This window comes from Crassostrea angulata, chromosome 4 (genome assembly GCF_025612915.1).
Source record: "Crassostrea angulata isolate pt1a10 chromosome 4, ASM2561291v2, whole genome shotgun sequence".
NCBI classification, from domain to species: domain Eukaryota; kingdom Metazoa; phylum Mollusca; class Bivalvia; order Ostreida; family Ostreidae; genus Magallana; species Magallana angulata.
The window spans coordinates 47,894,064-48,013,424 of record NC_069114.1 but is presented as its reverse complement, the minus strand read 5'-3'; the positions used below and the strand labels follow the sequence as shown (position 1 = coordinate 48,013,424).

The 119,361-nt window shown below is 34.9% G+C and overlaps 6 protein-coding genes across 11 annotated transcripts in view; 2 read left to right on the top strand and 4 right to left on the bottom strand.

The window, feature by feature from the left end:
• Positions 1–22,120: 22,120 nt before the first annotated feature.
• LOC128181183 (uncharacterized) lies at positions 22,121–45,428 on the bottom strand. Of its 2 annotated transcripts, XM_052849487.1 has the most exons (24): positions 45,267–45,428; positions 41,287–41,579; positions 36,026–36,244; positions 35,597–35,818; positions 35,196–35,396; positions 34,593–34,814; positions 34,052–34,471; positions 33,737–33,967; positions 33,423–33,641; positions 32,116–33,084; positions 31,433–31,645; positions 30,931–31,161; positions 30,346–30,570; positions 29,866–30,096; positions 29,368–29,580; positions 28,282–28,521; positions 27,979–28,191; positions 25,914–26,141; positions 25,591–25,803; positions 24,982–25,494; positions 24,573–24,779; positions 24,152–24,379; positions 23,207–23,431; positions 22,121–23,055 (listed from the first exon to the last, which is right to left on the bottom strand). In XM_052849487.1, exons 1-24 carry the CDS (start codon positions 45,272–45,274, stop codon positions 22,823–22,825), a joined length of 6,417 nt encoding a protein of 2,138 aa, XP_052705447.1. In that variant the 5' UTR covers positions 45,275–45,428; the 3' UTR covers positions 22,121–22,822. The 2 variants fall into 2 exon arrangements, with proteins under 2 accessions (XP_052705447.1, XP_052705448.1); XM_052849488.1 differs by lacking the exon at positions 32,116–33,084 and having other exon boundaries at positions 45,267–45,425.
• A 10,847-nt stretch (positions 45,429–56,275) lies between these two features.
• Positions 56,276–70,108, bottom strand: LOC128181927 (exosome component 10-like). Its single transcript, XM_052850507.1, has 22 exons — positions 69,965–70,108; positions 69,542–69,678; positions 68,930–69,053; positions 68,314–68,424; positions 67,913–68,066; positions 65,900–65,951; positions 64,965–65,040; positions 64,428–64,538; positions 64,068–64,211; positions 63,528–63,718; positions 63,061–63,217; positions 62,559–62,707; positions 61,198–61,360; positions 60,965–61,091; positions 60,724–60,827; positions 60,167–60,244; positions 60,007–60,045; positions 59,821–59,893; positions 59,433–59,497; positions 58,542–58,716; positions 57,995–58,068; positions 56,276–56,627 (listed from the first exon to the last, which is right to left on the bottom strand). The coding sequence occupies exons 1-22, from the start codon at positions 70,034–70,036 to the stop codon at positions 56,526–56,528; spliced, it is 2,478 nt and encodes an 825-aa protein (XP_052706467.1). The 5' UTR covers positions 70,037–70,108; the 3' UTR covers positions 56,276–56,525.
• A 3,459-nt stretch (positions 70,109–73,567) lies between these two features.
• On the top strand, positions 73,568–76,012 carry LOC128180056 (uncharacterized). The gene is made up of 3 exons (XM_052847860.1): positions 73,568–74,699; positions 75,125–75,288; positions 75,454–76,012. Exons 1-3 carry the CDS (start codon positions 74,317–74,319, stop codon positions 75,894–75,896), a joined length of 990 nt encoding a protein of 329 aa, XP_052703820.1. The 5' UTR covers positions 73,568–74,316; the 3' UTR covers positions 75,897–76,012.
• Positions 76,013–76,159: 147 nt separating this feature from the next.
• LOC128180057 (ciliary-associated calcium-binding coiled-coil protein 1-like) lies at positions 76,160–85,819 on the bottom strand. 5 transcript variants are annotated; one of them, XM_052847863.1, is made up of 12 exons: positions 85,451–85,819; positions 85,197–85,337; positions 84,497–84,550; positions 83,943–83,972; positions 82,703–82,806; positions 81,825–81,994; positions 81,444–81,591; positions 80,750–80,822; positions 80,435–80,554; positions 79,865–79,909; positions 79,260–79,388; positions 76,160–76,377 (listed from the first exon to the last, which is right to left on the bottom strand). In XM_052847863.1, the coding sequence occupies exons 2-12, from the start codon at positions 85,209–85,211 to the stop codon at positions 76,291–76,293; spliced, it is 975 nt and encodes a 324-aa protein (XP_052703823.1). In that variant the 5' UTR covers positions 85,212–85,337; positions 85,451–85,819; the 3' UTR covers positions 76,160–76,290. The 5 variants fall into 5 exon arrangements, with proteins under 5 accessions (XP_052703823.1, XP_052703822.1, XP_052703825.1 ...); XM_052847862.1 differs by having other exon boundaries at positions 85,197–85,819; XM_052847865.1 differs by lacking the exon at positions 84,497–84,550 and having other exon boundaries at positions 85,197–85,810.
• A 2,620-nt stretch (positions 85,820–88,439) lies between these two features.
• On the bottom strand, positions 88,440–95,484 carry LOC128180055 (5-hydroxytryptamine receptor 4-like). Its single transcript, XM_052847859.1, has 2 exons — positions 95,035–95,484; positions 88,440–90,822 (listed from the first exon to the last, which is right to left on the bottom strand). Exon 2 carries the CDS (start codon positions 90,306–90,308, stop codon positions 89,160–89,162), a length of 1,149 nt encoding a protein of 382 aa, XP_052703819.1. The 5' UTR covers positions 90,309–90,822; positions 95,035–95,484; the 3' UTR covers positions 88,440–89,159.
• A 20,313-nt stretch (positions 95,485–115,797) lies between these two features.
• The window catches only part of LOC128181024 (mitotic checkpoint serine/threonine-protein kinase BUB1-like), a 17,816-nt gene continuing 14,252 nt past the window's right edge, over positions 115,798–119,361 (top strand). The window contains exons 1-5 of the mRNA XM_052849273.1: positions 115,798–115,976; positions 117,559–117,618; positions 118,112–118,256; positions 118,535–118,731; positions 118,969–119,123. Coding sequence (XP_052705233.1) covers positions 115,843–115,976; positions 117,559–117,618; positions 118,112–118,256; positions 118,535–118,731; positions 118,969–119,123 — 691 coding nt within the window. The 5' untranslated portion in view covers positions 115,798–115,842. The remainder of the gene's footprint in view (positions 115,977–117,558; positions 117,619–118,111; positions 118,257–118,534; positions 118,732–118,968; positions 119,124–119,361) is intronic.

Sequence of the window (119,361 nt, the reverse complement as noted above, 5' to 3'; positions counted from 1 at the left end):
ATGATAAGAGTAACGTTTATAGTGATCTACGTCTATTTATAGATTTAAATAAGGTTGTCATTGCATAGTTAATAAAATAGTGCAAGGCGCAATATTAATGCATGCGCAAATAAGTTAAATTTGCCGGATGCCTCATATGGACACAACCGTGATTGGCCGAAGCCGATCAAAAAAAAAAAAACCGAAGTTTATTATGTATATCAAACAATATGTGATCATGTAGAATATCAGTGCAAGATACTTATCTTTTTGTTGATACATGCAAGTTCAATGTAATTCCGTTATTTGAGAAATGCGTTTAAGTATAGACACCTATAGTTTTTTCATCATTCCATGGGAAAGTATATTGTTTGGCCAGCTCATTTTTTTTCAATGTCACTGTATTAAATTTACAGCAAAACTTATTCCTTATATGTTTACTTCAGTTGGCTGAATATTAAACGTTTGGAAAGGGAAAATAATGGATAGGGAACCCTCATCAAATCTAAGGAGACGGTCCTTTCTTGAAAAATTAAAATTCGCCTAATGTCCACATGCGACTAGCCATCGCTCGCTGAGCTGTTGAAAAATCATCAAATTTACTGCCAAGATAGGGGTGGGGGGGGGGGGGGTGGGGGGGTTAATAAAGTTTTGCGAGGTGAAGTCAGGTATATAACAATTTTAAATGCTCCAAATATTAAAACTAAGTCATGGGTTTAAACAAGGTTGCTTCATAAATTATCGGTTTATTCCCCGCACGGCTTCTCGCCAAAACAAACACCTAATTATTTTATGCAATTATGGGGTCCTCATAAGGGGCACAGGTAGACTTTACCTGTGCTCGTCTTCATTCCAATAATCAGTGAAAATATTGTTAATTCATTAGAAATTAATGTATTGGTATATTCCTCTAAATTTATTTAAAAGCTTTGATTAAAAGCACTTTTACAAAATTTCGGATTTTATTCATTTTTAAAGAAATGAAATATCTCTAGAATGCCTCCGGTTTCTCCAAATATGGTATCATAACCATTTCAAAATGTAATCAAACATTACATTTTCCAAAATTTAGATTTAAATATCAAGAATTTGTTTCTTTTTCATTATAATTTTTATAAAGAAATTACGTATGGGAAAAGAGATATGTAAATTACAACATCATAATGGATCTAGCACCAAAAAGACTCTCTGGAATCATTTAACTAGATCTTGACCTTAAAACCGTCCGGAATGGTCAAGAAATACCCAACTCTGATGAAGTGTTGTGTTTTGTTGGTAAATAAAAATGTTTTGAGAAAAATGATCTGTAACAGTTACTTTTGAAGGATAACATTGTAACGTACTTTGACATATCTATATATAAAAAATATTAACCAGTTCATTATTTCCTTTAAAAAATCTTCACCAACAGCTCTAACATTATAATTGTCCTGAAATGCCCAAAATAGCCCCAGATTAAATAGTTTTGAATTTAATATTACCATATAATAGAAGGACGCATGCGTGAGTTGAGGAATGTTGACACGAAATTTTTTACAGGTGAGATTAGTAGTGAAATATTTGGATTATATCGCAATTTAAGGAGTTCATATTAAGACTAAGTAGTGATTAGATGAGACCCGCGCCCGTCCGAAGAGATTCTGGAGGTTCCAGTAAAAGGTAGCCAAAGAAACAACGAAAACGAAAGGCAGAATCAAACGTAAGCAGTGACGTGTAACACACAAAAGTAAGTGTCATGAGTAGATCACAGGACAATATTTACAATGCAAACAATGATAAAGACACACGGAAAGACCTTGTCCCGATATTTTCCACTCCATTAAACAATCAAGAGTGCACTCCAAACACTCCCAACAATACATACCAAGCATATCAAATACCGCACGTGCAACAGGTGCCCGTGATGAATTACACAGTCTTTCATCTATAGGCCCAGTGCCCCCTGTGCATGTACAACAATATCAGGGTAGTATGCAACCGATTAACTACGATAGCAAAATTGACAACCTGGCTAAAACTCTGGATAAAGTTTTTCAAAAATTAAACAAACTCGACCAAATTGAATCCAGAATCAGCAATTTTGAAACCTCAATTAAATCTGTAACAGCAGAGGTGCATGACCTAAAAGCAAAAATGGCTGAAATCGAAAAAAACGTTGTATTTACAAGTGAAAAATTTGATGAGAGAAAAAAAAAAATCAAAAGAACTAGTTACAGAAATGAAGAAATCAAAAAAGATAAATGAAAATCTAGAGAAAGAAAATAAAGAAATTAAAGAGCAATTGACAAGCATTACAAACAATCTCAAAACCCTCAAAGATCAACACCTAGATTTGCAATCAAGATCAATGAGAGACAATTTAATATTCACGGGGATAGACGAACAAAGGGAGGAGAGTGCAGATATGTGCGAGCAAATGCTAAACAAATTCATTGAAGAAAAACTGGGGATCACGGATGAAATTTCTTTTCATAGAGTCCACCGCATGGGACGAAAACAAACAAATAAAAACCGTCCAATCGTAGCAAAATTTGTAAACTTTAAGGACCGTGAAAAAGTTCATATTAAGACTAAAAATTTCTATAACAGCGTTACGGGATCAAAGTGATCGGAAATACAGTGTTTTTGAGCAGTAAAGAAATCAACGATCAACGCAAACTGCTGTATCCACACTATAAGGACTTAATGTCTGTGGACTAAATCGACGTTTAAATCATCCGAAATTTTCTGATTTCGTATCGTGTTATGACATTTTGTGTTTTACAGAAACAAAAACAGACAATACAACACCGGTAAAGCATACTGAGTTTTTATTTGATGCTAAAAATAGACATGACTATTCTTACAGACGCTCTGGAGGTATTTTTGTCGGCTACAAAAGATCTTTAAAAGATTATGTTTCTGTTGTTCACACTGATAGTAAACATGTACACTAGCTAAAGCTAGAGTCTGTTTTGGTAAATTCTGTTGAAGATTTGATTTTAGGAATTGTTTACATAAATCCATAGAATTCTGTATATAGCTCAAGCGAAGCATTTAATGAAATTGAACTAGAATTTTTGAACTTAAAGAGTAGATTTAGTCATATTTGTTTAATTGGTGATTTTAACTGAAGAACTGCTGATAAAGATGATTTTATTGAATTAGATAATATCTCAAACCACGAGTATGATTTAGATGATCCTGATCTAGATTGTTTATCCAATATTTTTGAATTACATAATATGGGAGTTCAAAAACCAGGTAATGATAATCTCCCAGAAAATTATAGACCAATTACCCTTCTTAGTTGCATGGGTATATTATTTACATCTATATTGTCCAAACGATTAAACACATATGCCGATCAACAAAATATTTTGAATGAGAATCAAGGTGGTTTCAGATCAAATTATTCTACTATAGATTGAATTATCTTTGATGTTAAAAAAGAAAATGTATTGTGCTTTTATAGATTTTAAAGCTGCTTTTGACAATGTATGGAGAGTAGGACTATGGCAGAAGCTTATACAAAATGGTATTACTGGAAAATGCATTGATGCAATAGTTAAGAGGTATTCTGAATGTAAGTCGAGAATTGCTGTAAATAATTTTTCTGAATATTTTCCATGCAGAATAGGAGTGCGTCAAGGGGAAAATTTATCACCATTTTTGTTTGCTTTATTTCTTAATGATGTAGAATCTTTTTTGATAACAACTAACAATATTGGTGTTTCTACAATATCATATAAAATTGAATAAGAGCTTGGGATATTGTTAAGATTGTTGATTATTTTGTATGCTGATGATACAGTTTTACTCTCAGAAACACCTTAAGATCTTCAAAACCAACTTAATAGTTTCCTACTATATTGTCAAAAATGGAAACTTGAAGTTAATATTGAAAAAACAAAAATAGTTATTTTTACAAAGGGACGGATGAAAAATTATGTTTTTATTACAATGGTGAAAAAGTTGAGATTGTAAAAAACTTTAAATATCTTGGAGTTATATTTTCATCATCATGATCCTTTATTCAGACAAAAAATATTCAACTGAAAGAGCTACTAAAGCTATGTATGGGATCTTTAAAAAAGGTAATCAACTGCATCTTTCTTTAGATGATCAGTTGCATTTGTTTGATAAGATCGTAGTTCCTATACTGTTATATGGCTGTGAGGTATGGGGATATAGTAATGTTGATATAATAGAAAGAATACAGGTTAAATTTTGTAAACTACTTTTTCATCTTTAGTCTTCTACTCCAAATTACATGATATCTGGAGAATTAGGGAGAGTACCATTAATTGTACATATTAAGACAAGAATTATTGCATATTGGTTAAGAATTATTCATGGAAAACAGTCAAAATATTGTTACATAATGTATAGTTTACTTTATGCTAAATATGTGAACGGTAAGGAATCGAAATGGCTAAAAAAAACTTGAAATCAATTTTAGATGATAGTGGGTATAGTAATATTTGGATGAATAACCAAGTAGTTAATCATGACTGGCTAAACAAAAGCTTAACACAAAAGCTAACAGATCAGTTTCAACAAAACTGGGAATCAATCTGCAATAATTCTTCAAAAGGTGTTACTAATTTACTAATTTGTTTACTAATTTAGACTTAAGATGCCAACCGTATGTTAATTGTAATTTAAGTAATTATATGAAACAAGTATTAGCTGGATTTCGAACTTCAAACCATAAATTACCTACTGAAACTGGTAGATGGAATGACATAGAAAGAAGTAACAGGTTATGTTATTTATGTAACAGAGACATTGGAGATGAATTTCACTTTATTTTGTGTTGCACTGTGTTGAAAAACGAAAGAGAAAAGTATATACCAAAATTTTATCGTTTTAGACCAAATATTGTTAAATTTAACGAGCTTTTTTCCTCAAGCAATGTGAGCTCATTAAGCAAGCTATGTAAATTTATAAGTATTGTTAACGAGAAGGCTAAACCTCCTGGTTATTAATCTACATAAAAAAATTGTACTTCAATACTTCATATATATTTTGTAGAGAACCATTATAATTGTTTATTTTTTTTTTTCTACTCACGCATAAAGTATATATTGTGTATATGTTTGTACTATATTCTCTATGTTGTAAATTACAACCAAAGAGATCAAATACACTGTTCAACTGTTCAACAATAAAACTAGACTTTGACCCGTGCATGCACAGGTTGACATTGCATACTAAACACTGTGCCACATAATTATGCCAGTGCCAAGGCGGCATTTTTGCACCCGTCTAAGCTGCTTATATCGAAAAATTCAAATATGCCACATGATAGATCATTGCTCAAAGAGTTTACAACCACCTTTGTTATCAGCGTAACTCACCTGTCAGGTGAGATATTTACCTTTCAAAAATAAATTCCTCAAGGAAAATAATTTTTCCCATAGGAAAACAATATTCCTACAGGAAATTTAAAATTTCCTATCGGAATACAAGAACTTCCTACAGGAATTTCAATTCCGGCAGAATTTGATAAAATCCGGTAGGAGCCGATAGGAGATGTTAGTTTCCTATAGGAAAACTGCCTGTCTGAATAAAATTCCAACAGGAAATACCATTCAACTACAGGAAAAATGATTCCTCTAGGATTTTTAGAAAATCCTTAGGATTGTCAATATTTCCTGTAGGAAAATAATTTCTCCTATGGGAATTATCATTTACCTGTGGTATAGTAATTTTTAAAGGTATATATCTCACCTGTCAAGTGAAACACACTGAATACAAACGTGGTTATATACTTTCTAGACAATGGTCTATCATATTGTTTGTATGGATTTTTCCGAAACTGCCTCTTAAGCGGGTGCAAAAATGTCATCTTGGCACTGGCATAATTATCCGGCACAGTGTAACTAGTATTATATCGGCATTACGAAATAGATACATACACCGTATTGTTGGCATTTACATAACCAAGCTTTAAGTCTACAATAATGCTATTAATTTCACTACACTCTGCTTAGTTAGAATAATCTAACTGTGTCTCGGGACAGGCCATCGCCACAATTAAAAGGCCTCCCATATACCCGTAATGTAGCAAAAAATTTCAGAATCGCTCCGAAACGATTTTGGGGAAAATTGATGAAGCTGCATTGAAAATAACAGTTAAATATTCATAACAAACCATTTTGAGGCTGTAAATATCTTTCGTCTAAAAATTTAATTCACATTAATGAAGAATTCAACACTTTTTCACCCCCGTTTTTTACTCGCTTCGAATTTACACACCATGTTGATATTCGAAACTCTCGGGATTTTTCATATTAAATGCACTGAATTAGAGATATCTCCCGTATTTCCTTTGATGAACAGAATATACAACAGATTTTCAATGAAAATTTACATGTATTTGTGATATCGTTTCTGAATTTATCCATGTAAATGTAATATTGTGGAAACATAAAATAAAGAGCCTCCTGTGATTTAGCATGAATGTAATGCGCATGCACAAGATTGTAAAATCCAAAAATTCCAAATGATTTCCGGATTTTTAAAAGGAATTTTCGTTGATTATTAATAAGCGAATTTGATTGAGAAAAAAGAAAAACAAAATGGGTAATCTTTAAGTACCAATGATGTTTAAAATATTTAAATCAAAAGACAGTACTATTCCGATTTCTCAGTATTAAAGCCCAAAAATTCGAGTCTATTATTTTAATATAGTAGTAGATACCCAGAATGATGCATATATAAACAAAAAAGCATGAATAGATCTTGTATATAAATGTTTAACAAAATCTTTTAAAGGAAAAATATTTCTGTTTTTAACATTCTTAATACTTAAAACAAGAAGACAATGCATTTGTTATTTCTATTCTTATTTTCTTATCATCACAAAAAAAATATCAAATAATTTCATTATGAAAAAGTCACTAATGGTTTAAAAGATTTTAATTTTTTTCTCTTAAGTTTATCATTTTATTTTCATATAATATATATCTATTCTTTTTTCATATAAAGATACTCCTATACTGTCCAGCAGGCATGGTCACGAAACTTTCCTAAGTTAGGACCTAAGTGTGTTCCTAATATATGACTTAGGAAAAAGGTTAGGAACATCCTAGGATCAACTTTTTCAACTGATTCACATTTATTCGTACAGATCGAATTTGAGAGACTTTTGTAGGGATTAATCATTCAACATTTTGCCAGAGAAAATTGTACGTGTCGGTTGTTAACACAATAGGCCTTAAACCAGTAATTTTAATGTAGTCATTTTTTTAAAAAAATTTACATTTTCCTAAATATATATCAGTGCCGAAAAACAATTTAATTTAAAAAAAAATCCAAATGGCTACTATTTTTTTTTTTAAATATTTATCGGGACAGAATTGGAATTATTTAAACAACACGTGTGCATTCTTTGAGTGTAGATTAACATTTGATAATCTTGTCATTCAAGCACACGTAAAGCATAAACACGCGCTTTTCATAGAATTTAACGTTACATGTAGAAACACACACATACAAAAACAACAATTAATTTTCCTTTAATCCACAATATATAGAATACATGAATATGTTTAAAGATAAGAAATAAGTTGTAATATATTTCGAAAATACATAAATACAGTTTATTAAACATTAAAAATTTTCTAAAGATTACTTTTTCGGAATGAAGTAATAGAAATTAAGAATGATCACGCAAGACTTATTTAACCGTTGTAAATTTACTTTTTAGCTAAGGACATTTGAATAATTTTCTAGAATAATCAAAACAATGAATGTAACTCACTAAGTGTAAAATGAAGATATTAAAAATAAGTGAATTATTTTCATTCGCCAAACAAGTTCAAGTTCAAGTTCATTTATTTCACTCATGACATATAATGTTACATGAGGTGCAGAAGAATTATATACAAAAGTATAAGAAAAGCAGGATTTACAAATAGAAACAGAATAAAGTAAACAATGAATTTGTTATAGTTGTTACGTAGGATGACCGACCAAATCAAATATTTTTCTAATTTCAGTACACATTTTCATAAGTATTACATAATTTGAAGATGACATAAGTGTTCTAAATTTTAAGATGTTTGGGTTTTTAAGATAATAATTACTAAACAATTTTTTTCTTACATGTGACAGTGCACTACATTCTAAAACGGCAATTGGGCCCCAAATATTAATTCTAAATTTTGAATTGCGAACTGCGTTCTAGATAGAACGCAGTTCAATATTCAATTGCATATAAGTCCTATTCTTAAAAACTAGAGATAGCTGCATCACCATATGTTCACAGTGGTAGTGAAAGTGGTAGTGAAATACCACTAGTAGATGCCCCTGAAAATTTCGGGCCCCAAATATGAATTCTAAAATTTGAATTGCGAACTGCGTTCTAGATAGAACGCAGTTCACTATTCAATTGCATATAAGGCAATCGGGCCCCAAATATGAATTCTAAATTTTGAATTGCGAACTGCGTTCTAGATAGAACGCAATTCACTATTCAATTGCAAACTGCGTTCTAAAAACGGGCCCCAAATGGGGGGCAATCGGTTTTTAGAACGCAGTTCGCAGTTCGCAATTGAATAGTGAACTGCGTTCTATCTAGAACGCAGTTTGCAATTCAAAATTTAGAATTCATATTTGGGTAGTTTTTAAGAATCGGGCTTATATGCAATCGAATTAATAGTGAACTGCAAAGTTGTGTCAAAGAACAAAGAAAATAAATTACAGGTGAATTATAGTCTGTTCAATTATTGACCATAAGTAAATGTTTAGTTAAATAAAAAAATAACAGGCAATTTATTTTAAGATTATGTTTAAAATAAAAAACAATAATTAAATATATGTAATACAAGTAAATATTCAGAATTAAAAAGGGTTTGTTCTATGATTGATCGTAGCTTAATTTTATTTTATGTAAAATTACTTAATATTTTTTCTTTTGAGGAGAAAGAAAAGAGACATAGTTGCATTAAAGTTTAGTTCAAATACAATCATAGTCAACAACAAACTCTGTTTAGTAGTTATAGCTGTTTTTGAATATCCTTTACATGTACATAAATATTTTAGCATGTTAGTTTAGTGCAAATATCCTTGGGTGGATTGAAGCTCATCTTACCGATTGACAATTAGCAAAGAGTGAATTTCGAAGGTTTTTCATCTATTTATGAAACTATACATGCTGGGAAAATTGTTATTTGATTAGAAAATCTTAAATGTTTCTGTATTTCAAAGTCTCTTTATACCATTGTAAAGTGGTTTTGAGATTGAAAATGAATCTGGGATACCACAAGGGTCAGTATCAGTACTTGTTCCTTTATTGCTTTTGATATATATTAATGATACTGCTGATAGCATATAAAATAACATTAGATTATTTGCTGATGATACAATACCGGTACCCCTGTTTTCTATTGTTGATAATGAAATTATTACCCCTTCTATGTCCCTTATTGAGGATCTTGAAAAAATTAAAATTATATGGTCCAAATTTTTGGCTGTTGATCAAATGTTCATGTACATTTAGGAGTATATTTTCAGGTTGATGGAACTTGGTCTAATCATATACTATAGTAACAAATAAACAAGAAAAGACATGTAAGAGGCTGAATATACTTAGATTACTGAAACTTGTCATAGATTGAAATTCCTTTATAAAAATCTATTTTGCTTATATGCTTCAAAAAGGTACATGTATGATGGACTGGGCTGGGAACCTAAAAAATCTTAGAAGAACACAACATAAACTACATTTAATGTTCATGTATAAGATAGTTAATGGTATAGCATTTAATGAAATTTAATTAGTTTGATTGAAGTTTCATATGATCTAATTAAGCCATCAATTTCTGCGGTGTGTTGTTTATTTAAGCAATTGTTTGCCAGGCCTAATAAATTGATTTTATTGGGGGGTTTTTTCTTAAATTTTATTTTATATATATTCAATTTATAAATAATAAACCTTTCAATAATTGATAGAACTTAAATCTAAATTTTTAAAACACTGTTCATACATATTGTCAAGAATATATACATGTAACTATTATATATATCACAGGTGTTTTATATACAGTTAGTTCACACCTAAAACAGACTATACCCAGTGCTCACTCAGGTGTGAAAATTATAATTTTATCTAAGTGGAAATAAGAACTTCAGAATTTTAGCTATGTGGGAATAAACCAGGCCGATACCCTTATAAAGGTTATATGATACGTCTATAAGTAGATAGTTTGAGGGTAAGGTACTATCTCATAAGCTTGGATTGTGGGTAATACCCTGCCTATTTATAAAAACAAAGTAAATGATAATCTCCCAGAAAATTATAGACCAATTACCCTTCTTAGTTGCATGGGTAAATTATTTACATCTATATTGTCCAAACGATTAAACACACATGCCGATCAACAAAATATTTTGAATGAGAATCAAGGTGGTTTCAGATCAAATTATTCTACTATAGATAATATATTTACTTTACATTCTTTGATTGAATTATCTTTGATGTTAAAAAAGAAAATGTATTGTGCATTTATAGATTTTAAAGCTGCTTTTGACAATGCATGGAGAGTAGGGATATGGCAGAATCTTATACAAAATGGTATGACTGGAAAATGCTTTGATGTAATAGTTAAGATGTATTCTGAATGTAAGTCGAGAATTGCTGTAAATAATAATTTTTCTGAATATTTTCCATGCAGAATAGGAGTGCGTCAAGGGGAAAATTTATCACCATTTTTGTTTGCTTTATTTCTTAATGAAAAAACAAAAATAGTTATTTTTACAAAGGGACGGATGAAAAATAATGTTTTTTATTACAATGATGAAGAAGTTGTTATATTTTCATCATCAGGTTCCTTTATTCAGAAAAAAAAAATATGCAACTGAAAGAGCTACTAAAGCTATGTATGGGATTTTAAAAAAGGTAATCAACTTCATCTTTCTTTAGATTATCAGTTGCATTTGTTTGATAAGATCGTAGTTCCTATACTGTTATATGGCTGTGAGGTATGGGGATATAGTAATGTTGATATAATAGAAAGAATACATGTTAAATTTTGTAAACTACTTTTTCATCTTAAGTCTTCTACTCCAAATTACATGATATATGGAGAATTATGGAGAGTACCATAAATTTTACATATTAAGACAAGAATTATTGCATATTGGTTAACAATTATTCATGGAAAACAGTCAAAATATTGTTACATAATGTATAGTTTACTTTATGCTAAATATGTGAATGGTAAGGAATCGAAATGGCTAAAAAACTTTAAATCAATTTTAGATGACATTGGGTATAGTAATATTTGTACTTTAATACTTCATATACATGTATATTACTTTAGATGACAAGGGACGTCAGTCAATGCTCCAAGAGGACCTTAGGAAACTTGCGCACTGGGAGACCCTGTAGGGTATGGAATTCAACCCAAGTAAGTGCCAGGTTATCCATGTAACAACATCCAGAAACCCCATCTGTACCAAATATATACTACACGGACATCAGCTCGGTATCTGGGTATTGATATATCGGATGACCTAAATTGGAGTACGCGCATTAGCCGGGTTACAAATAAAGCCAACAGCACCCTTGGCTTTTTAAGTAGAAATATTCCAACCAAGAACCAACAGCTTCGGTCAGCGGCATACAAGGCTATGGTACGCCCACAGCTTGAGTATGCTGCCAGCGTTTGGGACCCTCACTTGGCTACACATACTAACCAAATTGAGGCAGTACAGCGCAGAGCAGCGAAGTGGGTGATGTCTGACTATAGCAGGACATCCAGTAAACAAGTATTCTACATGCCCTAGGTTGGAGAAGCCTACAGTTAAGGAGGGCTGATGCCAGACTTGTACTTATGTACAAGATTATTCATGGCTTGGTAGCCATTCCCTCAGTTCAACTCGCCCCCACTGGTAGGAGTACTCGCTCAACTCACTCCTTTACTTTTCGGCAGATTCAAACCACAAAGAATGTTTACAAATATTCTTTTTTCCCTCTTACCATAGTACAACAGAACACACTGCCGGGCAGTGTTGTCTCACTTCCAGATGTTGATCATTTCAAACTGGAAGTGGGCAAATTGAACCACCTCAGGGCTTAATTACCCAGTTAACACAACAACGTTTTCACAACTTTTAAACGTTGTAGAAAGGTTTCCAAATCATTTTTAAAAACGTTATTACACGTGAATCTGTGTGGGTTTTTTTTTACGTTATTATAACAATTTCTAAAAACATTTCTAAAAAATGTTTACAAAACGTTTGAAAGAAACATATTCTAAACATTGTTTGTTATCATTTAGGGAACGTTTTTTAAATCATTTTCATTTCCTTATGAAACTTTCTTTTTACTTTTAAAACCTAAGGTTTTTAATACAATAGTTTTAAATGTTAAAGACATGAGCCTTAAACATGTTCATACACAACAAAACAACATCATTTAAAATATTCCATCTGTATTATCACAGAACTATACTTCACAAAATGAACGAAATAAATCCACAGTATAATCCTTTGTCATTAAATATCAAGAATTCACATCATCCCAAAGGTCATAATTTCACAATTGTTTGAACAGTTTTGACACATTTTGATTCTTATAGTTGCAACAGATGTGTTTTACTGAATGTCTTAGCCCTGAAACAAAAAAACAAAACAGAAATAAAATATCTGGTCAGTGGAATTGAATCATTGAAATTGTTTCTCCTGTGATGCATTTAACAAGTTCAATCAACAATTGCATGTAGTTTATATAAATAAATTTCAAATACATTTATGCTTGATACTCCATGAAAGTCAAATCTTCGGCTGACATCAACACAAAGAAACAAAACTTCTCACTCTGGAATGGTACACTGTAGTCAAGCTCTGGGAGCAACCCTCTGGTAAATGGTAAAATTTAATAACTGTATTTAAAAGTTGAAAACAACATGGTATTGAAGTTACCATAAATGAGTTGCATATTGCTAGCACATGATGTACACATGTATTGCCAATTAAATAACACCAGCAGTGATATGATATGGCTTAGCGCAAAGCAGTTAAATGTACATGTGCACACTGCCCAAGTTATTATTCTGCATTGAAAGATAAAAAAAGTCACCCATTCTAAATCCTTGCTCTTTGTAAAATGGCGTGGGTTTTTTAAAAAATTCTGACCAACTTAGATAACAAATAGCGCGGAAACTGTATATCTGGGATCTGGGATAACTTTTATATTGTTCGTAGCATGCATAACTGAGGTATGCCAATCTTTAGCATTTAAAAGAGAAAAACAATTCGATTATTTAGATGTTTTAAAACGTTCTGCAAACATTGCCGGTGAATGTTTTTATTATACTGTTTTATAACATTTTCATTCTGTATGATAAGCTGTTTCTGACAATAAAGAAATATACATTTGAAATACCAATACAATAAAAGCAATTTTGGTCAGGCATTTCTAATTGACAGTGGTATAAAAATCATAAATAAAACATTTTTATAACATATTTTAGAAATGTTTTTATGCTAAATAACCATAACATTTTTATAATGTTTTTACAACGTTGTCAAAACTAAACGGACATGTTTTTAAAATGTTGTATTGATAATGTTTTCTTATAGCATCCTTACAACAAAAATAAAATGTTTTTAAAACGTTCTAAAAATGTTTTTATAAAAACATTCTTGGAAATCAACCTTACAGCCAGAATAAAATGTTATGAAAACGTTTTGTGCTACCTGGGTATGCAAAAGTGCTTTTATGTCTTTTAATTGTAAATACTATTTTTCTTCTCTTTTATCTTCACTAAAATGTAATAATATTAATATACCCTTTTCACTCTGTTGAAATCTTTTTATACTTCACTTCTCTTTATCTTTTAACAAGCAGCGCACCCTATTCAGAGTACTCAGAATTTAGGGCGAGTGGTATCGAGAGATAGATAGATAGATACTAAGGTAAACAATGGTTGACACAGTTAGTGTTTATCGTTTCATTCGGTTTTGGACGTAGAAATACACGATTCTGTAACCCGAGTCGACCTACGATCAGCCAGTGACCTTGCACATCAGAACATTTAGCCAACACGAATACTTTTTAGGCTTCATTGAATACTGTGGCGTGTTACAGAAGTCAGATATTTTTCACCCGAATGTAATGACAGTGTAATATTTCAGTACAAAGAGATTTTAAGATTAAATTTTGCTACGGGTCTATGAACAGACTTGAATTTCACCATGAACAGACGACTCCGTAGCGAAATGACCATTCATCACGAAAAAAGATTAAAAAACAGATAGAGAATTTGACCCAAATACGATAGATTAAACTTCACCATGAATCTCTGAACCTTGGAACAGAAATTAAAATTTATCACAAAGATTACCACATTCATAAAGGATTTGACTCAAATACAGTCTTGATAAGAGGGCCTTGCCTTCAAATTACGATTTGCAGTTAATGGTATTACAAAACATTTCCTTTTCTGATTAAATAAAAATTAAACAATGTTAATAATACTTTAAGAATATCTTAAGAAAAAAATACATTGTTGATAATATCTCTTCTGTTGGAAGATGTGTTGACCCACACTCAGGCTTCTCCTTCTATCTGAAGGAAATGTTGCTTTGCACTTGGTCTGTCCCTACACTGAATCACTCAGTCCTTGCTCTGATGAATAAGAAAAATACATGGACAAATACATGGACACATGTATATCAAGATTTGTCAAAATCAGTTAGAATTAATAAATATTTTCATTCTAAGCCTCAATTAGCAAAAATGAAAGCCCCAATTAGCAAAAATGAAGTCTGGTTTAAGAAAACATGTGTATAGTGAATTAAGTTATTATTACAAATTCGTTATACGGATATAACGAATTACGGATGTAACGAAGTAAATTCATTGGTCCCTAGAACTTCGCTATAATTTGACGCTTAGAATAAATAAAAACATTATTTTGATATCTTTAAAAATCGGATTGTAAATTGAAGAATTCATGCAAAAATAAATTCATTCAAGCTATTTTGTTAATCGGTGGTGCAAACTTTTTTAACTGCAAAAAATTTCGTTATAAAAGTGTTAAATTTCGTAAATATTCACCTCTACGGGACTCAAAATCAGTTCGCTATATCCGTAAATTCGTTATATCCGAATTCGATATAAACGAAAATTTTACAAAGATTTCCAACGAATTTTACCGGGGACTCAAAAAAACTTCGCTTTATCCGAAAATTCGCTTTATTCGTGTTCGTACTAAACGAGTTTTACTGTATTATGAATTCGTTACACGGATATAACGAATTACGGATGTAACGAAGTAGATCCATTGATCCCTATATAGGACTTCGCTATAATAATTGAGTTTTACATGTACTTGAATATTTCCTTTCAAACCCTATTCTTTCATTGTTGCCCTGGGCCTTATACCCAAGCAAATTAAAATATGAAATGTGAATAGGTAATTAACTAAAAGAACTCTTTGATGCCTAAACAAGACAAGATGTATCATGTCCTTTAGTGGCCAGCATTGCTAGAGCCTCATCCAATGAAGCGTTACAGTACATAACAGCTAAATCACGGGTCTATAAAAAAGATTAACACTTGATTGCTGTGGATAATGGATAAGTTAAAAGTTGGGAATTACACCAAGCCAATTGGGGGCATACTGATCATTAGCAGTAATAATTGTCAAAGTTGTTAAAAACATAGCCTAACCGGTCAACAATGACCAGCATGTCTGTTACATGTTGTGACGTGTTCTACATTCACCATATCAGAGAATGAAACACCTGGCTTTGACTTAAAAGGCTTCCTTTTAGGTTGCGGGGAAGTCAGTGGGACGGTAATTCTCGATTCAATGCTCGAGACCACCGCCTCGGACAAACGACGAAGCTGTTCATTGCTGAAGCCGAGCGCCGGGACAGGGGCATCTGTTGGTGCTGACGCCTGCTTTTGCTTGGAATTGGGTACATCAACACGTGCTACATTTAAGCCCCCCCAACCCCCCCCCCCCCCCCCCCAAAAAAAAAAACAAAAAAAAACATTTTTCATGTGTATGACTACTCTTACTGTAAATACTAGAAGTATTTTAGAGAAAGAATGCGGTGTGCAAAGATTGATTTTACGTGGTGAATGTTTATTTTACTCTTTATTTTAAATTTAAAAAAAAAACATTTCATGTTATGGCTCTTAATTTAATCAACCCCCACCCAACATACGAATCTAAAGCTTATGCATGCATTTAAATACACCTCTAATGCACTGTCCTACTTATATTCCCATAGTCTTAATGTGTTCTATAAAAATGTTTACATTCTTCATATATTAATGAACAGTAAGATCTTTTGTAAGATTTGCACAATTCTTTGAAACAGTAAATTAAGGATTCGCTCCATTTATTAAAATCGATGTGAAACGGAATCTCAGGGCTTGATGGTTATTAAGTACAAATTGCTTCCGGTGTAACGACGAAAAGTGACCCCGTAGAATATTGACCCCGTAGTCAAATTTCTGCGGAAAAAACTGACCCAGAGTCAATATTCTAACACGACAAGTAAGGTCCTTTTTCTACATTAGAAAACCATTCCAGACCTGTAGATCTACGAACCTCCACACGTTGAAAACTGACCACATGGAATTTTGACCTCGCTCATAACTACATAGAAATTTAAGAAATTATAGGCGATACACGTAGTATTCACGTTTTGCGAGGGGCGGGGGAGGAGGCAACAAAAGCAAATGCAAGATTAGGCAGAACTCGGAATGGAATACAGAAAATGTTATGTAATGTTATTTACTTGATAGATGTGTTAAACAGGGTAAAAAGGATATAAACTTTATGTAATTTTTAATAGTGTTAAAACTGATATCCATATTCAAGTTTATTTATTAAGAAAATCTATGATTTTCTCAAAATTAATAATTACAGGCTTTGTCCATTAGTCTCAGTTTATCAAACTAAACAACATATCCAGCTCTCTATTCGGATAAGAAAGGAGACTTTGTAGGACATCTAGAGCGTTAGTGATCCAATAAAATTCTGTTTTCGATTAAATGATCCTTCAAATAATGAGACGAAAAGGTTACACTAGCAAAACATGTTGCAGCAAAACCTCGTAACTGTTGTTCGTCGTTCACGTTTTTTATATCAATATTATTAATGCTATTCATAATTTTAAAATAGTATGGATCACTAAAAATTCAATGTGGATGAGAGTACATAATGTTTGATTTTTTTAAAACTAAGTTTAATTCCCAAGCAAGTCTTTAAGTCATGAAAAACACAACCAAACGCTTCAACCAACTGTCATGCACTAATATTTTTAACAATATTATAATTACAAAAGGAAAATAATTAAAAAGTTATTTCAATAGATTATTTAATCACAATCTGGTTTTCCGTTCCGCGTTTTAGCAGCACCCTTATATGGTTTTTAATCAAGCATTGTATTTGTTTTAAATATACATGTATTCTTCTTAAGCCTGTTGCAATAAGAAAACATTTGTTTTTAGAAAGATCCAAATGGGATGATGCATGCAATGGCGGATCTAATGAGTGGGTAAATTCAAACTGGTTCAATTCATCGACCCCCCTTTAAGCAAACATAATTATATATCGGACCCCCCGCCCGATGGTATAGATGCGCCTATTTCAGACCCATGGTGAATGATAAATCTCTCATGGCGATAGAGACCGGGATGAAAAATTTTCTCTTCCCCTGTAAATTAACTGGTATCAGTTTATGTGCGAGTTCTTTTTATTTAATCAGGTTGATATCATTCCTTTTAAGGTATGGTTTGACAATGTAAAAATACGTCATATTATCAACCATTCTCCCCTTCCTTTTAAAACATATCTAGATTTGCGCCTATTTTAATCATCCGTTATAAAAATTAAGTTGTTTTCTAAGGTACGTCTTTTTTCTGTTGCCAAGATGTAAGGCTAGTGGAACAACTTATTTTCAGTGTAATTTAATTTACGAAATCTACCTATATCTTTTCTTTTTTAATTTTGAAAAATTAGACAGAGATAAAGACTATTGGTGGATAACAGGTGATCACAAAAGCTTACGCAAGCTGATTATTCAAACAAGCTGATACGAAAGAAAATTATATTTCCTATTTTTAAACTGCTTTGATGTTCGGAAAATGACAGTTCCCTATATATTCCTATAGTAAATGTACCTCTATTTTGAGATAGTCCCTAAAAAGAACCAGACGGTCGATTTTCATGAACCTTCGCAAATAAACCAGAGTTGGTTTAAATTACATATGGTTAAAAAATAAAGAGTTATGCTATTGTAGTTTTTCCGCAAAAAAACCCAAATCGGCCTCCTTAAGATTTTTTTTCTTGACGTACAAAGCATGTTAACTCAAATCATTTAAAAAAAAAACTCGTTACCTGATTTACCGTTATTAAGATAAAAAACAGTTCTCTCTTTCTTTCTCTCTCTCTTTCTCTCTCTCTCTCTCTCTCTCTCTCTCTCTCTCTCTCTCTCTCTCATGCTTTTAATGTCGGCAAAGCATCAGAAAGCGACCAAATATTTTAAGCGGCTATAAACAAAAAATAAGTCTGTCTAGTAGAAGTTAAAAAGTTCAACAGTTGCTGCCGTCAATTTTGCAACAAGCATAATTGCGTGGACCCTGAGGTCCACGCAGAGAATATATAAGCGAGGTTAAACCGGATGCAATGGGGAAAATTCAGCCTGCGCATGAGCTAGCTTGGTTCCTGTGCGTAATGGGTAGCTCAGGGAACCAGGCTAACACGTTTATCTGAATCGGGATCGGAATTCCGTGCCATATGCACATATAAGTTCAAAGGCGCTGTAATTGTAAAGTTGTCGGTAAACAGTACAGAAACAAAGTATTCCTTTTAAAGAAATGATTGGCATGTGATATGAACTACCAGTATTATGAAATAAGTTAATGTTATCCCGAAACTACAACATGCATCAAATAGCATAATTTGCAATGTTTTGTTGTTTTCCGAATACACATGTACCTTAACGTAGTCGAGGCTAGAGAACTTCCCGATTAATTTTTTTAAGCATTTAATTATGTCACTATAAAAGTTTGAATCTCAAGAAAAATGCATTAAAAATATGAAATTTTTAATTTACACAAAGCTGTCACTGCATAGTTAACAAAGTAGTGCGAATCGTAATGTGTGCGCAAATAGTAGAATTCACCGAATGCCTGATACTTTACATGCAAACTTCATTCATAGATAGATCAAAATTATTTTAGAAGTATGAATCCTTTAAATTCTGAGATCAAAAGTCAGGGCTATACATACATGTATACGTAATACAATGTTAAAAGCAGAGGGCTAGAGTCGGTGGAATCTCTGATAATCTACAGGCTTTCACGTTTTCGTTGGAAACACATGCAAATGGTCCACGTATTGTAGTCCTTTTTTTAAGGACAGCAACTTGTATATTCAATCCCCGTTTCTTCATCGTGCAGCAAAGTAGTTCATGGAAATTCATGCGCATTGTATGTGTCCAAAATGCATAGTAATGTTTTAAAAACACGTTATTGATAAGAAAACTAAAAAAGAGAGACAATTCATTTGAAATTTAAAAAAAGAAACAAAATGCCAACACTTTTGACAAAACGTGGATCTTTGGGTAACTATTTGGTATAGCGGAGGCTTTACCTTGACGCTGTTTGGTTTTTTGTTTATTTGTGCTATTTATAGTAACATTGGCGATTGGCCTGCCTATAGCCAGGACTCTGCTTTCAGCAGAGCCCGGCTAAAAATATAACATCAAAGAATGAGTGAATTCATGTAAAAAAAAAACATCTACATGCCATTTTTTCATCAATGGTGTAACATTGATTATAAGTGGTGTAACAGTGTGTCTATCTTCAGATTATGAAAGAATGAGGCACGAAAACTTTTAATTAAGATCAAATTTATCATGTTTTAAATGCAATCAAAAATAGAAATTAGTTTATTTTACAAAATTTAACACGCTTATCTCTTATTTATTATCGCTAGGTCAGTGGTGTAACTTTTATGTCAGTGGTAAAACATAATAATCAATGGTGTAACATGTACATTTTTCTCCAAATAAAATTAACTGCAATAATACATGTATATTTGAAAACACCAGTGCATTTATAGTAACGTCTTTTTATATGTTCCATTAAAAGAAAAATCCAGTTGTGTTCTTTTTAATGCTCAAATTAAAAATTTGTTAAGTAACATCAAGACTTTGTCTCAAATGTTATGTTGGTCACTATGTAAATGTGTCAAATATTTTCTGTTATCTAATTCTGATAACTTTAAATGAAGTTTGTTGATATAAACTTTATGTCCATCATTTTAAAAGAATTATTTTATTTTATTTAAGAATTTTTTCCTATATTATATGCCTGTTACACCACTGACAAAATTTTCACAGTTCATTCAATTTTAGTCTAATTATCAACCAAATGGTAGATTCCAATGTTTGCAAATTTTTAGATGTTATACTTTCATTGTTTGTTAAATGTGTTTTTGCAATCAAAGTAATTTTTTCAGCAATAATTTTCTCATGTTTAACATTTTTCAAAAGTCTGTATTTTGTGATAATGACCCACATAATGAATTTACCGAAAATAGGTCTGCTACCCTCCTTCCCGGACAAACAGAGAGATATCCCTAAGAAAACTAATCTAAATAATACCTGTCAGTGAGATTATAAAAAGGTGATATAAATTTCTCTATAATATTTTATTTCCTAAATGATAAAATCTGTAATATTGATATTCGTATAGATGTACAAGGAACCTAATTTAAACATGAATTTATATTTGTTCCCGACTGTACTAGCTTTAAAGTGCGGGATTATCAGAAATTAAAAATCAAATTTTCTGTCAAGTACCAGTCTGACGTGAAGTGAATTAGTAGTGGCTGGCTTTAATCAGACTGGTCAAATACCATAATTTGACAAACTAACATTATCAATATTGAATTGTCATTAGATATAGGCCTACTTACCTTGTTTTATAAGTAAAAAAAAAAGAAACCCCGCAGATTTTTCAGCTTACCATTTACCACCATATTGAAAATTAAAGTTTAATTTCCCAAAACAAGCCCTGCTCAGAGTGTAGACAGTGTACACCTACATGTAGTGTACACTTTTGCCCTTGGTTATATATACAATAGTGTACACCGGTTGTAAGGTGTACAATAAGGTAAGGTGTTAAATAGTACGAACAATTTAGATATTTTTTGCAATCGTATGTATTCATACGCCAGAGTTCAATAAAGTCTCGTTCAATCATCGGCTGTCTCCGCAAATCTCCGACAAGCAGAGAGTCATTCTATATTAAGAGGTCGCGTCATCAAGCTATCACGTGACCTGGTGAACACTCTTGTCTGTTGGAGATTGACGGAGACAGCCGAGCATCTGGTTGAACGAGACTAGAGTTCATTATTGCTTCAGCCTTGAATCAATACAATTTGTTGAATATTTCGATTACTTATACATAGTTTGATGGAATCAATTCTATCTTTAATCATTACACTACACGATTCATACGGGGTTTTTCTCAAAATTTTTGTCGGAAAAGTCCGAGAATTCATATTATAAAAATGTGCGTAATTCAAAGACAGATTATCAACTACTTGCCAAGCAAAGTAACATATCGTTGATTTTGAAATGAATAATAATCGATAAAATCAACTCCCGTCAGTACTTCAGTACTTTGATTATAGATTAAAACGACAAAGACTTCATATGTCATACATGAGCATGGTTTGAATAATACCCCTCTGAAAAAAAGTGGGTTAAAAGACCCGGATCAAAATATTGGATAAAGAAAACGCCATTGGTTCACATGAAATAGGAGATAACAGAATTCTTGAAGAGAAACCAAAAACGGATATACTTGCATACTATAATATAGCTAAAATGTAAGAAGGGAAAAAATGCACCGTCATTGATGGGGGTGTGTACAGCGACGAAAAATTGGGCGCAGTTAAATTTTTTCTTTAAATAAATTAATTCTTTTCCTGGTACATATATAGACGTCCGACATTGTAGTGTGGTAGGGTGACTTACCCACTCCTAGACCTATTTTGGTTATTTCAAACAAAAACCGTAGGTTGACGCTTCCAAAAAGGGTGCTTAGCGATGTCATGATACAGTCTCCATGTCTCAACGATATCAAGTGTTCAATAAATTTAAAAGAAACGAGTTTTTATTCTTTTTATTAGATACCATAATTTAACAGGATGGTCAATAAATACAGATGACAGGTAGATGAGTGAGCAATAAAGCTGGATATAGACCGTCAATGAGAATACAGAGGAGATTATTTCTTAGATTATTTTTCCAAAAGCATTTGCATTTTGTAAGTGATTTCTGATGGTCAAAGCGTGCGCGTTTTGATTTTTATTTCTTAAATGAGTAGGCTCGCAGTAATTGTCTCGACAAAGGACATAATACTTATGCTCTCATTGGAAAATCCTTATTAAAAAAAATTATGAGAATATGACATCTCTGGACATATTATAAACAAAGTTTCCAGTCTAGAGGTAGTTAAGAGTTCTCTCCCATTAAAGGAACGAGTTTATCGTGTATTGAATATACAAATAAATGAAAAATCTGGAACATATCATTACGTGTTTAATTCCGCAAGAGTGCACACGAACTGAGCATTACAAACCAATTGCCAACGTCTCCGAGTACATTCGCAGAGTTCATAAATAAAATTTAGATATTCTTTCTCGTTCCATCCAATTCGTGGTTTGTAGATATCGAATCTGCGCAGATTCAGCGATATAAACAATGTAACGGACCTTCATCTCACAATGAATAGAAGTCAGACACATACTCTAACAAAGTATTTACAAATGTTCATATTCTCTCCCAGTCTTAAAACAGTCAGACAAGACTACGCGATCGCGGGTTTAGGATCACTCACGCATGCGCGCTCACTATGACTGTAAACTCCTTGATTGCAAGATACGATTGCTACTGTCCTTTGACGATAGCAGACGATGTAATATCCGGTGTTTTCCTTGGCGGGGAATACATTACTTCCGTCCGGTTTTCCAATGCATGATGGGAATTTGCTTTCACAAGGCTCACAGTTTGTTCCAAAACACTGATTTTCTACGTACTCGCCTAAAACAGAAATTAAACAAATACATAAATCGTTTGATTCACTTAGTTATATAGGTAAAATTTAGCAGATACATTCATTTACTTATTTGATTCACTTTGTAAAATGAGATTTTTTTTTTACAATGGTTATGAATTCTGCGAGCCTACTCACATGGAGACATGGGTATCTTCTTCCGCTTGGCGCAGTCTACCATCATGAACAGTTGGCAGCCGACAGCGGGGGAGGCGAACAGCTTGGGGTAGGTGCATTCTCTGAGGTAGGGCTTGTTCAGACCCTGGACGGTGGAGGGGTCGCTGCAGTTATAGTACCTTCCACAGTTCTCAGGATCAGGAATGATGGACGTCGGGTTGTCTCGGCAAAATTTCCCCAAAACCACTGAAAAATAAGAACAAACATTTTAAGGCATTTAATATTTAAACTTCATGATGTAAAAAAATCATACTGAAGCAGCTGAATAAGGGTCTTAAACCGTATCTCCAAGAGGAGTTTATGTTAGCCATCTTTTACACATACCTTTTGTGTAGAGATAACTCAGGTATAAAAAAAAATGACTACTCAAGTAACCATTCGCAGCTTCTCGGGTCTTTCCAGCAGAGTTTGGAAAAACACATCGGATGTATTTTAATATTAATATTACCGGATGTTAGATTTTTTATACAAAATTGAGTCCCTTCCCATCAAAGTATTAGCTAGACAGCCCTGTGTGTCTCTGTACACTGAATTGAACTTTATTTATTTTACAACGATTGATATGCAAGTTCTACAACTTATATTAATATCTCTCGTTGGCACGGATGTTAGCGCGAGGGGGTCATTGGTGTGGGAAGAAGCCAGAGTACCCGGAGAGAACCCACGTGTCCAAGCGGGCGACCGCCATACTCTATCACATACAGCCACTGTCGATCACGAGGATCAAACTCGGGTCGCAGCGGTGATAAGCGAGTGCATTGTCCACTACGCTACTTGTGTCTCTGTAGTGGTATATATCAATTTTCATATTGATATTATTTTTATAAAAGGTGGTGTCAAGGATTTAATACATACGATGTGTTTTTCCGAGCTCTTCCGGTTCTTGCGATTTCTCATTTAACCTACCTGGTGACACGTTCTCCGAGCACTGGCGCGTGGCCGGGTTGTACTTGGACACCTGACAGGCCTCCACGGACACGGTTCGGTTGCGGTAACACTTGATGTAGTACTCCGAGTCCAGTTTCCCGGGGTACGGGTTGTTGTTGTCCGGAAGGTTGATACAGCTTGGCAGACGGTCCTCACACGGTACACAGTTGGCAGAGTTTTGCTCGCAGTGGTTCTGTAGGTAGTCGCCTGGTAAAACAAGACAAAAACTTAAACTAGGCGATAAAGAAATGGCCAAAGATCGAATATAAAGCTTAAAAATCGTGTGACTGGATGGAACCATTCACCATCCAAACTTCCTTCTGTTGCATGTATGTTAATACTTTTTAAAGATTTCAACTATCACTACATGATATCATGAATTCGTGGATTATATACTCACAAGGCGCTTGGGGTTCTAGACGATCCCCGCATGTGACGTCACTAAAGTTTTTACACGTCATGGTGGTTATGTCAAACAGTTGTGGATATCTACACTCCCTAAGATGGCTATCGCCGATAGCTTGCCTGCAGTCGTAGTACTGTGCGCACTGGAGGGGGTGGGGCAGAATGTCTTTGGGCTTTTCAGTGCAGTGCTTTTTAACCATGTCTGTTGTTAAAAAAATACATGAACATATTTCTGTTGTCTGTGTAACACAAAACCAAAAGGATTTCACTTTTAAAAAGATAATGTTGAGATTGTGCTTCCAATTATGGTTCATCTGACAAACTGAACAAAGAATCCATGAAGAATTTGGACGACATTAACAAATTTAAGTATAACTCTTCAAACTTTTGCCTTGCATAGTTACCTTCTGTAAGTTGTGTTGCCTCTCTGACGCGTCCTAGCATTCCTTGAGTTCCTTCTCTTGAGCGTGTCTGTGTAGTATCTGTGACGCGTCCTAGCATCCCTTGCGAACCCTCTCTTGGGCGTGTCTCTGTATTATCTGTGACGCGTCCTAGCATCCCTTGTGAACCCTCTCTTGGGCGTGTCTGTGTATTATCTGTGACGCGTCCTAGCATCCCTTGTGAGCCGGTATCTGTGACGCGTCCTAGCATCCCTTGTGAGCCGGTATCTGTGACGCGTCCTAGTGCACCACCTGACCTTAATCGCGTACAGCGCCTCTCCACAGGGTCAAACACACCTTCCCGACATTTCTCTGTGGCGATGGTTCTGCCCCGGAAACATATGACGTAACTATCGCGGGTTGCATCACTGTTGGTAGGATGAAGCCCGTCCACTAATTTGGAGCAATCAAAATGGCGTTCACTGCACGGTTTACACGTGGGATTTGATGGCGGACAACGGTTTTGCAAATAGTCACCTGTGATGGAATATTTAGATCAAAAATTTTTTAAAAAGTTCAAGTTTCAAAGATATTCAGTTCAAACTAGTCCAAATTCATCAACTTTATACTTACAAGGTGAAGTATACTCTCTCCTCTTCCCACAATCAACAAGGGTAAAGTTCACACAGGTTGAGGATTGGTCATCAAATACGTGGGGGTACGGACATTCTCGGAGGAACGTGCGTGCTTTGATACTCTCCTCTCCGCAGTCAAAGTACTGGGCACAGTTCACGGGATTGGCTTTTATTTCGCCGGGATGAGCCTCGCAGTAAGCCCGTATAGCAACTATAGAAAATAAGATATAGATAATAAAATAAATTCAGAGTAAATTCTGAACGGAATATCTGTAAACCTAGAACTGATAAAGTTGCGTATACATCTAAATCTTTATATACCTGCTCCAATTTCCGTCCTACATTTCCTCTGCTTTGGGTCGAAGTAGCCTTCGGGGCAAGTCTCCACACTGACCGTGCGCCCCTCCCAGCAAATGACGAATGTGTCCGACATGTCTCTTCCCGGGAAAGTATTGTTGCCGTTCTCCCGCCCTACACACGAGGGCAGCCGCTCGGCACACGGTACACACGCCAGATCCCCTGGTCTACATTGGTTCTGCAGAGAATCACCTGAAAACAGATCCAGGGTTGTTACAAGATGGAGCTTGTAAGACACAAAAAGTTCTACTCTGTGCTGAATTTAAATTTGAATAAGGATAAGATCGTTAAGAAACTGAACTTTATCTCGACTTCTTTCTCAAAACAAAAAAAATCCAAATTGTCGTGTATCCTCCGAACGACACTGTGTCTCGAAATGAAAATGAGCGTCTCTCTCAAATAGAAGAGGAATGGTAATATAACAAAAGGATTATCAGTGATTTCAGCTTACGCCCGGACTTTCCTCAGAGAGGGTGACGCTAATTGGGACATATATAAGTAGATTTAATATATAAAGGAATTGTTGTAAGTGTATGATTCAAAACACAAGTGAAGCTCTTTGAAAAAAGCTTACCGCTTTTAAAGCAAAGTCTAAACAGCAATAAGTTATCAAAGAAAATTTTATTTTTTGTTTGATATAAATATCGCCTTCCACTACAAAGTATATGCCATAGCGTGTGGAACATTATTTATTCATGCACTTTTTAAGCATGCGTGTCTAAAACTGAGAAATTGGCACCTTACGCTTGTTAGTTGAGATCGACTGTAGTAGGGATGAGAGATCTTAGCAAGAGTTGTATTTTTTATTAAGTTTAAGGTTAACCTTAATGCGTTTAGCATCTTAATGTTATTATTGATACCCCGGTATTAGTTTTACCGTATCTAATATGCAAACTTCTTTACTGATATCAGCAATACCGTATCAAATTTTCATATATTTCGTATATGCACAAACAATACAGAAGGAAAAGAGCAAATACTAAGAAAGAACTATATATGATAAGAGTTAAATTTGGCCCCCATAATTCGCCATTTTTTAAGTGTTTCGGGTACAATAAAATATTAACTAATTTTTAAGAAGAGTTGTTAAAAAATATATTTTTCAACTATTTATTTGATTTATTTGCACTCACTGGCAGTAAATGACGTCAGAAGTGACGCCATTTCTATAATTCAATCAAAATCAGCCAAAAATTGACATTTTTCTTATCGTTTTACGAATGGGAAATATAGAGCGCATGCTTGAACAAGGAAAATTTTTTTTGTCACTTATCAGTCTTGCCTAGATACATCTCTGATTAAAATATTTTATTTGTTCAAGAATGCGCTCTATGTTTTCGGAAGGAATCACTGCTTGAAAAAACCCTGTTTTACGCTAAAAATGCAAAAATGGCGGGAAAAGGTTGTCTTTACAATGTCATATTTCTAAATTGTGGGAACTTGAACCAAAATGAATATTACGTAAACACATCACATTATATCTGTACTAAGAAAACAAAGAATGATAGTAAAATGATGATGTTCATTTTAGGGGGCCATTTTAGGGCCCTTATTATATATAGTCCTTTATTTATATATGTTAAGTAACATTGCTTTCACCTAGTTGTAATAAAAAGAAAAAGCAATTCATTCATTCATAGCAATTTTAATTGCTTTTTTCGTTTTCTCGATTTTTAAGATTTGAAATCTAGGAAATTTGTGAAGTACGTAAAAAACTGGGGTAGAAAATTATCTCCATTGTGCCGGACAGTATTTCAAGTTTTCAACCAATGAAATAAATGTAAATTTTCAAATCATGTCTTTTCTACCAATCACAAAAGAGAGGAAGTGCACAACCCGGAGACTATCTATTACCTTAACTATTTATACCCTCTTCCAAGGAAGACGGTAATAAAAATGGAATAAGTTTTTAATACAGATGTTACCCTTCCTTAATATTGGCTATTCCAATAAGAGGCCAATGATGCACATTTTGTATGTAACATTGTGGAGTATGGATACAAACATTAAGGTTAAAGTCTATACTTACACGGATTCAAAGGGATGACCCTGGAGCCACAGGATACCGAGCTATAGGCCTCGCATCGTCGGGATACCTGGTCAAACAGATCCGGGTACTTGCATTCAAACATATACCGTCCGTAGTCTCCGTTCGGCCTTGAACAGTCGAAATATTTTGAACAGTCTCTGGGGTGTGCCACCTTGACGCCTGGGTTTGCGTCACAGAATGCACGCGGGTTGGCTGAAAATGGAACAAGAATTGTATTCCTTCACGAGCTTGACTCATAAGGCATTTCATAAGTCAATCAATTCATTTGGCCAGAATGGATACCTGGATTAATTTCGGAAGCAATGGAGACGCATGATTTGACAATTGGGTCGTAAATGCCGGCTTCACAGGTTCTGACAAATATGGTTCTGTCGTTGAAGCAGGTGATGTACAGGGGCCCGCCTGGCTGCCCGGGGTACGTGTTATTTCCGTTCGGGAGCCCGTTGCATGATGGGATACGTTCCCTACATGGCTTACAAGTCGTCTGTCCGGCTGGACACAACTCGTTCTGGATGTAGTCACCTGTAAACAAGGTAATGAGAGGTGAGCAGGTGTCGTTTATGAATCCGCTTTACGCCTACGATATCAACATGGTGTGTCAGTTTTAACGGTTTTCAAAAAGAAATCTAATGCTAACTTAAGTGTTTAAATTTTTCAGCTTATCATTTGACTTAATAATATCGCCGCCTTGATATTGGCAGTTGTACATTCGAATAACTGTTTGATATCTGAATAGCATTTTAATTGTATACATACCAGGTATTACTATACTCTGTCCCAAGTTTTTGCTTTTACCACTTTTTGCATGATATTTCAATAATAGTAAATACCTTTTTGCTCTAACTACGTTCATCCACTAATATGAAAAATGTCCAGTTTATCTGTTTTGAAACGCCCCCTCTACCGCTTCAGGTTTCAATACACATCCAAAAATTGAAAGTCTACGGAGATTTTGCATTGCATCAGCCATTAATAAGCCCGGATGATAACGTTAAAAAATTGCGCGATGTATTCCGAGTGTATTCCGAATGGAGAAAAGATGTAAACATTTCCCATTATAAATCTCCGTATGAAAATTGTTTTCGTTCCTGTGAAATATTATGAGTGAAAAGGGATAATTGTTCAATGAATTTATCTTGGATATATTCCCTTTCATCGATTTCAATTGTATTTCTTTCACAGGTATGTGTATTTTTATTAAAAATCATCAAAAATTGATAGAAGCAATAACTAGGGACAGATTTTAATACCGATGCAAGTTACGTGTATTTTTCGTAAGAAAGGCACCAAACGTTTGATATTAATCGCCCAAAATTGACTTTCTGCAACCATTTTCTGAAAGATAAACTGCAGACCGTCGCTACTTACACGGATCAATGGGCACTCTTCTTCTGCCGCACCGGACCTGCATGAAGGGTCTACATCTCTTGAGCTCGGAGTCGTAGAGCTTTGGGTATTCGCACTCGTCAACGTAGGCGCCATATTTACTGTTGGGGAGCGAACAGTCATAGAACCGAGCACAGTTATCTGAGTCAGGAAGCCTCTCATTCGGGTTCGCTTGACAATATGCTACGGGATTACCTAAAAGAGAAATTATCGTTTCTTACAGAGATTTATTGTTAAATAAAGAAAAGAATAAAAGAAATATATATATTGTTCAGGTAATAAATCTTTTGCAACCTGATTGAGAAAAAGACACCCTAGATTGTGTTAAAGAATTCGTCTGTAGAGGGAGATTGCTTTGGATGATTAGGGTATTAAAGAGCTGTGGCTAAATAAAGTTAAGTTTTGATGGTGTACTCCCCCTCTCCCTATAGATTTAGTAATAAATGATTTCTAAATACAGTGATGAACATTTGTACTCACTCGAATCCGCTACCTCTCGACATTGCCTCAAAGCCTCATCGAACACCCCCTTCAGGCAAGTCATGACCCTGAGTGTCCTCTCCATCTTACAGATCAAGTACTTGTTGGGGATGGTGGGGTGTGGGTGCGTCCCGTCACGAAGATTCCTACAGCTGGGCAGGCGCACACTGCACGGAACACACTTCCGTTGGTCGATCTCTGTGCACGGTTTGTGGGAGAACTCATAATCACCTTGATAAATGACAATCATTAAATTATGGCATTGACCTTAAACTTACTGTAATTCAAGAGAAAATGCGCATGGTAACGTACGTAAAGACTACTGAACTACCAAAAGCTGCAAATCTTTTTTAGATCTATAGAAAAAATTCGGTTTGGTCTGTCAACCCGATTTTTTTCATAACGCAATATAACTGCAGCTATACTACAAAGTGATACCCTCGTGTAAGAGTATACATGTCTTAAAACTTTGGCACATACATGGGCTCTTTGGCTCCAATCTCCTTCCACAGTTTACAAGGTCAAAAGATTGGCAAGGCGTGCCACTGTTGGTATCGTTCTCTGACACCAGCAGAGGGTAGGGACACTCCTGGAGGTAGTTTCCGAGGGGCGTGTTCATCTGGCGACAGTCGATGTACTGGTGGCAGTTGTTAGGGTGAGGGACAACAGCTGACGGATTGGCCTTACAGTATGGACTAGGGTTCACTGTAGGATACAGAAAAAGACAATCATGTACAAAATGATTTGCACATCGGTAAAACGTTTACTTAACACATCGGTAAAACGTTAAGCTATTAAATTGAAAAGCATTAAGAGGGCTGGTTGATCGTAACCATTTTTAGACTATATTAATCTCCTTGATAAGAAGAGTTCCGTATAAAGATATACGAAAATATTTAAAAATGTTGAAAGCTAAAATATTTGGAATATTGTTTACTAAACGATACTAGTAGTTTATAGCTTAAGAATCGCATCAAAAATTGTGAATGATATGGTGGGTAATCTTAACCTATTCTTATTTTCGCCAGACTTTATTGATTTGTCAAAACATAGCTAAATACTTACATGGATCAAACTCCATGGCACATGATCCAAGAGCCGGGTCAAAATTAGGCGCCACGGCGGGACATTCAGTCACTCTTTTTGTCCGCTCGTCCATGCATTCCATAAAGAAGTTTTTTCTTCCGGGCACGGCCTGGGGTCCGTCCCTCTTACCGATACAGCTAGGATGCTCTGCCTCGCACGGGGGACAGGAACCGGCTGGATTCTCACAGATGAGGTTCATTTTGTAATCGCCTATAACAACGAACACACTTGCTATAACTAATGCTCACAAAATTCACCATTAATATACATTCATGAAGGACCCGTGTCAGAAGCATCTTTTTTTGCTACGATTAAAAAATAACCAAGAATTGTTTTTCTCTCAATCTTTTTTGTCAAAACAAATATCAGTGAATGAGTTTGTTCTTTGACAGATTTTCCAAATGCATGGTTAATATTTTATTTTAAATCAAATAGCTATTGCACGGTTTGCGTTATGGGTTAAGTTTGCTGGTTTACATACATGGCGCTTTTGGCTCTGGTCTAGTTCCACAGTTGATTTCTCTGTAGGATTTACAAGAGTTGTTGTAGCTGTCGAACAGATCCGGGTACCTGCATTCATGCTGGTACTGACCAATTCGAGAGTTCCTATTCGTGCAGTCTATGTAGCGTGCACAGTTATCTGGGTGCGCCATTATCGCCAATGGGTTCTCTGTGCAAAAAGCCACGGGGTCCGCTGAAAAAGATTTTGAAACATCAAAATAATACCAATGTCAATGTAAACCAATCTTGAATAAATCTCAGATTAAAAAATCTCTGAATGACACATTTTATGCAATTTTAAGCTTTTAATTGCTGCTAGATGTTGAGCAAAATGCAAATAGACAGTTTTAAAATGTGCAAAAATTAAAATTCCATGCAAGGGAAAAAGCAACTGATTCAGGATGATGCAGTGGGGGTTTTTAATCATACAATGTGCCTGTTGGGTATATTGAGAGTGTTAATGCAGTAGGTTACATCCATCAAACACAAAGCTAGCTCCTGGAACGGAAACAAACAGTTAGTTATAATCATCTACAAGATTAAAGCTATGGTGCTAAAATGTGCAAAATATACATTGGTTGCGTGAAGTCTTTCGCTGTATCAATATTATCACCAAATGGTTCCCAAAGCGAAGCTACCAAGCGCTCCAGAAAAAGTCCTTACATGGGTTAAACTGGGAGCTCCTTTTATCGACACACAGTCTTAAGGCAGGGCTAAATACTCCCGGGGAGCAGGACCGGAGCTGACTCATTAGTTCATTCTCACATACAATGAAAAATACGTCATTTCCGGGAATAGCTGTGGGCCCATCCGGCATTCCTGCGCAAGGTGCAACGGCACAGCTTCGTTGTTCGAAATCAAAGATGTACGGTTTGCAAGTATCAAATCCAAGGAATACATTGTTACTGCAGATGTAGAACTCGGTCGCCGACCCCGGTACCACGTTGAATCCGTCAGGTTTTCCGGTACAGTCTAGTTTCCTTGATGGTCTATCTCGTGAAAGGATTGGGATGGATCTGGATGTAGGCGTAAGCTGAGGAGGGGGTGTGGGGATACTTGGTATCACTTCACTGGGTAACTGTAAGTTGGTTTCTCGTGGTATGTTTCTGTTAGCTAAGGTTGTGGTACATTTTCTGAGTTCAGGGTCAAAATAATCTGGACTACAGGACCCATACTGGACCAAAACGTTTCCTTCGCACACGAAATATTCGGTATTGGTTTTCGGCATAGGATAATTTCCATCGCTGAGTCCGTCACAAGAGATGGTGTCGGCCCTTGGTCGGCATATCCTGTTCAAAGCGTCGTAGAAATTTGGGGAGCATGTGTCCTTGCCGGCATAGTTTTCTTTCTGGCACAGTATGTAGCCCATTTCATTCCCCGGCATCGGATTCCTGCCGTCAGGGAGGCCCTTGCAGTCGTACTCGGGCATACTGCACTCTGCGTTGATTGGGTCGTAGGTGTTCGGTGCGCATGATCTAATACTCAGTACATTGCCGTTCTGGCATTGCAAGTATTCAAAGTTATTGTTAGGAACGGCATGGTTTCCGTCCGGTTTTTGTCGGCAGCCGTTATACCGAACAGCGCAGGGGACACAATTAGGGTCCTCGCAATGTTGGTTTTTCTTCCATTCGCCTATAATGTTCAATCAGTCAATGAAATATCTTGTTAATTAACGCACTGTTCTATTTACTACTATGTAAAATTTTAAACTACGTTCCGATATATGTTGCAAACTACGCAATCGTTTTTAAAAAATGTTATTCTGAGAGAAAAATGATTACAACTTTTATCTAGATTACTCAAAATATTTACCATTACCATCACAATTATTTCATGCAAATCTGGAATTTATCCTTAGAATAACAACTAAAAGTAATTTAGTAAATGTAAATCCATGAATACATGCTCTCCAGCATCTCACTAAATGGAATCACTCTACATATATATACAAGTGATCTAACGCTACTCACAGGGATCCTTCGGTTCATAGCGCCACCTACAGTTGGCCGCCTCGCGCGGCACACAGCTCAGACTCTCGATGTTAAACAGCTGGGGGAAGGGGCATTCCCGGAGATATCGGCCCAGCACCGGGTCCTTCATCATAGCACTACAGTTATAGTACCTGGCACAGTTAGCGATGTGGGGGAAAATCTTCGTCGGGCGCTCGGTGCAGAAAGTGTCGACTGAGTCTGAAAATTTAAAAAAAGTTTTTAAAAACTTTTTTCATTTGCTTTAACGAAACAACCAAACACTATTTCTTGAAATTTATGAAAGAGTTTCTTACATGGATCCAGTTCGGTGGTACAGAATCGTAAGTTTGGATCATATACTCCGTATCGGCAAATTCCTACCGACAAGGTTCTCTCCTTGAAACAAGAAATATAAAAGGGGGACAACTCTCTTCCAATGAATGTGTTATTTCCGTCTCGCATCCCTTCACAAGATGGCGACCTTTCTTCACACGGCAGGGCGCACATTGGTCCGTTGCAGTTTCTTTGGGAATTTAAGTATTGACCTACATGAAAAGCAAAGTCTTGATTTTTCTTAATGAAAAATATAATTTGAGTAACATTTTTATTTCTTTAAGACAAAAACGTACATGGTGCTTTCGGGACAAATCGGCCTTTGCAGTTGACTTCCGGAAAGTCCTCGCAGAATCCAGTTTCTATCGAGAATAGCTGCGGATAAGGACATTCATCTTGGTTCAGTTCAAATCCCTCGTACCTAACAGCTAAACTAGAGCAGTTGAAGTAGCGGGCACAGTTGTTAGGGTCGGCGATTAGCAGTCCTTCGTTCCCTACACACATCGGGTGCATCTGACCGCTCACGGGATTCCTGGAATTCCTGGGATTTGTTGGAAACATGGGATTGGCTGGACTCACGGGATTTGGTGGGTTTCGCATGTTTGGGGGTGGTGGTCTCTGTCCGTCGATATTTATCATAGGTGGAATACCTTTGATGGCCTGCATCGCCACCTCTTCTGGGTCATATGGAGCCTTGTCCGGGAAAAGAGTCGGAGCTGGAAAAAGAGCACGCTTATTTCTAATTCATTGTGATACAACTAACCCACGTGTTACAGTTTTATTCATTGGTTGTTGTTCAAAACACAGTGCTGTGTGCAGACTCAAATGAAAACCTACCGATATCTTCTCCTAAGCACCGTCTCTCGACAGGGTCAAAGATGTTCTGGCCTGGACAGGTCAGCATGTTGATGGTTCTCTCGCCGAGACACTCGATGTACCAGGGGGTCTGTTCACGCCCCAGGAAGGCGTTCTTACCGTCGGGCAGTCCCTCACAGCTTGGGTGCTCTAGTTCACATACCGGACAGTTAGCCCCCGTACACTGATACGCCTTGTAATCACCTGCAAAAAAGTTTTAAAGCTGTTGCAAAGCGTCTGTTTCATTATGCAAAGTTTCTTCTCTAGGTAACTTGCATATTCCGAATTTAATTAAAACTGATGCTAATTAGATGCACTGAGCAGGTTTATAATTTTCCCTCTCGGTCATGCATTTCACGGGGGGAAAAATCATCTGCAACATTTGTGTATATACAGTATATACAGTATACACATTTCTGTTTTGGCTGTCTATTTGTTTCTCTCTTAGCAAACATAGATAAATATCTTAAAAGTGCCATGTTCTTTCTTAACAAAAAGGGTATTAATTTTACATTGAAAAAATGTTTAAAATGACCCATGAAGAAGGACTTGGTTGGTCCTATGTACAAGTTAATGTGTACTCACAGGGGGCCTTGTACTCCCTCCGGCCGTTACACTGGACATCCTGGAAGTCCAGGCACGCCTGTTGGGTGGGGGAGTACAGCTTTGGGTAGGTGCATTCCTTGATCATCTGATTCTTGTCTCGGCAGTCAAAGTACTTTGTACAATCACCCGGATGTTCCATCCTTGCGAAAGGGTTCGTGGTACACAGAATGTCAACTGCGCCTAAATATCAATTGTATGTCTTTAAGTTCTGATTATTTAAATGTAATAAACTGCATTAATTCTTCTTTGAAAACGTAATACTTCTACATCCTGTTTACGTTATACTGTGCATACTGCAGTATAGTTTTGTTCGATATTTATTTGCTATGGAATTCTCCACGAAATATAGAGATTCCACAGATGATATATATTAAACTTACGAGGGTCGACCTCCCGGGTACACCGGCCCAGAACTGGGTCAAAGACCCCGTCCCGGCAGATCTCTATGCTCTCTGTCTTGTTGTTTTTGCACATCAAATAAAACTTGGTGAGTAGTCTCCCTTGATATGACGTAGGCCCATTCGGAACACCCTCACATCCGGGTATCAGATCGGTACATGGCGTGCAGCCCGGTCCAGAACACTGGTGTCTGACGTAATCACCTAAAGATACAAGATTACATCGATATGTCACTTCCATGTAAAGCAGTCAAACCTGGCTTTTGGCGACTTTTTGTCAGTTGACACTCGTTCCTAAAAGCTACTGTGTAACTTACAAAAATTTTGAAAATTGTTATTGGTGCATATTATTTTATTCTGATATGTATTATGTTAGATAATAAAGCCACTTTGAGTGTTCTGAATTCTTACAGGGGGAGAGAGGTTCCGCTCTGTCACCGCAGTCCACCGAGGCGTAGTCTTCACACCTGAGGGTTTGATCGTTGAACAGCTTGGGGTAGGGGCACTCGTTCAGGTAGGCCGGCTGGTTTGGCAGACTGTTCATGTTGCTACAGTCGTAAAACTGGGCGCACTGGGTGGGGTGCAACACCTGCACGGCCGGGTAGTCGGGACAGAAGGACATCACCACGTCTGAAAAATTAATAAACAGATTCAGGTAACAGACCAGTGTAGATTCAGGTATCGGTAGAACAACAAACAGGACTCGTTTATTACAAGGCATTTCTTTGCCAAATGTGAAGAATTCCTCAATTTTGACAGAAGCTCTACCAAGAACCTTGTAAATGATACTATTATAGTTCAAAACTTCCATCAAGATACATATGTGATGGTTTTCTTTTAATAATACAGCTAATTGGACAAACTTAAGGCTTAAATGAGCAATTCTGAAAGAGGAGGAGGGGAGGCAATTGTAAAAAGTGTTCCTTCAATGCATGTTCAACTTTTGTGCAGACTACAGAACTACGAGAATATCGGAGATGTAAGTAAAAATAATACACACTCAGGTAAACTTCATAACATTGTGTACCTTTTCATTTCTCATTTAGTACCTGTAGATATTTTTACTCCGGTGTTCAATTATATCACCCAAATGCATTCCAATCACGCGTGCTGCACACAATAGCGATATTCATTGTGGGGAACAGGGTTTTTTTAGGGGATTTTACTTGATTTTACATGGATGATAAGGATTTTTTGTTAGGAACTGGCTGTCGTTTTTGGGATAAAAAAAGTTATATAAGAAATGTATACTTTAAGATAATGTTTTGTTTCCCATTTTTATATAATAATTATGATGTAATGACGTGTTACACGAAGGTCCTTATTATCAACAATTACTTTTTACAAGTATTTTTTTCTTTCTCTTTTTTTTTTTTGAACATGTTTATTTTTCATTTAAATGAATATTCGAGTTATGGATCTTTTGATGTGTGTAGTTTTTTTTTAGTTTTTTCCGTTATGATTTGTACGTGAAATAAATAACCAGGTGATATATTCATTGTGTTAGATATTTTATTTCTTTTCCATGTTTTGTTCGCAATGTTTCAAAAAAAAAATCCACCATACAATGCACGTATTGAACTTTCTGATTCAACAAAGTTAACCAATTCCAAAAACGAAAAAAAGAACTAATATACAAGTTATATCGTCCAATTTACAACCGTTACGGATTGTTAATGACTGGTTTTGAATGACAGAAAATTGGAAGATTTCATTAATCATAAGAATTCATGGACTTAATCACTGTATTATCAATTTCCTTTGTCTCCCATTAATCAAAAGTGTCAATTAGGAGCGATGAGCTGTTGACAGTTTCGTATAATTGAATTGTTTTTCTGTCGAAGTTCGATGCTTTTGATCTAATACCAAATAAAGGTCGTTCTGTCTTCCAGTATTTGGGATTGAGAAATTGGAAAGATATACATATATCAGGTCATTTCTAGACATTAATTGAATGGTTTTTGTCACGATTATTTAATTTTAGTTTGTGACATCAATATAACACATGTAGAACAATTATACACCATAAAGCGCCCCACAAACCGCGGAACTAAACGACTGCCTACGTCATAACCCAGCTATAATTCCGCTGCAGATTTCTGTTGAATACTGATAAATCTAAAGTTGTTTGCAGAAGTCAATAATGGATTAAACATTGGCTAGATAATTTCAGATAGTGTACATGTAATATTTTACAAACGATAAAAATACAATTTCCCTTCAACTCAAAGTAGTTTATTTGAAGTAACTGAAAGTCTATTCACTTATTAAAGCCCATTTCGAGGTTGTTTTTTTTTAGTTTGATCATTTCCAAAACGCTCCAAAATATAAAAAAATATGTGTAAAAATAACCATAAAAGACCTGAAAATTACATTCCAATAAACAAACAAATCAAAATAGGTCATTTGGTTTCGAGATACTACCACTCAGAATAAAGTATACATGTGCGGTACTGCAGAGAACAGTAGCCGAGCACTTCTAAAGATTCTGCACGATGATCGAAATGGGGGACCAATGCTACTTTTTGCTTAAATAAACCTTATAATGAATGTGAAAAGATTTATATCATTTCGTATGAATCACTGATGTACACAACATTAGTACATGTGTTATGGTATTCGTTATATAAAGAACTGCGAACGCTAACGTCCGTTTCCCGTTTTACATCCAAATATTTCGGAATTTCTGTCAGATATTAAAAAACTAAGTTTTCTACTAAAAAGTATAATCAAATTCTAATCAATTTTTATCAAAACAAAATTTGTAATAAAATTATTTATTTTTAAACAAAAGTTTTGCTTACGCGGGGTCTAAAAAAAAAATTCATTGAAATCGGTCTCTATGAGTGAGGAAAATTTTATTTAGCGGCCAATATGTGCATAAAAACTTAATAATAACATATTTACGATATGTATTAAAGTAAAATTTCATTTTAATTCATATCTGTTAATTAGTTTTCGAAAATTTACAAAGCAAAATTCTTTTTTTGGAATGTATTTCGGTCTGTAGACATATGCCCCCCCCCCCCCCCCCACCGTGAAACAACAAACCCTTTAGTAGAAATATGCTAAAAAACAATAATTAAAACCCCTCAAAAGGAATTTTTGTTTCACGGGGGGGAAAGATGTTTTTAAAAACATTTCCGTTTTCCGTTATTTTCTATTATGAAATGAGCTATTTTAACCCAAAATACAAAGTTATCTCGCTTTGTTTGACCAAATCATTTATATTTAATGAAAATATACATAAATGTTTACATTATTATAAAAAATTAACTTTAATTAGACAACTTTCAAAAAATGACTTTTAGTTAGGCGGCTAGACAATGCTATCGTTCGCAGTCCTTCTCTTACAAAATTTGCCCGCACTAGTACATTGATAATATGTAGGTATGTGAAGTTTGGTGGATCATACCTGTATACCAGGTATATAGATATAAACAGCACGTTTACACCTGTACCTGTCGTGTAGTAGTCGATGTATGTATTGCTCGGCATTCACCTTAATATAACGAGGAGTGTCCTTGGACGTTTACAGATGATGTGTGGTCAACAGACAGACCGACCGATCTACCGTTAAATTACATATATGATTTGTTAAGCTATAAACTATCACTTTATTAAGAAGAAATTTAGTATTTTCTTATGTTTTTATACAGAACTCTTCTTCTAAAGGAGATCAATAAGGTCTAAAAATGGTCACGACTATCTAGTCCTCTTAATGGATAAATCTATGTAAAATGATGACGATGTTTGACCATGCCGTTATAAACAGTGTCGAATGATACCTAGAGGTTGTTTATCGATCAGTTATTTGTGTATTCCTTAAGCCAAATGTCTTATAAGATCAAACGACATGTGTTTGCAATGTTCGGTAAAAAGCTTTATATACTGTTTTTTGGTAGAACATTTACCTATATTAAACTGTATGTAGTTGGCGGTTATTTTTTCAGGATCTGGCTGGTAGGAGAGACATATCACCTTTGTCTCATTCCGTTTGCCTATTTACACACCAGATTTATGACTTGTCAGCTTTGTCAGGATATTTTAGGGAGACGTTGTGATTTTAATTCACTTTGCTCGCTTTTTTTAATTAACCTTTAGGGGTTAATCCGCGTTCTTAAATGTGTGAAGGATCCACATAAACAACTACCGGTTTATTACACAGTAACATACACCGTCCGTAGAATCAAAATTTTGAAAAACGGAATTGCAATGTTGTATAATGCATTTAAAAATAATTCTATTGTAAAACAATGAATCATAATAATAAACATATAAATCAAACTATAGGGGGGACACGCCTCTTGAAATGTATTCAAAATGGTCTTTGTTTATCTATTGTGTCAGAGGCTTACGCATATTTCAATGTTGATAGAGGGTTATGGTATATCTTAAGAAGGCTGGATGGTTGCTGCCATTTTTAGACTGTACTGATCTCCTTTAAAAGATCTCTGTATAAAGATACAGGAAAATGCTTAAAATTTATGGAGTTTAATCTAAGGAGTAAGGAATCATTATTTTGTATTATGGGGTGATTAAATACGGTCGGGTGATAAGATCTAATAAAGCCCGAAGGGCTTTATGATAGATTTGATCACACCAACCGTATTTGATCACCTCATAATATTAAAAGAAAGTTTCCTTATTACTTGTATTTATATAATTTTCAGCAACTGTAAGATTAAATATCAAAATAGTTATCAATGAAATATATTGGACTATTCGTTACAAAAATCGATTCGTAAATTAAAGTTATCACAGAAAAACACATTGGATAATGTAAATATTACTAAATAATAGTTAATAGCTTAAAAATCATGTTTATAAAACTTTAAGGTAGTGTACACATGATGAGTAGTTTGATGACCACCAAGTCCCCGTATGCACATACGCAAATAACAGAAAGAAATATTTTGGAGGGGAAGAGCACCTTATTATTATTTTATTGAAAACATCATTTGTCTGTAAAAGGTCTGAGAGCTCGTTGATAGATTCTATTAAAAGATTTGTCCATTTCAAAATATCATTTTTTTTGGGCAAACATTATCTTTGTTATTCGTTTACACCATTCTAGAATCAAATTGCACGCGATGTAATATTCTGACAAGTGACAGTTGTAGTGCATTCTTAAGATAACGTATGACAGAAAGGACAGAACTTGAAAGCAGTCAACTTTTATCAAATCAGAATTTAATTACAAAATAATTAATTCCTCTAACACTTTGACACAGCCCGTCGCCGTTTGAGAACGCGTAGTTACAAAATGAGATAAAAAACAAAAATTAAATTTTGTGCATTAATAAACCATATGACGTCTTTTTCTTTTGAATTTAAAAACAGTAATTAACAATCTGCAATGCATACCAGAGCATTGCAACACTTTGTTAAAACTTCAAGATAGCAAGAACTGATCCAAACTTAGGACAAGGAGAACGAGAAAACGAACAGGGACAGATGAACCAGTACCACCATCAAAAGGTCTATAACATTTGATAGGCTTAGTTTATTCTCTTTTGAGAAATGGACAGGCATAGTCTATGCCTGTCCACTTCTCAAAAGAGAATAGACTTAGTTCCACAAACACTTCAACACCAAAATAATTTGTTCCTTGACAGCGCAAACATTAGGCCAGGTTTTCATGTTGGGCAGGTCTAAGTACGTGTACTTACCCCCGGTACTTGGACACGGTTTGCTGACGTTCTGCGGCCAGGTGCACGTTTTGCTGCCATAGTTGTAATATAGCGAGGCCGGACAGTCTATCCAGAAGGGCATCTTTAAGCCGTTGGCATTCTGGCAATGAAGGTATCCGTGACAGTTCCACGGAATCCCGACATACACTTCATCGTTAGCACAGAAGTCTATCAGGTTGGGATAATATCCTCGTTTTAATTTCGCGGAAGCTAATCCAATTGTCAGAACACTTATATAACACAGATATAGTAGATTTTGATGAAAGGACATTCTGGAAAACGAAAGATGAAATAAATTAAGAAATATAAAAATATTTGAATCAGTCTCTCTAACTCTACAGCAGATCCGTCATGTCGCGTATTATTGCTGTCTCCAAAGTCACCTGGATTTCAGTTATTCGTGTGGATTTCACAAAGTTTGAGTTAAGAAATCGTTTGACATGCTGCTCTTATATTTATATGGAATTCTATATTAATTATGCAAAAACAAAACCACTGTATGGCTGTCCTATAGGCTATTTTGTTCTCACGCTAGACTGAACACGGTACGTAGTTGGCTCGCCCAGTATCGAACACTAGGGCAGCACCAAGAGATAAAAAACTTCAGGCCGAACAACGGTAACTCATTAACATTATTCGGTGTTGTTGCTTGTTTGGAATTCAATAGTTTGTTGATTATTGTTTTAGTGTCAGACAAAATCTAATCATAACTCTATGTAGCACTGAAACTGTTTGAATGCCCAAACGTTATCTGACCAATCAATAAATACTTGTAAATTCAAAATTCGTTGCATATAACCTGAGGTCACGGTGAAATGGAACACCCCCTTAAAAATATGGCCTGAATTCTAACGTTATAAGTTATGTTATACAATGTGGAGTACATGCTGTGTACTAAATATTAAAAATGTTGATTTATGTGAAATACGATAAACAGAATGATTTCTTTTTGAATACTAATCACAAATGAGACCTTTCTGTGACATTTTCATTGTCCTTCAACTTCATAGCTATGATGAATTTAAGCAACAAGCGTTACACCCTTGAACTTTTCTATATACGCCAAACCTAAACAACAATAGCTGGTTCAATAGTTGAAATGCTTGTTTGTTTTTCTTTCTTTGTTTTATAAGACACATTGTATTGAATATAATCGACCGATGTACATGTACATGTATGGTGTACATAATGTATATATGATATGAGGATACAATAGGAATATTAATTAGTAAGTCTGCATATTGCTTATTTCTTGAATATTTGAAATGGAGCTGAACTAATACTAGTATATCTTCTGAGGAACCCTTTAGAAGCATTCCGTCATTTTGATTTTATCTTAAAAGAAAGATCCAATTGGTCGGCAATGAAGTACTGGATAAAATGACTATGACAGGCATTGCATATCAAGCATGCATATCCCGGTGTTAATGATGATTAAATCATTAGAATTATGTTGTCTAAGTGTCAAATACAAGACATCGCCCTCATTCAGATGTACAGATCATAGTAATAACGAATGTAATTAACATTAGGACCCCAACGAAGCACAAACAAGTGGCTATTTGCATACACTTTTCCCGGCCTTTAGGTAATATGAAGAAGTGGATTGTATATTCATTGTTATATCAATGCATGCACATGCATTCATGTTTGGAAGTATCATCTGAGGGTCTTGAAGAAGTTTTTATGCATTTAAGTTGGAGGTTCGTTTCCAGCATACACTATATACCGACTTATTCTTGAATTTCATTTTCATGTTAGTTACAAAACCCACTGACAATAGATGATATTTTTACTTTTGCATGGTTTTTTTTATTACTTGTAGTTTATATTTGCGCCATCTTACTGTGATTCCACTGCCGATCATCACTCATAAACAACAATGACGCGCTACTTATTGCTAATAAGGCGGGAAGTGTGACCCTTGACCTCAATAAAATGGCGAGGTTTGTTATAATACACGACAGGCACACACTTGTTGACTTAATCAGGCGCCTACGTCTTCGAATATTTGCACGATTCAGAAGGTTATGACCAAGCCATGCATTTGTTACCAAACAAAATAAATAGACTCCAGTTGACTTTTTTCATCCGACGGTTAAAATATGAAAATATCTGTAAATATGAATTTACTTAATATACATTTATCGTGGAGATGATTGGTGAAATATTTTTCCAATCACAATTATTTATTGACTGTTATCCAGTCAACCTAAACATAATCAATTTTCAATGAGAAACAAAATCATAATGAACAATGCGACCTATTTAATGCCAAAAGACAACGAGATAGTAAACAACCTAAACAACCCTTGCTAACACCAAAATTTGAATTTATTCGTCTTGGGTGATGTATATATAAATCTACAGACACGACGCATGGAACTCGTAAAAATATACGAATGTGGCAATAACATGAATCAAATCTAATAGGAACATTTGTCATGTGTATGTTATTAATGAAAATTTATACAAAAACATTGAAGTTGTGACTTTCCATTGGCTGGACATATCCTTGGCTACAATTACCAAAAAGTTTCTCTTGTATAATTTATGTAAAGTACATAAAGTGTCGGCTTTGGTCCCAGGTAATTAGGGAAAAAAAAGGTTTCTAAATGTGCTTTGGCTAATTAACTCTAGAATTCTACAAGAATTGTATATGACATAAAAAAGGGTCTTCATTTGTCCTTATTACCATACAATTGTTTATACAGAAATGGAAACTGAGGGTCCCCCTATATGAACTTTTTTTTAAGAGAACTGACTATTGACAATAAATTATACACCCACACAATGAATACTGTTAGATGGTGATCATGGTCTAACCGCAATGGGGAACTGGTCAAGTCAATGATATATGCAGGTTCTAATGAAGTCCCATACTTTGGCACTCTTAAATTCGCCCCATAATGCATTGACTGTGTAGCATGTGAGGTCGCCATCGATATGGAGATATATAAGTAATACATCAATGCACGTAAAGCAGGCACTGACATGGTGTCCATAAAACCCGTGTTACACGGCGCCCTGCTCGATCGTTTTGTTATGCAAATCTTATCGTTAACTCGTTTTGATAGTGCAGCGTGGCCGAACGAGAGTTCACGATAGCCATTGACTGTCACCATAGGTGATGAAAATGCCACGTGACAGTTGTTGCTGTGGTGATTAGGAGAGTTGTCGGGATGTCATGTTCAAGTTTAGTTAACTGTCCAACCAACGTCGTTTTATATTTCAATTAACCTACTGTGAGGATGATATTAAATGCTAATTATTTACAACAGTGACACTATAAGATTGTGTCTAACCGCTGCGTTACATTTTTACGAAGATTTTGCATGTCTTTTAGGGATGTATATAAATCAGTACAATAAGAAAACGCCCTGTCGTGATGGCTGTAAAATCAAAGCTGTCAATTCTATTAATTATGACATGATTTTGTAGCAATAACACCGATGGCTTAACAAAACTAATTCATTCGCAATACATTATACAAACACAAACTCCCTTAATAAATACAACGTATATCAGCCACATTGCGTAAGATATTGAGAATATCATTATACACCACACTCTAATCAATGTAATCATTTAAATTCTTCTTCGTCAAAATTAACAGAATTAATTTTCTATGACCTCATTTCAACACAAAATTTTTCAAAGAATACTTCACTTGTCATAATATTTTGAATTAATTCATAAAGACTGGAGTCCCTTATTTTAAGGTCATTCTACTTTGATTACCTGGACCGTATAGAAACTATCAAATCTTAATCGTATGCAAAGTTTTACAAGAAATGATACTCTTATCCCTTAAATATTAATAATTTATCTTTCTAATTTTTTGGATGAACTATCAACCATTTGAAATCGGTTCTTTCTCACGCAAGTAGGAATACTTAAACAAGTTCTATTTTAAACGAATGTGTCTATTCCAGTCATAATCAAAAATCGGTACGTACCTGGTCATCTACAGAGGCTACCCAAAATAATTAAAATTCCTAAATAAATGTGAACATTGAGGACTTTCCGTGAGACAGCACCTGAGTGAGCCCCAGTCTTTCTTCTCTTCTACCAGAGAACTAAAGACCGGCGAGGATTCTCGAGTCCCGCACGCCTGAATGGGTCGTTATGATGAAACGTCGTCCTTTGTTCTTGTCAGATTTTTCTCCTATTTGCCATTCTACACAGAAATAATTAGTATACCTTATCATTTATCGACACTGTCATCTACGACACGACTCCCTATCACTTTTTGGCTCAGTTTTTTATGTGTCTGGATTAAATTAGACCTTATTAACCTGCATTGTGTGGCAAAGACATAAATTTATTGCTCGGTTTGTGTAGGTTAGCGATTTCTATATTTTTATAGCAATATTTTGTTATTTTTGTCGTAAAAATAGAAGTTATAATGTTTGACGGGAAGGAACGGTTTATCAACCTACTTGTACGCAGTAGGAATTTGGTTTTCTGCTTTTGATTGGTTTTCGGGTTTTTTTTCGTTTCTTTTTTCTTTTACATCATGTACTTGAACTTTGTAAGCAATTTTTAGATGGAGAATAGGGTTACAGTGAAAATTCTAGTTCATTCAAGCTACAGCTTTGTCGGTCAAGCACTTTTTCTTGCGCAATGTGGCTGAATGTTGGCCCGGGGTTCAAATCCACTCTGATAAAATCTAAAACAAAATATGACGTAAGCGTCAAAAGAACAGAAGCTACATGTAACTATTTGTTTTTCTATACAAAAAATATTTGAAACGAAAAAGATCAACTTTTATATTATAACATGAAATATATACTCACAGATATACGGACATAGTGTACAACAGCCTATAATTTACATGTTAACACACTTTATAACGAAAAAATTCTTTCTAATTGACTTCGTTCTGATTTCAAAATTATTAGAATGCAAAGGAACCCAATACCATTTATCTTTTTCACCAATAAATTTCATACTTTTAATTTTTAATGATTTTAAAAGATAATATTGTTTTAGATTTGCACGCTCTATTTTGAAAAAAAAAGACAGATCGTCTAGTTAAACTAGACGTTCATAAAAGCTCCGCAGAAACGCACATCTACTTTTATAGCGGTTAGCATAATTACGCTAAATGCTTTATGTAATGTAAGGAACCGGATAAGTCAAAGCGCCACCTATGATGAATCAAAATATCGATAGTACCAAAAGCTTTTTCTATTTTATTTATTTTTATTAGCAGTGTGATTGTATTATATGGTAGCAGATTTGAAAGATGCTTTGATTAATTCAATTTGCAGTTTTATACGCGGTACTGTTTGTGTTCAAAGTTTTTTTCTTCATTTTTATTCTCCTGGTATCTTTTCGTATCTTTTGTTATCCATCCTGAAAGATAATCTAAATAAATTTAAAAATAATTCTTTACACGGCACAATGTGAGTTCAAACTTGAGACACTTGCTGTTGTAAATGGGCATAAAAAATATGAAATGTTTTAATTTATTATTTTGATATTGGTATTCAAAGAAAGGGACAGCATTGGCTTGTCTTATACATTAAAATGATGGTTTTATTCTGAGCTTGCATGGAAACTTCACACCACCCGAAACAAAATAATTCTGTATGCATGCAAGGTAACAACATTACCTTGTCATCCAAATACAAACCCAAGGTTATTACAGATATACAGGTATGGACTGATGAATTTTTGGTTTATGCTTTCTTGGGCCCCTGACAAGCGGAAAAACAACGTTGACTGTTTGACATAGGACCCCCCTTTTTTTTCTAATGAAACCTGTTAAAACCACAGAACATTTTATTATCTGTTGAGATATAACTTAGACTTCATTAAATTCAATGATATCCTAACATATACCACAGAATAGACTTAAAAGGCTGTCTGACCGATACTTAAAAGGATGAGAAGCGATCCCACTTTGTATAAATTTCTAACATCCACAAATATTAATACATTCGAGGTGTTTTACCTAGCTTTGCCGAAAAAAAACACGAGAAGTTGCAATTATACTCATTAAACTAATTTTATTTTTATGCACAGCGCAATTGATTGCTATTTTATTTGTAAATTTGTGCGCTTTATAAATGATAATTATAATAGATAATAATAAAACTCAAAAATGAAAACTTCATGCAAAATATCCCAACAAACTTGCTAATCGCTTTCCAGTACTTTCAGTACTTTGATTCATTTAATTCATATCATATATATATATATATATATATATATATATATATATATATATATATATATATATATATATATATATATATATATATATATATATATATATATATATATATATATATATATATATATATATATATGTGCCGAACGCCCTTTGGCGACCGGCAATAAAAATAATCAAAGTACTGAAGTACTGACGGGAGTTGATTTTATCGATTGTCATTTATTTTAAAAACAACTTATCTTGCCTGGCAATAAATTTTTAGTCTGTATTTGAATTACGCACATTTTTATTATATGAATTTTTTAGACTTTTCTGACAAGAATTTCGAGAAACCCCATATGAATCATGTTGTGTAATATTTAAATATATATTTCAAACTATATATCTGCTTGTCGGAGATTTACGGAGACAGCCGAGCGCCTGGTTGGACGAGACTTTATTAAACTCTGGCGTATGAACACATGAGACTACAAAAATATCTAAATATCTAAATGTTCGTATTATATAAAATTTGACTATTTTAAATGTGTTTATACATACGTTTCCTTGAAAAACAATGCTTCAGCATACATAACATCGAAGAACTAAGTCTTGTCAGCGGTGATGATTTGTGCTTAGGTCCAAACACTGTTTCACTTTCGGTTTGCCAGAGTAAATGCATAGGAGAGTTGATTAAAACCAACTCCCAAAAATGATGCGTGTACTATGTTCTCGTTTTATTTTAGCAATTCATATAATTCATGTTAAATTTTCTTTTTCTAAAACACACACAGATGAAGCGTCAGTATTTTTTAATTGCATAACAACCGTATCATGAATTTATAACATCTATATAGTGAATGACTTGTAGAAGAGTGATATAAAGAGTCATTTATCCAATTTCTAACCTACAAGCAATAAATCTCTCTATTTAGTACTATTATACATGTATATGTTGTAGCGCAAAATTGCACTCCAAGTGAATGAAACAATCAATTGACACGCCAATTAGATTCCATGATAAAAACAACAACCATGGCAATAGACCAAAAAATAAATACATAAATAAATAAAAAGTCCAGCAAAAAAGACCCCCAAGAACCTGTGACGTCTCGATATGAACGAAATGTGCTTGAATGTGACAGTCAATTGCATTCGCTCTGCTGTTAATTGCCCGATCATGTTAGCGGTTTCTTAAGTTCTCCCTCCGTGTATATCATCAATCTCATAGAAGGTGGACACTTTCAGATATCTATATGAATGGATGAAAGTACGTAATATTTTTTGAAAACAACTTCTTTATTTACAATTCAAAAAATGGAGTTGTCCAATTCCTCCGTAAATAGTTTCAGTAATTTTTTATCTTTTTACCATTATCCACCTAATATGAAATTAGATATTTTGGAATTCAATGACTATCGTTTTGGCTAATAAGTAAATAAACACACTTGCCAATTGATTATCGGGCACTTGTTTTTGACCATTTCGTCTTCAAAATAGGATTTATTCACAAAGCACAGCTAGATCACTCATCCCCCCCCCCCCCCAAAAAAAAACGCTTTACAAGCGAAAGAGAAAATTAACAAATTATCTGGAGTTTTTTGAGGACACGAACCGCGGCCGTGGAAATAAATCACAGTCATCGTATAGTTTACATCTGATGATATATAACTCAGTCCGGACATTACACATAAAAATCTGAATATATTTAAACATTTTCAAACTATTTTCATAACTATCTTACATACATGTATGTAAAATGATTAAGCTATCTATATTGTGGACAAAAGTCCTACATCCCTTGCAAGATACGGCGCAGTAGCAAGGCAATTGGTTAGTAAAAATTATTATTGAACTTCCATTTACATATATGTAAGCTGTACTCAGCCGAATATCTTAAAGCTTGTTAGATGAAATAGAGCACCTTAAAAAAATTTTAAGGTCAGACGACACGTTCCTCAACTTTAGATAACTTTTTCAAGGAATTTGTTAATGGTTTACTTCTACTCTGACAAGCTTTCTTGGAAAAAATTAGAAAACCTTACCAGGCATTTCTGCAAAATACTAGAGTTTGTAATTTCCTTTATAATCTTGAAAATACACTTGAATTTCTGATATAAAAGTAAATAAATATACAGCACAGCGAAATACCATAGTGGAGCTCTATCTTGACCGGGGCCAGGCTTTGAACTCACGACCTCAATAACCTACGATCTTGTCAGTGGGCGGCCACGTCTACAACCACTCGCCCATCTAGGCATATTACCATGTACAAGTAAATTTTAATCATTTGGAAAAAAATTATAAAAATATTCATTTTTATTTGAACTCTTTATTACGATGAGATGCTCGAGAAACGTGTCGTCTGACCTTAATTACTACATCCCAAAAATGTCGGGAAAACGCATACATGTATTTGTAATATTATCATAATACACTTCCCACATTTTCAGTACTTTGATTCTGCAAATGACATTAATCGCCGTTTTTTAGTCCCCTACCGGTTTCACCGGAGGGGCTTTAGCTTTCCTCTGCGTCCGTCAGTCCGTCCATCCGTCCGTCTGTCTGTCCCACTTCAGTTTTCCACCCTTTTTTTTCTTTATGCGTTTGAGGAATAATATGAAATTTTCTGAACAGCTTCAAAATGTCAATATACAGATCAAGTTTACACTTTTGTAGCGTCTGGTTGACATATTTTCGAGAAAATTAATTTTTTATATTCCAATTTTTTAATGTTCGGGTTCGTTATCGGGTTCGCTGTATATTGAAAACGAGGAAAGTATGTTGTCAGTAATAATATGCTTGTACCATTCCTTTTATTGTTTCTAACAAACAAGTTCTGTAAAATAGTGTCAAACATTGTGTTGTAAATTTAATCGACAGGGTTTTTTGTATTATTACAATAGGGTTCGTTATTGGGTTGGTCTGGGGTACAGAAGACGGTAAGAAATGATATTCTGCATATACATTGTATAACAGGAGGTAAAACAAGTTTAGCTTTTTTAAAAAAAAAAGCTTACCGTCTTAAGAGTGAACCCTAAACAGCAATTAATTATCAAAGACAATTTAATTCTTTTTATATAAATGTCACCTTCCTCTACATACCATGGCGTTTGGAACATTTTTATGCCATCATGTGTCTTTTAAGCCTGCGTGTCTAAAATTGAGAAATGCCTACCCAATCTTGTAAGTTGATATCGACTACAGTAGGGTAAAGGAGATCTTTAAAAGGGTCGTAGACTCGTATTATTTTGATAAAAAGCTATACCGCTGCATTCAGTATTTTGTTTAACAATTATTACACGTAGTTTTACCTATCTAAGGTGCAAACAACTTTACCGATATAAGCCATACCGCATCAAAAATTTTTATTTTTTTTTTTTTTTTTTTTTTTTTTTTTTTTTGAAAAACAAAATATTGAAAGAAAAGAAAATAATTTCAGTAGATATTATAGAATATTACTTTCCACTAGTTGGACCTGAAAATCAAAAGGCTGAATTTCATTCATATCAATTTGTATTGCTTTTTCGTTTTCTCACTTTTTAAAATCTACGAAATTTGTTAAGTCGTACATGAAAAAGGGTAGAGATCAACAGAAAATTATCTCCCTTGTGCCAAACAGTATTTCAACCAATGCAATAAATTTAAATTTTCACATCATGTATTTTCTACCAATCACAAAGGAGAGGAAGTGCACAACCCGGAGACTGTAAATTATTTCAACTCTTGTACCCTCTTCCAAGGAAGACGGCAATAAAGAGTGTTATTTTACCCATTTTTTATTTATTTTTCTATATCAACTATGTAGTTTGAATTTCCTCTGTTCTTTTATCTCTGATTAAAGCATACCATCTCGTTTATAATAGATTTGAAATAGATGTATGCGTCGAAGCTTTCATAGTATAATACAAACCGGAAGGGGACGTGTATTGCTTATGCAATACTCTCAGAATGCTTGTTATCCTTGCAACTTTATTCATTGTTTATTTTCAAGAAGTGAACGCATGTGAACCATACTACTATCGGATGCATGTTACAACGAAAAAAAAACCAAAGTCATTCTTTGACACCTTTCCTTATTTCGCCGCGTCATACAGTTGTGACGTATTGACTATTAAGAAGGCTGGGTGGTCCTGGCCAATTTTGGTCTATATTAATTTTATCTCCATGAGAGGAAGACCTCTGTAGAGAATAAAGAAAAAATATTTAAATTTCAAAGGTAAAATGTTTGGAATTTTTTTTTTTACTAAATAAAAGTTTACAGCTAAACAAAAATGGGTAAATTGTTCACTTGCCTTCATAACTAGTTTAAACTGGATCTTTCTATTATTTGACATTTCCTCCCTTTTTTGTCATGATGATAACGAGATACATGTCTAGATGAATAAATATGCAGTAAATGTTTAGTGACCACCGTTAAAAATTGAAGCGAGGAAGGATTCAGAGGGGCATGGTCACGATTTTGGTTAAAATTTATTTTTCCGCAAATGAATGTGACAAACGCTGGGATCTGTATTCTATGTTCAAAACAAATTAGCATAAGGAACAACCAGTTTGAAGAACTTTTTTCTGGTATATTGAACCAATGTAAACAAAAACATGACAGGAGCCTTGCTTACATTGCAAACACTTGTGAGCACTGTATCTTGCTCATATCTCTTCGACTAACACTCAGATTCTGGTTGATCATTAGAAAATTAAAATTTTACCAAAATCGTGATCAGGCCCGTTAAATACATGTACTTATTTGCACTTATTGCATACGATTGAATAAAACAGTACTTGTACTTCATTTCGCAGGAATATTATCCTTTTCGTAAAGAGCACACTCAATTAAAGCTAAATTAAATTTATTAATAGACCACGTCATCGTGTTCTGACACATAAAAATGCATCCATACCTCTGAACGGAGAATCCTGTTCCTGACAAATAGGGCGTTTATGATTTAACCATCACGAAGAATACAATACACATTTATAATAGTGGAGACCAAAAAATGTGTTGGCTTTATCACAGTTGACACATCATTGCAATTCAAATATCTTAATTGTTATCTACAGCACTTGAGGACGTTTTGCTAGGAGTATACACAGTACCGTGTGTGATTAGTTAACTTCTAATTAAAAGATGCTACAACTTCCATTTTTATTTTCGTAAAACTGACCGTGACGACTTTTACTGTAAGTAAACAATTTAGTAAAACATTCATACTAGTAAGCTGCAATTGTCAAGACATCGGGAACGGTTGGCCTAAGGACATATCATAAAGCAAAATAAAAAAAAGGATTATTAAGTTAATCCACATTCTTGTCCGGTTATGATGATCGTATGAAGATGACACGGTTTATTGCCCATGACCCGAGACGATTTGACCCGGTTCATTGCCCATAACCCGAGAGGTCAAAGGAATGTGATTAGAATTATGAAGAGACAGCAAAGTCTGAATGTCAAGTTCCTGTGGTTTACGCCAGCTGTGTTCAGTGCTGTAAAGCCTGTTTCTGATTTTCTTTTAATCGATGTTAGATATTGAATATTCTCCGAGTGTTAACATTTTTGATTGACTTTTCTGCTCTATTTAATTTGAGTGAAATACGATGGCCTGTCTCTTTTTTGACATCCCTTGATCTAGATGTTGGTTTCATCACAATTGGGAAGGTTAATTTTCAGGTTTGAATCGCTTTAATGATTGGTTTGAACATATTTTAATGTTAACATGGTATATACAATGGAATCGGGCACAAGTTCTTTAAACTTAAAACGCCCGTTTTAATTATTATTAATTTTATGTTGCAAAAACTATATAAAGGAAAACTACATGCGTGATTATTTCAGACTGACCAAATAAAAAAGGAAACAAACATTGACATAATTTCTTTAAAAGTAATTTCATAAATTTCAAAATTGCTCAATTTGCAAAAAAAAAAATATTATTTGAATTTATATGTACTTGTATTATAAAGTAAACGGGTCTTTTAAAAATTATAATTTTTTTCTTTATCTTCCAACTTTGTTTCTGTTTTTTAAAAGTGGCTTTAACAATCTTTTGATTAATTGCAGTGCGCGTAAAGGCAGCACGTGTTATTGTACAAACCTTGATAAATACATTAAAAAAACACGCGCAAATTAATTTTTTCAGGTGATAAAAATTATGTAATTTAAAACTTGTACTTTCTGTTACAAAAATAGACCAAGAGTAATTTTTTATCTGTTTTAAAAATGCGCATACTAAATTCTCAGGTTTAATCGTGTTCTCTTGAATTGGTCTCTTCACAGGGCGTTTCATCTAGATCTGTGACAGGTGCTATCAACCCCACCCTCCCACTGGAGTCTCACCGCAACTGGTCGGATGTACACCTGCCGATCGCCTGAACGCACCCTTTTCTCTTTCCTCTTCCACTCTAATCCACTTTCCCACATCATCACATCATTAGAATAAAAAATGCTGTCTTATTCTTTTCTTTTTAATGGCTTTATAAAGTCATCCACCTCATTTGTAGTAAATTCATTAGTATATTCACTGTTGTTGATAATCATGTCATGTTAATAAGCTTAAGAAATTTAACGTTAAATGAGTTTTTGTCTCGGTATGAAATATCTAACACGTAACTGTTACTAAACAGTTAGTGTATACGACAATTCTCCTTTAGAATATAATCGTTCTGGGTAATTTAATAAGACTTGTCGATTTATGATGTTCAAGAAGAAAGAACTTTGAAATTTTCTTAAATCATTGACACGAAAAAGTAAACATTTTTGTCATTATCGTTAACGTTAGACTAGGGGCGGTAAAGTTTGCTTTGATGAGGTAGAGGTGGGTTAGATTGGATGCCAAAAGGATACCAATACTAAAACTGCATTAAGGTCAGACGACACGTTCCTCGAGCATCTTTTTGTATCTTCTCGTAATAAAGAGTTCAAATAAAAATTATTTTTTTTATAATGATTTCAAACTGATTAAAATTTACTTGAAGATAGTAATATGCCTAGATAGGCGAGTGGTTATAGACGTGGCCGTCATCGTCAAGATCGTAGGTTATTGAGGTGGTGAGTTCAAAGCCCGGCCAAGATAGAGTTACACTATGGTGTTTCGCTGTGCTGTGTATTTATTTACTTTTATATCAGCAATTCAAGTGAATTTTTAAAAAGATTATATAGGAAATTACATACTTCAGTATTTTGCAGAAAAGCCTGGTAAGGTATCCTAATTTTTTCCAAGAAAGCTTGTCAAAGTAGTAGTAAACCATTAACAAATACCTGGAAAAAGTTATAAACAAATGAAAAGCAGTAATGTGACAGCAAACCGGGTTTTCTTTTATGCGAACTGTATCCATAATCCATGTCAACCCATATCCAGTGAAATGGAGTACCCTATATGCAATATTTTGCCAAAAAATGACTAAGTTCAAAAGCTGGTATTTTTTTCATAAATCATCAAAAATCAAATTCCTAGCAACATGCACACCTTTGATATATGTACAACTGATCTGCAAAAGAACAATTTCCTATCTTGAGAACTGTAGGAGGAGTTATCCGTACAGTGAGGGTACCTTATTGGCAGCCGCCCGCCCGCCATTTTCACCATTTTAATAACCGGATTTTTCCGTTGGAAAACCCGGTTAAACATTGAGGAACGTGTGGTCTAACCTTAAATCGAAACAGTGCAACACGTGCATCTTTGGAAACTTGTGAAAAGCTATGTAAAACTTTAAAAGTTATTGTTAATATTCGCAGATATATTTCCCTAACAAACATGATCAGAACCGCTTGAGCAAAACAATGTACTTATAGCTTTAATACATTATTTTTTCACTGAAGGAATGAATGCATTGAAAACATTTGTTGCCAACCGTTTCCCCGCCGAGTTAGAATTTCTTAGATTTCCCCGACAGCTGTTTTGCTGTCATCATTTCATGATATGTGTCAGCGGTTAAGTCTTAACCAGGCAAGTTTGACATACTATTAGTATAAAATCCTTTCTCAAGCGAGTTTCCCATTTAAGTCATTTACGCGAGCACACGTGCGTTTTAATTATAATTTACAGAATATTCGTTCACTAGAAATCGATAAAAGCTACCGAATCACGCAACGTCTCGAATTATAATCAAAATCCAAACTTTCTGAATTTCAAACATGAAGGGAAAGTCCCCCAACCTGCGAAGAAGCAAGAACTGAGTTTGTTATGTATTTCAATCGATAATAAAACTTATCATTGCCAAGACCACAACAAATACGATCAAAGACACTGACAGTAGAGGAGTTGTCCGTAATGATGAGAGTTCGTTCTTTACTCTTATTATTTTTAGCACATTGACACTTGGAGGTGTATGATTTGAAACAAAGATAACTATCCATCAGTCCCGCTCTTCAATTGACAACAAGGGTTTGTTGTTGTTTTTGTCAATAACTGTCTGTGACGTAAACATTATCCATTTCCCTATTCTACGTGTACATTACAGATACCGTTCGTAGTATCGAGTTACGCACGTTTTATTTTACAAACAGGCCCTTATATCTCGTATTGGCCAACATACCCGTGTCGGTCCTGGATAAGACAAAGTTCAGTGTCGTTTAGCGGACACCATGTGATGCTGACAGACACCCAGACAAAATGAGCCCCCAACCAACCGATATTTCCGCATCTACAGCTGATCTACTTGGAACTTAAGGGTTCAACAGGTTCTATAGGCAAATTGTTTGAAACTTAATTACAAATTCATATCAATCACTTTCCAATAAAAATACTTTTATTAACATAATTCTATACATCTAATTTAATGTATGCCATACGAATAGATCAATCATAATTTTGTAAGTTGTAGATTTTTATTTTCATCTTTTTATATTACGGAAACCTTTCTTGTAAATCCCATCCTATCTGATTTTTCATCAGCGTATTTCAGTTGAAATAAATGTTCTCGGAACAACATCTAAACAATATATCTGAATTGCAAAAAACAATTAAACCACATGTAACGCTTTTTTTTTCGTTTTTTTCATATTGAGTAAGGAACAAGTGTCTATGACACATGTTGTTGTGTTGTCCCCCATGTGCTTTTATTTCTTTTTGGGCCAGCTGTTCTGTTTTCCTCCCTTTCCATCTTGTTTATAGCTGTGACTTTTCTGTGATCTGGCAAATGATTGATTGGATCTACCAACCTTCAAAAGATTTTGATTACCTTAATTAATAATAATGTATACCAGTAATAATGAATCATTTTTCAGTTAAAACAAATCAGATTTCCCTACATTATCATTAATTACAATAACAAAAAGAAGAAATATCTTGATAATATAAATTAAGAGATAAAAAGCTTACAATAATGTGAGTTTTCAAACATAAATTTATGAATATATCAGAACATTTAAATTTGAATACAGATATATTTGCCCTAAAACAACAGGAACAATGCATCCCAACAACTGACATCAAAATATCATTAGTATCTGCAATCTGCTTTAATATCAGAACTGGCAAGATATCAGAACAACTACATGAATGTCTGACAATTATTAGATATCATAACAATTACCAGTGATAAATATCATATCAGAACAATTTATCAAATATCAGAACAAATGATCTGATATCAGAACAATTTATCAAATATCAAAACAAATGATCTGATATCAGAACAATTTATCAAATATCAGAACAAATGATCTGATATCAGAACAATTTATCAAATATCAGAACAAATGATCTGATATCAGAACAATCTATCAAATATCAGAACAAATGATCTGATATCAGAACAATCTATCAAATATCGGAACAAATGATCTGATATCAGAACAATTTATCAAAAATCAGAAAAATTGATTGTTATCGGGACAATTTATCAAATATCAGAAAAATTGACTGTTATTAGAACAATTAATCAATACAAGAATAACTGATTTAATGGAGAACAATTTATCAAATATCAGAACAAATGATCTGATATCAGAACAATTTATTAAAATCAGAAAAATTGATTGTTATCAGAAGAATTTATCAAAATAAGAATAACTGATTTGATAGCAGAACAATTAGTCAAATATCAGAACAACTGGCAGAAAATTTGAACAATATGTCAAATATCAGAACAATTGATTTGATTTAAAAAGAACTTTTAAAAATAGATATCAGAAAAAGACTGACTTGATTGTTTTGATATCAGAACACTTGATATAATACCAAATCAAAACACAGATATCAGAACAGTTATTAGAACAACAAACACAGATATCAGAAGTTATTAGAACAACAAACACAGATATCAGAACAGTTATTAGAACAACAAACACAGATATCAGAACAGTTATTAGAACAACAAACACAGATATCAGAACAGTTATTAGAACAACAAACACAGATATCAGAACAGTTATTAGAACAACAAACATAGATATCAGAACAGTTATTAGAACAAACACAGATATCAGAACAGTTATTAGAACAACAAACACAGATATCAGAACAGTTATTAGAACAACAAACATAAGAATGTATCACACTTAATAAACATTGTAAAGCTTCCTACCTTTTGGTTTCCCTTGCCTTTTAATGAAGCATAAGGATTGAACACATCGTGTTTCTTCTTCTTACTGTCACCACCTATAAATAACTAATCTTATTAGTAGAAGAATTGTAGGAGAGACAGTAAGACAACACTAACATTAAAAAGATTGAATTAAGTGATATCGTACTCAGTCTGCCGAACAACTTTGATGCCCTCACTTACATCATTAAGTACAAGAACTTAGAATGTTCTATTTCAAAAAACATATTCACAAATGCACTACCTCAGTATCAATGCAATTTGTACAATATGAAGTCCTGACCCCAGGATCATGAAGCAAGCTTAGACTTAAGTCAAAATTTGTAAACTGTCATATTGTCTTGTGAGTAAATACACTGATAAAATGAAATGCTTTTTAAAATGTGTCTCTTTATAATGTTGATAATTACAAATTTTAGACATAACTTTATGGCAAATTGGAATTTCATAAATGACTGAAATTTAGACTTAACTCTAAAAATGCTTCATGATCCAAAGTCCTGATGTACTGATACAGAATAACACTTACCCAAGAAAATATTTTTGTCTGCCTGACTGTAGTCGAAGGCGGCGAACTCGGCATCTTGCTGCTTCTCTCTCTTCTCTTTCTTCTTCTTCTTTTTCTGGGGTTTGTCGTCGTCTGTGATGCGTAAATTGACCACACCCTCGTTCTGATGTTCCTTCTGGCGTTGTTGTGCATTTATCTACATTTATATAACGGCATATTTATTACTAATTATTCACCTTGCAATTCCCTCCCTAATAAATTTTCAATTTTCCCTTATCTTAATAGTGCACTAAATTCCCAATATCATAATTCTTTTAATCAATAGTGCCATAAAAATGGAAATGTCCTGTTCTACATTTTCTATTCGACTTTGTACTGTACTTGGCAGAGGGGGTATATACCAGGCTTTGCCTGTTTCCCAATTTTATTGAACTATGAATAAAATACGTTCAAATTAAAAAAACCTCACTAACAAGTTAAGGTGGTATGGGACACTTCCATGTTGTGACATATTGTTTATTGAAATAAACAATAAAATGAAATGTAATTATATAAGTAGTTTCTTTTTTCAATTTTGTCACCTAGCAGCATAGCGCAGTTGGTTAGAAGGTTTACAATGAATCCGTAAGTCATGAGTTTGAATCCCTCTTGGTGTTTTACAATTTTTACCTCTTCAAATATTTTTAAAACCTATTTTTGGTTAAATATTGTCAACTTTGAAATCCTTAACCGGTGAAAGTATTTCAATTGTAATGTACTTTAATCCACATTAGTATCGACAGATGTCCCATACCACCTTAAGAAGAATTTTTTGCAATAAATAGTCCATTCATTTTTGGTGCCTTTTCCTGCTACAACAGAGTGGGATGTGTTGATTTTATACTCTGACACAGAGACACGCCCACTTCTTACCTCTCGGACCGACAGGTCTGGCTTCTCTGGGGTGGGGTCAGGCTTCAGTTTCTTTGGGGGAGGACCTTAAAACAAAAGAAAATGATAATTGATCCCCTAACCTTCTACAGATACATATACAGTCAAACATCATTATCTCAAACAAGATGGGACTGTTTTAAAACTTCCGAGATATCAGAGTATTCGACATTTCTAAGGTAAAATACTTAAAAAATAGGTGGTTGGGACTTACAAATCACTGTGACATATCGAAGTTCAACTGTATATTGGTTTTACAAGTAAGAGTGTTACCGTATTTGATGAACACATTGAATGCTCAAAACTGATGTTTAAACAAACATTTTACAACATGACAGACAATGTTTATGTAAATACTTATCAACTGTACCTTTGGGAGGAGTAGGTGACCGCTTCCTCTTCACAGTGTGTTTCTTCAGAGTCCAACTACCCAGACTTTGTGCCTGTAAGAACAGTACATACATGTAAAATCATGTGTTTTTTGACTTCCCAAAACAAATCTACAAAACACAAAAGTCAAGATCCTGTCTATAGAGAAAAATATATTTGACATTACCTCAGATTCTGCACTGGGAGCACCTGTATCAGGCAGAAACTGTAAAACAAAATCAAACAAAGTCAGTACACAGGTATCAAGAGAAAAAATCACACAGAGGCAGTCAAACAAAACAAAAGTTCTGCAGAGGGCGGTCTTTGTTAGGACAAGTTCTACCTACCATGGTGTATGGACTCAGGAAGGAAGAGGCTAGGGCCGCCGCCATTCTCTGTCCTTTACTGGCTGCCCTTTTGTCTCTCTGTAACACAACATGAAAGATAAGTGTGGTACAAACAAGTTCTTGTAAAGTACCTTAGTTGTGGAAATATCAGAGCAAAAAGGAAAGTTTTCACTTGAGCAATCACACATGAACAGATAACCCTACATATATGTAATTTTTTCAAGCATGTAAATGTTGCAGAATAAAAATACCTGCTTTTATACATATGTGTTTACCATGGATTAACTAAATTACTATTCAATACCAACTTAAAGATACATCTATGATTTGTCTATATGGAATCTTCCTATCAATTTAACAGGAAACAATAACTGGTACTCAATTGAAGTTTGATACTGACAAAAAATGATGCTAATTGTACATGTGGTGCTCTGGTCAAAATAAGAAACAAGTGAATTGCCAATCCTTTTACTGAGGGAATTTGTTATACTATAGACCTGTAGAGTGTTACAAAGTTCTACAAAGCCTATGTAAGAAAATGATACAAAAATACCAACCTTGTCTCCAAAGGCTGTGAGTAGAGGTTTGGCCTTCATCCTCACAATGAGGCCTGAGTTGTTGGTACCATACAACATTGAAGATTTAGTCACCATGGATACATCTAAAAAAAAAATGAGAGTATAAATCTTCTAAAAATCTCTTGAAGTTACAAGTGCTGAAAGAGATTTTGCAAATTTACAGCTACCAGTATATATTGAGAGAGAGAGAGAGAGAGAGAAAGAGAAAGAGAGAGAATACCTGGTATTGTAGGCAGATCCTGACTATCTGTAATGTGACTTGAGTCATGAGGACAGTTCAATAAATGAGCAGGGTCATATCTAGGGTGCTGGTATACACTGGGTTTCTTTTCTTGAGGCAAGGAGACCTAAAAAAAAGTATTAAAAATATCATTACTTTTAGACATTTTGTTTTGATATCATACCTATAAATACTGAGGAACTTCATGGTATTGTCTCCATTTAGGTGCATACCTTCAGAAGGGGTGCTTCCCGGGCCTCCAGGATAAAGCTGTGTATCTCGGGTAGGAACTGCCTGACTAGAGGAGGGATGGGGTTACAGCACGCAAAGATACCCTGCTGCTCCCGAGGCAGGATGTCAGCTATCTGGAGAATCATGTGGTTAGGTAACACATACCTGTCAATAGAAATACCAAGTGGTTAGATCATACATACCATCCTAAAAAAACGTTTGTTTGGAATTACCGCCTTGAGGTTTCTAGACCCAGGAGGGAGGGAGGAAATTTTTTCTATTTTTCAAACTTCAAGTTTTACTAATCAAAAATTTGTATAAAAAAAAAAAATCTATATAAAAAAAGTTCCCTTCCCTGTGCAACAGCCCTCTGTAAGTAGCCTTACATTGTGCACACACCCTGCAATAGTCCTAACATTGTGCCACCTCCATCTATACATGACCTACCCTGTGATGCAGCCCCAGGGTTTTGATTGACATGTACATTCTTTTGTCCTTGACCTTAACCTGTGCTACACCTGTTTACCCTTGATCATAGCCCATGATCCACTTTTCTCCTTGATCTTACCCTATGCTACCTCCTTTTACCCTAGGCCTTACCATGTGCTATATGTACATTCTTTCGACCTTGACCTTACCATGTGCTATATGTACATTCATTCTTTCACCCTTGGCCTTACCATGTGCTATATGTACATTCTTTCACCCTTGGCCTTACCATGTGTTATATGTACATCCTCTCTCCCTTAGCTTTATCATATGCCATATGTACAGTGTACATTCTTACACCCTTGGCCTTACCATGTGTTATATGTACATCCTCTCTCCCTTAGCTTTATCATATGCTATATGTACAGTGTACATTCTTTCACCCTTGGCCTTACCATGTGTTATATGTACATTCTCTCTCCCTTAGCTTTATCATATGCTATATGTACAGTGTACATTCTTTCACCCTTGGCCTTACCATGTGTTATATGTACATCCTCTCTCCCTTAGCCTTATCATGTGTTATATGTACAGTGTACATTCTTTCACCCTTGGCCTTACCATGTGTTATATGTACATCCTCTCTCCCTTAGCCTTATCATGTGTTATATGTACAGTGTACATTCTTTCACCCTTGGCCTTACCATGTGTTATATGTACATCCTCTCTCCCTTAGCTTTATCATATGCTATATGTACAGTGTACATTCTTTCACCCTTGGCCTTACCATGTGTTATATGTACATCCTCTCTCCCTTAGCTTTATCATATGCTATATGTACAGTGTACATTCTTTCACCCGTGGCCTTACCATGTGCTACTTTCCTTAATCCTTCGACCTTATACTGAGCTACATCCCTTTGTTTTGATCTTACCCTGTGCTTTCATCCTCCTGCCTGGCCAGTTTGTCTCTCCATTGATACAACTTCTGTAGAGCCTGCAGCTGTCGAGAGTTGAACACCTTCTTACTCTTCCTGTACAACTCCAGGTATGAGTCTTCCTTAAACACCTGCTTCTTGTACACCTGTATGTAAAATGATTTTCAAACATTGACCTTCTTTATGATAATATAGTATACATACCGGTAGTTTGTCAGAGTTAAGAGAATATTTTTACCCAACTGACAAATGAAATTTAAAGTAGTTCGATAATTGCAATACATTACAATACCAATTTTTTAATGTTGGTTTGTTTTTTCAAAGTGTTACAGCTATGCTCTATGTTGCTCTTGTAAACAATATCAAGAATAAGAATATTAGAACAGGAATGTATTCAACATATTTTGTTTCAATTTTCATTTTGAAATTGTGCCATGACAAAAAAAAACAGGTTGATCATTTGAACTTATTTACTCAAAATGCAGACCAAACACTGTACCTTTGCACAAATTTCTGTGCTTCTCTGAAGAACGGACAACAGGAGATTTTTCTGGTCGTTTCCACGGGCCAGCAGTTCCTGTTTCATCCTTTGGTAAATGTAAGTCAGGTAGTGGGTGTCTTCCCGTGCGTACTTCATCAGCTCAGCAGGGAGGGGCCTGAAACAGAAACACTCATTGTAAAATATTACATATGCTCAACCACTGAACCTGAGTGCCATCTTGATATCAAGGTATAAGCATCACATCACAAGATTTAACAACATAAAGTAAAACACATTTTAATACAGGAAATCAACAGAAACATTATATACATGTATGAAAATTTTATTATCATTCTCAGAGTAGAAAGAATGAAACTGCTTTCATGAGGTTCATGAGAATCTAACTACAAAACATACAACTGTTATATTTAACATAGAAAGTGATGATCCCTCTAACAATGCCTGCGCCCCTGTTTGGTGTGTACCTTATTCTCCAATCAGCCAGCTGGTACTGTTTGTCTGTAATGATGTCACAATAGTGCTCCATCAGATGAGCCAATGAGAAGCGAGAGTGATTTAGAACTCGGGCCGCCTGTCCAGTGTCAAACATGTTCACCACATAGAGTCCAAGATCTCTCTGTAGCCAATCAATGTCGCTGTCTGCTCCGTGAAAAACCTGACGCAAACAAGGGCATTCAAGGGTCAAAATTACATACAGCTTAGAGACAATATCTACACAAACTAGCTAGCGGTAGCCTAAATGCCAGGCATGTTTCTAGGATCACTATTTGTTACTTGTATCTGTTGATCAGAAAGCTTGATGATTTCATATAATTATATGATAGTTTTTACCAGAGTTTCAATTCATCTATCGATCTATAAAATTACAAATTAACCAGGATTAGTGACCTTCATAGTTCATAATGAGTCTGAGAATGTGAAATGTCATCTTCTGTGTTGAAAGTCACTTTGACAGCTCGAGGTTACTCTGACTTGTCAAGAGTTTCATCAATAAATAGTCTTACCTTCACCACTGCAGGATGAGTGAAGATCTCGTTCAAGGGAGATAAGTCATTCCTCAGAGCAAGTGTGTCGATCAGGAAGTCCTCGGTAGCTGTGGAGATCTGCATCAGGCAGGTAATCCCTTGGAAGGATCTGTAGGAATGGTGCTAAAATTTAAAACAATCTGTAGGAATGGTACTAAAATTCAAAACCTTAATCAAAGTAGAGACCAAATGTTCTCAACAATGTAAGACTGACATGCCCGGCAGCACATTGATATCGACACAAAGTAATAAATTTCACCCTATGTCTCTGTTCATGAGCTTTTATGTAATATATGAATGTCAAATTCGTTAATCAAAAAAATCCAGCGATATGCTTACCTCTAGATCCACTGCTACTATGTGTTCTTTCCTAAGTTTGTCAATAACTGAGCTCAGTTCTATTACCGTGGAAACAAAGGTCAAAGGTGTGTCCTCCACTAAACGAGGTTTCTGTAAAAAAGGAAAAAGGTCTTACTGCCATAGAACTAAATTTTTGAAGAAATAAAACAAAAATTGCACAAGATTCTTTTAGCAACAGTAACATTACTGCACAATCTGCTAATACTTGTAAATCTGGAACACATTTGAACACTTAAAAGTGATTTTACTTGTACAGGAATGTATAATGAACACATTCTAAAACTTACAAGTGGTTCAGCTTAAACCTGTGTATCTTGAACAATCATAACTTACAAGAGGTTCAGCTTAAACCTGTGTATATTGAACAATCATAACTTACAAGTGGTTCAGCTTAAACCTGTGTATCTTGAACAATCATAACTTACAAGTGGTTCAGCTTAAACCTGTGTATATTGAACAATCATAACTTACAAGTGGTTCATCTAATATCATCCATGAATATAGTCTATAACTTACCAAAGGTTCTGTGTCCTGCAGCTGTCGATCTGTTGGTTTCAGAACACTCAGTTCATACTTGTAGGGATGTGGATAGCTGTAAAAGGATAATGGTCACCTCAATATCAGTATAACATGTGACACATGTACATACATGCCAACAATCCCGATTTTTGCAGGATTCTCACGATTTTACGTCGTCAAAAAAAGAAATCCCGATCGGGATTGCCAAAATACCCCGAAATCCCGATTCTCAAAAAATCCAACCCGTTTTACGACAATAAGTCCCGATTTCCATCCAAAATTTTAAATCCCGCCCTGCTTGTCTACGCTAACCAATCAAAAAGCGGGATTATGACCGCCATTGCTGTTTACCTGTATCGCGTGTGTGTATATCGGGATGTGTGAATTGGTGTAATTACCTACACGCTGATGTATTTGTAGCAAAGAAACAGCATAGGTTATGGCTTGACATCTTGTTAAAATGCACATGTTCTTTAAAAGTATGTTAATCACAAAGAGAGATAACCGTATTTCTGTTTTCCATGTTCAAAATGTGAATGAAAAAGTATCACATTTAAACATTCTCTTTTAAGCAATTGAAAAAAAGTCATAAGTCTTAAGGTGGTATGGGACATCTGTTGATATTAATGTGGATAAAAGTTCGTTATAATTGAAATACTTTCACCGGTTTAGAATTTTCAAATTTTACAATATTTAACAAAAATATTTGGAGAGGTAAAAGTTGTAAAACCCCCAGTGGGATTCGAATTCATTACTTACAGATTTGTAGTAAACCCTCTAACCCACTGCACTATGCTGTTAGGTGACAATATTGGGAAAGAAACTACTTATGTAATTACACTTAGTTTTGTTGTTTATTTTGATAAACAATACATCACAACATAGAAGTGTCCCATATCACCTTAATCTAGATACTATTAATATAAACTTACACAAAATCAGGATCCTCTAACATGTTTACATCGTCTGGAAGTTTTAGACTTTCTAAAATAAAAAGAAATTTTATGCAATTCACAGGGACTGTGTACATTCATTATATAAGTATTACCTAATAACCTAAAGCAAGAAGCTCTAACTTAAAGAATATTCTCTACAAAATGTGTGTATAATATTGCACACTATAAGAAGAATATTGCTAAAAAATTAGATATTTGGTACATTTACAATAATTAATCAAATAGCTCAGATTAAAGTGAAAGTACACGTAAAATGGCAATACAACCCCAGCACATACATATTTATATATCCTGAATAGATTATGGCAAGACTGTTTTCAAAACTTGGTAATCAAGCAATAACCTTTGTAACTAAATTAGCTGCATTGTTATGAAATAGGAAGAATGTTGACCATTAAATCTGTTAGATTTTGGTTGTCCATATAAATCATGAAGTTACTGACGTGCATGTATAGAATCTTAAATTTTATCTAAACGTTCACATTTTTTGTATTTCTTTTTCATAAAAATTGAAATTTTTTCAAATTGTTTAATGTAAAAACTCTTATCATTTAAGGCTCTCCTACTTCCAAAAACAGCAACAAACAGGTAAGTGATTCAAGCATCACCTTTCATCGACTCAAGGGCGTTCAGAAACATTACCTTCCAGTGACTTGAGAGCGTTCAGTTTCTCTATGATTTTGGGTTACACAAACATTGACACTTCCAGTGAGGGTATTCAGTAACACAACCTTCCAGTGACTTGAGGAGGTTCAGTAAAATTACCTTCCAGTGACTTGAAGGCATTCAGTAATATCACCTACCAGTGACTTGAGGAGGTTCAGTAATATTACCTTCCAGTGACTTGAGGAGGTTCAGTAATATTACCTTCCAAAGACTTGAGGAGGTTCAGTAACATTACCTTCCAGTGACTTGAGAAGGTTCAGTAATATTACCTTCCAGTGACTTGAGGAGGTTCAGTAATATTACCTTCCAGTGACTTGAGGAGGTTCAGTAATATTACCTTCCAGTGACTTGAAGGGATTCAGTAATATTACCTTCCAGTGACTTGAGGAGGTTCAGTAATATTACCTTCCAGTGACTTGAGGAGGTTCAGTAATATTACCTTCCAGTGACTTGAGGAGGTTCAGTAATATTACCTTCCAGTGACTTGAGGAGGTTCAGTAATATTACCTTCCAGTGACTTGAGGAGGTTCAGTAATATCACCTTTCAGTGACTTGAGGAGGTTCAGTAATATTACCTTCCAGTGACTTGAGGAGGTTCAGTAACATTACCTTCCAGTGACTTGAGAAGGTTCAGTAATATTACCTTCCAGTGACTTGAGGAGGTTCAGTAATATTACCTTCCAGTGACTTGAGGAGGTTCAGTAATATTACCTTCCAGTGACTTGAAGGCATTCAGTAATATTACCTTCCAGTGACTTGAGGAGGTTCAGTAATATTACCTTCCAGTGACTTGAGGAGGTTCAGTAATATTACCTTTCAGTGACTTGAGGAGGTTCAGTAATATTACCTTCCAGTGACTTGAGGAGGTTCAGTAATATTACCTTCCAGTGACTTGAGGAGGTTCAGTAATATTACCTTCCAGTGACTTGAGGAGGTTCAGTAATATTACCTTCCAGTGACTTGAGGAGGTTCAGTAATATCACCTTTCAGTGACTTGAGGAGGTTCAGTAATATTACCTTCCAGTGACTTGAGGAGGTTCAGTAACATTACCTTCCAGTGACTTGAGAAGGTTCAGTAATATTACCTTCCAGTGACTTGAGGAGGTTCAGTAATATTACCTTCCAGTGACTTGAGGAGGTTCAGTAATATTACCTTCCAGTGACTTGAAGGCATTCAGTAATATTACCTTCCAGTGACTTGAGGAGGTTCAGTAATATTACCTTCCAGTGACTTGAGGAGGTTCAGTAATATTACCTTCCAGTGACTTGAGGAGGTTCAGTAATATTACCTTCCAGTGACTTGAGGAGGTTCAGTAATATTACCTTCCAGTGACTTGAGGGCGTTCGGTTTCTCTGTGATTCTGGGAACAAATGGTCTGTTCTCGTTGTCTATCTTGTCCCGGAACTTCACCTGTGGCCTCTGGATATTTCTGGCGGTGAGCAACTTGTATTCTGATATACTAGGTGACCCTGAACTCTGAAATTACATATAGGAATATTACATATAAAAGACCAGGGTTGCTCTTAAATCTTACCCACATTTTATTAGTTCAAATAAAAATTCAAATTGTTGTTTGTTGCTGTTGTAAATATATACTGTAGGTTAATTTGATGGATATAAAAAAGGCTTGAAAATTGATTTTGAAAATAAAGTCACAACAAAGTTTGTCTAACACATCAGCTAACACTGTCATTCCATATAATTCATATACTAGCTTCTTTACCTTCTTATTCCAGCTGGCTGTTGAGGTTAATTTTGCTTTTGGTGTTGCCGTGGCAATGATTAAATTTTCCTCTTTTTTCTTAAGCCCTGCTGATTCATCTAGGAATGATCCCTGTACAAATTTTAACAATAAATATCAACATTCTTTTGTGCTTTCAAAATTCAAAATTAAATGTGTGCATTAATATTTTCCAATTCTACAAGAAATATTTCAATCAATGAAATGTCAATCAAAAGCAACATTACAGCATGATCATCTAATATGAGTCAAAAATTAATAGATCTATTTCCTAGAATATAAAGTGAAAAATTTCTTTTAACATTCTATTCTTTATCTTAAAACATAATATAATATAATTAGCGGCTTATTAAATCAGTACTTAACCTATACCTTCAAACTTTAATTGCAAATTACCAAACCTTCATTGAAAAGATTGCCTTTACAGAAGTTTATTTTTTTTCTTTTGATATCTTTGCTTTGGTCTCATTTCATAGTTTTATTAAATCACATTGGAAATACAGAGTATTCTTCAATGGTAAAAAATAAGACATAAATCTAACAGTACTTTAGTCTTTTTACATACAACTAACTGAAGTATGTGAGTTTTCTTACTTACCACTTTCTCCAGAATATGGTCATTGGCATCCATTAATACATCAAATTTATCATCAAGGTCCGTAGCCTCTGATGATGACGTCATGTTTCCTTTCACATTGTGGTATCGCAAAACATTTTGGATGCTGTTTAGTAAAAAGTAATATCATTACCTCTACTGAATTCACTGATAATGATGATTGTCATTTCATTGAAGAAATGGCTTTCTAAATAGCGCTTTATTTACATACAATGGTGTACTCATTTGGATTTCACCAGGTGTTGTGTCCATTCTTAAAAGTATTAATACCAGATAGATTAGTAACAGCACTTATTTACGTACCCTTTATAGGTGTGGGCAATAATTAAGTCAATAAATGGACCAACTTTCTGCGTAGAAAGAAACTGTATACAAATTCAGTATGTGTTTTTTTTTTCAAGGTTTTGGATCCTATTAATGTTCTCTACGATAACATTTTCAATTATCCTTATAACATAGAATAAAACTGAAGAATCATTTAAATCTGTTTGTGTGTGTGTGTGTGAGGGGGGGGGGGAGGGGGTGGTGGTTATAGATTTTCAATAGCTTAAAGTTTTCTGAGAAGTTTGAATTACTATATCTGGAACTACTTACATATTAAGGACCCGTTTGCCCTCAATATCAAGAATGTCCCTGACTCCCTGGAAACTTGAATAGTAATCATAATCATCCCCAGCAGCTGGTAGATTATTGGAAACACGAGTTGCTTGAACCACCGACTTGAGTGCTTGCTAAAATTATTAGATTCAATATATTTATTTTTAAATCTATCTTATGTAAATAAACTTCTTGACAGTTCCTTCTGATACAAAATATATCCGCTACATTTTAGCTTTAGAATTCATTAATTATATATCAATGTCGTTCGTATATTATAGATGTAATTATGCATTTTACAGAAAAAATATCTGAGGAAATTCGAAAGAACACCCCACGTGTTTATTTACTGAATGATTAATGTCGACTTCTTATATTACTTTTAACAACTTAATCTTGTTTGGTATACTTTCAACCTACCTGTGTAAACGCATTAACATCCTGAAATCCAGCGATGGGCTCGCTTTTTTCATTTTCGTTATTTGCTGACATTTTTCCTCAAACTTTAATCCACGGACTCGAGATTTTCATAAAGAATGTCAAACCCGATCATCTTAATTTTTTTTATTTTTTTTTATTTTTTTTTTTTTTTGTTAATGGCGCTGTCAATTTCTCTGGCGATGTATCAAGCTTAACACGTTACATTTTATTCTTTTTATAGCTAAAAGGACTAAGTGCGGTTTTATGCAATTTTTGCCCCCCAAAATCAAAGTTTTAGAAAGAGCTTTAAAATAAGGTGAAAGATAGTTAAAATCATATTGGGAATAAAGGTGTAAAGGGTTATCACTACAGTGACGTCATAATGTAGAAATGACGTCATGAATATTGCATTATTTTGATAAATTGATGTTTTGTAGCAAAATATGGGTGTTTTCCGATGGTTTTTTGACTGGGAAACATCGAGCGCAGGCTTGCTCAAGTACCATATTTTAGTATAATGTGTATAACTATCTGAAGAAAAGTATATGTTAAAATCGCACTTGAGCAGACCTGCGCTCTATACTTCCGAATGCAAAATATAGAGCAAAAATGAGAATATTTTCATTTGTTTGCAAATTTGCGGGAATTGGGCCATTTAGGTGACGTCATAGATACACAGCGAATGAGCAATGATGACTAAAATCAGTATTAAAGTTATAGGCATCCTCTATACAATGATTTGTGAAGATTTTATTTTTATACGATACTATCTAAAAATTGGTTGAAATCGGGGGCAGATATTTGACCATACCGCACATAGTCCTTTAAAAAAAAATGTACAAATACTGTGTAATTTATACAAAAGACGCTGTAACGTTTATGGATTTTTCTTCTTTTTTTTTTTACTTTACTGTGCCTGGGGTATCATCGAGTAACTGAGCTAATCGGTCTATTTTTGAATCATGAAAGAGACAACCGGAAAATTAACTTTCAAAAAAGTTTAGAAAAGTGGTTTCTTAAATGTATCTATATAGTATTTAATGTTAACCAATTTCAGGCGTGTATTAGAGATGCGCACAGTTATTGTTAGCTTGTCATATTTGCATGTACATGTAGTTGATAAAAAGATGTCTGAATAAGATTCAGTTATGATATACTGGGGGACCCTGAACTCTGAAATTACATATATGAATATAACATTTAGAAGACGGCAAGATTAACATGCACAAATTTATGTGAATGTATAAAAACCAAGAGGATAGACTAGTACTAGAATTGAAAATGGTATTAGTATTAGACGTTTGTTGTTATTAATGTGAATTTAAGTACATTGTAATTGAAATGCTTTCACCGGTTTAGAATTTTCAAATTTTACAATATTCAACCACAGAGAGAAACTACTTATATAATTACTTTTGGTTTTATTGTTTATTTCGATAAACAATACGGCACAACATAAAAGTGTCCCATACCAACTCTAACTGGAAGTGAATCACATTCAAAATATAATCACTGGTTTAAGTTGTTCAATTTGTACGATTTGACAATAAAATGCAAGCATAAAAAATGCAATGAAATAATGCTGTATATTTACATTTCCAGTGTCTTTGCCTGTGATAACACTACGTATCGATTTTGTACTATATAACCCATAATACAAATGACGCCGAATTGAGGCCCTAGCGGGGTTTGCTTATTTATATTTAAATATTTCATCGTACAATGGCTTAAAATTTTATAAATATATGGAATAAGGAATCATTCTTTGAATATTATGAGGTGATAATTTCGGTCGGGACATGATCAAATCTATCATAAAGCCCTCGAGCTTTATTGGATTTGATCCCGACCAAAATTATCACCTCATAATACTCAAAGAATGATTCCTTATTCCCTATTTAACGCACTTGCTGCGCTACGCAGTGAGATATTATAATAGCGAGCGAAGCGAGCTCTAAGAACCAGTGTGCGCGGGAAAAAGAACGAGCTAAACCTTCAGTTCATCAAACAAAATTTTTTGTCTACGTCCCATAATGCTCTCTAATGTTTTCACCCGTGGTGCTATGCCAAAAATGGCCGACTTTTAACTCGTAATTTACGGTGACTTTAAGTTTGAAGACACGTTTCGAGTACCGCATATGCCTTGGCGAGACTCAAAAGATTTGTTGCATGCTTCCATACCTTCATATTGAGCCGAGAAACGTAAACAAAGACGAACAAAGTCATGGATGACGTCACAGTGCACTCGCGCTATATTTCCCGCGAACAATTTGGAGGTGGATCAAACATCTGTAATGAGTGTACTGGCTATTTCAGTATAGACTGCTGCGATACCTGCCTCATTGACATATGATTTGTTTTTAATCTTTTTTTTATACAGAGATTTTGTATATATATACTAGCAAGAGCCATACTATACTGTCATATTGATCCATTGCTAATTGTGCATGCATGTACAGTAGGCAGGTAAGTATATGAGTAGGGGGGAAATAAACAATAGGACATTCTGAACTAAATAAAAAGGAATAAAATGAAAAAATAAACAGGTAAAAAAATTATGTAGATATTGCATATAGTCAGACAATTAAAATCAATCAAAAGTGGGAAATTACACACCTACAAACAGGTACCGGGCTCTCTCTCTCTCTCTCTCTCTCTCTCTCTCTCTCTCTCTCTCTCTCTCTCTCTCTGGGTAGGGGGTTGCGCTGTATGTATCATAACCATTAAAATTAGTACCTTTGGCATACTTATTGTAGAGCACAAATTCTTTGACGTTCGTTGACACCTAAATAAAACTATAAGTTGACAATGATGCAAGGTATGTGTAATTCTTGCTGCGCTCGCCAGAACGGTAGCACCGTAAAACATATTATTGAATATTACATGGATATTAAAGTTATTGTTTATTCTATTGTTTATTTCGGATGACAGTACAATTTGGAGGTGTCCCACACCTCCTGTAGCTGAACACCATTCAGTATTACCCATTGCTCTCTCCCTTATCGTAATTCTTACATGTAACGTTATATAGGCCTAACCACCAAATGTAACTCCGTTAACGCAACTGCACCACTTATGTGATGAACAACAGTTTTTAGTGACTATATCATTATATAAATATTAATAGCGAGCGCAGCTCGCCGGTGCGCAGCGCCGGCGAGCGAAGCGAGCTCTAAGAACCAGTGTGCGCGGGAAAAAGAACGAGCTAAACCTACAGTTCATCAAACAAAATTTTTTGTCTACGTCCCATAATGCTCTCCAATGTTTTCACCCGTGGTGCTATGCCAAAAATGGCCGACTTTTAACGCGTAATTTACGGTGACTTTAAGTTTGAAGACACGTTTTGAGTACCGCATATGCTTTGGCCAGACTCAAAAGATTTGTTGCATGCTTCCATACGTTCGTATTGAGTCGAGAAACGTAAACAAAGACGAACAAAGTCATGGATGACGTCATAGTGCACTCGCGCTATATTTCCCGCGAAAAATTTAGAGGTGGATCCAACATCTGTAATGAGTGTACTGGCTATTTCAGTATAGACTGCGATACCTGCCTTATCTGCTTATTGACATATGATTTGTTTTTAATCTTTTTTTTATATAGAGATTTTGTATATATATATATACTAGCAAAAGCCATACTTTACTGTCATATCGACCCATTTTAAGCTAATTGTGCATGCATGTACAGTAGGCAGGTAAGTATATGAGTAGGGAGGGAATAAACAATAGGACATTTAGAACTAAATAAAAAGGAATAAAATGAAAAAATAAACAGGTAAAAAATTATGTAGATATTGCATATAGTCAGACAATTAAATTTAAAAGTGGGAAATTACACACCTACAAACAGGTACAGGGCTCTCTCTCTCTCTCTCTCTCTCTCTCTCTCTCTCTCTCTCTCTCTCTCTCTCTCTGGGTAGGGGGTTGCGCTGTATGTATCATAACCATTAAAATTAGTACCTTTGGCATACTTATTGTAGAGCAAAAATTCTTTGACGTTTGTTGATACCGAAATAAAACTATAAGTTGACAATGATGCAAGGTATGTGTAATTCTTGCTGCGCTCGCCAGAACGGTAGCACCGTAAAACATATTATAACCATTACAAATTCCATGTAATATAACCATTGCTTTGCTGGTATATAACAAGATGCTAGAGCAATTGCACTTCGTTATGCCCTATTCAGGGAAAAACGTTGTCAACGCAATTGACGTCAAAATCTTGCAAATGTAACGCTATATTTACCGAAAATGTTCTATGACGTCAACTCTATAGCGACAATGTAAGCAATCGGTACCACACAGAAAGTTGACAAAATTGTCACACACACTCCAGTAACCAATGAGTGGATGAGTATAACTGTCATACAACGATGCTCCTATGTGGTAATAATTTCAGTTTGCGGGTATTTATCTATCACCATGATTAAGAAGATTTTTCGCCGAGATAAAAAGACAAAGACCCCCAAGCTTACAGATTCCGTTAATTCATTGGAAATTTCATCGTCACGATTATCGGAAATATCGAAGGAACGATTGCTATCCGACGATGAACAGGGCGACGATGTTTCCGATTCGGCGTCTCTGAAGGTTCTTGGAGCATCGACAGGGTCACGTGAGTGCTCTAGCAGTGAGTGTTTAAACTATGGACACCTGAGTGAGGAGGCCCAAGAGACAAAGGCCGAGTACAAAAAGACGGCACGTAAACTCAACGTCGCCATGCAGAAGTTAAGGTTTGTAGTGTACAGTATAGTGTTTATACTAATCGTTGTTGGTTGACGTAACGCCAAGTTATTTTTATACTCATACTCAGTTTCTACACACAATTGCCATATTCATATAGTCCCTCTTTTTCAAATTTTTAACCATATATTTTAATGAAAACAATCCTAATATTTCAAAGGTGCTCTAATGTAATTTGGTATTTTTAGAAATACAAAAAATGAATTTCCAGTGATCTACTGTAGTAATACATGAATAATCTTTTCACTTTTTAATTGTTATCATAATATCTCAGAAATAGAGGGTTTAAAAGATAGAAATCATTTAATGAAAAGAAGCATTGAAATTGGGTGATTTTTGGTTTGTTTGCTTGTTTTTTTTTTTTTTGTATTTTGATTTCTCCTATTTACAAATGAGTTTGTTATCTTTTAACTAGGAGGAAAGAAGCAAAGGTAAAGAGGCAACAGAGAGACATTGTCTGTATGCAGCGTGAACTGTGTGAACTGACGCGCCTCATGCACATAGCAAACACCCAAGCACTCTCCCTAGATTTGGCTATTGACCAAACCAAGATGGAGATGGCCTCCCTCTGCTCACAGAGTGAGTTTTGTGGGAAAATGTTTCGTTATAATATAATTATTGTATATGTCCATCAGCAACTTGTCAAGGCTCCGAAATTGTATATCTTGCTTGCTAGAGAAACGTAATCACTAGTAAGACATATTCATTTTGCGACGATGCCTTTATCACTTTTTTCTTTTTCAGTTGAATCTAGCTCAGAGGAGGATATTATCCGAAAGCGAGAGCCTCTTTGCTATAAGAAATTAAAAAACGCCTCCACCAAGGGGGATATAGAGAAGGCGCTCTCCATGATCCGGGGCCGCCAGGAGGCACTCAAGCACCTCGAAGTACTTGCCTATCGGAAGTTACTAATGCACTCCAACAGCTTCACAAACACAAGTCGTCAGACCAGCGTCAGCTTCGGGAAGGACCGGAAGAGTGCGGACAATTTCTTGGTATCCTTTCGGAATAACACCCAGGGGAGGGTGAGACCCGTCCCCCCGCCTAAACCTGTGGTGTCCAGCCCCACGGTGAGGATGAACACCCACCTCCAGAGCGCCCAGAATCTCCTCAATGAACTAATACAGATCAGCGTCACCGGCGCCGCAAACACAGCGCCCGCGCCTCCGCAACAGTCTGACGTCTGAACTCTGTCCGATTTCAAGTCGAGCACATTTCTCAGCCATAATTCCATTAACAAAAAATCAAAATTGGTCAAACAGAATAATATCATTTGTTTCTGTTGTTTGTTAGTTAATAATTCCGGTGAAATGAATGAAAGTGTGTAAAGTAACTTGCCTGGTACATGTATATTCACGTAAATTGTTGGAATATACTACTGGTGGATTTTTTTAACAATCTGCACCGCTGCTGTTTTCAAAATACTAGTAAATTCAAATACATCACTATGTAAGTGTTTTGCATTTTTATTATAACGATATAAACAGGTAAAATAAAGTATAATGTGTGTCAATCAGATAACAAGCACTGCACGGAGTTGTTGCTGTTTGTTGTTGTGTGTTGTTGTTGTTGTTGTTGTTGTTACGTTGTATCCGCCACCTTGTGAACTTTATTTATTCGCTGGATTAAGTTGTTCTCCTTCTCTCTCAGTTTAGCAGCCAAATCGAGCTATAAACCAAAATAACAAATTTATATTATCTTAAGAATTTTAACTGATAAATCATCTTACAAAACAAAACCACGACATAATAACAATAAGGATGTGTGTTGTACCAGACCTTAAACAACGGTACCTGTAGATATACAGATTATTATTCAAGACATTTAACACATATTTTGTTTATCCTGCAATATGATATCAAATGCTTCCTTATATGAACCTATATAAAAGCGAAAACGTTCACTTCTGTATGAACTTTTTGTGACATCACAATGATAACCGCACGCACTTATCGCTTGACGGTTGCAATATTGTAAATGTAAATACACTGTTTTATTAATGATTCTGAGCGGTTTGCCATTCTCAAACATAAATATAAGTAATAAACAGCAATGCTAAAAAGTTCACCGGGACATGAACTTAGTTGGTATGTGATCAAGTCTTCTGAGAAGCCCTTCCTTCGGGCTTCTCAGGATTTGATCACGTGACCAACCAAGTTCATATCCCAGTAAACTTTTTATATTCCAATTTATTTCTTAATTGAACGTGGGGTAAACGCAGGAGGCTAGATTGTTAAAATATAGTTCAATGCGACAAAGTGTTCACTGTATATTATCCCTTGTATTTGCATTGGAATTCTGTGACGCGTCATCCCGCGTTTATTATTGTTAAGATTAAATACAAATTAAACGTTCAAAGTTACATATTAACCAATTTAATGTACTTACGAAAAATAGTCATCTCTACTATGCGTTAATAAAAAGAGTTTTTCGACAAAGTTTCCAGTACGATACTTTCATCCGCGGAAGCGAACTAAATAATCTGTTTTATGGCTGTTCCATCTATTATTCATATCCTTGACAAAGAGCATATTATAAGCGCAAATACACAAACGTTTCATATAAATGAATAACAATATAAATATAAGCACTGAATGCTTATTTTTGGATTTCATCGGTCCTATAACACACCAGGCCGTGAAAACAAATTTATTCAACGCGCGGTATTCAATTTGTCTGCACAGCCTGGTGTGTTATAGAACCGATGATATCCAAAAATAAGCATTCAATGCTTAAATACACATAAAATAAGACCAGATATTCTTTACTTCCCCTGAATTATTGAAGTGTATTGCATATTCAAATTATAATCCCATGACTGTCAGACTGTGATAACTGAACTTAAACAAAACGTACCAGTATTTTAAATATACATACAATCATGCTTATGATGGAATATTATGTTGGGATCATAGACGTCACTGGTATATCAAATAACGCAATGTTCAAATTGTCTCTAACGTCAATAGATAGAACCATAACACAAGAAGATTTAGACCAGAATTAAGTCATTTCATAAACAGATAAGGCCAAAAGGTTAACAGGTAAAGGTCAAATAACAAGAACATTTGGTCATGTGCATATAAGTCATAATTAATATGAACAAATAAGGTCGCAAAGTTCAACATGTATGGTCTTAGGGTCTGGTCACAAAGTGAATAAATAAAGGTCAAAATATCAACAAATCAAGGTCACAGAGTTCATATAATGTCATCCAAAACTGATAGATATCAAATCACATGTAGCGTGTCATAACCCAAACATATTTGCCCAATGTTACAAATCAACACCAAAGATAAATCAACAGGCAAAAACAGAAATAATCAGAAATTATGAAGTCAGAGGTCAGTTTTATTTTAAGGTCATTAATATTTTGTAATTAAGGCAAAGCCATGCTTTTAAAAAATCTCTATATTGAAAAGGGAAATAACTCAATCATTCAATTTTAGTTAATATATGAAAACTAAGTTAAGGTCAAGATCTATTAAATGAAAGGTGCCTACAGGTTTATGAAATTCAAGATATAAACTCTTTTAATGATGCTTCATAACAATATCTTTGTTTCAAATGGTGTACCGGGGCTTAATTTTTTGGTAGCCGCGATGAAAAATCATGTTATAAACAATGATTTTCTATATGAAATATGAAGGATGAAAGTAACAAATATCAGAGTTCTGTCCATTTTTGCCTAATGAAGTGTATCTAGAATGCCTTCAGTCTTTCCAAAAACGGCATTAAACAAGCTCTTGACCTCCTCTTTAAAATGATTATCAAATAGAATATAGGTAGCGGGATTACTTTTCCCGTGATAAAATATAGAATGCCAAAATATTGTTCTATTTTCTACATTATTCCTTTAAAGCCGTAAAATACGGGGAAAATTCATCAAAATCAATTATGACGTCATAATGGTTCTAGCACCAAAAAGACAGTATTGAATCATTTACTAGATCTTGACCTTAAGGTCAAGATCTAGTAATGATTCCAGAGTTTCTTTTTGGTGCTAGAACAAAAATATTGTTATGAAGCATCATTGAAAGAATTTATAACCCTGTAGGCACCTTTCATTTACTAGATCTTGACCTTAATACCCTTCAAGAATGATCGAGAATTTCTGAAATACATATAATTTAATTCTAGTTGTAACGCAAATTTTGATTGGCTAAAAAATTAGTTTATATCGTATAAAGAATGTTGCCTACGTCATAGTAAGACTAATGTCAAAAACGTATCAATAGCCTGATGTTACGTTGAATTTTGTACAATTTTACGTCATTTAAAAGGTCAAATGACCGTTTTTATCTACAATGAAGAGTAAAAAAATTAAATTATAAGCAATGAATTCAATATTTATTAGTTTTATACGATATAAAATGGTTTGAAACAGTTTACTCTTGTTTATAAACAGCTTCTCGGTTTATAAAGCGTAAACTGCCCCAAACCATTTTATATCGTATAAAACAAATAAATATTGAATTCATTCCTTAAGTCAACCACATAACATTTGCATATTTTTTGCCTGAGAAACTAAGATGATTTTTATAACTAACCTGCAGGCCAGACATGAGATCCTTTGTGACACTTTCCACCACCTCTAGGACATCTTGTGGGGTCAGTTCTGAGAAAGCATCAATGTCCTCCACTGGGGGTGGCTCCGTGGATTTTGCTGACTCATCAACCTAAAAGTCAACAGAAGGTATAGACTAAACTCTAAATGTCTTATCTTGAAAACAAACTACATGTACATGATAATGGAACTTCACTTTGGTTCATCAAGTGTCTAACAAAATTTAATTATCAAAAAAATTTAAAAACAACAAAAGTTTTTAAATATTATTTATATGCACTGAATGGAGGAAACATTAATAATAACAAGAATATTAACATCGCAGGTCAATACATAAGTTTAAAGGACAACAAAAGTCAAATATTTCAATTAAAGGTTACAGGTGTTGAGGATATACATATGTGTACTGTTTAACAGTAAAATTCTCATTCAAAGGAATGAGAATTTCACATTTAATCAAAATTCCCACAGTCAACATGTTGATTAGGAAAATTAATTTCAGGAATCTAAACTAAAAATTAAAAATAGGAATCTGGAAATTGGAATAAAACAAGAACAGGTGGTTCTGAACACATAAGATAACTAGACCTGTGCTTCCTGATCTAGATTTTGGACACAAGTCTCACTGGTCACCTAAAGGTATAGGTCTTACATGTAATCAACACATCAAAACATACGTAATGACGGTAGTTTTATAGTCTTTCCTTATGTTACAAAAAACACACTTTGAAAATGTTTTTCATAAAATTCATATCCAATAAGACTAAAAGCTCTTTTATTTATTGATATTAGCATTTATAGGTCCTTTCACTGTAACTTCGGTACTGCTCTTTCGCAATGTAGGCAAATTGACATAGTAAGGTGAAGAAAGGCTTTTTACATTGATTTTTGTATTATTTTCATATTTTCCAAAGTATTCAATCAATTTCCCCTGCATTAAAGCAGTACAAAAGTTATGACATCAAAAAAAAAGGTTTATAAGATGCATTCTTCCTTTCTAATTAGTGTCTCTGCTCATATTTTAACAATATTTTTAACAACTTTTATATTGTTGAAGAAATGTTTATAAAGGATTCCTATAAAAGAGTCAATGTACCTTAAAATGCTTATCTATGTAACATAAAATGAACAACAAAAAGATCAACATCATCCACTAACCTCTGGTTCTGGAGAGGGGGGAGGGGTGGCTATGTAAGACGTGTGGAGGCTCTCTTCCACTCCCTCGTCCAGGGGTGGGGGGAAGGGCATTGCAGCTGGCTTAGCCACCTCTATCTCCAGCTTAAAGCAAAAAACAATGATCAAGTTAAAGCAGCACACAAAGAACAATCCTAGCAGTTATTAAGGTGTAGACTCAATAAAATATTCATCTTAACGTCAAGGACTAATTGGTCGCTATAATACATGTAGTATTAAAAAGATTGTTCAAATATAATATTTATCTGTTTATTACTTAATGATATATTGTGTACTTACATCTGTTCCAATGATTTCCTCAGCTTGTGTGTGGGAGAACATAAATTCAAACAATTTGTAGTGTTGAAAGAGACTGAAATAGAAACACAGTGACTGAATTGGAAATTAGCTGTTGGTATAAGTTGTGTGTGGTAATGCATTCTGGCAATAAAAACAAACGAGGATATAATATCTTTTCTTTTTTCAATGAATGACATAACTTTAACAACAATCTCTTCTCAGTTTTCCATTACAAAAATCATATATTCAACTTGTTTAATTCATATATCAACAAAGACAATTTTTTTACAGTTTGGTCAAAGAAAAATTTTCCCTATACCCGTATCAAACAAATATAGTTATATCGTGCATAAACCGAAGGCTAAATTTTAAAATCAATTCCTGCGTAAGCCATGTATACATCTGATTGTCATGTATAACACATTGCTCAAAATGACATTGCTTGGTGGTGAACAAAATTTAAGTATTATACTGGTACAAGTACATATACTATTGAACGTAAACATATATTGATGCAGAATGAATATGAATGTAAGAACAATTTTCTCACACATTTAATCAAATGTGAGACGAACTGGGAAGGGCTATCTCTGATTAATAAAATTCCAATATTTCGCTGTCAAATCCCATTCAACAGAAGTTTAATTTAGGTTCTAAACTCAAAACAGTACCCGACTTGTTGTTATTGTCTTACCTGGTAAACATATATTCAGAAATACTTTTAGCCTGTTGTAAGTTGAAGAACTCCATCCCTGCCGATTTAACATCAGAGTATTCTGGTTCTATTCCGCGTAACATTTTTTGCATTTCCTTCAGGTTATCAACTAAATGCATGTGCTGATCTACAGGTTAAAAAAAAAGGAAAATACCTAATAAACAGAAGTATATATATATATTCCTCATCATGAGGAAAGCCTGTCAGCTATCTTTCTTTAGCCTAGGTTTTATACAAGAGCAATAAAAGATATATGCTCGCATATCAAGCTAGTATAAGCTTTGAGTTTTAGAAATTGTGAATATGAAATGCATGCATGCACAATATGTTTACAATAAGTTTACAGCATTAAACCACTACCTTTGACATTTGTAAACAATGTGTGCACCATTGTGAAGAACCCAGACAGTTGCTGGGTGGTAAAGGACTGTTGTTTCCCCCACCAGACGGCACTTGTGTAGTAATCTAATGTAGCTGCATCCTGTAAATCTGTGCAGTGGTTGGACAGTTTGAAGATTTCACATAGTTTGCTGTAGAAAAACAAATCAGTCAATTTCAAAACCATATCATAGATGATTTCTTTCACAGATATTGATTAATTTATCTTCTAACTTGAAAAAAAAGGAGTAAAGTAACTGTAGTCTGTCCCTAGTTATTGTTTCCGAAACTTTTTGGTGATTTTTTGATAATAATAAACATAAGTACGACTGAAATTGATAAAAGGAAAAGAAGCCAAGATTTCTTCATTAATACATCATCTGGTTTTACCCACAGAAACTCACAAGTACAAAAACAAAAATTTTTAATACAGAGATTTATAATAGGAAATATTTGCATCTTTTCTCCATTTAGAAGCACTCGGGACACCTAGCTTGCACAATTTTTTAACGTTAAAATCTGGTTACTTTTCATGTTGTTTGTAATGCAATATACCTGTAGTTTTATATCCATTGATATGTAGGTAAACCCGAGGTGATAGTGAGGGCATTTAAAAACCAAAAATTATGGACTTTTCTCATTTTCCTGAATGAATATGGGTTGGGCACATGATGATCATTGAAATATCATCCAAAAAGTGGTGGAAGCAGAAACTTTGGACAGAGTATAGTCCTATTTAACAGGCAATTTAGCTATTGTTTCCGAGAAAAAATATGCTTATTCATGCATAATAAATATTCCAGGCAAATTGGGAATTAACAATATTGTATGCAAAGATTTTTTGTTCTGTGTGTACTAACTTTTGTATGTCAGTTACTTCCAGGCCCATGAGTTCTGTACACTGTTCCTGGGAAAGAATCTTGTAAGCAAAGCTTTCAGCCTGTTCCTCAACTTCATCATCTCCCTGTAGAAAGAAACATATAAATGAAACAGAGTTATATATAGAAAGAATAAGCTTAACATGACCAAGCTCGCTCAGCTAGTCACACAAGAATTTGTCCCATAGACTTGCAATGTAGCAGCCGCAAAGTACATCTGCTTCGCATTGATTTTTAGTCTGTTAAAAATAATCTGCAGGGGAAGAACACATTAGAAATATGCATTGCAAATGTTTTTAAACATGTATATGTAGTTAAGTCCACAAAATATCAATTAAATGGGTCATACCAAGACATTTTGGTAATACACTATTTCTACATTTAAATATGCCTGCCATTTTGTCGGAAATGGCACGTAGTATGTCTTGGATTTTATCACCTATATGGCGACTGAATACAGCAAATTTTCAAATGTGATATTATATTTACTGTAGTGATTTTGTAGCAAAAACATTAACAATGAATGTGGTAAAACGGGACTATAAAAGAGCAAAAATGTAGATATTTAAGACAAATTGGCTGAAAATTTAGGGGAGATACAACACAATATTTTTTTCTCCATTTGCTAAGAAATGAGTACAGGGGTCGAAATCTATTGTTAAACTAGGTCAATAAATCAGTCAATAAATAAACTGAATCAAGTTGGTATGCATGCATATACTGTTCATGTATATTGACACTATTCAGACAGCTTTGCACGTCGCTATAATCATGATTTGTTTATCAGGGACTCGACGATGAAGTGACTTGGGAATTAAAATGAATTATATACATTCTAAGCTTCATTTTATAACACATTACATGTAATTTAATATTTACAGTCGTCCTGAAAATACTTCAATTCTAGGCCTACATTATAACATAAATTCGTTCAAAAACCAACAACATTTAGCGGTTGAGGCCTATAGTTCAGACACGATCATTATACTTGTTTACGGTTTTTTGACAATAAAAGTATAATCTTACGTCTGCAATTGTTACAGTTTTCTTTCCCTTCGTGTCATTTTTAGAATTATTGGACGGCAAAGGCGTTTTGCTTGATTTTCCTGAAACTTTCGTTTGGCTCTTCGCCGCCATTTTTGTTTGTTGCTAGAAACAAATTCAATTTCTCTACCTCCAAACTTAAAAGAGCTGCAAGAAAAGAACGAATACTCTTACTTACCCCCTTTTTCCCCTTGTCTTTTCGTCCCGTCTGAAAGAAATGGGATATGTAGATCAATACTTTTCAATATACCAATACAAGCTTCAAGATTTATTTGATATCTGATCTTAAGAAATAGAATTAAAACAATATTAACAGCAAAAATTATGAACTTGCAAATATATTCAGACATTTTTATATTATTTTTTTTAATAAAGTTGAATATTTTTAGGATAGTTATTCATTGAGTAGTATTATCATTGTAATTATCATCATTATTTTTTGTGTTAACTTTGTAATTATAAAAGAATTTATCTTGGGTGGCTGACATCATATTAGAAGGTATAGAAGAAAAAAAAACTACGGTAGATGACTGTAAATAGAAAAGGTCAAAATGATGACAAAGATGAAAGTTTTTATTCACGCGATTGAGAATAAATTATAAAGAACCATTATTATTCATAAAGTTGTTATAGATAAAGAAGAGCTTAGGAAATTCGTAGGGGTGGGGTGCGGTGGATGTGTGTGTGGGGGGGGGGGGGGAGGGGTAGGAACATCTTGGAAAGAGTTTATACCCTTGTATGGCTACAGGGAGACATACGGTCACTAGTCTCATCGTCCAAGTTGATCTGACATAGTTAAGAACAAAAAGGCATTGAATCCGTCAACTCTGCGTATTTTGGTAATTAACTGGTAATTAATTTAAACTTTTATTGCAGTTTGATGAACTGGAGCACATCTGGCTAATTTAATTAGAAACTACACAATAGTGACAATACAGAGCAACCTAATGTGTGGGGTCATGGATGGTATAAAAGACGGACTTTATGTGCCATAATGACGGATGAATAGCAATTTATTCTGAAAAATTCAATTTAAAGACACGGCTGATAGAATTGAGTGGCTGTAATTCTGTATACCAATCTAGAGTGCACATTTGATTTTATGTACCATGCAACTCGTATTACACAATGTGGGGGTTTGATTAGCTGAATTACGTCGGATAATTTTTAAAAAACTATTTAATAGTTTTTTTTTAATTTTTGCATTAATTAGCCCTTCTTCATAAACAATATATCAACATATCGGTCGTACAGTGCAACCCCATTATGGTAATCTCCGAGTTATCACGTAATTGTTTTTATATGTGCATCAGTGGATATATTACAATCTCTGTATAGAACAAACTACACTTTGTGACTTTATGTCTATATATATTTAAACATGATTAAATTCTAGAAAACGTTTATAAACTGTATCCATAACAACACTTACCCGTCTTCCAGCCATGTTAAATCCCGATCAAGCAGAAACTCGAAATCTGCTGAATATAGGCGAAAAATTGGGTTCAATGATTTGTTTTTGCTGTAGATGTTCGGTCAGTTTGTCCACGTTACTAAGCAGTTCCTCTCCTGGCTTACAATCCGATCAAAATCAAATCATTTTGCGAAACGACAATCATATCAATTATAAGCAGCAATTTCTTAATACGCTCAGGACTAATTTCGTTAATCCCATAAGATATTTACCACATAATACACGGTGGGTACATACGGAGAAATTCAGAGTGAAGTGTCCGCAATAAACGTCTATCACGCCTTGGAACAAAATGCAAATATAACGTCAAAATATATACTGACCCCTATGTTACACAGGAGGACGTCTTAGCTACATTAAGTGAGGCAGATTAACTGTTATGTAAATCTCTTCTCACGGAGTTTGAACCTCACTAAGCCTCTGGTCCTTTAGAGATATTGTAATAGAAACTTAATCAGGTGTGGGGCTCGTAAAGAATACAGTCGGTTCTATGAGGTGATCTTATCACGGTTAAAAAGCTACAAATAGGGCTCAATATTGGCCAGGTACAGTTCTGATAACGCGACACATTCATCAAGTTAGTGCCCATTGTGCCAAGGTATACAAAATATATGTTAATTGAGAGAGAGAGAGAGAGAGAGAGAGAGAGAGAGACACACACACGCACACACACACACACACACACACACACACACACACACACAGACGGACGGACGGACACGGACAAACGGACTAGTGTTAGTGACAAATCAATTTCGTAACACAGTCACAGTTGAATCAAAGATATGCGTTACATTTATAAACTTAAAACAGTCACTGTTGAATCAAAGATATGCGTTACTTTTATAAACTTAACACAGTCACTGTTGAATCAAAGATATGCGTTACTTTTATTAACTTAACTCCTAAGCTATTGAATTTGTCACACAAAATAACAATTGTGATGCTTGCCAACACTATCTACTTTTTTAAAACAACGCGTGGTATGTTATGAATGCTTTATGTCTCCGGGCCCGCTGTGGATGAAAAATTAAATTTCGGATTGAAAACCATCCCTTGGTACTTAATATTCTAAATAAAAGTACAGTTTTATGTTAAGAATTAAAATTGAGTAAAGTCAAGGAGAAAATCGCGTGGGACTTCAATCAATGACTCCCTGCGATTAAATAGGGGACGCTTTTGATTTTTGAAATTGGATATCTATAGTTGATTGATTTCTCAATATCAATCGAGCTTATGTAATGAAGATACCCAAGTAAGATCAAATTAAAAGCAGGTCTAGAAAACAGTGCAAATATTGAAAAACCAATGAGAGCAATTAGAGGATGATTAAAATTTTACTCAAATATTTGAAGTAGTGTCTTAAACTAAAATTTTGATACATATCGCAAGTGCTTTAAGGACAGTAGACCAATTACTAAGTATTGAGAGCTGGAAAGGGTTTCTATTTTTGTAACCGTCTATACTGAATATGAACTTTGTTAAGAAATAAGAGACGGTAGAAGACACGGTTTTTAAGTAAATCAAACTAATTTTAAATTATTTCAAAACATTGTCATGCACTTATCAAGATAAAAAGGGGGATTTGTGATAAGTCCACCCCCCCCCCCCCGGATAATTCCGATTTTCAAAATTTACATTAATTGGAATATTACCAAAATCAGACCTTGGATCCCCTTACAAACATAATCCTTCCTCGAACCCTCTCCCAGGGAGGAAAAATTTTCTGGATCCACCCCTGCTTGTTGATAAGATACTTGAGAATCCCCATTGGAATCGTCTGCATGTGTATTAGCGTAACAGCGCGGAATTCTCACACAGTTCTGTTCTATGACACATTCTCCTGTCATCTCTCACCCTGTCTCAGACCCTTAGATCAAGTTGATCAACTTCAAGCGATTGACCTTTTGTCGTAGCGGTCCCTAATATGTTTAGTAGCTGTTATTGCGACTTTTCGGTGGATTTAATGAATCTGTTATAACACCCGCTAATCGTTGTGATTTGTCTCTCTATAGTGTACAGTACGTCCTATTTTAATTAAATTCGATCTTTTGGCGAACGTCAGTTATTTCTCCTGACCTTTAAGTTCGGTATTTCAAAGAGTCTGCGAATTGTTAGTACAATTTATAGTGATCAAATTAATTATGCATTAGACCAAGCGGTAATTACTGTTACTCAACTAGCTTTATCTGATGCGTTTTGATGAATTGTTAGATTCTGAGTGCCTCTATATCTATAGTAACATGTATTTTAGCTGACTGCCAATAGGTTTATGATAGCAGTGTAAGAGTTTGAAGGAATATATTGCATTCGATTTGTATGCCATTCCTACTCTTTCGACACTGGGTTTAAAATTAAAATCAGTGCCTTCTTATTAAAGCATCCGCTGCTGTGGATTTAACGAGCTACAGCTGAGGGTTTTGTACGCATTAGTCCTCTGTCTGTACACCATTCTTACTTTTGTCAGTGAATAAGATTGAAATATAGTATATAAGTACATATTCTAATTATAGCATTCACTACTTTGAATTTAACGAGCTGCTGAGAGTTCCGTACGTACATCAGAAGTAGGGTAAGTCCGTTCACTCAGGAAGCTTTTCACGATAAAACAAAAATAAACAAGGAAATTAACTGGCCGTCAGAAAAAGGAATCCTGGCGTTTGTTCTTATGTCATACATACTTTGTGTATATACATGTAATTAATTTTTTTCAGGGATTCTACTGGAGGAGACCCCATTACTTCCCTGTTGTGTGCCGACTGTGTCCGTCTTTTTTGTTCTGTATTGTTCTGCCGGGGCAATATGGATAGGATCACGGTAACATTATGACCGAGTTACACCCAACATGAAGTTAGAGGTCACAATACACATAGTGTATTCAATGAATATTTAATTTCTTTTTTGGCAAAAAAATAAAGTTTTCCTTTCTTTTCTACACGAATCAGGAAGAAAACGTCAACGAAGGAAGATTTTCCAAAGTTAGCTCTATATAACTACATGTATATAGGGTTTGGTAGTTTGTAGTATTTGTTATAAATTACTTAAACATAATTATTTCATCTCCTTTCTTTTATGCTTTGACTAGCTTGAAAAAAACAAGACCTCAATGATTCTGATATCTGGACAGTACCCGCATGCATTCTCAAAGACACGTTCTGATATAGATGTACAAATATACATGTATGTAAAACAACAATCGAATTATCTTATCAATTCTTTCAAAAACGTAAACTTTTTATTTAAGTATAAATCAAAATAAATAAATGTATGAATTAATAGATTAATGGTATGACAAAACAAACTCCAGCGTATTTCGTCAGCTTCAACAAACTAACAGAGGTCAAAGTCCAACAAAGCTTCAGATATTCACTCGATGTCGTGAGCAAGTTCGAGTAAAAAATAAAAGTTAGTGAAATAAATCATGTTTTCCTTTGTTTTTAGTAGTTTCAGCGAAAACAAAGCACTGAGCATTAAAAAGAATGGACGGAAAGCACGTTATTCTTTGACAAAGCAGCCGACCTGAATGCATATTGTTTAATTTCCCAAGTCTGAATTTTTTGCGTTGGTTTGGAGATTGATTCCATGATTTAAATCAGTCTATCAAATCAATAGCCTTTGATAGCAATTAAAGATTTGTTTTAAAACAGTGCATCAAAGTTAAATTATAACAAGATGGTGAAGAGTTTGTTAGCCCAATCACTCCAAGTCTCAGCTTATAAAAATGACAAGTTGAATGATTTTCTCTCCCAAGTGAATATTAACATGGCCTGAACGCCATTTTTGGCTCGATCATCGTGGCGTGCCCGTGCGTTGCGTTCAAGGACATAATCCTGCTGCGTCGTCTGCTACGCCATGTGACGTCTGACGTCATATTCTTTATCATAGATTGAATTGTCTCACAATGCCTTCATTTCTGTGACGTCATATAACATTAGAACTAATATTAGTACCAGCGTTAAGGTGAGAGAGTTCGGTCGGTAAGTTAGAGAACCCGTTTCCGGTGTGGCTGTGGTGATGATGATGCTGATTGTTCATCATCATCTCTGAATTGCTGACCGGCATTTCGTCCTCCCACTCGCTCACTCCCCGGCACAACTTACACGTTAAAATACGCCGAAACGCCGTCTTGAAAGACTTGTTGAAGTTATAGTACAAAAATGGATTCAACATAGAGTTCAGATACCCTAGCCATAGGGCTATAGTCCACGGTAGGTACTCTATCTTGTGACCAATTATAGGGTCTATTATGTTCATGATGAAAAATGGAAACCAGCACACACAGAAACACCCCATGATGATTCCTATAGTTTTAGCAGCCTTTGTTTCGTGCTTGAACTTACTGTTCCTACGCTTGCAATGGACGGACGCCTCCAAACTACGAATATGGCGCGCCTGCGTCCTAGCAGCGAGGTAAATCTTCACATTGGAAATGATCATAAACACTGCGGGAATGTAGAAAGCTATAGTGGAACAAATGATAGCAAACGGTATGTTAACAATCAGTGCACAGACAGAATCTCCTAAGCAGTAGATATAGTCCTCTATCCCGATGTGGTTCCATTTCTTCAGGATCGGGATGTAAGCAATGATGGCCGGGAGAACCCAGCAAGATGCGACCATAGTCGCCACGATCTTGTTGTTGAGGCGTTCGTGGAGAAATGGCCGACAGATGGCCAAATAGCGATCTACGGCCAAACATGACAAGTGCATGATAGAAGAGGTCGTGGACATTACGTCAAAGCACGTGTAGATAGTGCAAATAGTCGGTCCTAGGTCCCACTGGTTGTTGTTGATTTGGAGGTACACCGCAAACGGCATCACCAATATGGCCACTAGAGCGTCGGCGACGGACAGGGATACGACGAAGACATTGGTGATCGTCCGCAGACGTTTGTGGGTGAAGACGGCCACGATAACCAACACATTGCCGATCAGAGTCAGGACCGGAAATAACGACAGCACCAGTCCTATCAGGACACGCGTGTCATAGATATAGTGGGGCGGCGGGCCCGCCTTGTCGGCTAACTCGGCGGTACAGTTGGGGGATGTGCTAAGTGAATCGTTGGACATTCCGTCATCAACATCATTAGCTAACAACAAACAGAGTATCTCAGTTCAGCGGCGGCGGCGGTAAGCCTTTTTACTTCAGTCGAATATTACTGGTGACGTTAATTTTCATCAGAAGGAACCACTTCAGCCTCTTCAGCAGAGTTATCTCCTTTGTTTCACTTATAGAGCGATGCTTATCTACAACCTAGCTCTTCTAACACTTGATTTAATGTCAGGTACTTTACACAATGGAAACATTTCTTTTCTTCTGGCGTGATCATTAACCCAACTTTTCTTTTTAATTCGCAATTTTCTTCCAATATAGGTTCATCAGTTTGTTAAGGATTCCATTAGGCAGCAAAGGTTCCTATTTGTACAACAGTGGTTTGTTAACGCGCCAGTCCGCCTAATGACTGAGCAAATTTTTTTTAATATCGACTTGCTGATTGTTCCTCTAATTGGGAAAGCTTCCTGGGCAATTTTTCCGCACGGGTTTATGACGATTTTCCTTCCTCAGTACAGACGGTCGTCTTACCTGAAATTGAAGGAAAAATCAACATTAATGTGGCTATAATGGATAAAAATGGACGTACAAAACAACCCAATTTCGTGCGAAAAACTACATTCACAAACAATTAATTTATCCAAAGGCTCGCTAATCTGTAAGGGTTTGTCACTGACCATCACTCAAGTTGACCAACGGTGAAAAGAAAGTTGGAAGCACTTTTAATCACTATGGTTCCCTCAAAGTATTCGTATGCAAGAACCTTGCAAGCTTTGAGACAATTATTTTAAATCTTTTACCCGGCTTTGAGGTGTACGTGATTTTTTGGATTGCACCAGTAAGTAGGACAGCCATTTAAAGCTTCGTCTCCAAAGATTGTCTGTTTTGTTATGTAAAATGAATGCTATGTATTTTAACCATTGAAATTAATTCTAAATCCCTGTGTTTTAGTGGGAGCGGGGGCCACTACGGGCAACCTTTGTCAAGACAAGGAAGATAAAACAAAGACATCAAATATAAATGGTCTGATTCATTAAACATGATATTGCGATAAGGGTCTGGGAGCTAGACCAAGAAGACACTGCCATGCCGGCGGGGCACCATCCGAAAATTCACCGATCCCTGCCCTTTGATGGCGCTTCACGTCGCATTTAACGCCATCGCTAAAAGAAATACTTATTCCCAAATAATCTTACTTGAATAAAAGAAAACAAATATCTTTAAAAAATCAAACTACAGAACGAAATCACTTAACTACTTTCGTCAGAAGTCACCGTGTCTCCGGGTTTAATAAGAAGCATTCCTTTTATTGCATCCTTAATTTGTCTCATGAATATCGAATATCGTTCTTCCCCACTGCAAAAGAATGGGCCACGCAAAGATGATATATCAACGATGAATGGGGAAAAAATCAGTCGTTTACTTTTACGATGTCTTACGAGGAAATTGACAGATTTGTAAGGCGTGCCTGGAGACGTAGAAATTTTACACACTTATACAAGATCAGGTTTCTGTAGATCCAATGTACAATCCAAACCTTTCAGTGTAGAAAGTGCGCGGTTTAAAGAATAGGTATACAAAAGAAAAATTGATATCTTAATCATATATGATTGTAAGAAGGAGACCCTGTCTTTTATACATATATACAGCTTTGACGTTCAGGTCAAAAATACATTCTCTAGAAATAGAATTTTTCGGTTGGCTTTAAATTTTCAATACATAGGAAACCAATCAGAACAAAGGATTCTTCAAATAAAATTTGATACAAATATCGGTCTCTGTGCCGGCAAAGTTAAATTAAATGTTTTTGCAGCAATTTGCGAATGAATAGACGTTCATTAAAAGTCACTGGGTCGGAAAACATAGGCTCGTAATATTCAAAGGAAAATATTTTGATGCGTATACGTGGTTGTGTATTGCTTGTTTCCCTGAAATAATAATTACGCAGCAATCAATCTACGGTATATTGATACTCAAGGCCTCCACAGAGCGTTATACCACAGAAATCCACAATCTTGCGAAGATCTATATAGAACCCTAATTTGTGGAACATTCTGGGATTAACAATGATCCGAGAAATTAAATACTCTGCTCATCGACAAATTCTATTAATACATTACACAACACTATACAAATACTATTACTTTCTCACAAAGGTTGCAAATTCTGTGTAAACATAACTTGGATACCCATGTTTTTGGGAGCGAGCCACGGTACAGATTCGGGGAGGGGGGTGCAGGAAGCCTGTAAACGTCGCAGGATCGGTATCAGACTCTGGGATCTACATCATGCTTCTACCAACACAAGCCTTCAGATCTCATAACAACATAACTTACATAATAACAATGTGCCTGCCGCCAACCGTTTCATTATCCAGTCTTTTATTGGCCTGCACTGCACTGTAGAATTACATCTGAACACTTATAGTGTGCTCGTGTAAACAATCAATTAACCCACTCTGGCCAAAACTAAGAGGTCAATGGACCACCTTGCTAGCCTGGTCTATCTTTCACACTGATTTAAGTTAGTCTTGTCAGAATGCATGTATTTTCTTTAGAATCTTGTACTACATGCCACTGAAGAAACATGGAATCACGGTAGAATCATCAGTGTCCATAGAGGCTCAATATAAGTATATTTCATTAGAGAACACATGTCCACAATATTTCTCTCCAGATAAAGTACAAGTTATTGACAAGAGCAATGAACCCTACAAAAACGAAATGATTCTCTCAGTTTATGTGTACACAGTATTATTGTCAGGACTTCTATGGATTTTGAGTATTGGGAATCATTGTAGAACAGGACGTCAGGTTGCAACTACATTTTGTTAGACACTTACCCCGAGCTCTAATGTTACACTGACGAAAATCCGGTGAAATATTGAATAAATATCAGAAGGCTATAGAGATAGAAGAAACGACATGTTGATTGTCTGCCGGTGTTAAATACTAACGGATGTCGATAAACCCACCATGTAAATCGACCAACCCGACAAGTTAAAGGAAAATTAACACACACCGTGCACTCTAGAGACCCCTAGGCCCAAAGAATATTCAAAGATAGAGAAAATATGCTTGCTTTGTTTGGTATATACATGTATGTAAACACTGAACCTCACAGCCATGGTGTATGATCCATAGAGAACCGAGATGAAGAGCTGAGAAACTCAATAATAGAGACTAGGGTTGTCATTTCAAAACTATATATACATGTACTCTGTAATACAAGTACTTTGAAATTACTTGTACTCTTGAGATCGAACTCAGGGGGGAGCAAACGTTTGTAAAACTAGGCCAATTGCTAATATAATGTTTTCTTAGCCGTTCCCAGACGATGTATCATTACACGGCATCTCGCCACCTAGTAAGACTTAGATCTTCCACACACCTGGAATCGCTGCAACAACTTAAACAAATAGCAACTGGTTTCCTTTTTTACTTTGTACCCACATTTTGATTTTCATGAGAACATTTTTCTGTGTCGTTGAGATTCTTTTCAAGTAGAGAACCCCCTACGGGTGATGCTGGGAATTCTCCATGGAGTGTACTAAGTCTAATAGATCGCGCGAGAGGGCACCTGAGCACCCAACTATCAGTGACCATCACGCTTAGATACTGACAATCGACAGAGTATCGGTAGTCCGCAGTATATTTGGATGCTGTGTGTGGAGATATGAATTCCGTGTTATGATAAATCACGGCGAGTAGTAACAGCTTACTGTGACGAGCAAATAACGCGGTAATGAGATCCTAACGAGAAGCAATAACTTGAAGTGGTGGCGGAGGAATGGGGACGACAACGTCAGGCGTCCTTAGCTACGTTACGTCATCAGTAAAACTCATCTGAATAAAATTATCGACAAAACGTCTTCAGATAGGATGAACGCTGAACCCATAGAGGGTCGTGCCAGACGGGGGTTCAGTGAACACGTGTGTCAATACACAACTGATTAGATATAAGCGTGTATCACGACAAGAATGCCGAGAATTTCTTGGAAACTTTGATGTAATGTTACAAAGCAGGGAATTCTCTCTTAAATATATAATATTTTCCAAATGCTTTATACTGTTGTTTCTAAAAACGCCAACCATCGTAAAATTTTACGTTCACACGTGACGTAATTGGTCAGAGTTGAACCCAAAGTAAATTGAGGAGCTATCTTATTTGTATTTGATGAACCTGTCATTGATGTAGATGAGATTTGTATTTGATGACCCTGTCATTGATATAGATGGAATTTAGATCGTACAGCGTTTACCACGACACAAGATCCTCAAAGCCAATCGTTAAATCAATCCTACTTTAATCTATACATCCTTTTTTGAACATTTACATGAAAGACATCCAGCCTTCAGCAGTTTACGGAGTCTTTGCTCCTGTATGTAAGATAATGGGACAATTGTAATTAATGGACGAGTTCGAAAACAGTCCATCAGCAGTACAGAAGAATACTAGTTCTCTACAAATTACACCTTTAATTCAAATTTCCGCAGCAGATTTTGGGGTTAAGAAATTAATTAGAAACCCCCAAACGCCTGTAAATATGATTCACGATGTAATATCATATCTACTGAACCAAGCAACTTGGATCGTTTTACCATTAATCACTCTTGAATTTACTTACAAATTATGGGGTTTTCTTACTCTTAAATTTTAATAAGCATGTTAAATCAAAAGAGCCAATCTTTATCTTTTTTCCGGTAATTGATTACGACGCCTAAAATTCATCTAAGAACTCACCCTATGTGTGTTATAAATATTCCCTGAACCATAAATAAGCCCCGCTGCCGTGTAAAATGAATCCAATGCGGTAACAAGGAATCTGGCCGTTCTGAGAGTTATGCCGAGCGCTCCGATGTTAGCGTCAGTGAACCAATGTCCTCGCCTCAGCAGCCGCTGGCTCACAGGTAACGGTCGATACTAAGATTGAAAAGTCCAAATCAAGAAGTTTATTGAAAACTTCTTTTCTTACGCCGTCGTTTCTTATAGTTTAATTTCCTCTATTCTTTTCACCACAACACGCACAGTTTTGTCAATTTTTAAAGGTAGGTTAACTATTACATTTTATTTAAACTTCCGAGAAAATTGAAGTACATGTTGAATCACGAGCATTCAGATCTAATAGTATTTGGTAGGCGGTATTGGGCTTAGTCTATATAGTATATTTACAGCAGGAAAGATATTGCATTTGAGAATGTTTAGTAGCGCAACGGGAAGAGTTCATTCGTGTGTGCGTTTACCCGACGCTGCATGTCTATAGACTATTGGGGGAGGTTCACATCTTAAATGGATTATGGATATAGACTGATTACCACATATCTTATATAGAGTGCATATTAATTACATATTCCCATTAATAATCTACTCTATACACGGTGCATCACTGCTGTGCACGATGAGTATACTATACTTACATTGTACAAGTAAACACTTTAATTTCTTCATCCTTTACTCGGTCCCCTCAAATCCTGCAAACACCCCCCCCCCCCCAACACATACACACTTACACCACAAGTAACTTCTATCGAATCTTTAAAGCATTACATTACCCAGATACACAAAACATTTTCAAATTTTACACCCTGGTGTTGAAATAAGAGATTTTATACGTTAAGATATAAATGTTAGACAATAGCAGTAGGATTGTGTAACACTAAAATGATGTAATCAAGTACCAAGTCAATTCAGAGTTCTGCATTCCATAAACATTAAACATTTATAAAAGTAGCAAGGACCTGCTACACAAATAGCAGAGAGAGAGAGAGAGAGAGAGAGAGAGAGAGAGAGAGAGAGAGAGAGAGAGAGAGAGAGAGAGAGTAGTCCTGAATTAGTTCTAATTCTGAAGTAAAAAATGATTTATGAGTAGTGTTTTCATGAACATTGCACTTCAATGAATATCTTAATTTCTTGGATTTTTTTATCTTTTGAGATGATCACGAAAGTTTATCTCGACAACGAAATCCACGAACATTGGTATACAACGAATTTTGATGAAACCACAGAATACAAGCAAGCACAATTTAGAATCAACATTTCATTTTCCATTTTTCATGTACAAAATGGTTTACTTACGCATTTTAAATTTTGAATGTTAGAAATCAAGTTATAAGTGAGATACAGGGGCAAGATTTCATTGTTAAGTAAACAAAGCTCGAGTCTTATATCTGTTTACAAATAATGTAAAATAACCATTTCTTTGAGAAATGACTCGTGGCAAACAAGATAAAATGATTCAATTCGTTCATAAATAATATTATCAACAGAAGATAGCAACGTTTATTTGAATCTCATACCAATAACACACATATGTGTACAAAAACAAGGCTCGAGCTTTGTGTATAAAACAAGAATTTCAAACACTGTATCTGGCTTATAACTCTATATTTTACTTTTAAATTTCAACAAAGCATTAATATTGACCATTCTAAACATTAAAAATGGAAAATAAAATTTGAAGTTCTGAGCTCAAATCATTTCTAATCCCCTTTAAAATCGTAGGTTCAGTTCATTAAAAAATCTAGAAAACTTTGTTTCAAAGAGATACTTTTCAATCCCATGCTACATTATACTACATATTGTCAATCGGAAATAATTCTTGTAGACGCATCAATGCAATTATAATCCTGCAGAAGACGTCAAGTTCCCGATCCCTTCCTGATTAATTGTGTCCCTGGTCGTATTAGAACAAAATTGGATAACAATATGATATCGATACATTTTTTGTGAAGATATGTGTGATCCGTTCACACTCCTGGCGTTGATAAGATGTCGTATTTTATGGGCAACTATCAAATTCAAATAAAAACACACAAATCCTACCTGGAAGCAAGAAATCCTCGCGCATTACAAAAGGTTTTCATACCAAACAGATAAAGTATTGCACAATTGCAAACAGAACGGACGTAATTATGTAACATGCAGGGGTGACACAAAGTGTGATACAAAGAAAGCTACACTCGACCGACCAGCACTGTAATCTGTTGTATGGCATAGAAATATCAAAAATCAAGATCGATACGGCCTTTACAAACCTAAGGACTCAAAGCTATCGTCAAATTTGATAACGTGTGCAGTGATTAATAGATACCATTATTAATTGTAAATTAAACACCGTGGAACTCTAATCACGGCCATTACAGAGTCTCATCCCGCCGAACAGCGGTCGGGTATCACGGAAATAAAGCAATGACGTTGCCAAATCGGTATTTTATCGGAACAGTTCCGGATTCCGGTTCTATTTTTCTTCTTGTTTTATAACCCCGTACAAAATGTAGAAAAATGTAGATAAGTTTGAAGCAAATCATTATAAAGTAAACTAGTGCGTGGCAAAGTTAAGTCTAGTTGCTTCAAAAGACGTAAAAAGGTTTCAAATATTTTCTTGATCATTAACCAAAACTAGATTGCGCCCTTGTGCGAGTGAGAGGAATCTTTAATAACGAATCCATTATTCCTGGGGATTAAACAGCAGACTTGTAATGTACCGCTATGATCAAAGTCTTGATATCATCTTGCTTATTTCATGTGCTCCACAAAACTCTTGGCAACTGGTTTTTCTCAAACATCGGATGGGTTTTCGTTTTCTTCTCTATTTTGTAGACTTAAAGTGCGTCTCAAATACGATGTATGCAGTCAAGAAACTTAAACATAAATAAAGATGTAGTTTCTGATTGTTTTGATCTAATAAAAATGTGATAAAATCAAAATAAAATAAAAAGGTGTTTAAACAAGAATTTATAGTCATTTCTTTCATGCGCAACCTTGACCTTCATGCGTGATTGGAGAAGGTGAAGTACTTATGGACGATCTCTCTTAGCAATTACAAAAACTGGGCAACCTCTTACAGTAAATCACAAAATACAACAGAAATGGGCTCAGAAACCGTGCAATAAAAACATAAAAAAAACTCTTAATTACACGGAATAGTTAAGAAGGAATGCTTATTTCCTATTACCAGAATTATGTGTGCGTTTATGCGATAGAGGGTGCAGCATGTATTGTGCGTGTTGCCTGGAGATTATTACACAATTGTCATGGTGCTCCAATGTTACTGTAAAAATTTACACACAGAACAAGAAACAACTCGCTATCAGCAATGTTTTGCCCACCCCCTTCAACTCGCTTGTTTATCACTACCGGCAGGTTATTGTGTTCTTATGCTATAAATCTAATGCTAAATGTTATTATTTTCGGAAAATAACTAAACGGTGGTGTTGATAGTTAATTACTTAAGGGGATAAAATTACATCTAATGTAAAATAAATGTAATAAATTGAAATGAAACGTAGGCAGTGTACTATAGTTTGTACTGCATAAATGATTCAGGGAGTTGATTATTTCAATGAATACATATATGTACATGTACATATAATAACTCGGGACTGGTGTCTACAGAGCGAAGATTAGATGGCATTGATTTATAAAGATGATGCCAAAAACAGATCTATTTTCATATTGCACCTGCTGTATTCTTCAATAAAAGATAAAGCCTGCTGGAAACACATTGAGTTCATTGACGAGGTCTCAAATGTTCAGACAAATATCGAAGTCTATTCAAATATCGCTGCATCTTTCCCTTTTTTCAATCTTATTACTATATAGACACAAGTGTCTTCAAAAGAATATCGATTTTTTTTCTAATGCTTACTTACATATTGGATCTGGCTAAATTTACAATCTTGATTGAATCATCTTAAATCAATTAAAGATGTCCCCTATAATACAGTATTCATACTCACTTAGCTATTGTCAGCATCCCCCGAAGTTGTAAAAAGCACTTCCCAATAAAATACAGCAACTAATCTGAAAATAGTAAATGAAAACCCCAGTAATAACACATAACACAAACACAATTATGACTCTTCCTTTCCCAAGGGCGTATATAAAATTTCAATTATTAATGGCCTCTTCAAATGACTGTCGCATTTTTTTTTCTATGGAATGTCTATAAAAAAATATCGCCATAGTTATATCTTGAGATATATGCAATCTGTGAATCAGCTTAGTACCCCTCTATGTCCATAATTCTTACGGCGTGAATTCCGTGAATTACAAATTGATTTGCGTTGAATGAATAAAACATAAGTTCACTTTTGTAAAAGATTATTGATGATTCGAATTTCCTCAGATAGAGATTCTTTCATCGATGGACATTCCTCTTATGCTTTGATGTCATCATCAATATTTCATGCTACTTGTTCATAACTTCATTTAATAGGCTTACCCAAAATGGCAAATGGAATTGGTATGAATAGCATGAAGTAGAATAAAACTTATTTTCATCGAACAACATGCAATTATAACTGTGTCCTGTTATGGCATACGCCATTAAAAGCTTAAATTACCATTCTATAAAAATGCTTGATTCTGTAACGTCTGACCCGGAAACATAACAAAACATTGAACTTCATGAAAGTGAATCCAAGATATATGGCCCCTTCATCTATGTTAACCTATCAGATTCTTTTTCATATCAAAACAAGCCTCATACTGATATATTCACTTCGACGAATGTGTAGAGTTTCAAATGCAAATTTGATTGCTACAAAATGAAATGATACCTATTTAAGACCATAAGGTCAGTGTAGAGCAGCCATGTTGAAAAAAATTCCCATAATATTCACTGACGTCAGTCACTCTGTGACGTCATATTGTTAGTAAAAGAAAATGTACCAGGCAGATAGAAGTATTCCGAACCATTTTAACTTTTTAAAAAAATTTAATTACAAACTATTACGCAGTTATTCTAAGATCATTTGTTTTATTTCATTTGAACCTACAAAATTGAGAGAACTCATATTTTAACACCCCAACAAGAAATATTACGTCATGTGCTTTTTTGTTAATGTTTGATCGTATTTTATATGCAGAAAATATTAATTATTCATAAATCATGATTTATAGAAATTCCAGATTTATTCTTATTTATCAGACATAAAGTCAGACTCCTTTTAGAGATTTATTGGTGGGTTGTTTTTTTATCATGGCACTGTAGATTGTTACAAGTTTACAAACAGAGGGTGTTTGTTTATTGATCCTAGTGAATAGACATTCACCCGGGTTCGTCTTGCTTCTCTGATCAGGCATTTTGCACACTTTTCTTGCGTTTTTATAGATTAATATCAATCTTTAATGCAGCTGAAGCAAATGTTTACCCATTCTTCTTGATTTATACTTCAGAGGCACGTGAAATGTGAATCACGTGACCACTTTAATTGTTACCACATGGTTTATTACATACCTACTAATGAACAAATATTGCGCTTTTGTACAATTAGTATTCTTTTTCCCCCATCGTTTATCAGAACGACGAGTTTTTAAGTTACCCTAACATTCAAATGCTAATTAACGAACGTTCACCATGAGTATATAGACAGACGAAGAGGGTTTTTTAAGTTGAAATGGCAAGAGTGTCATCATTCCGGGACCGTGGTGGCTTGTTTACCTCTTTGATCTATTCGTACATGTATAAATCATACCAATTAATTGCAACAATAATTACCAAAGCTATATGTAACTGCCAACAAAAAAGTAATAATGATATACATAAAAATACATGGACGCGAATGAAAAATCACACCCATGCATACATTTTGTGATCATAATGGCCAATATCAGAGCTTTGGGCCAATAACTTGTGAACTCTATTGAATGATCTGGGTTCCGGTCTGGAACTCTTGACATCCAGATTCTTCGTTCTCTTGTATTCTTGTTTTCCTCTGAGAGATATTGGGTGCTTGCGCAAAATTAAGAAAATCAACTTCGAGTATTTTTTTTTCTTCGTTGTTATAACCGAATGTTTATTGTTTATTTTGAGAGATATAAGGTTTGAATTTAGATTAGAGTTATTTGGACATCTTTGCATGCTGTACTAGTTAAAGTGGCACGGTGACTAAAAATAGATGTTTTAATTTTTGATTATGACAACGGAAATAAAAAGAAATACACAAAATTTCATCATACGCAGGTTTAACGCACCGTAAGTCATCACCTATTAATTTACAGGTCATTAAAACTCATCCGGAAATTGCACATGTAAACAAACCGAGTTGTTTTGGACATTGCAATGGTTTAGTGTCACGTGATTGTGATTTCTGTCTAAAAATAGTTACAATCTGATAAAAGAATTCGAATTTGAAGTTATTCGATGTCTGCATGTGGTAAGAAATATGTACAAGTATTCATAGAGAATGCATCTTAATAAATATATAGTGCTTGAAGACATCATGTTTCAATGAGAGGTTTCTGGCTCACAATGTATGCCACGCTGCAGTATTTACAATCCCCTGCGCTTGCGTGGGCTATGAAGCGGAAGGAAAACTCAATATTTTTGTGTTGGCCCAATGCGTAATTCTATTTTTCTCTTTCTAATTTGATTTATTTACTTTGGAACACCGTAATTTTTCAAAAGTTCATCTTTTCATATGATATATAAAATATGTGGTAATCGTGTAAAAATTCGATATTTGCTGAATCATGGCATTTGTGCGTCACCATGTCCCTTTTAAGACTACGATTTTGGAGCTCTGAACCGACAAATTTAACTGGTCTTCCAAATTTGATGTTGACTGGTCTACTAAGTCTCATGTAGCTAATTGATAGCTGTTCCGTCTCAGCGGACTGGAAATAGCATAAGTCCGGTGCTTTATAGTTGGCTAGTTGCTTGTTATACACTAATACTTGCATCTATCGTGAATGGTACAATAGAGTAGTTTTTGACATGCAGGGAGTGGGGACAACATATGATTTGTTGGACCCTCAGATAGATATGTTGTCCTCGGCATGGGCGTGGAGAATGAAGACTCCTCTTTTGTACATAACATGTCTAAATATAAAGTCTAAAAAATTTTACAATAAAGCAACTTTTCCCCTTTGTTTTTTTTTAGTTAAAGAAGATATGAAAAACTTATTAACAAGTGCATGTTGCATTACTTTTATTAAGGCAAACCATCTGCTCCGATATTAGAAGATATAGAAATCAAATCGTTTGCATTAAATTTTATTTATCTTTCACGAATCCATGGCTTGTTGATTTGCTGTTTTGTAAACATCTGTTGTTCATTATAAAGATATTGCTTTAAAACCCCGATGATTACAAACAATTTAATTATTGTGTTAAAATATCGCGCAAACATATCAAACAGGAACTCCAATTTGGATCGGAACCAATCTCACACAGGGTGGAACTGATTTATAACCATATGTCGACAAAAACCTAGGGCTGGGATTCATAGAGATCCCGGGTGAAACCTTAAATACCTGGAATGCCCAAAATTATGCAACTCTTCTCACCCTAAAAAAAACCCCGTATATTGAGTAAAAATCAGGCACGCAGCGATGGGACGGGGACAGGGAAGCGCCCTCCCCTTGCATGTCCCTCCGGTGGTGACTAGTCAAGGATAAAGAGGTCGCGTTATGGCAATCACGTGACTATATGAGATGCTAATAGACAGGCACATCCCGAAAAAAATCCCTGTATGCTCGCGACGTACACATAGATTAAATAGGGCACGATTGTGTTTGGTATTTTTTTTTATCTTCCACCATGAAATAATTCGAGAAAAAAAAAATTGGCATGAACTTTGTTTAGAAAGCTTCGAGAAAATTACTCATATAGATAAATAGATCCGTGCAAGTTGATGAAATTTAAAAAAAAAAGTATCCTACAAAAAAAATCACAAAATACTTCTCTTTTCAAAACTTGCAAATCAGAATTGTAGAGTCTGACAACGAGGTTATCAAAAACCTATATCAACATTACAGCAGGGAGGGATTGATCTTCGAACTCCGCTTTGATGCAGAATGATTAAAAATTACTTAAAACTGCATCGTTGCATAAATTCATAATCGTTCTATTTCTTTGAACACGGTGCGTTTATCTTTTCTCATTTTATTCCCTTCTGAAATTATGAATAAGAATACCGGGTGGTTATAAATTGAATTTGACGTTACTACATGGGATGTTGTTCGATGTACAATTATATTACAGAGCACCTTGACACTCGCCAGGCGGCGCTCTTTTCCTGGATTTATTTATCAGTGTTCACTCTGGATGGAAGATAGTGCACCTTTCCTGTGGTGTATGCATTTAGTGCGACCCCTTGACAGATACCAGAGTGTTCGAATGCTAATACCAGACTCTGTCATAACAAAAACGGCATGTTTCATCACTGGACGTGCATGCATTCTTTAATCCTCTCAGCTTCACTGCCGATCGTCAGATAGGAGTCAAGATGGGTGTAAAATATAAGCCCTTTATTACATCATTTATTAGTTGTTTCAGCGATGGATGCATATACTTCAATCGCTGGCACCTGCCTACTCATCGTCTTTATTATAGAAATATTGACATATTTTTATAATTAAACGGCGATAAAGTTTTCGAAGTTGATTATGTTTTATTTCAACAAAAGATTTACGTGTGAGATATGTTATTGCAAATTCGTTTGGAGTTTTGATCTTTGAAGAAAAGCATGAGAGATCAAATTAATACCCCATTGGCAAAGACGAAGAACTAATTTAGTCAATACGAGGAATACTGTTAATGTTCCTGAGAATATACCGAGTCCCGGAAGGAATTAGCTAACAGACAGAACCATCGGTACCGTCTTGTGCATAATTTATCAGACAGGGGACATTTATTGGTTGTGGGGAGGGGAGAGGGCTGGGTTCCAGATTCACAGGAGAAAACCACTATACATAAATCACTCTACAAGGAGACAGCCGAAACATGCCGGACAATACGCAGATACACCGAGTAGATTTTTATATTTATTGTATACAGAGCAGAGTCCGGTTAATATTAAATTTGGTCAGCATGATATCCGGAAATTTAATTTACATGCATAAAACACGCAAACAGCAATAAGAGTTAAAAATATATCAAACATTTGTTTTTAAGAAACTAAACAATTACATGAAAAAATCGGTTTGCCATTTTGAATGAAGACAATAAATATAACCAATTTCAACCAAATTTGCTGAAGACAACGCTAAGTCTTTGGAAATTCTCATATACATCGAACTTTTCTTGGAGAAATTTCTAATTTGAGACATCTTTATTTTTTGCTTCTAGCTGAAATTAGATCGAAGACACTCAATGCATAAGTCATATATGGATATTAATTTCAAAATTAGCCGTGTTCCATCAATGAGACCTTGTGAAATTCATAGGCGTTCTCTGCATGGCTAGGCATGCAGCTTACACAACGTATCTCCCAGGTTGCATTAAAACTGTTAGGTAATAAAAATACCTTATAACCGATGTTCTGTTTCAGAATTATCTGTTACAATCTCACTGAGAGTTTGTTTCCTTCCAGAAAGCTTTTAAACGCCAAATTGTGTTTGTCCTGGTAACAAACTGCTCGTAAACAATTACTCATCTATCTAGTAATTTACTTACCCCCCCCCCCCCCCCAACCACATAATAGAGAGTTCCTCCATGCGGCCAGATGACCTATAGTGTGATATAAGAGAAACTCTCCAGTACTTGGCGAAATCCCTGCTATATCACGAAACCTTCTGTCGTGTAGCTTCTGTGTATATATTAGTTAAATGACCTTCAGTTGGATGACCGTATGTCTGCGACCATACAAAACTAACCTCTAACTCCAAACCCAAACCCCCAACCCTCTCCTCAAATTTTCCCCTACTGCTACACAAAACACTATTGTTCATTGATAAGATTATAACAACTCTCTAAATTGATGTATTGGTGTTCAATCTTAAGTGTTTTCACAACAAAACTGATATACCTTCAAATCAATCGCGAATAATCTCATAGCATACCTTCTTGTCAATTTGCAAGAAAATCAGTGAGTCCAGCAATTAAGTATAAAACACAATTTTTTCAAAAGTATTTCACAAAAGCAGTACCCATGTTATATTCTGACATTTATCTGGATGGGTTTCCCCGTCAAGGTGTACAGACATGCCTCCCTTAAAATAGATTGATGCTTTGCTTCGTCAATGTTTGCATTATTTAGAGAACCTGTTCCAATAGATTGCTGTTTCATTGACATATGATACAATTACAGGAACGGGGATAGTTAATGAAGACAGACGCAGAGTGATACAAAACAAATCCCGTACAGATGGCTAGTCTTTCTGTAGGAGAACACCAATTCATAACTCCGTTACTGGGGCACCCCCTGCATATGTCTGTTTTATAGCAAGTCCATTTCCGTGTGATAATGAAATAAATATTTAGGTTATTATTAAATGGCGAATCAAGAAGTACTACATTAATAGATAAGTATTTTCTCTACACTGTAAATTCAGTTATGAATAAAGTTTATTGTCATTGTCACTAGTAGTGTAGAACAAAGGGAGAGATACATGTAGATTGATTAAGAAAAAGGAAGAGGAAATTAAGAGATTGAGAAAATTGGCAAAATATTAAATGTCACTTAACTCTTTTCGCGCAGAACACGTACCTACACTTGCCCCATGCCACTTGAACAAATCAACATGCACGCCCTCTATATAGCGTTTCATTACATCATTGCAATTAAAACAAAAAACTTTATGATTTTCTGGAAATCGTGCGATAAAGTCAGGAAATACCAGAGTTTCAAAAGTTATGATGAATATACTTACATCACAGAGCGGAACTTTAAGTATTCCGGAGTAGACCAAGAGTTATCACAGTACTCGAGGCCGTGGCAGCCAGAATCTAGTGTGCTTCATTTGGTACAATCAAACAAACGCATTAATGATCATGACAGTGACTGCATTCCTCAGTCTATCCTTCGTGTTGGCAGACCGAGTCAAGTAGCATCATTACATCCAAAAAGCCACCATAAGATAACGTAGTACTAGGGACGATGTGAGGTGAGGCTATTTATTCTCTTATTATAAGTTTCGCGTTGCCTTCTATCAATTTCTGCAGCGCTTCGAACGAACTGAGCCGAGATCACTGGATTTAATACAAAGCTTTGCTATCAAATGTAATTATTACGGCCTTCCAGGAATTTAATGCTCCAATAGTGATTTTCATTGCATCGTCTTTCTTATAGTTAACACCTTTGGTGGGGATCGACCGGGCTGGATCAAGCGGGGATCGTCCAAGGTGTTGGGAATCTTTGAAGAAGGATAAATTTATCAGTGGGCCACTGCACAGCAGCCAGCGTGTGCCAATGGAAGCCTCCGTTCTTTTCCCGAGGTCTTACTTATTGGACATTCCTCGAATGTTTTTGTAAAGTGCTCCTAATTATGTAAAAAGTCGCCCACTCTTCTCTACAGATGTGCACAATCAACTCAAGGTTTTTTTTCTTTACTCCGAAAGCAATGAAGACATAGCAGGCACACGTTCAGAGGAATTATCGAGTGTTGGGTTGCTTTTCTTCTGCTCTAGTAGACCTGGATTACATTTGCCATGAAAAAAAGACCATGCTTTTTGTTTCCTTTTGATCTTATCAAATTACCATTTTTTTGAAAACAATATCCCCCAAAGCATATACAGACTACCTATAGATCTATATATATATATACCGGCTGTAACTGAATCGTGTCGCCGATTATAGTTGCCTATATCGATTATCATTTCAGGTAGATCAATACACTTTTAAAAAACATACCCAATCATGTTAGAAGTATTAAGGGTTTCGGAATCTCATGCTCTCACCTGATTGCTCTACTTTGATCTTTTGTGCGTATCCGGGAAAAAGGGAATATTGGAATGAAATATGTATAGATTTTTTGGTTTATGAATAAAAGGAATAATACCTGGATTAAGCAGTGTTAAAATACATGCATATTCATTAACCTTCTAAATCATATTTCTTGTTTGATATCGTACTTTCAGAAGAAATTTGCTTGAGAGAAAGGCGATAATGTATTCACCCATGTTGACAAATCCAGGTATCTTGTTAAAAGGCCCAAATAGGTCACATACCAAATAACTGCAATCACGTTTTTAGGGGAGGTGGGTGTGGTGTGTGTGTGTGTGTGGGGGGGGGGGGGGGGTCTCTCACACAAAAATTACTTCAAGTAAACAAGAATGAGTATGGAGTCTATCGATGACAGGTTTATTTCATTCAGACATTTAATCAGGTATATTTGTGTTTTTCTCCTGGTCATATTTTACACACACAAAAAATCACTAACTATAATTAAACGCGTTATTTAATATGGTGAAGTGACGCACATCGCCGTAAATCAGGCCAACTTGATGTACGGTATCAATTTGACTTTAAGTCAATTGCCATTGCCGGGTAGTACGTGAGAGAGAGGGGTAGTTTTACCAACGCCGAGGGCATAAAACATCTCTATTTTCAATGGACCTCGAACAAGTCTCTTCAAACCTCTCGTGTATTAATCAATGTTTTCTCTGGGAGCAGTAATAAAGATTATCACTTTTGCGAGAATGTCATCATGGACGACAACATCGATAAGTTATTAATATTTAGATTGAAATTTTATATATATATTTTTTTCATAATCAATTTCGCATAACAATTGAAAAAGCATAAAAAGGGACAATGAAAACCCCACAATAACTATATTGCAAGACCATTTGGTCTAGTTTAGAAAAATTTCGGGGGGGGGGGGAATTCCGGGGTACTTAAGGAAGGAAACACCCCTAGCTCCGATACCTCTCCCTTATGGGCCTATCTACTGGCTCATAATCCCGAATCATCTCAGGGTGCACGACTTTCAAGGCAATTATTTCGTTCAATAAGGGGGTAATTTCTTGGAAACTAAAACCCAATATATCCGCTTGCATTATTTTTTATTCTGTAATTTATATTCGAATATAAGGAATATGTTTATCCGTTAAAAACAATTCATAAAAATATCATCGGTATATATAAACATAAAAATAAAATTGAGGAATCACAGTAAAGAGTATCGGCACGATGAAGAAATACTTTGTCAACACCAAATGTCAATATATCAACATATTATTTAAATGTATAATTATACAGAAGATTTTATTGAACTCGCCTATAACCCCCGTATGATATGATTTTGTTGTTGTAAAGTTGACTTCTCTGTAGATTGGTCATATGATATGGTAACATTTGTGATATTATTTTTTTTTCTTTGGAGGAAATAAAAATCAATAAAAGGTTGATTGAAATAGAATTCGTGATAAAAAGATTCACTTTTAAATTTTATTTTTCTCCAATCAATACCGCATTACAGACCACCGCGCATGGTGTGTACCCAGGAAAATTATTAATATAAAGAGGTATCAACATATGCTGCCAAAATAATAATTGTCAGCATGTGAAGGCAACTGTAGATATAATCATCCCAGTGCAAAGCTTATATTGATACGGATTTTCATTAAAATTTCATTCCCAAATAGTCATCGACTGTAAGATTTATGTAAAAAATGTAAATTTATTTATTTATGAATAATTCGGTTTTTATTCAATAGAACCACAAAGTTTCAAATTAAATCGATATTTGCACCAGGAATTTTTAATCTCTTTAAAAACTCATTAATATTTTTTTTTATTTCTAATCATTTATACTTTACCAGCAGGTAGATTGGCATGTTTATTAAATGTTTGCAATAACTTCATTTGAAATGCATTAAAGATACATCATTGAGATAACACTCTGGCTGGTCTTGTTTCATAATCGATTCAATCCTTGGCGCATTCCAAGACAATTCTCCTTTTTCAACGATTTAAAGTACCAAAAATCAGGTGTCTACTGAAAAAAAATACTGAACAATCAAGGAAAAAATTAATACAAGTTTTCTTCCGACTTCACGTTCATGTAATACGGTTATATGACATTTTAGGATAGAATTCTGAATGTTTATTAAACATTACCCTTGCATGGGTCCTTTTGCTTTGAAATAACGGGTATAAATGCTTTATAATGATGAAGTGAAGGGGTTGAATTATTATGAATATTCGTCACAGGATAGCTCTAAAGGAAGTTGTGTCATTTTTATTGACTAGTGGTAATTAGATAATATGAAGTTAAAGTAGTATAAGTAAATATGTACTAGTAGAAGTATTAGAATAGGTAGTAATTTCTGGAGTAAAAGTAGTTAGTTGCAGTAGTGCATAATTAGTAGTAGTAGTAAAAGTAGTAGCTAGAGAACTGGTAGCAGATATAGTAGTTAAAAAGTAGTACATTTGTATATAGTTGCTGTAGAAGTTCTAACCGTAGTTAGTAGTGATAACAGTTAGTACCAGTATTAGTAGTAGTAGTAGTAGAAGTAGTAGTAGTAGTAGTAGTAGTAGTAGTAGTAGTAGTACTAATAGTAGTTGTAGTAGTAGTAGTAGTAGTAGTACTTAGTAGTAGTAGTAGTAGTAGTAGTAGTAGTACTTAGTAGTAGTAGTAGTAGTAGTAGTAGTAGTAGTAGCAGTAGTAGTAGTAGAAGTAGTAGTAGTAGTAGTAGTAGTAGTAGTAGTTGTAGTAGTAGTAGTAGTAGTAGTACTTAGTAGTAGTAGTAGTAGTAGTAGTAGTAGTAGTAGTAGTAGTAGTAGTAGTAGTAGTAGTAGTAGTACTTAGTAGAAGTAGTAGTAGTAGTAGTAGTAGTAGCAGTAGTAGTAGTAGTAGTAGTAGTAGTAGTAGTACTTAGTAGTAGTAGTAGTAGTAGTAGCAGTAGTAGTAGTAGTAGTAGTAGTAGTAGTAGTAGTAGTAGTAGTAGTAGTAGTAGTTGTAGTAGCAGTAATAGTAGTAGTAGTAGTAGTACTTAGTAGTAGTAGTAGTAGTACTTAGTAGTAGTAGTAGTAGTGGTAGTAGTAGTAGTAGTAGTAGTAGTAGTAGTAGTAGTACTTAGTAGTAGTAGTTGTAGTAGCAGTAGTAGTAGTAGTGGTAGTAGTAGTAGTAGTAGTAGTAGTAGTAGTAGTAGTAGTAGTTGTTGTAGTAGTATTTGTAGTAGTAGTAGTAGTGGTAGTAGTAGTAGTAGTAGTAGTAGTAGTAGTAGTAGTAGTAGTAGTAGTATTTGTAGTAGTAGTAGTAGTGGTAGTAGTAGTAGTCGTAGTAGTAGTAGTAGTAGTAGTAGTAGTATTTGTAGTTGTAGTAGCAGTAGTAGTAGTAGTAATAGTTGTAGTAGCAGTAGTAGCAGTAGTAGTAGTAGTAGTAGTAGTAGTAGTAGTAGTAGTATCTATAGCCGGTGTAGTTGTGTTTTGTAGTCATAGAAGTACTAATAGTTGTATAAGTAATCATAGAAATGCATGTACGAATATTTTCAAAAAGCAGTAGTAGAAGTACAGGTAGTGATAGGAGTAACTTTAGTATATAGTACATGTAATAGTAATTTGTAGTAGCAGTAACAGTAAATGTATAGAAAATATTAGCAGCAGTATTATTATTATTCATCGTGGTATGGATGTTGTACACCGGTGTCGATTATTTTCGTTTGTTTGCAAAGAGAACAGCTGCACAGACTTAATGCAACAGAGTAATTTAAGAATTGTCTAACAAAACTATACACAGTACACTCTGCGTCAATATTATGGTCGCCTATGTCATCAACGTGAATGACCTATTAGATTTATTTCCCCTGCCCTTGCCACGCACAGAACGATTGGATGTCATCGACGTTATCAAACTTGTACCACGAAAACAAAAGAATTCAATTGTGACGTCTTTCGTACAGTTAAAGTTTGCGAGGAAGTTGTGGGAAAAGACTACTTTTGGTATCGATCTGTGCGCTGCGTGAGTAGTGAAGTTAAAAGGAAAGGTGGGTGTGTTGCGATCCTCTGTAAATAGCGCTGGGATCCTGTTGTCTTCAACGTACATCTATTGTCAGACGTCGATTATCAATCAGTTATTATTAGAAGAGAAACAAGTTCTTAGAAACTGTGTATTTTAGTAATTAAGGTCCCAGAAAAAGGGTCTGTGTAGAGACTTCCTAAACAATATCCAAATCAAGTGTAGTTTCCATTTTCTGCTTAAACAGGAAGTTTGTGTGTATTCCTAAGAAGCGCGCACCTGTCCCTAATTACAAAGACCTGGGGAGGCAATGAAAAGGGGCGTTACTTAACAACAAAGCCCGGGAATCGATTGATCCCCTGCATGCACGATGACAACATCCAAAGGGAACAATTAATGCATGCTGCTCCGGGTTCAATAGCAAAACCAACCAACAGAGACATTAAAATGACAAGATGAGCATCGCTACTGTGAACAAGTAGGGGTTGAAACTCTAGGGTTTTTAAACCATTACCTATGATTCTTTTCTAAAATTGCAAATTGGTAACTGTATATTGCTCTATTAAATTTGATAATTATAAAAGCATTAAGTATATGTCATCTGCATTCTACTTATAATAAGTTCTATACAAATTTTATGTTAGCAAGTACAGTCGTACACGTCCAATGGTTGGTCAGTAACTCCACTCAACAACATTGTATAATTGAAACTCATGATAAAGCTGTTATTTACCGAACATGTTTTTTTCAGTTATGGGCTTAAGACATGCAGAAAATCAACAGATAAATTTCTTTGAACAGGGTGCATATTCCCTCAAGCTACTTCATGTATAGTATGCAAACAACAGCAATATATCAAAGTCTTGAAAGTACTGAAAGACAGCTAGCAAGATTGTAAATCGATTACATAATCGCGTGATGTTTGTATGATAATTAGATATTTGTAGTCATTCAATATTGATAGGTTTTACTCTAGGTCTCTTTAAGTGAAATATCGGATCCCCTAACTCCATATTCCTCCCATTTTGAATTACTTAATGAATGGATTATTTTAGGAGAACGCATTCATACCTCCCCGTGGATATACTGTAATGTCCGTCACGAGATCCAAATGTATACTAGTAGTATTTCAAAAAAGAAATACAAAAGAAAAGGCGAGTGTATAACTCAATGCGTCTTTGAATATGGCCGATGACTTATAAGTGAAGCATTGACATTGATAAAAGCAAACGATATGTGCTGTACGAGATTTGAAAGGTTAGCTCATGCAAGAGGAATATTGTAAATGGCTTGTAATAAACAATCAAATTTACTATTGCTTTCAAAAAAGAAAGAACTTTAATAATGATGATTTGTATCATTTATATACACTTTATTATCGTCAATCACTGCATGAAATAGCCTTGCAATTAAAGAATTGATCCATCTACTCTCTGTAATATAGGTCCTATACTCGAGTTCTATTGAAAATTTTAGAATGGCTATCTTAAGACCATTGAAATACATGAACATACGATTTCATTCCCGTATTGCTCGATGATGATTAGATTCTTAGGATGGTTATATTCTTTTTACAGAGTGGTCAGACAGTTCTAGTTTTGTTCAAGTTTTTTATGAGTTACAAATCAATCAAAAGCTAGAAATGCGTCTGATCGAGGGGCTCGGAACTGAAGCCGAAGATGTGAGGGAATTAATTCTACAACTCCTCGGTTTAATTCCGCAGTCAAATCCCACCAAAGTATTTTATTGGACAGACTTTTGATAGCATTAAAGCTCTGTGCCAGACACGTGGCTCAGGGAAACGACTGCTGTCCAACTTGACGACTGAGAAACAAGGAGGAAGCATACCTAGGGAAAGCTTGCATTCTGTCATTGGATATCATGGATGCACCTATATACAATATCTTTATTTCTTGCAACACAAAAAATTAATACCGTCAATATAAATTTTACGTTACATTGAGGAACTTTTTATCTCCTAAGAAGAAGAGCTCTGTATATAATAATAAAGATATAGCAAATATTCAAATTTCAAAACTAAGATGTCTGAAATTGTTCTTTACTTGATGTTAGTTTATAATTAAACTAGATCATTCCTGAAAAAATGAAGGAAAGATTAATGGGTAATTTGTTAATTGACCATGCACCTAGACTCCTTATTAGTATAGAATAGAATGTATTTTCCAAATTAAAATGTGAGTACATATCTAGGTCATCTTCTCCCAAATCATCAAAATCAGCAAATGTCCATAAAAATAATTATGTCATATAAATCGATTGAACATCTTTCATGGTATGTATAAGTGAGGTAATTTGGTCATTAGCTGAGAGGTTTTTGGTTCGATTCTACCCGTTGTCATGTTATTTTACGCATTCCGTCATTATGAAGAAATTCATGTATACCTTGTTGCATATATTCACATAGGTTATTTTCAAAATTTCAATCTACGATGAAATTCAGATATGGAAATGTATGATTCTCATAAACGTGTGTCTGTGTACAGAGTGATGAACCTGAATCTTTCTGGTTTGATAGCAACGAAATTGACGTAATCTCCTCAAAAGAGAATAACTCTTATGTAAGCTATTAACTACAAAAGTACATGTATATTAACCATGTAACAACTGTAACAACTATCAAATGTCGTGAGAACAAATCAGATTTCAGATCACAATCGGTAACCATGGGTAATTAAAATTCATTCTTTTTGAGGTTACATATAAAAAGACAGGGGATCAATAGACAGACAGACAGACCAATAGATACATGTAGGCAATGGCAAACAGACAGACAGATAGAAAGACGGACGGATAGACACTCTAGAGCAGTCAGCGTATATGTGCTGCTATGGTTGACTGATATCTTCATCTACAGACAAGTCGATTCTATCTCTTTTATACATATAAATCCGAAAATAAACCCAGTCAATGTTTCAATGGGTTAAAAATCGGATAATAATGTTGAAATTCCCGTAAAACTGCTGTGCTCGGTCGTAGTAACGCTGTGCAGCATCTCGGTGAAGTGAGGTGGTGTAACTGGAATTGATGACCCGATTTCGGGGAGAGGTGTTGGCAATTCCTCGTCAGACCGATAGATCGATAGCCACGTGATTTATAAGCCTCTGTATGAGAAAGCTACGATAAGATTGTGGAAAAATGTACAAATATATTTTAACGTCGATTCAATAGTTTTAATGACCATTGTGGCGGAAAACTGGGCGGTTTTTTTCACGTGAACAGTATTTTTTCTACCATTAAAATGTCATCCTATAGAGTCCTGTTGACTTTATTTCTCTTTGACGTTCTGTTAGTCTTTTTGAAATTCGTCTACTGAAACATGAATACCTGATACAGATCAGAGTTTATTTACTTGTAAGCGCCCGTTCAGTTGTAATAAGATCAATTCTAGTGTAGCACGACTACAGTTTACATATATATTTAACCCAACGAAGTCCATAGGAGTCAGTTAATTAAGGTATAGACACTTAAGGGGGCATGTATGGGACACTTCCATATTGTGATGTACTTCCGATCGAAATAAACAAAAATATATACCATCATTTTATAAGCTTTTTCTTTCCCGCAATTACGACGTAGCGTAATGGGTTAGAGGAATCTGTAACGAATCCCGCTGGAGTTTTTGTGATTTTTTTTATACATTTCCATAAAAATTTAACATTATTTTTTGGTCAAATATTGTAAAATTTTAAAACGGTTAAAGTAATTCGATTAAAGTGTACTTTTATCCACTTTAATATCGACAGGTGTTCTATACCTAATAAAAATTACGTGATTTAGTTACATATATTACATCGGGCAGTTGGGAAAATTAAATTTTGGTCTAATGCAATGTTGTTTTATGACATTCCATCATGAATTCACGCTGATTCAACAATACAGTGGTATTCGTCAGCTACTAAGACATAAAGACAGTGTTACTTTTATAAAAATAAGATCAATGCAAATCTTCCAAGATTCTGGTATGGATCTCAGGCCAAGGTAGACAAGTCATTTGCTCTGACGAGAGCCCATTATTTCACATTTAATAAGACCATTTATCGCGCATTTGGTATCATTATCGTTTGTCTATTCTTTGAGAAAGAAAGAAGTGTGTTGATATAATGAGCTTTCTTCTGAGCACAAAGTTGCACAATAAAACTCATTTACAGGCCATTATCAGAAAGTATTTACAAACGAAAGTGAAATAACTGTGCTCTTCAGCTAAACACCTTTTATTTTTAAAGTATACAAAGTAAATTACAAAAAGAACGATTCTTCCATTCGTACTATTTTAAAGTCTCTGGCTCTAATCTGACGGCTAATTCATGTTTAAAAAAAAAACCTGTGCAAATATATATTTCTGGATTGGATTTTAACGAAATGGATGATTCGTTCATTAAGATTTTTAAATTTGTTTTTCACAAAACAACGACTTTCATTAAGATTTTAAAATTTGTGTTTCACAATTCAACGCATGAATGAAATCAAACAAAACTCCGCTTTAGAATGCAATTTTTTTGTGACGTTAAAAAAGAAGGAATGGACATCTGTAAATCAAGAAATATATATTTTCACGGGGTGTTTTTTTTTCACATGAATTACTCCGATTAAAAACTTTAACATTCAATTTTATATACTATACATGTAGTGCGTACATGTGTATTGCAATATTGGTCTCTACATATGATCAAATAATTTTCAAATCAAGATATTTACAAATATTTTTTCATCATTTTGCAAGTCAAATTTTAAAAAATCTCTACCGAAAACAAAGACATTAAGATTGTTACATTTTGTAATTTCGATTACGCCACGCTGTACACTGCCTGTTGGGGAACAAAGGGAGAGATCTTGCATCGGGTTCGACATACATACATTATTTCATAGTGCGCATGTGCGGCGGAAAATTTTGAATGGTTGAAAATGGATCATGATACAAGTAATTGGGAACTTAGCAAAGAAAATGTCCAACCGATTAGACAGGGGCGTCATTTTGCTAATTTAAATGCCGCGCTTCAAACAAATATTGACCACTCATCGCTTAAACGCCAGAAACAGTGAGTTAATGTGTGCATGAACACAGATGCCTGTCATGGCATAAATATTTGTTCAACTGTTTAATGGAAAAAATCGGCATAAGCATTTAGTTTTAGTTGAACGGGTTGTTGATATTTTTCATTTTTATACCATACATGGATTTCATGGCCAGTATGATATTGGGTCATAATTGATTTGTCAAAATTACATTGTAACAATTTTTACACGAACATCTGAGCATATTGAACATCAGTGGCTTGCATGTAAACATTGTTAAACATCAGTTTTACTTGTTATTTTCTATTCCATCATTTTAATTATCGAAATTTTTTGAAAAAAAATGCAATGATAAATCGATATACAAATGTAACTCTTTAGAAGAAAACATTTACAACTCAAAACAATAAATAACAATATCTCAAGAATTCCAAACCTCCACACATACAGTAGCACATACAGTAGTGGTAGACAGGCATCTCAGCCCAACGACACCTTGGCCCTGACGGATTGGTCCAAAAATATTGACACGGCCCATGTAAAAGACACCTTGGCCCAATGAAAGTTTTTATATACATGTAACCATACATAATATTAACAATATAAATTCTTATCAAACCTTAACTATATAAGCATGCATACATAAATTTTTAAATGTTTACATGGCATATTATGATTGAAATTCAGAAAAAAAATCTTTCTACTTCTTCATTACTTTATGTAACTTTAAATTACTTATATAAGGGTATGTTCATTACACAATTCATAAGGTAGAATAACGTCTTATAGTTATAATTAGACTAGAGAGTAAGAACCATTTTAACAAGAGCTTGGACTTTGGGTAGTTGGTGTCAAACAGCAATGTGACGTAGGCCTGTCTATTTCATTGAAGGCCACTCAGCCATGGCTCTTTGAAATCAACAAGATTTGTCTGGCTTTTGAAAAGAGGCAATTGGTGTATGTTTCACTTGAAACCAGCGTCATTTTAACTTGTTTTGACGCAAGAAATAGATAGTTACGTCCTACTGAAAGTCCAAGGCCTTGTAAAAATTGTTCAATAACTAACCATAAATAAAGTCCTTACTTTATATAGTAGTTTGTATATTACACAATTGCGTTTCAAATATAGGTGTCTTTTACATGAGCCAAGGTATCTCAAATTCTGGGCCGACCTGTCTGGGCCAAGGTCTCATTGGACCGAGATGTCCAGGGGCCAATGTGTCGTTGGGCCGAAATGTCTGACATTCACAGTAGCATAAAACATATTCTGTTATCAGGTTGTTATTAAAAACAAATTCCTGCACATAAATTACAATGAACATATTCACAAAATTGCAAAATACTAGCCATTTACATTGGTATGAAAACATGGAAAAGCAAGTCTGATTCTCCTTATAAGGTAATGACTTATTTTAACAAGGAAAATCCCTGGCTCCTAATAATTGTATTCTGTATATCAAAACAAAAGTCAACTAGACCCTTGTTTTCAAATCAGTTACTTTACCAACCAAACTAGATTGATGAACCTTTAAAGTTTCATCAAAGCTTGTTAGAGTATATGTGTATCGTACACAACCACTTACATATGTTTCATGTTTTTGTTAGGAACTTTGAGGAAGCACTAAGAAGTTATGGTGGAGATGATCCCTTAGAGGTGTGGTTCAGGTGAGTTGGTTATTTCATTCTCAACTCCATCTGCTGAAGGTTTGACAGGAATCTCTTAATTAAAGTAATAATTGAGACAGGCACATGTGACATCTGCTAGAAGGTCATATAATGAATTATCCAATGGTTGACTACTGTACCACATACTATAAGTTGGAAATATTTTGGTGTGCTAAAAATGTTAGGTTGTTTTGGTGGAAGAAAATAATGTCAAAATTTAAACTGCAAATTACATTAAATGTAACATCAAAGATGTGAAAACCTTGATAAAAAACTCCTGTAAAGCCCCAATCTTTAAGCTACTGTTTAATTCTAATTTCTCCCAAAATTGTATTGCCAATCCCACCAAAATGACCTACACAATATATACTTTTTTGGTCCCAAATTCAGTTTAGTATCATTACAATTATGTTTTAAGTTGATTGACCTGTAATTTTTTTAATGTTTCTAGTTTGAACTTCTCTTGGTTTGACTAGACTATCTTTGTTTTTAGTTATGTTCTCTGGACGGAGCAAGCATTTCCCAAAGGAGGAAATGAGAGTCCGCTATGGCAGTTGTTGGAACGCTGCATCAGGGAATTCAATGAGAATGACATCTACAAAAACGACCAGAGATACGTCGACATCTGGATTCGATATGTGAGTTGTGTAGTTTAAAATTGTCTTTTCATGAAGAGAAAACTTCTTTAATATAACAATATGTGAGTTTTGTAGTGTATGAGATTGTATGAAATAGTCAGTGCTTCTAAAGAAAAATAATTTAACATGCTAAATGTAAGCAAGCAAAAATAACAATCATGATCTTTTTTGATGTGGCCTTAAGGAGAAATTGTCTTGACATCCTTTATCTAAAACATCTGAACTTATCAAAGTATATAGCCTTTGATAGATTTGAAAGCTGATTATTTCACTTGCAGGCTAACCTGTCAGCAGAGTCAGAAGAAATCTTCAAGTTTATGCATGACCAGGGAATTGGGACAGAACTTAGTTGTTTTTATGAGAGCTGGGCCAATGTTACAGAGTTAGGAGGACACACAAAGAAAGCGGACAGTATCTATCAACTCGGAATCAACCGAGCAGCCCAGCCACTGAGTCAGCTACAGCGGAAGCATGAGTATGTGTCTATATATATAGTGCAAGCAAAATGTCATGAGGATTGGCCGTGTAAGTGTTGAATGAAGTCATACCTTGAATCCTGTCTTTGGGATAAAATAAATCAAGACAAGTTATCAGGCTTTCTTGTCCAATAAAGTTTGTTGTGCTGAGCTCTCAGTATAAGATCCTTCCTCTCTCCCTATCTTTGTTCTATCTAAATTGTAATGAAGTGTTTATTTCTTGCTTGGTTTTTCAGGCGTTTTCAATACCGAGTCGCCCAGGGTTTGGTTGGTCAAGTTGAGGAAGAGATGGAAACCGATCCTGCCGAAACTCGGACTGCACTAGCAAAGTTAAAAACCCTTGGTAAAAAACATCAAGCTCCTGTCTCCAGAGTCGGAAACATTCATCAAGGTATTGTAGCTTGGAAACAAGATTCATATATCTGTTGTATCCGGTATAGTCAAACGCATTATATGCATGTTGTTAAGTCTTGTGAAATAGCTGTTCATAAAATAATTTTTGCTATCATTCAATATTGGGATATCCTAATATGAAATTACAGAGAGAAAAAAATGGTTCCTGCTCTGCTTCTTCCCTGAAACATTCTATGATGTCCATCTTAACTATTGATAATTTGGGTGTTTTTATG

Bases quoted from the DNA above. Each gene is read 5' to 3' on its own strand.
- LOC128180057 (XM_052847861.1), bottom strand. From the start codon at position 83,857: ATGGCGGCGAAGAGCCAAACGAAAGTTTCAGGAAAATCAAGCAAAACG. The intron at 80,555-80,749 runs GTAAGTACACAA...TTTTGCTTTAAG, and splicing joins AGGAAATCATTGGAACAGAT to CTGGAGATAGAGGTGGCTAA. The intron at 79,389-79,864 runs GTCTAGTTATCT...GTTGACTTTTAG, and splicing joins ATCTAGATCAGGAAGCACAG to GTTGATGAGTCAGCAAAATC.
- LOC128180056 (XM_052847860.1), top strand. From the start codon at position 74,317: ATGAGTATAACTGTCATACAACGATGCTCCTATGTGGTAATAATTTCA. The intron at 74,700-75,124 runs GTTTGTAGTGTA...TCTTTTAACTAG, and splicing joins GTCGCCATGCAGAAGTTAAG to GAGGAAAGAAGCAAAGGTAA. The intron at 75,289-75,453 runs GTGAGTTTTGTG...TTTCTTTTTCAG, and splicing joins GGCCTCCCTCTGCTCACAGA to TTGAATCTAGCTCAGAGGAG.
- LOC128180055 (XM_052847859.1), bottom strand. From the start codon at position 90,308: ATGTCCAACGATTCACTTAGCACATCCCCCAACTGTACCGCCGAGTTA.
- LOC128181927 (XM_052850507.1), bottom strand. From the start codon at position 70,036: ATGTCAGCAAATAACGAAAATGAAAAAAGCGAGCCCATCGCTGGATTT. The intron at 69,054-69,541 runs GTAAGTAGTTCC...TTTACTAAACAG, and splicing joins GGCAAACGGGTCCTTAATAT to CATCCAAAATGTTTTGCGAT. The intron at 58,069-58,541 runs GTAAGTGTTATT...AGTTATTTATAG, and splicing joins AGACAAAAATATTTTCTTGG to GTGGTGACAGTAAGAAGAAG.
- LOC128181183 (XM_052849487.1), bottom strand. The intron at 34,815-35,195 runs GTGAGTACACAT...ACTTTTTTGCAG, and splicing joins GAGGGAGTACAAGGCCCCCT to GTGATTACAAGGCGTATCAG. The intron at 25,804-25,913 runs GTATATAAAGAT...TATTTTCTATAG, and splicing joins TAGGACGGAAATTGGAGCAG to TTGCTATACGGGCTTACTGC.